This window comes from Bufo gargarizans, chromosome 5 (assembly GCF_014858855.1).
Source record: "Bufo gargarizans isolate SCDJY-AF-19 chromosome 5, ASM1485885v1, whole genome shotgun sequence".
Taxonomy (NCBI): Eukaryota; Metazoa; Chordata; class Amphibia; order Anura; family Bufonidae; genus Bufo; species Bufo gargarizans.
In genome coordinates, this window is record NC_058084.1 from 2,141,619 (window position 1) to 2,243,133 (window position 101,515).

At 46.9% G+C, this 101,515-nt stretch overlaps 1 protein-coding gene across 1 annotated transcript; it reads right to left on the reverse strand.

Annotated features, from left to right (window-relative positions):
* Positions 1-25,255: 25,255 nt before the first annotated feature.
* On the reverse strand, positions 25,256-94,537 carry LOC122938884 (zinc finger protein 260-like). The gene is made up of 7 exons (XM_044294740.1): positions 94,380-94,537; positions 94,105-94,296; positions 93,838-93,999; positions 93,631-93,754; positions 93,423-93,514; positions 60,180-60,237; positions 25,256-27,398 (listed from the first exon to the last, which is right to left on the reverse strand). The coding sequence occupies exons 1-7, from the start codon at positions 94,401-94,403 to the stop codon at positions 25,630-25,632; spliced, it is 2,421 nt and encodes an 806-aa protein (XP_044150675.1). The 5' UTR covers positions 94,404-94,537; the 3' UTR covers positions 25,256-25,629.
* Between the last annotated feature and the right edge of the window lie 6,978 nt (positions 94,538-101,515).

Sequence of the window (101,515 nt, forward strand, 5' to 3'; positions counted from 1 at the left end):
TTTCTTTAAAGCCCAGACTAAAGCCAAACATTATTTTTCCACGGCAGCATATCCAACTTCACGCGGTAACAACTTGCGGCTGAGATACGCCACCGGGTGCTCCTTCTCGTCGTCGCCAACTTGACTTAGTAAGGCTCCCAGTCTGAACATGGAGGCGTCTGTATGTACGACAAAGCGTTCGTTAGGATCGGGTGCCACCATTATGGGAGCTTGTGTTAGGGTGGTTTTCAACTGTTGAAATGCTGTTTCGCACTCCGGGGACCACAGGACCTGTCTAGGGAGATTATTTTTGGTCAGGTCCGTCAGTGGTTTGGCTATGTCACTATAGTAGGGGACAAACTTTCTGTAGTACCCGGCTGTCCCTAAAATGCAAGTACCTGGGCCTGTTTAGGATGGCCTCGATTTTTGAAGGCTCCGGCCTCTGCTTCCCACATCCCACTCTATGTCCCAGATATTGTACCTCAGACATCCCGATATTACACTTGTCTGTCTAGCACTATGCCCAGGTGTCTGAGTTGCTCCTCCCATGTCTGGCTATAGATTGCGATGTCATCTAGATATGCGCATGCAAAATCCTGCAGACCACCGAGGAGTTGATCTATCATTCGTTGGAAGGTAGACGGAGCATTTTTCATCTGGAATGGCATTACCCGGAACTGGTAAAGGACAAACAGGGTGATGAAGGCCGACTTTGGAATGGCGCCCGCCTCCAGGGGAATCTGCCAGTAGCCCTAACACAACAGTCGTCAGATAATGTCCCTGAGCTATTTTGTCCAACAATTTGTCTACTCTGGGCATAGGGTAGGCATCTGTCACAGTACAGTCATTCAGTCGCCTATAGTCCACACAAAATCGGGTCGTGCCGTTTTGGGACTAATACTACAGGGGAAGCCCAGGGGCTTGCTGATGGTTCGTTCACCCCTAACTCAAGCATCTCCCTAATCTCTGCTCTCATCCCTTCTTGCACCGCCCAGGGAATCCTATAGGCTGATTGTCTCAGGGGCTTCTGCCCGAGGGTCTCCACCTTGTGCACTGCCAAGTGAGTGTATCCAGGGAGTGTTGAGAACATCTCTTTCCGGTCCTGGAGTAATTCCCTGACCTGTTCTTGTTCCTGGGGTCCTAACCCATCTCCTAACTGAACAGCTTCCACCTCCCCAGAACAGTTACTGATTGCGGGAAGCTCCAGCATCGGCAGGTATTCAGAGTCCCCGGTGGCATGAGCGCATATGGCGGCTACTGCCTCAGCCCTCTCGTGCTAGGCCTTCATCATATTGATGTGGAATGCCCTCTCAATTCTTGTGTCTGCACAGCTGGCGACCACATAGGTGGTGTCGCACAGCTGTTTTACAACCCGATAGGGGCCCTGCCAGGAGGACTGTAATTTATTTTTCGCTAAGGGTTTTAGTACTAGGACCTTCTGTCCGACACAAAAAGTGTGATTCTGAGCATATCGATCATACCAAACCTTCTGCTGACTCTGGGCTGATGGCATAGTCTCATGGGCTACAGCGGTAAGTTCCCACAGTCGCTCCCTGAGTTCCAAGACGTAACTAAGGATAGGGAGGCCTTCCGGATCTTCTCCCCCTTTCCACTGGGCCCTCACTAAGTCTAAGGGTCCCCTAACCCTTCGCCCATACAACAGCTCAAATGGTGAAAACCCTGTGGACTCTTGAGGTACCTCCCTGTAGGCGAACAGTAGGTGGGGAAGATATTTATCCTAATCCTTTCTACTCTCCACGAAGACCCGAAGTAGCTGCTTTAGGGTCCCGTTAAATCTCTCGCACAGCCCGTTCGTTTGGGGGGTGGTAGGGTGTGCTCTGGAGGGTTTTAATACCACAGAGGCGCCAGAGCTGCTGGGTCAGCTCGGCGGTGAACTGATTTCCTTCCTTCCTTTCCTCAGACAATATCTCCTAAGGAAATCTTACCCTAGTGAACACCCGCACTAAGGCATCAGCTACCATGTCAGCCTGGATATTGGATAGTGGAATGGCTTCCGGGTAGCGGGTGGCGTAATCCACCACTGTAAGAATATACTTCTTCCCAGTGGCACTGGGGCGGGCCAGTGGGCCAATAATGTCTACTGCTATCCAGCTAAAGGGTTCCCTAATTATCGGCATGGGGTGCAGAGAGGCTTTTGGATGATCCCCCGCCTTTCCTACCCTCTGGCAGTTCTCATGGGTCCGGCAGTATTCTCGTACCTCTGCATGTAACCTAGGCCAGAAGAAAGCACGAGACAACCGACTCCGGGTCTTAGTTATCCCTAAATGTCTGGCCAAGGGGATATCGTGAGCCAGCCTCAATAGCTCCTGTTTGTACTTCAGGGGTACGACTAGCTGTTTGTGGGGGCCCTCGTGCTTCCCGTTGCCCACCCCTTCAGTGTAACGATAAAGAAGCTCTCCCTCCCACTCTATTCTGTCTTCCCCTAACCCTCCTGGTTCCCTGCCCGCCCTGTCCCGATAGCACGCTAAAGTAGGGTCTCTCCGGGTTTCTTGCCTAACGTCGGAAGGATAATCCCAGGACATGGGGTTGTCAAGTCGAGGTAACGTGGGAGGATTTGGTCTTTCCTGGGTCCTCATAGGAGTGGAGTTGCCTTGTAGGTAGCTTTGTTGTCGGGTGGTCAAGGCAATGGCGATCTTTAGTGCAAATGAAGAAGTCAAATGCCCCAAGTCGTTCCCCAAAAGTACTTCCGCGGGTAACTCACGGAGTATCCCTACTCGCACTTGTCGCTTCCCTGAGCCTCAATCTAGGTGAACTCTGGCGGTGTATAAACGCAGCACCTTGCCCCCTGCTACCCTGACTGCCACAGTCTGGCCGGTTCGGGCCGACTAAGGAACCATGTGAGGCTGAATAAGGGTAATTGTAGCTCTGGAATCACAAAGTCCCTGGGCCGGCTGCCCATAAACCCATACCGCCTGACGATGGTGCTGCTGATTATCTTCAGCTGCGGCCTGGACGGGATCAGCCTCGAACAGTTCACTAAACTCTTCCTGAACATCTAGAGGGTTGGCCTCATTCTGGAGGCAATAAGTCACCGACCTGGATGACTGGGCAGTCTCTTGGTACCTCGGGGATCGGTTAGGGCAATAACACTGCAGATGACCCGTCTGATTACATGTATAGCACTTGGGCCCGGTAGAAGGTTTTGATCAGGCTAAGGGTCTACAGGCAGCCCACTGAGATACTGGCGTTAGGCTCGAGGTCGGTACACTGGGCCGCGGTAGTGGATAGCACTGGCCTCCAATGGATCTCCGAGAGTCCAGATATTCATCGGCCAAAGTCGCCGCTTGCTGTACCGTCTGTGGCCGCTTATCTCACACCCAATCCCGTACTATCGGAGGGGTGTGGTCAAAGAACTGCTCTAAGAGAACTAGCTGGGTGATGTCCTCTATGGTATGAGCATGGCTTCCCTGGAACCAGCCCTTGAGGTTCCGCTGCAGACGATGTGCCCACTCCACGTAGGTTAGGTTGCCTTGTTTCCGGGATTCTCTAAACTTAATCCGGCTGGCTTCAGGCGTAATGGCAAATCGGGCTAGCAGGGCTTCTTTTACCCGGTCATAATCCATGGCGTCCTCATCCTCCATGGCCCGATACGCATCTGCAGCTTTGCCAGTTAGGTTACTTGCCAGTAAGGCGACCCGATCTTGGAGGAACTCTTTTATTTCCTCCTCTCCTTCCTTAAATAATTTGAATGCGCGAAAGGGTAACTTATGGACAGGTGCTTTATCTCTAGGTGTTGTCTCTGATCGCCGTATTCCCGCCATTCTCCACTCATGTTGTAGCTTCAATTTTCTCTCTTGCCGCTTATCCTGAAGCTGGATGTCTCTGATGGCATTATGTATGGCGGTCTCGGATGGGCTGGCACCATATAATGCCAACCGCTCTTTAACTCGTTGCTGAAACAAGTCTTCTACGGACCGAGGTCCAGCATCACCATCCCTCTGATCCATCTCAGCTAACTCACTGATCAAGGTGGCCTTGTTCTTTGTCCCAGCAGTCCCTCCTCGGCTCTCAAGTAAATCTTTCAGCGTGTCTCTCCTGCAGGCTGCGTAGCTGGTCATTCCTAGTTGTGATTTGGAGTATCCCAGTAACTGGAGAGCCAATCCCACCGCTGCCCAGTGGCGTAGCGTGGGTTGCCAGCACCAGGGGCGTGTCATGTATTGCACTCCCCCCTCCCAACCTGTGGACACGCCCCTTTTACAGATAATGTAGCAGTCCTATATAACACCACAGATAACATGGTGGTAACTCTCTAAGTACAGATGATTTAGTAGATGGGTATAAGGCCCCTAGAATTCAGAACACGCACGGTATGACCTGAAGTCTGGGGCCAGGATGCTGCAGGGTGGGGAAAATTCTCAATCCAACCCCCAACCCTACCGTGAAACAAATATGTGTTTGGACACTACATACATCACTACAAAATATACAGGAGAATACAGCAGCACATACCTCATCCATCCAGTGACATCCCCTGTGATGTAGACTTTCCTCAGCGTCTTCATTCAGAGATAAGACCGCCATGACACCCAGAGTTTTGTTATTATGGGACACTATATATCCTAATAATACAGAGGGGGCCATTATATATTATAATAATACAGGGGGGTCATTATATATAATAATTATACAGAGGGGCCATTATATATATAATAATAATAATAATAATAATACAGAGGGGGCTTTATATATCCTAATATTACAGAGGGGTCACTATGTATAATATACAGAGGGGCCATTATATATTATAGGTATGCAGAGGGGCCATAATAAATAATAATTATACAAAGGGGCCATTATATATTATACATAGGGGCCATTATATATTATAATTATACAGAGAGGCTATTAATAATGGGCCCGCCGTATAATTCTAATATATAATGGCCCCCCTGTATATTATTATATATAATGGCCCCCCTGTATATTATTATATATAATGGCCCCCCTGTATAATTATTATATATTATGGCCCCACTGTATAACTATAAATTATAGTTATACAGTGGGGCGATAATATATTATAATTATACAGGGGGGCCATTATATATTAGAATTATACAGAGACATAGGGCCCATTTAATAGCCTCTCTGCATAATTATAATTTATAATGGCCCCTATGTATAATATATGATGGCCCCCTTGTATAATTATTATATATTATGGCCCCACTGTATAACTATAATAATTAATGGCCCCCTGTATAATATATCATGGCCCCTCTGTATGATATAAAACGGTGCCCATTCTTTCTAAATATACCGGTCTCCTTTGTATCTCTTCTGCCCACCTCCATAGTGCCCCAGGGTGGCCCCCCAGTACTTACATAAAAAAAATATTAATACTCACCTCTCTTCATCACCTCTTGTAGTCTTTGCTTGGGCATCCCGACGTAGGCGGTCAGGAACACATCACCCTGCCCTCCTGTGCCGGGTCATCACGTCATCTCGCGAGACCCGGCGCAGGAGGTCTCGGTGATATAATCGTGATCTCTTGGACTCCTGCGCCGCTCTACTGCGTCTTAAAGCTTCAGGCCAGGCGGAATGGAGGGGATAGGAGCCATAGGCTTCCATCACCATCATTTTACTGCCTTCTGCCTGGCGCCCCCTACCTGCTCGCTCTTTTCTGCTCTCACGGCGCTCCCTGATGTGACCACAATATCTGCTGGTTCCGCCGTTGATGATCCGGCCTCAGACGACCGCTCGTGTGGTTCTAATTCTCCCAGAACTAACACCAGTCAGGCCGTATGCGAGTTCAAACTGACAAATCTTTATTGAATGCATCACATATATTTATATTGACAGCTGGAACACCCCTTTCAATTGGTAAATAGTAAAACCCCCTCTGATTGGCTATGCAAATGAGGTAAGCAGGGATTGGTTCAAGAGCTTGGCTGGGAGGCAGATGGGTGTGGCCTTTGTCACAGAGAGATTCAAACCATGACAGTAATGAATCACAGTAGTCAAGACGAGAATAAATCAAAGCAACAAGAAAAGTTTTGGCCGTTTCCACTGTGAGAAAAGGGCGGATTCTGGAGGTGTTTTTGAGGTGCAGGTGACAAGAGCATGCAATTGACCGAATATGGGAAGCCCAGGAGTTCTGATAGTGCCACAGCCTGAAATTGAAATATCAGGTTTAGGCGGGTTAGTAGATGGAGGAAAGACCAGAAGTTTCAGTTAGGCTACATGCACACGACCATATGTGTTTTGCGATCCGTTTTTTTCTGGATGCTTTGTAATAATGCCTATCCTTGTCCGCAAACTAGAAAAAAAAATAGGACAAGCACAATTTTTTTTGCGGAGCAACAGAACGGACATATTGATGCGGCCAGCACACAATGAAATGAATGGGTCTGCATCCTATCCGCAAAAAAAAACAAAACTCACGGACACGGAAACAAACAACGTTCGTGTGCATGTAGCCTTAGAGAGAGGACACGATGAGAGCGTGTCCTTGAGGCCAATGGAGTGGAGTATAATATATTAGTAATAATAATCTTTATTTATATAGCGCCAACATATTCCGCAGCGCTTTACAATTCACGGGTTCATGTACAAACAGTAAAGCAATGGAGAAGTCAATAATTAGAAGAAGAGGAATGAGGGCCCTCCCACCAATGAGAGGATAAAGCAGAAGTTTGTGGTCTACAGTGTTGAATGCTGCGGAGATGTCAAAAGAATCAGAGAACAGTTGCCTTTGCTTTTCACTGTCTGAAGAGTGTTAGACTCTTTGGTAAGGGGCAGTTTCTGTAGATTGTAGAGGGCAAAAGCCAGAGTATGAGGTCGAAAAGAGAGTTAGCAGAGAGGTACTTTATTAGAGGACAGTAGACAAGACGTTCCAGGAGCTTAGAGATAAAGGGGAGGTTAGAGACAGGTCAGTAGTTAGCAGCACAGGTTGGGTCAAGAGATGTTGAGATACAAGAAGAGTGAGACAGAGGTTAAAGGGGACTTTCATGGTTCTTTTTTAGTTTAGATAAATTCCTTTCCTTGCAGGGTACCCCCCACTGATGCTGCCACCCTGCCTGTTTTTTTCAAAGGGTGGTGACGCCAGGGTTTCTCAATGGGCTTCTCCTTCTCCCTGGCTGTGCCGCGATCCAATCACAGCGGAGAGCGTCACAGCCAGGGACAAGGTGAGCTTTTTATTCTCAGGTGACTAATGGCAGCCAGGGAGAGGGACGGGAGGAGATGTGAGAGAATAGGATCACTACTGCAGGAAGTCAATCAAGATGAAGATGGAAGCATGAAGAAAGTGGGATGGAGACGATCGATCCTGGTTGAGAACTGGGAGATTATTTCCTGCTGGGTGTTCTCAATCTCATCTTTAGAGTAAGTGTCCGGATCGTCAGCGGAGGCTGAGAAGTGAGTGAAAAGTATCAGAGTGGTGCGGAGTTATTTGAAAGTGAGGAGAAGAGAGAGGTGAAGTAGGCTTGTTTGGTAAAGTTTAGGGTTATAGCTTTTAAACATAAATGTATAATACAGAACATCTGCTGATGTACATGATTTTTTTCATAAGCGTTCGGCGCATCTAGAGAGCTACTGACGAAAAATGTGTTTTAGGCATGGGCCAAGGTTGCCATGGTCTGTGTCGGGAAGTTCGGAGGGTAAGGGGAGTTTACTCATCCAGAGTGGTTTTGAGGGTACGGAAGTAATGATTGGCAGTCAGAGCATTAGGGAAGGAGTGAATAGATTGGGGCCAGAGACAACTGTAGAGTGTTGATAAGTTCCTGAAAGTTAATGACGTGTAGGTTTCTGTATGTGGGAAAGGTAGAAATATCAAGAGAGGATTGAGAGATCTTTATAGTAAAAGGAAAGAAGAATGTAGTCAGACAGTGGACAGAATGAGGTGATAAAGTAAGAAACTGAGCAGTGGCCAGATCAAATGTACTGCCATCTTTATATGTGGCAGAGGAAGTAAGCTGTGAGAGGCCGAGATAGGAGGTTATAAGAAGAAAGTGAAAGGATAATAGGGGGATGTTAAAATCACCCATAATAAGGGTTGGTAATTCGCACAATAGGAAATAAGGAAGCCAAGCAGCAAAGTGATCAAGGAACTGGTGGGGGAGACTGGGGACGATAGACAACAGCAACTTGCAGGAAGAATGGGCAGAAGAGTCTGGTGGTGTTGACCTCAAAAGAGGAAAATGTTAGAGAGGGTACAGGGGGAATGACCTGAAAAGTGCACTGTGGAGAAAGTAGTATGCCTCCACCGTGCCTGTCATTAGGTCTGAGCGAATGGGAAAAGTATAGTCAACCATAGGATAGAGCAGCATGGTAAGAAGTGTCAGAATGTTGAAGCCAACATTTCTGTGAGAGACAGCAAGTTAAGAGACTTTGAAAGAAAGACATCATGGATAGTAGAAAGTTTGTCGCACACTGACCAAGAGTTCCATAGAGCACAGTTAAAAGAGACAGGTGAAGATGTACAGCGAATATTAATCAGGTTTTCAGGGTTTCTAAATGACTTCAGAAGATGGTGGACCAGGATTTGGTGAGATATCGCCTGCAGCAAACAGCAGGAGAATAGAAAGAGACAACAGATGGCTGAGTGATTTGTGTGTTTTTTTTTTTGCTGCACCATGGAAAAAGAGGAGTCAAGGTGATGTAAGAAAATAAAAAGGATATGTGTACTGTACATAAGTAAGGGAAGGAGAGAAGGACTGACGTGAGTAGAAGGAACAAAGGGTGGAAGTTGTGAATGAGTCTGCAGGTTAACTGCAGCAACAATAAGGACAGAAGCAGTAAACAAGGTGAGACAATCCTGAAGCATACCTTGAACAGCTTTGTGTGGCTCACATGGCATCCCTTTCTGCTGCCCTGTCTACATGCAATAAGTAACTGCAGAGCACCTAAACAGGGGTAACTTAGCTCATTAACCTAATAATTAAACATAACACAAAAGAGGATATACTGCCGGCCTGGTTGGACAAAAAACAAAATCACTAAAGGATCACAGGTTTTGCTAAATTTTCAGAGATAACATCAGATCATTTGGGAAAACAGACAGGAATATGTACCATAAAATCAAACTTGCAGGAGAGACAGTGGACATCAGCAGAGATGGGTATTATTTAGCAGGAATGTGTACCATAAAATAAAACTTTCAAGAGAAATTAAAACAGCCTCACAAGTCTCTGGTCGGCTCTACAGAAATGGTGGAATGTTTGGGGGAACTCTTGAGGACCTTCTTGGAACAATACAGATCTACTACCAATGGGTTTCAACCCACCAACAATTCACATGATTTCTTCTATAGTTTTCCCTGGCCTCCTGACCAGAGGGAAATCAAGCGCACATCCAACTGCTTTTATGCACCTCTACCATGGTCCATTTCACAGAAGTGATAGCCAAACACCTCAGCAAACCCGCCTCTTTATGACCTTCCTTTAACACAAGGCCTCTTGGAAACAGGGCATCGCTTGGACTCCCATAGCTTCAGTTGGCTGACCCTTCTGGTGGCAAGGTCTTCCTGGCACTTTATCGGCAACAACCATTTAACATTTTCCTCTGCAAGTCCCGTAGCAACAGACTTGTATGGAACCAGCACAGCAGTCTCTTTTAATCAGCAGAGAAGAGTCTCAACATGTCTTCAGAGAACACAGTTTCCCAATTCAGTCTCTTTTTCATAGCAGAGATCAGTCTCTTTAATTGGGCTTCTGGCCATTTTGTGCCTCCACCAATTGTGACAGCTTGGGGTTCAATTAACTCACAGGGTTTGCCATCTTCTGAGCTAATATGCTTGGCACATGAACATTCTCCACCTCATATAGGATTGGGGTGTAAGCTGACCTCTTCATAAACTACACAGTTTTCACACCTCACTGGTCATCATAGTGGGCCCCACAGGTTCGGCAATGCTCAGCCCTCTCTTATGGAGCTGTCCAAGTGGATCCTAAATGAGCCTGATTGGGTTGATACCCCAAGTGGAGTTGTGAGCCCGCCAATTGTCTCCCCTGGCAAACCTTTTCAAGGTTTTATTCTTAAAGGGGATGGCCACTTTCCAATGGTTTTCTGTTCCTCACAGTATGACAGTCACTGCTCCAAAATCAGTAACTTCAATCCATATTCTGCTCCTGTATTCAGTGCCTGTGGTTATTCTGCACCTGTGGATGAATGAGGGCTTTCACAGTGTGCGCGCTTGCTTCACCTACCAGCTGTGCATAAAGGACCGAGGAAGCAGAGAAGAATTATTCAAACTGCGCAGAAGCGGAATGCTTCTTGTGAAGTCTGCGCAGAAGAAGAAAGGATGGGAGTGCACAATGCCAGCTGGACGGGGAGGCAACACAACCATTTGTAAGCAGAAAAACAGAATACGGATGGAAGTTACTGAACACATCAGGAGCAGAGACTCCGTAACAGAAAAACATTGCGAGGTGGCCATCCCCTTTAACTAGTCTTAGCTATAGGGATCTTTGAGTGTGGGCCATCTCTTATATTTGCACCTGAATTCTGGGAATATTGTGGGGCAGATGCAGAACTGCGAGAGGGATGCCATTGCGAGTCTGGCATTGGATGGCTTGACAGAACTCGGGGGTTGTGGACCTTCCTGATGACACACGGAACTTGCCCAAAATTCCCCTCATAAGACACAGGACACTGTGGAGGGTGACACGCTCGTCCCCTTCCTGCCACTCCTCAGTTGCCTTACTTTTCACTTAAGCTACGTATACACGTCTCATGACTTACGGAGACTCATGATTTTTATTTGATTTGGGATTTTTCAATGAATAGGTCAGAGTACTCTGCTCAGTTTATAGACTCAAACAGGTTTTGTGGTGAGGGAAGGAGTATTTGTTTCATATTCCTTGATTATATTTGGTATTATTGCTTTTTCTGCTAAATCTATATCCACTTGATTGTGCATTACATAGATTAGTAGCCTATTCATTGTACCTAGAGGGGAACATGCAGCCCTTCATCTCCACTGACAAGTAGACAATTAGTAGGAAGGAAAGCGCCCCGACTTTAGAGTCTTTAGAGGCTCAAGCAGCTGAGGATCAAACAAAGTAAAGGAGTGGAATAGGAGAGCACAAAAATGAGTTTTTTTTTGGAGGAAAACTCTTCTGACTCCAAACTTCAGCCTAGACCGACATGCATCAGCCTGTGAACAGGATGGTGTATAATGCTTTCTTGATATCCAGGTATCACAGGTCTCCCCAGATAATTCCCCATGGAGTGGCTGGTGGCAGTTTAGACAGTTTCTATGGCTAGACTTTCTCTCCCTACTCTCATTGTGACTGGAAGTTTAGGTAACAGAAAAACAGCCATTACTACAAGATCGAACCACTGCAAAGGTACCAAATGAGAAGCCAAGACACCCAAGCCCTACTAGAGACATATGCCCTAAATACATAAGACCTTGACTCTCAGAGCTTCAGCATTCTGTTGCCCAGCATAGTGCACATATGGCTCGATATTAGCACCTGAAGAAGACCCCAAGATCTGACCCCACATGTGAGTAGGAAGCAGGGGTCATCCAAGAAGAGCACATGTGGAGGGAAGAGGAAATTCATCAGAACTGGGAGAACTGGACCCTGAATACCTTCACATATCCACAGAATACCAGGGAAAGAATCTAGAATGCCAGAGAGCAGCACAGGAGGTGTAACCATGACAACTGCACCGACAGCCACTGTGGTTCTCTGGGTCAGGGGGTTTCAGGGTCCGCATATTAGTAATAGAAATGCGAATTGTCTCTTCTGTCCAATCAAACACGAGAGGAACTCAACCGCTCCTCTGCTGCCAGAAGGTCAATCAGAAAAAATAAAGTGATTAAGGGTCTTGGAAAGCAGAGACAGAGGCAAAATGTCGGTAAGAAAAGTAAGAGAGCTCTAAATCGGGACGAGCTGTAGAATAAGTTCTCATTTACACCGCACACTGATGACCAGAGAAACACAATCCAGAAAACAATGGCTGAGCTGCTCATTCAATAGGGTACACGTGAGCCAAGATAATAGCGCTAGAAATACGCACGAAATCCACTCTTACACACAGCAACCTATGGCTTACAGACTGTGGGGTGACCTCTGACCGCCCTTGTTAAGTCCTCATGGGATCACTAAAGATTCAATTTGTAAAAACCTAAATTGAGCAGCGTATTGTGAAACACATTAGTGTAAACCCATGATGGCGCCCGGTGTCTGCAGGGCTAGAATTGTAAGGGTCTCCGTCACACAGAATGTCCGTGCCTCGTCATATGATCACTGATCAGGGGTCATGACAGGGAGAAAAGCCCTTTAACACATTTTATATAATCCAAGTAAAACCCCTCCAAGATCGACAGATTATAGCTTAATCCACCACATCACAGGCCGTGCGCATGAGGTCTCAGGCTGTACTCACAAATTATTCACTGCACTACTACTACTCCCACTTGTGCCATCACCACCACTCCCCTCCTCTTTGGGTGCATTTTCATGGCTGCTTCTGATTTTGAAACAGCTTCTGCTATAAATGCTGGGCTGCCCTCTGACTCCTTGCCTGAGCTCAGGTTCCTTGCTTATTAGTTTAACCTCTTCCTAACAGGCACCATACAGGTACCGCATGCTGATCAGGTGGGTGCAGGAGCTGTGCCCGCCCAATCAGCGGCAGGGGCCCGGCTGCTACCGATTGTGCTGTTTCTTTCACATTGAATTCCTGCACTGTATTATTACCTCTTCTCACTATGTTGTTTCTATGTATTGTTCTCTGCTGCCATCTGCTGGCCGGAATTCCTATGCTGCACGCCTTGTTTCTGGTCTATAAAGTTTTTCTCTGCTGGGCGTGGTTTTAGCAGCCTTGGTCCTTGTCACTTCCTGTAGCCATTTTCAGTGCTGCACTCCTTTGTGACTGGAGACTCTCACACCTTGGCTTGTGAAGGCAGCAGTTTTTGACCAGCAGTTGCCTCAGGAAAGACCTCCACATGACAGCATCTACACTGCTACTGCATTCCTGTATTGTATAACCGTATGTTGCTGCTCCGGATCAAATAAACCCACGTTTGATTGCATCTTCATGTCTACGTCTGGATCCATCTAACCTGAGCATCTGCCGGTCCGGTCTGCTCCACTGCTTGGATACGAAGGTAGGACAGTCACAAGGTCATCATCAGTTACACCTTCATTCGCCTTCATGTGGGGACAGAACACCGATAGCCGTGCCCCTGCTGTGTACGCTGGTATCAGTATCAATACACCGATGCCGGCGCTTTAACCCTCTCTATGCTGCGGTTAGTGCTGAGCTAGGAATGTACCGAGACCTTTTTTTTTTATCACCTTACATTGCAAAATGAGAATGTACGGAGCAATTTTTTATCACCTTGCCTTACAAAAAGCATAATAGTGTGCAGTCAAAAAATACTATGTACCCCAAAAAGGTACCGATGAAAACATCAACTCATCCCGCAAAAAAAAGGAAACTACACACTAGATGATCGACAGAAAAAGAAAATATACATATGGCTCTTAGAAAATGTTGACACAAAAACTGGATTTTGTTTTCAAAAATGCTTTGAGCAAAAGTAGTAAAATGTAAAAAATAAATAAAAACGATATAAAATTGGTATCTCTGTAATCATCCTGACCAGCAGAATAAAGATAATGTGCCATTTTTCCACAAATCCCAAAAAGCAAAGGCAGAGTGGCCGCCTTATCTTTATCCTGCTTCCCAAATAGCTAAATAAAGCAATCAAAAAGTTGTAAGTACCCGATGATAGAACCAATGGTAAAGCTCCGTTGAGAGAAAAATGTAATGTATGGTTGTCAGAAAATGGCTGCACTGGTATCCAGAGGCTGATCAATGGCAACATGGCGCCCATAAACCATGCCACCAAAATCTGCCCTCCAAAAACCATATGGCGCTCCTTCTCTTCCGATTCCTGCCGTGTGCCCAAACAGCAATTTACAACCAGATATGGGGCATTGCCGTATTCAGAAGAAAATGCTTAACAAAATGTGTGGTGATTTTCCTCCTGTTATCCCTTGTGAACATGAAAAAAAAGGGGGAAGGGGGGGGGGCTTATGCAACATTTTATTGGAAGAAATGAAAATGTTCATTTTCACAGCCAAGTGTTTATAAATTCTATGAAATGTCAAAGTAGTCAGTACACCCCTCAATAAAATTCCTTGAGTTTCCAAAACGGTGTAACTTTTTGGGGGATTCTACTGTGGGAGTACATCAGTGTGCCTTCAAATGTAACACCCAAAAGCCATTGCAGCAACATCTGCCTCCAAAAACCATACGGCGCTCCTTCCCCTCTGCGCCCTGCCGTGTGCCCGTACAGCAGTTTACAACCACACATGGGGGGTTTCTGTAAACTGCAGAATCAGGGTAATAAATATTGAGGTTTGTTTGCCTGTTAACCCTTTCTGCCTTACAGGGGAAAAAAAATTATTAAAATGTAAAATCTAAAAAAAGATACATTTTGCCTCCATTTTCCTTTAAATCTTGTGAAACATATAAAGGGTTAACCACATTTGTTAAACTCAGTTTTAAATAACTAGAGGGGTGTCGTTTTGGAAATTTCCTTAAAGGGAACCTGTCACCAGGATTTAGTGTATAGATCTGAGGACATGGGTTGCTAGATGGCCGCTAGCACATCCGCAATACCCAGTCCCCATAGCTCTGTGTGCTTTTATTGTGTCAAAAAAATGATTTGATACATATGCAAATTAACCTGAGACAAGTCCTGTCCCTGAGACGAGTCCTGTCCCCGAGACGAGCCCTGTCCCCGAGACGAGCCCTGTCCCCGAGACGAGCCCTGTCCCCGAGACGAGCCCTGTCCCCGAGACGAGTCCTGTCCCCGAGAGGAGTCCTGTCCCCGAGACGAGTTCTGTCCCCGAGACGAGTCCTGTCCCCGAGACGAGTCCTGTCCCCGAGACGAGTCCTGTCCCCGAGACGAGTCCTGTCCCCGAGACGAGTCCTGTCCCCGAGACGAGTCCTGTCCCCGAGACGAGTCCTGTCCCCGAGATGAGTCAGGGACAGGACTGATCTCAGGTTAATTTGCATATGTATCAAATCATTTTTTTTTTACACAATAAAAGCACACTGAGCTATGGGGACTGGGTATTGCGGATGTGCTAGTGGACCTCTGGCAACCCATGACCTCAGCTCTATACACAAAATCCCGGTGACAGGTTCCCTTAAAAAATTTGCTTCTAAAATGGCATTCACAAGATTACACAAACATAAAGTGGACATACGGTAAATGTTAATTAACCCCTTCCCAACCGCAATCTGTATATATACGTTCTGGCAGCTCTTTAATCTAAGCGCTGCAAAGCACTTGGATTAAAGCTCCTGCCCCTGCCACGGACAGCATACAGTGCAGTAATGCCGGCAAGGGACCAATCAGAGTGGCCCCTTGCCGGCAATCGATCCGATTGGTTAGTCAGACTAACCAATCGGATCGCGGCAGTGAAAAAATGCCGGTTTCAGGCTCTGATCTGGGCTCTGCAGTGCAGCTTGAAATCACAGTGTCCTCGTGCCCCCCCCCCGATCTGTGCAGCCTCAATCTGCGCCCCACCTTGTGTCCACAGTGCCCCTCCTTGAGTCCGCCTCCTCCCCGCCCCATACATTCATTCCTCCTGCTGCCCACCTCCCTCAATGCTGCCCCCCCCCCCTCCAGCGCTGCCCCCCGCTCGGTCCCCCTGCTGTGTTTGATGGCGGCGGCTCCATTCCTTCTTAACATCCTAAAAAAATAAAATGACATTTCCAAAATGATGCCGACATAAAGTAGACATATGGGGAATGTTAAGTAATAAATATTTTATTAGGTATCACTTTCTGTTTTAGAAGCAGAGAAATTAAGATTTGGAAAATTGAGAATTTTTTTTTTTTTTTTGTAAATTTAGGATTTTTTCATAAATAAAGGTGAAATATATTGACTCAAATATATGACTGTCATGAAGTACAATGTGTCACGAGAAAACAATCTCAGAACGGCGTGGATAAGTGAAAGCGTTCCAAAGCGATTACCACATAAAGTTACACGCGTCAGATTTGCAAAAATAGGATCTGTCAAGGAGGTGAAAAATGGCTGTGTCCTGAAGGGGTTAAAAGGTGAATGTGAGCTGCTCTTATTGTGACTCTGATACCTGCCCTGACCTTCGCCTGTCTACAATACTGGCCGTTTGCTGCCTGACCCTGGATAGTCACATAAATGTACGAACTCTTACTGCCTTGACCTCTGCCTGTTTACTGGCCCCTTGGTGCTTGATACCTGTGTCTGACTCCCGAGGGTCAGCTACCAATAACACCGGTACTATTTCAAGAGGTAGAAGCCCGATGGGTCTCCTGCAATAAACGTCCACTCAGTTAGCTGGCACAGTGGCTCCACACCCCCTGCACGGTATACTCTCTGCAGCCACACTAGGGATTGGAGGACAATGAAGCCAGTCCTGGAAGGACCTGCCACCAGCCTGTCCAATCTTCAGGAGGGGTTTGAAGAATGCCGAATTTAGTGTTTATCTGTTACCAGTTTTATGTCCTACTTGAGGGCATATCTGTAAAGAATAAATCACGGCAACTGGACGTCCTGTAGATTTCCTGAAAACGTTTCACTCGTTCTTCCAACGAGCTTTCTCAATTCTGAGTGACTGTACAAGAATTCTCTGGGAATAAATATGTAACTGAATCAACATCTGGTAAGTATACCCAGCATGGGGTCAAAGGTCATTCTACCCAGCATGGGGTCAGAGGTCATTCTACCCAGCATGGGGTCAGGGGTCATTCTACCCAGCATGGGGTCAGAGGTCATTCTACCCAGCATGGGGTCAGGGGTCATTCTACCCAGCATGGGGTCAGGGGTCATTCTACCCAGCATGGGGTCAGGGGTCATTCTACCCAGCATGGGGTCAGAGGTCATTCTACCCAGCATGGGGTCAGAGGTCATTCTACCCAGCATGGGGTCAGAGGTCATTCTACCCAGCATGGGGTCAGAGGTCATTCTACCCAGCATGGGGTCAGAGGTCATTCTACCCAGCATGGGGTCAGAGGTCATTCTACCCAGCATGGGGTCAGAGGTCATTCTACCCAGCATGGGGTCAGAGGTCATTCTACCCAGCATGGGGTCAGGGGTCATTCTACCCAGCATGGGGTCAGAGGTCATTATACCCAGCATGGGGTCAGGGGTCATTCTACCCAGCATGGGGTCAGAGGTCATTCTACCCAGCATGGGGTCAGAGGTCATTCTACCCAGCATGGGGTCAGGGGTCATTCTACCCAGCATGGGGTCAGGGGTCATTCTACCCAGCATGGGGTCAGAGGTCATTCTACCCAGCATGGGGTCAGAGGTCATTCTACCCAGCATGGGGTCAGAGGTCATTCTACCCAGCATGGGGTCAGAGGTCATTCTACCCAGCATGGGGTCAGAGGTCATTCTACCCAGCATGGGGTCAGAGGTCATTCTACCCAGCATGGGGTCAGAGGTCATTCTACCCAGCATGGGGTCAGAGGTGTTGATTCCATTATCCTATTTGGAGTCAGTAGGTCATAAAGACTTCCCCGACAAAAGGTGTCAAGACAGCATTGTATGTGGCAGACAATAGAGGTCTAACCCCCCGCCTCTATTCAAGCTTGGCTTCTCCATTTGTACGTAGATGGCCTCCTTCACACCTCGTTTGTACCAATCGGCCTCCTTATCCAAAACACGTACTTGACTGTCTTCAAAGGTGTGACCTGTTCCTTCTAGATGTAAGTACACGGCTGAATCTTGACCAGAGGTTTTGGCTCTTCTATGCTGGCCCATACGCTGATGTAGTTGTTGTTTTGTTTCGCCGATATACAGTTCTGAGCATTCCTCATTGCACTGGACTGCGCACACAATGTTGTCCATCTTGTGGTTAGGCGTTGGGTCTTTGGGGTGAACCAGTTGTTGCCTCAGTGTGTTGCTGGGTGTAAAGCAGACAGGGATGTGATGTTTGTTAAAAATCCTTTTTCTGAGTTTCTCAGACACCGCAGCTACCTATGGGATAACCATATTCCTGCGTCTGTCATGCTTCTCGCCCTTACTGGTAGTCCTGGTGGTCTTTCTTCTCCTTCCTTCTGTTTTGACAAAGGCCCAAACTGGATACCCACAAGTTTTAAGTGCCCCTCTGAGGTGTTTGAATTCCTTCGCCTTGGCCTCTGTGCAGGTGGGGATTTTCTCTGCCCAGTGGTGTAGAGTCTGGATGACTCCCAGTTTGTGGTCTAGAGGATGGTGGGAATCAAATAGCAGGTACTGGTCTGTGTGTGTTGGTTTTTGATAGACCCCTATTCCCAGCTTCCTTCCCTCTTCCACTGTTATAAGACAGTCCAGAAACGCCAGTTTGTTGTTCTGCATATCTTCCCGCGTGAAATTGATGTTATGATCCACTGAGTTGATGTGGTCGGTGAAAGCCTGTAACTCTTGTTTCTGAATTTTAACCCAAGTGTCATCCACATATCTGAACCAATGACTCGGTGTAATTCCCTTGAAAGTGGTCAGGGCTTTCCTTTCTACTTCCTCCATATACAGGTTCGCTACAATAGGCGAGACTGGCGACCCCATAGCACAGCCATGTTTTTGCTTGTAGAACTTGTCCTTATACTTGAAGTAGGTGGTACTCAGACAAAGGTCCAGTAAGGCACACACTTGGTCTGGGCTCAGTTCTGTTCTGCAGCCTAAGGTGTTGTCTAGTAGCAACTGTTTCCTGACTGTTTCAATTGCCTCTGTAGTGGGTATGCAGGTGAAGAGGGATGTAACATCATAGGAGACCATTGTTTCTTCTGTGCCCAATACCAAGTTCTGGATTTTGGTGGTGAAATCCTGAGAGTTCTGTATGTGATGCTGTGTGTTTCCAACCAAGGGCGCTAGGATTCTGGCTAAGTATTTGGCCACATTGTAGGTCACAGAGTTGATGCTGCTGACAATTGGCCTGAGAGGGGTCCCGTCCTTATGTATCTTAGGAAGTCCATAAATACATGGAGGGGCTTCCCCAGGGTAGAGGCGATGATACATGGCCCGATCAATGATTTTGTCCTTTTCTAGTTGTTGTAGTAGTTCTCTAACCTTCTTCTTGTAGCCACATACAATGCTGTCTTGACACCTTTTTCTGGGAGATCATTGTCACCTACTGACTCCAATTAGGATAATGGAATCAACACCTCTGACTCCATGCTGGGTATAATGACCTTTGACCCCATGCTGGGTATAATGACCTTTGACCCCATGCTGGGTAGAATGACCTCTGACCCCATGCTGGGTAGAATGACCTCTGACCCCATGCTGGGTATAATGACCTCTGACCCCATGCTGGGTATAATGACCTCTGACCCCATGCTGGGTATAATGACCTCTGACCCCATGCTGGGTATAATGACCTCTGACCCCATGCTGGGTATAATGACCTCTGACCCCATGCTGGGTATAATGACCTCTGACCCCATGCTGGGTATAATGACCCCTGACCCCATGCTGGGTATAATGACCTTTGACCCCATGCTGGGTAGAATGACCTCTGACCCCATGCTGGGTATAATGACCTCTGACCCCATGCTGGGTATAATGACCTCTGACCCCATGCTGGGTATAATGACCTCTGACCCCATGCTGGGTATACTTACCAGATGTTGATTCAGTTACATATTTATTCCCAGAATTCCTGTACAGTCACTCAGAATTGAGAAAGCTCGTTGGAAGAACGAGTGAAACGTTTTCAGGAAATCTGCAGGACGTCCAGTTGCCTTGATTTATTCTTTACAGATTTACCATGACCTGGATACAGGAGAACCTTCACAGACTACTTGAGGGCAGCGTAAACTGGAGACAGATCCCGAGTAAAATGCTGCCTCCTCGCTTACTTGAAACCACCTGGCCATTTTGCTACAACTTGTATTAAACAGCTCCAGCACAAGCCGAGCACTGGGAGAACCTGCCTGGAAGTCCTAATATCCAGGATTGTGCAGCGAGCCCTGCATCGGTCACTAGTTGACATCTTTTTTTTCCTACTGCAGTCAGTGGCAGAGTGAGCCGGGAGATCATGAACATCAGACACACGTTTGTCTCAGGGGATCTGTCAGAAATGACATAAAACTGCTGAGAGATGCCCTTTAGGAGCAAGCCAGCAGGTGCAGAACACACCCTGTCTGTCTAAAGGGTTTGTCCATAAAATAAATATAAAAAAAAAACACAACTAAAAAACAACACACAAGCATTGCACCAGCAAAGGTATTAAAACAACAAAAAAGAGACCAGGACTCTTCTATTCCCGTTGCAACAGATATGAAGGCATTCCCTATGCACTCCATGTCGGCAACTGCCTCAGAGGTGAAGGGAGCATAAATAGCACGAGACCACTGGGTCTCTGTGCACGTGTCACTGCTGCGGTGAAGGCCAGCAACTGTCATGGGAGAGCATATGAAATGTCCTCACTTCTGCTCTGGCAAGGACCAAAAATGTATCACATTACATTAACCAGGTGCTCTCTTCTTATTTTACGTTAGTGCATGGAGACATACATCTGTAACGAGCACCCAGTACAGGCTATGCGGCCTCTGTTCCTAGACTTATCTAGACAGTCTTCTGCTCTGCTTGCCAAGATGCACAACATCCCCATTGTTCTGCCAGTACCCCATCAGAAAAAGGCCCCACAGAAGACCTTCCTCCCATGGACCTACCTGGCTACTTGCCCTTGAATATATGTATATAAATAATCTGGCATCATAACACGACCCGAATCCAACTGTATGTGGAATGAAGCTAGACAACCTAAAGGTCTTCCAGAACCCAATGCCACCTGATGGGATGGCTAGCTTTCGTAGTCTACTGTGACAGATGGCGGCCTTTTCAGCCACCATACTATTTCACCAGATATCAGCAAACATCCATATTTAATGAACCTGACCACAAGCTGTACATGACAGAGAGCAGACACCCAATGAATGACATGACGATGGCTCCATATATCACAGAAGGATTATCTCATCACTGATGGAGACAACACGATGACCACTGCCGGGTGCACAGCATCAGGAATCTCCAGCTATTTTAGTTAGGCTCTGATGTGAAACTGTCGTGGCCGAGACAAGCAGAGGATCGGCCGGACACAAACCGCAGCATGCAGCTGTTTCTGTTCTGCCAGAATGCGTACGCACTGCGCATGCGCCCTCCATTCATTTCAATGGGGCCGCTGAAAATAATCGAGCGCTGGCTCGACTATTTCCATTTGCCCCATAGAAATTAATAGGAGCAGGGGCCGCATGTGCGCGGTGCGCTCCCATTCACTTGTATGGGAGCAGCGCTTGGTGGTGGACGGACCCCAGAAAACCTGAGGTCCTCCAGCCACAGCTCTCCCTACTATTTCCTCCTTGTAGGTGTGGGTCCCAGAGGGACCCGCACCTATCAGACAATGGGGGCATATCCTAGCAATATGCCCCCATTGTATGTGATAGGAATACCCCTTTAAGATGCTTCTTGCCTCACACACAGCCATCAATAAAGGGGTATTCCCACCTTGTGAAGAGATGGCGTATCCTAGTATATGTCCTCCCTTTATGTGGAGGACTGACGGTGAAAATGAAGGAGCCACAGAACGGTTTTTCTCCGCACAGCTGTAATGCCTCAGGTCTGGATACTCTGTGTCACTGATTTGGCTTTGGGTTGCTCTTATAGCCACTATCTAAGTGCCCTCCACGTCTTAAACCTTTCACCCCTATAGAGGAATCTGGTCTCTGAGAAACCACCAAACTTCTACCTCTTGGACTAGTCTCCCCTCAGTGACAGCTGACCCAGGCTCGGTCCAGGTAGTATATAGAATTGTTCTACCAAATCTTATACAGAAAATATGGAGTACTAAACCATTCCAGGCTGAGCACACCAGGCGTACCTAAAACTACAAGACTGTAAACCGCTGATTGCGCCATTGATTTCTCTGAACTACAGCAGTTCTGCCAAGAAAAAATGAAATTCTGGCGGCAGCAACACACTGAGCAAAAATATAAACGCAACACTTCCGGTTTTGCTCTCATTTTTCATGAGCTGAACTCAAAGATCTGAAACATTTTCTACAGACACAGAAGACCCATTACTCTAAGATATTGTCCACAGATCTGTCTGGATCTGTGTCAGTGAGCGCTTCTCCTTTGCCGAGATAATCCATCCCACCTCACAGGTGTGGCAGATCAAGGTGCTGATCAGACAGCAGGAATAGTGCACAGGTGTGCCTGAGACTGCCCACAATAAAAGGCCACTCTGAAATGTGCACAGTTTTGCCTTACTGGGGGAAGGAGGAAGTCAGAAAACCAGTCAGTATCTGGTGTGGCCACCATTTGCCTCACGCAGTGGAGCACATCTCCGTGGCATAGTTGATCAGGTTATTGATTGTGGCCTGTGGAATGTTGTCCACTCCTCTTCAATAGCCGTGCGAAGTTGCAGAATATTGGCAGGAACTGGAACACAAGTATACAATGTACAGTACAGACCAAAAGTTTGGACACACCTTCTCATTCAAAGAGTTTTCTTTATTTTCATGACTATGACAATTGTAGATTCACACTGAAGGCATCAAAACTATGAATTATCACATGTGGAATTATATACATAACAAACAAGTGTGAAACAACTGAAAATATGTCATATTCTAGGTTCTTCACAGTAGCCACCTTTTGCTTTGATTACTGCTTTGCACACTCTTGGCATTCTCTTGATGAGCTTCCAGAGGTAGTCACCTGAAATGGTCTTCCAACAGTCTTGAAGGAGTTCCCAGAGATGCTTAGCACTTGTTGGCCCTTTTGCCTTCACTCTGCGGTCCAGCTCACCCCAAACCATCTTGATTGGGTTCAGGTCCGGTGACTGTGGAGGCCAGGTCATCTGGCGCAGCACCCCATCACTCTTCTTCATGGTCACATAGCCCTTACACAGCCTGGAGGTGTTTGGGGTCATTGTCCTGTTAAAAAATAAATGATGGTCCAACTAAACGCAAACCGGATGGAATAGCATGCCGCTGCAAGATGCTGTGGTAGCCATGCTGGTTCAGTATGCCTTCAATTTTGAATAAATCCCCAACAGTGTCACCAGCAAAGCACCCCCACACCATCACACCTCCTCCTCCATGCTTCACGGTGGGAACCAGGCATGTAGAGTCCATCCGGTCACCTTTTCTGCGTCGCACAAAGACACGGTGGTTGGAACCAAAGATCTCACATTTGGACTCATCAGACCAAAGCACAGATTTCCACTGGTCTAATGTCCATTCCTTGTGTTCTGTAGCCCAAACAAGTCTCTTCTGCTTGTTGCCTGTCCTTAGCAGTGGTTTCCTAGCAGATCTTCTACCATGAAGGCCTGATTCACACAGTCTCCTCCTAACAGTTGTTCTAGAGATGTGTCTGCTGCTAGAACTCTGTGTGGCATTGGCCTGGTCTCTAATCTGAGCTGCTGTTACCCTGCGATTTCTGGGGCTGGTGACTCGGATGAACTTCTCCTCCGCAGCAGAGGGGACTCTTGGTCTTCCTTTCCTGGGGCGGTCCGCATGTCAGCCAGTTTCTTTGTAGCGCTTGATGGTTTTTGTGACTGCACTTGGGGACACTTTCAAAGTTTTCCCAATTTTTCGGACGGACTGACCTTCATTTCCTAAAGTAATGATGGCCGCTCGTTTTTCTTTACTGAGCTGCTTTTTTCTTGCCATAATACAAATTCTAACAGTCTATTCAGTAGGACTATCAGCTGTGTATCCACCTGACTTCTCCACAACGCAACTGATGGTCCCAACCCCATTTATAAGGCAAGAAATCCCACTTATTACACCTGACAGGGCACACCTGTGAAGTGAAGACCATTTCAGATGACTACCTCTTGTAGCTCATCAAGAGAATGCCAAGAGTGTGCAAAGCAGTAATCAAAGCAAAAGGCGGCTACTGAAGAACCTAGAATATGACATATTTTCAGTTGTTTCACACTTTTTTGTTATGTATATAATTCCACATGTGATAATTCATAGTTTTGATGCCTTCAGTGTGAATCTACAATTGTCATAGTCATGAAAATAAAGAAAACTCTTTGAATGAGAAGGTGTCTCCAAACTCTTGGTCTGTACTGTATGTGGCGCACAGGAATGAAACAATCAACGGTGGAGGTGCTCACAGTTAAGAGGAATCACCCTTCCTCTGAGGTTGGTTAACACAATGCTGGGCACTCTCACTATATACGAGACTACATAGTTTATTAACAATATTTCTGCAGCATATACGAACAATTACATTTACTACATATAAAATATATATATGATACACGCTGTCGTATACGCAGATCCAGAGCGTCTCAAACATGCTCAATGGGTGACATGTCCGGTGAGTATGCTGCCAGGCAAGAACTGGGATGTTTTCAGCTTCCAGGAATTGTGTACAGATCCTTGCAATATGGGGCCGTGCATTATGATGCTGCAACATGAGGTGATGGTCGTGGATGAACGGCACAACAATGGGCCCCAGGATCTCGTCACGGTGTCTCTGGGCATTCAAAATGCCATCAATAAAATGCACCTGTGTCCATTGTCCATAACATACGCCTGCCCATACCATAACCCCACCGCCACCATGGGCCACTCCATCCACAACATTGACGTCAGCAATCCGCACGCCCACACGACGCCACACACACTCTGTCTACCATCTGCCCTGAACAGTGAAAACCGGGACTCATCCGTGACCAGAACGCCTCTCCAACGTGCCAGACGCCATCGAATGTGAGCATTTGCCCACTCAAGTCGGTTACGATGACAAACTCCAGTCAGGTCCAGACCCCGATGAGGACGACGAGCAGAGGAGCTTCCCTGAGACGGTTTCTGACAGTTTGCACAGAAATTATTTGGTTATGCAAACCGATTGTTGCTGCAGCTGTCCAGGTAGAAGGTCTCAGACGATCATGGAGGTGAACATGCTGGATGTGGAGGTCCTGGGCTGGTGTGGTTACACATGGTCTGCAGTTGTGAGGCCGGTTAGATGTACTGCCAAAATCTCCGAAACGCCTTTGGAGATGGCTTATAGTAGAAAAATGAACATTCATTGCACGGGCAACAGGTCTGGTAGACATTCCCGCAGTCAGCATGCCAACTGCACACTCCCTCAAACGTTGTGACTTATGTGGCATTGTGCTGTGTGATCAAGCTGCACATTTCAGAGTGGCCTTTTATTGTGGGCAGTCTAAGGCACACCTGTGCAATATTTATGCTGTTTAATCAGCACCTTGATATGCCACACCTGTAAGGTGGGATGGATTATCTCAGCAAAGAAGTGTTCACTAACACAGATTTAGACAGATCTGTGGACAATATCTGAGAGTAACGGGTCTTCTGTGTCTGTAGAACATGTTTCAGATCTTTGAGTTCAGCTCATGCAGAATGGGAGCAAAACCGAAAGTGTTGTGTTTATATTTTTGCTCAGTGTAGTTAATGGTATCTACTGTATGATCCTTCAATAAATATATTTTACTCGTAACAGTTTACTGGGGAAATTATTCTCATTAATAAGACTGTGATATTCTCAATCCAAGAGTTTTGTGGACAGTTATGGATGTTGGTTCAGGGCATGTACATACAACATCGATCACTAGGATCCCACCAGAAATCTTGCCGTGTTAAGCAGTAATGGTTATCCGGAGGCAGCAGGTCCAACAGGGAGCTCACATCAGCCATATTTCCTACGGCGTTACAATGTCTTCTCCCCTTTGGTGTGAATTCTCTGATGTATAACAAGACTTGATTCATATATAAAACATTTCCCACATTCTAGACATGAATATGGCTTCTCCAAGTGAACATTTAGATGTTCCACAAGACTCGACTTCTGATGAAAACATTTCCCACATTCAAGACACAAAAACTGCTTCACTTTAGAGTGACTTTTGAGATGGCCAACAAGATCTGATTTAATGGTAAAAAATGTCCCACATTTTGAGCATGAAAACGGCTTCTCCGTAGCATGAGTTTTCTGATGAGTAACGAGGATTGATCTCTGGTTAAAACATTTCCCACATTCTTTACACAAAAATGGCCTCTCCCCTGTGTGAATTCTTAGATGTATAACAAGATTCGCTTTTCTGCTAAAACATTTCCCACATTCTGAGCATGGATAGGACATCTCCCCTATGTGAACAGTCTGATGTTTAACAAGAGTTGATTTCTGTTTAAAACACTTTCCACATTCGGAGCATGAATACGGCTTCTCTCCTGTGTGAATCCTATCATGTATAACGAGACTTGATTTATGCATATAACATTTCCCACATTTTGAACATGAATATGGCTTCTCCGTAGCATGAGTTTTCTGATGAGTAACGAGGCTTGTTCTCTGGTTAAAACATTTCCCACAATCTATACACAAAAATGGCCTCTCCCCTGTGTGAATTCTCTCGTGTATAACAAGACTCGCTTTCCTTCTAAAACATTTCCCACATTCTGAGCATGAATATGACTTCTCCCCTGTGTGAACATTCTGATGATTAAGAAGAGTGGATTTCTGTTTAAAACACCTTCCACATTCGGAACATGAATAAGGCTTCTCCTCGGTGTGAATATTCTGATGTTTAACAAGGATAGATCTCTGGTTAAAACACTTCCCACATTCTGAACAAGAATAAGGCCTCTCCCCAGTGTGAATTTTCTGATGTCTAACAAGACTTGATTTCTGGCCAAAGCATTTCCCACAATGTGTACACGAATAAGGCTTCTCCCCTTTGTGAGTGCTGCGATGTTTGATAAGAGCTAATATCTCCTTAAAACACTTTCCACATTGAGAGCATGAATAGGACTTCTCCTCTGAATGAATATTTAGATGTCCCACAAGACTTGATTTTTGTTGAAAACATTGCCCACATGTTGGACATGAAAAGGACTTCTCCCTGTGAGTTGTCAGATGGTCAACAAGATTTGACTTATGTGTAAAACATTTTCCACATTCTGAGCACAAATACGGCTTCTCCCCTGTGTGAATCTTCTGATGTTTAACAAGGATTGATCTCTGACTGAAACATTGTCCACATTCTGAACATGAATACGGCTTCTCTCCTGTGTGACACCTCTGATGCTTTGTTAGACTCGATTTAAGCCTAAAACAACTTCCACAGACTAAACATGAATATTGCTTCACTCCTGTGTGAATCCTCTGATGTCTCTCAAGATAACTTTTAAGCTTAAAACCCTGCCCACATTCCAGGCAGGAGAATGGCTTCTCTCCTGTGTGAATTCTTTGATGTCCAACAAGAGTGAGTTTCCTAGTAAAGGATTTCCCACAGTCTGAACATGAATATCGCCTTTTAGCTGTGTGAATTTTTCTGCGCATTGAAAGATTAAATTTATTTTTTAAATCTTTCCCATATTCGGAACATGTAAAAAGTGTACCCCGTTTATGTGCAGTTCTGTTTTTCACGATCTGTGAATGATTAACGTCAACTTCATAACAAGGTGAATAGTCCTCACCTAAAAAAAAAGAAAAAAAATATTATAGTCTATCATTTCTACGAGGAAAATGGACAAATGCAAAGGTTAAACTTGAAGAATTAATCAGTCACCAGGAAATCAGGCAGCTTTCCCTGTGGAATACCGAGACAGGCGTCAGTCACTGCTAGTTGTACACCGAGGAGGTGTTATCAGGGATTGAACGAGCAGTTACACTGTGCCGCGAATACGAGCGAGACCATGAGCAGGGAATATTAAGCAGATCCTACTTAGCTGATTATGGGGTGCTGGAAAGACCTGTCTTAAGGAGTTGTCATCAATAGTGCACAACCCCTTTAAGTTTAAAAAAAATATATAAAAATAAATACATACAGAAATCTGCTCAGCTCCTCCTGCTCTATAACACACTGCCTGTAGATTACATGGTGACAGGTTCTCTGTATATATAATCTGCTCAGCTCCTCCTGCTCTATAACACACTGCCTGTAGATTACATAGTGACAGGTTCTCTGTATATATAATCTGCTCAGCTCCTCCTGCTCTATAACACACTGCCTGCAGATTACATGGTGACAGGTTCTCTGTATATATAATCTGCTCAGCTCCTCCTGCTCTATAACACGCTGCCTGCAGATTACACGGTGACAGGTTCTCTGTATATATAACCTGCTCAGCTCCTCCTGCTCTATAACACACTGCCTGCAGATTACACGGTGACAGGTTCTCTGTATATATAATCTGCTCAGCTCCTCCTGCTCTATAACACACTGCCTGCAGATTACACGGTGACAAGTTCTCTGTATATATAATCTGCTCAGCTCCTCCTGCTCTATAACACACTGCCTGCAGATTACATGGTGACAGGTTCTCTGTATATATAATCTGCTCAGCTCCTCCTGCTCTATAACACACTGCCTGCAGATTACATGGTGACAGGTTCTCTTTATATATAATCTGCTCAGCTCCTCCTGCTCTATAACACGCTGCCTGCAGATTACACGGTGACAGGTTCTCTGTATATATAATCTGCTCAGCTCCTCCTGCTCTATAACACACTGCCTGCAGATTACACGGTCACAGGTTCTCTATATATATAATCTGCTCAGCTCCTCCTGCTCTATAACACACTGCCTGCAGATTACATGGTGACAGGTTCTCTGTATATATAATCTGCTCAGCTCCTCCTGCTCTATAACACGCTGCCTGCAGATTACACGGTGACAGGTTCTCTGTATATATAATCTTCTCAGCTCCTCCTGCTCTATAACACACTGCCTGCAGATTACACGGTGACAGGTTCTCTGTATATATAATCTGCTCAGCTCCTCCTGCTCTATAACACGCTGCCTGCAGATTACATGGTGACAGGTTCTCTGTATATATAATCTGCTCAGCTCCTCCTGCTCTATAACACGCTGCCTGCAGATTACACGGTGACAGGTTCTCTGTATATATAATCTGCTCAGCTCCTCCTGCTCTATAACACACTGCCTGCAGATTACACGGTGACAGGTTCTCTGTATATATAATCTGCTCAGCTCCTCCTGCTCTATAACACACTGCCTGCAGATTACACGGTGACAGGTTCTCTGTATATATAATCTGCTCAGCTCCTCCTGCTCTATAACACGCTGCCTGCAGATTACACGGTGACGCGTTCTCTGTATATATAATCTGCTCAGCTCCTCCTGCTCTATAACACGCTGCCTGCAGATTACACGGTGACAGGTTCTCTGTATATATAATCTGCTCAGCTCCTCCTGCTCTATAACACACTGCCTGCAGATTACACGGTGACAGGTTCTCTGTATATATAATCTGCTCAGCTCCTCCTGCTCTATAACACGCTGCCTGCAGATTACATGGTGACAGGTTCTCTGTATATATAATCTGCTCAGCTCCTCCTGCTCTATAACACACTGCCTGCAGATTACATGGTGACAGGTTCTCTGTATATATAATCTGCTCAGCTCCTCCTGCTCTATAACACACTGCCTGCAGATTACATGGTGACAGGTTCTCTGTATATATAATCTGCTCAGCTCCTCCTGCTCTATAACACGCTGCCTGCAGATTACACGGTGACAGGTTCTCTGTATATATAATCTGCTCAGCTCCTCCTGCTCTATAACACGCTGCCTGCAGATTACACGGTGACAGGTTCTCTGTATATATAATCTGCTCAGCTCCTCCTGCTCTATAACACGCTGCCTGCAGATTACACGGTGACAGGTTCTCTGTATATATAATCTGCTCAGCTCCTCCTGCTCTATAACACACTGCCTGCAGATTACACGGTGACAGGTTCTCTTTATATATAATCTGCTCAGCTCCTCCTGCTCTATAACACACTGCCTGCAGATTACATGGTGACAGGTTCTCTGTATATATAATCTGCTCAGCTCCTCCTGCTCTATAACACGCTGCCTGCAGATTACATGGTGACAGGTTCTCTGTATATATAATCTGCTCAGCTCCTCCTGCTCTATAACACACTGCCTGCAGATTACATGGTGACAGGTTCTCTGTATATATAATCTGCTCAGCTCCTCCTGCTCTATAACACACTGCCTGCAGATTACACTGTGACAGGTTCTCTGTATATATAATCTGCTCAGCTCCTCCTGCTCTATAACACGCTGCCTGCAGATTACATGGTGACAGGTTCTCTGTATATATAATCTGCTCAGCTCCTCCTGCTCTATAACACGCTGCCTGCAGATTACACGGTGACAGGTTCTCTGTATATATAATCTGCTCAGCTCCTCCTGCTCTATAACACTCTGCCTGCAGATTACATGGTGACAGGTTCTCTGTATATATAATCTGCTCAGCTCCTCCTGCTCTATAACACGCTGCCCGCAGATTACACGGTGACAGGTTCTCTGTATATATAATCTGCTCAGCTCCTCCTGCTCTATAACACACTGCCTGCAGATTACATGGTGACAGGTTCTCTGTATATATAATCTGCTCAGCTCCTCCTGCTCTATAACACGCTGCCTGCAGATTACATGGTGACAGGTTCTCTGTATATATAACCTGCTCAGCTCCTCCTGCTCTATAACACGCTGCCTGCAGATTACATGGTGACAGGTTCTCTGTATATATAATCTGCTCAGCTCCTCCTGCTCTATAACACGCTGCCTGCAGATTACATGGTGACAGGTTCTCTGTATATATAATCTGCTCAGCTCCTCCTGCTCTATAACACGCTGCCTGCAGATTACACGGTGACAGGTTCTCTGTATATATAACCTGCTCATCTCCTCCTGCTCTATAACACACTGCCTGCAGATTACATGGTGACAGGTACTCTTTATATATAATCTGCTCAGCTCCTCCTGCTCTATAACACACTGCCTGCAGATTACACGGTGACAGGTTCTCTGTATATATAATCTGCTCAGCTCCTCCTGCTCTATAACACGCTGCCTGCAGATTACACAGTGACAGGTTCTCTGTATATATAATCTGCTCAGCTCCTCCTGCTCTATAACACACTGCCTGCAGATTACACGGTGACAGGTTCTCTGTATATATAATCTGCTCAGCTCCTCCTGCTCTATAACACGCTGCCTGCAGATTACACGGTGACAGGTTCTCTGTATATATAATCTGCTCAGCTCCTCCTGATCTATAACACACTGCCTACAGATTACATGGTGACAGGTTCTCTGTATATATAATCTGCTCAGCTCCTCCTGCTCTATAACACGCTGTCTGCAGATTACACGGTGACAGGTTCTCTGTATATATAATCTGCTCAGCTCCTCCTGCTCTATAACACGCTGCCTGCAGATTACACGGTGACGCGTTCTCTTTATATATAATCACATATGGGATAATTATATATATTACACTCTATGTCAGTGCTATAGGGAGGCGCAGCCAGTGGGGAAACGCTGGAGACAGACCTGAGGCCTACACTTGGCCCTGGCCAGCCTGCACTGACATTGGCACCCCGTGATCTCACTTGCGGGGTGCCGATGGGAGACAGAGGGAGTCCGATCCTTTTGTAACCACTTAGATGGCATGGGTGCTATCGCTAGGGACATATAAGGGGTGGAACGTTCCGGATCAGTGCTCCTCCTGGTCCAGGCCATTCGAGCAACAGCAAGGCTGTCATGGGAGATCTGTGCTGGACTTAGACTGGACCGCCGTGAACAGGGTTTAAAGGGGTATTCATCATGTATAAAAAGTGATAGAAAATGGAGAACCACAAATGATTAAGAAGTGCCCGCTATTCACTTTTTCTGCATACCATTGGCTGAAGTCAGAAGACCTCCTTAAACTCTTCCCAAGGTTGTAAAGTCCATTGATTCCCTCACCAAACTGCTTGACTGTTATCCAAGTGTTCCAGACGATTCTTTCCGTCGGAGTTCCTCTCAGAAGGTTCTCTCTCATGCTGGGCTTTCTTTCCCTGATGTCCAGCATCCTCCCGGAGTGGCACAGCCTCTCTTTCCCAGTGGCAGCTCCGAATACTTCTGCAGATCTTTCCACACCAAGTGATCTGGGACGATAGATCTACAGATCCCAATCCTGGTCTATTCCCGATTTCCTACCAAACGCCTTCATTTGTTCCATTATGTCCCCTGCTTTTTATTATAAAGCAAGTAGAGCAGGTCCTCTGCATACACGGCTCGTGTGTCCTGGCCACCTACACCGAATCCTACCATAACTGTGAGGGGCTCTAGTGTGAGGGAGAGTCCTGGCGAAGGCCATCTACTGAATCTGGGCCCCGCTCCCATCTCCTCCAACAGACAGAAGCCTCACTGGTGTCCATGCCCTCGTCATATATTGTGAAAGCGCATTGATCCTGGTCGTAGACTGTCCCATTCATCCCCCTCTCCGACACTGTACAGTCGGCTTTCCTCGGCGGTATCGGTCCGTATGAGCCCAGCTTTGTTTAGTCCTTACCCTGCTTTGGTATTAATACAATGTTCACCTCAAACATGGATCCTGGAAGCTTATTATTTTCTACAGGCCTATTCCACCAGTGACCCATGAAGGACTCTGTAGTGCCTATAGAGTTTCACAGGAAGGCCGTTGGGGTCAGCTGCTTTACCCTGCAGCACATGTTCCAGCTGTAACTATTCCCGCTGTTCCAGTCTGATCTTAGGAATCCCGCAGCAGATACTTCCCAATTCTACATTCCGGCCCTCATCTCTCTGCTGGTAAACTGTCCTAGCGGATTATTTAGCCTTTATACCTGTATTGGCCGCCAGCTCCCGGACTGTGACAGCCCCCACTAAGGATAGTCCGCCTGCATTGCTACCCTCCTGGTTGCTCTAAATGACTTCCCTCCAGTCCAGGCTTCTTATCCAGGTCTCTCCTTCTTTCATCTCATCTCTTAACCCAATTCCAGGCCCCTCAATGCAGCAGATCTAAGATTTCTCAAGAAGCCCTAATCCAATTCCAGATGTCAATCTTTGTATTGGAAAGTGTGAAATCCTCGATGTCTTCTGCAGTAGAAAATGAACACTCTAGAGATGAGCAATGGTTTCAAAAATTAGATATGGATGCTTCGCCGAATTTTCGATCGAAATTGGTTCTTAACGAAGCACGTAAAAAAAAAATCTGCTATTTCCTGTCTGCAGAGAGCCTTTATAGCGGTGTAGAACGCTGTGCCTGTATAGCGGTGTAGAACACTGTGCCTTTATAGCGGTGTAGAACGCTGTGCCTTTATAGCGGTGTAGAACGCTGTGCCTGTATAGCGGTGTAGAGCGCTGTGCCTGTATAGCGGTGTAGAACGCTGTGCCTGTATAGCGGTGTAGAACGCTGTGCCTGTATAGCGGTGTAGAACACTGTGCCTGTATAGCGGTGTAGAACACTGTGCCTGTATAGCGGTGTAGAGCACTGTGCCTGTATAGCGGTGTAGAGCACTGTGCCTGTATAGCGGTGTAGAGCACTGTGCCTGTATAGCTGTGTAGAACACTGTTGCCTGTATAGCGGTGTAGAGCACTGTTCCTGATAGGGGTGTAGAGCACTGTGCCTAGTAGGCGGTGTAGAAGCACTGGTGCCTGTATAGCGGTGTAGAACACTGTGCCTGTATAGCGGTGTAGAGCACTGTGCCTGTATAGCGGTGTAGAACACTGTGCCTGTATAGCGGTGTAGAACACTGTGCCTGTAATAGCGGTGTAGAACACTGTGCCTGTATAGCGGTGTAGAACACATGTGCCTGTATAGCGGTGTAGAACACTGTGCCTGTATAGCGGTGTAGAGCACTGTGCCTGTATAGCGGTGTAGAGCACTGTGCCTGTATAGCGGTGTAGAACACTGTGCCTGTATAGCGGTGTAGAACACTGTGCCTGTATAGCGGTGTGTAGAACACTGTGCCTGTATAGCGGTGTAGAACACTGTGCCTGTATAGCGGTGTAGAACACTGTGTATAGCGGTGTAGAACACTGTGCCTGTATAGCGGTGTAGAACACTGTGCCTGTATAGCGGTGTAGCACTGTGCCTGTATAGCGGTGTAGAACACTGTGCCTGTATAGCGGTGTAGAACACTGTGCCTGTATAGCGGTGTAGAACACTGTGCCTGTATAGCGGTGTAGAACACTGTGCCTGTATAGCGGTGTAGAACACTGTGCCTGTATAGCGGTGTAGAACACTGTGCCTGTATAGCGGTGTAGAACACTGTGCCTGTATAGCGGTGTAGAACACTGTGCCTGTATAGCGGTGTAGACACTGTGCCTGTATAGCGGTGTAGAACACTGTGCCTGTATAGCGGTGTAGAACACTGTGCCTGTATAGCGGTGTAGAACACTGTGCCTGTATAGGTGTAGAACACTGTGCCTGTATAGCGGTGTAGAACACTGTGCCTGTATAGCGGTGTAGACACTGTGCCTGTATAGCGGTGTAGAACACTGTGCCTGTATAGCGGTGTAGAACACTGTGCCTGTATAGCGGTGTAGAACACTGTGCCTGTATAGCGGTGTAGAACACTGTGCCTGTATAGCGGTGTAGAACACTGTGCCTGTATAGCGGTGTAGAACACTGTGCCTGTATAGCGGTGTAGAACACTGTGCCTGTATAGCGGTGTAGAACACTGTGCCTGTATAGCGGTGTAGACACTGTGCCTGTATAGCGGTGTAGAACACTGTGCCTGTATAGCGGTGTAGCACTGTGCCTGTATAGCGGTGTAGAACACTGTGCCTGTATAGCGTGTAGAACACTGTGCCTGTATAGGGTGTAGAACACTGTGCCTGTATAGCGGTGTAGAACACTGTGCCTGTATAGCGGTGTAGAACACTGTGCCTGTATAGCGGTGTAGAGGGTGTAGACACTGTTGCCTGTATAGCGGTGTAGAACACTGTGCCTGTATAGCGGTGTAGAGCACTGTGCCTGTATAGCGGTGTAGAACACTGTGCCTGTATAGCGGTGTAGAGCACTGTGCCTGTATAGCGGTGTACGAACGCTGTGCCGTATATGGGTGTAGAACACTGTGCCTGTATAGCGGTGTAGAACACTGTGCCTGTATAGCGGTGTAGAACACTGGCCTGTATAGCGGTGTAGAGCACTGTGCCTGTATAGCGTGTAGAACACTGTGCCTGTATAGCGGTGTAGAACACTGTGCCTGTATAGCGGTGTAGAGCACTGTGCCTGTATAGCGGTGTAGAACACTGTGCCTGTTATAGCGGTGTAGAACACTGTGCCTGTATAGCGGTGTAGAACACTTGCCGTATAGCGGTGTAGAACACTGTGCCTGTATAGGCGGTGTAGACACTGTGGCCTGTATAGCGGTGTAGAGCACTGTGCCTGTATAGCGGTGTAGAACACTGTGCCTGTATAGCGGTGTAGAACACTGTGCCTGTATAGCGGTGTAGAGCACTGTGCCTGTATAGCGGTGTAGAACACTGTGCCTGTATAGCGGTGTAGAACACTGTGCCTGTATAGCGGTGTAGAACACTGTGCCTGTATAGCGAGTGTAGAACACGTGCCTGTATAGCGGTGTAGAGCACTGTGCCTGTATAGCGGTGTAGAACACTGTGCCTGTATAGCGGTGTAGAACACTGTGCCTGTATAAGGGTGTAGAACACTGTGCCTGTATAGCGGTGTAGAACACTGTGCCTGTATAGCTGTGTAGAACACTGTGCCGTATACGGTGTAGAACACTGTGCCTGTATTAGCGGTGTAGACACTGTTGCCTGTATAGCGGTGTAGAACACTGTGCCTGTATAGCGGTGTAGAACACTGGCCTGTATAGCGGTGAGAACACTGTTGCCTGTATAGCGGTGTAGAACACTGTGCCTGTATAGCGGTGTAGAACACTGTGGCCTGTATAGCGGTTGTAGAACCTGTGCCTGTATAGCGGTGTAGAACACTGTGCCTGTATAGCGGGTGTAGAACACTGTGCCTGTATAGCGGTGTAGACACTGTCTGCCTGTATAGCGGTGTAGAACACTGTGCCTGTATAGCGGTGTAGAACACTGTGCCTGTATAGCGGTGTAGAACACTGTGCCTGTATAGCGGTGTAGAACACTGTGCCTGTATAGCGGTGTAGAACACTGTGCCTGTATAACACTGTGCCTTATAGCGGTGTAGAACACTGTGCCTGTATAGGGTGTAGAACACTGTGCCTGTATAGCGGTGTAGAACACTGTGCCTGTATAGCGGTGTAGAACACTGTGCCTGTATAGCGGTGTAGCACTGTGCCTGTATAGCGGTGTAGACACTGTGCCTGTATAGCGGTGTAGACACTGTGCCTGTATAGCGGTGTAGACACTGTGCCTGTATAGCGGTGTAGAACACTGTGCCTGTATAGCGGTGTAGAACACTGTGCCTGTATAGCGGTGTAGCACTGTGCCTGTATAGGTGTAGAACACTGTGCCTGTATAGTGGTGTAGAACACTGTGCCTGTATAGCGGTGTAGACACTGTGCCTGTATAGTGGTGTAGAGCACTGGCCTGTATAGCGGTGTAGAACACTGTGCCTGTATAGCGGTGTAGAACACTGTGCCTGTATAGCGGTGTAGAACACTGTGCCTGTATAGCGGTGTAGAACACTGTGCCTGTATAGAGGTGTAGAGCACTGTGCCTGTATAGCGGTGTAGAACACTGTGCCTGTATAGCGGTGTAGAGCGCTGCGCCTGTATAGCGGTGTAGAGCACTGTGCCTGTATAGCGGTGTAGAACACTGTGCCTGTATAGCGGTGTAGAACACTGTGCCTGTATAGCGGTGTAGAGCACTGTGCCTGTATAGCGGTGTAGAACACTGTGCCTGTATAGCGGTGTAGAGCACTGTGCCTGTATAGCGGTGTAGAACACTGTGCCTGTATAGCGGTGTAGAACACTGTGCCTGTATAGCGGTGTAGAGCACTGTGCCTGTATAGCGGTGTAGAACACTGTGCCTGTATAGCGGTGTAGAGCACTGTGCCTGTATAGCGGTGTAGAACACTGTGCCTGTATAGCGGTGTAGAACACTGTGCCTGTATAGCGGTGTAGAACACTGTGCCTGTATAGCGGTGTAGAACACTGTGCCTTGCAGTAACACACATAGGGAGTCTGCTGTGGTAGTGATAATACTCTGAGTCCGTATGACATGCAGATGACAGGCGACGCTCTTACAATCACTGCGCACTGCACTTATTGGGGCAGTCACGGGGCCAAAACTGACCTAATAACTCCAGTGTGACCTCAGCCTTACAGGTCGATGTTAGCGCCAAGAAGAAGCGCACTCCTGTTACACCGCCGTCAGCTGATTCCACATAGAAGTCTACAGAACCTGTTCTATTAACCCCTTATACAAGTAGAGCCCCCGACAGAGTGGAGAGGGGGTCAGCAGTAAGTGTGTGTTGGGGTCACTGATTATTTTGCCCCTCTAAGGGGAGGGGGGGATGGGAATAAAATGGGACGTATCCAGGTAGGCTGCTCAGTGGTTACGTGTGTAAGGAACACGTTTTGAACAGTCATAAAACAATCGTAGCAAAAAACACTGGTGAGCGCCAGTCCTAGACACAGATCCGGGGGTCCTGGGGAATTTGAACAATTGAACCATAGTCTAAGTGGACAGATGGCAGTGTAACAAAATGTGATATACCAAATTATTATAAATCAAAGATATTGTAATGCGAATTAAAATATAGACTATAATAATTTGGTATATCACATTTTGTTACACTGCCATCTGTCCACTTAGACTATTGTGACAGATCCATCTGTATAGACCTATATTGCTGGTTCGTCTGTTTGCCCTCATTTCGCTGGATTTCCTGTCCATATGCCCCTGTTCGTGTGTTTCCCCACATACCCATTGGAACTACTGGACGGACGGCCACCCAGGAGAAGAGTGTGCTGCTAGGTAACCCAAATGGCCTCATGGTTCACAAAGGACTTGAACCAACTTGACCTCCTGGTCTAATTCGTGCCATTGTGGGACGCTAAATGTCTGTGTATTGAAAAGGGTTGTGCCATTGTGTGTGTAAATGGTGATGTCTGTTCTGTTGTCCCCACATGTGTATTGGTGATTTCCCTCTGTCTTGGGAGATAATTGGATTATTCCTCGGGTGTCTCCAGGGCAGAGAGGAGGAAACCATAATGCATTGTGGGGATGTATTGTCTCTGTAGTGCTGCATGTCTGTCCTGTGTCCCAGTCTCCATTCTGGGCCCCTAGGGGCGTGTCCACCAGATGGGGACCTGCATAAAAATGGGCGGGTAGCCCTCAATAAAACATTCCCTGTTTGACTTTCAAGACGGAGCTTGGTCTCGTTTATGGAGGGATTTATTATTGGGACAGCGCTTTCGTATATTGCTAGCTGTGGAAGGAGTTCGACTGAATTGCTGATCGGGAGTTGCCACGTTCATATGCTCCATTCGGGGGTTTGATGATCGGCTGGATTAAACACTGCATTCCTGGAGAAAGGGGCTTATTCACTAACCAGCGGCGTCATCTACCTGGCGGTGAGTGTCGTAACAATTGGTGGCAGCAGTGGGATGAATCCCACCGCCCAGAAGGCCAGCTACAAATCCCAGGGTGGAGATGCAGTATGAGGAATTAAGGCGTGCTACCCTTAAAGATATATTGGAACGCAGAGGACGATCAGCGAGTAATCTCAAGAAGAGAGAGATTATTTCTATATTATTGGAGATGGATGCAGCACAGGGAACGGAGAGCGCTAATGTGCCTGGCATACTGGATTTAACACCCGAGGAGGTGCAATTTAACCGGGCAGTCCAGATAAGGCTGGCACACCTTGGCCCCAACCCTGCAGCAGATATTGTGGTCCAGGTGCAAGCAGCAGTAGCAGCACAACAGGGAAGAGGAGCTGCAGCAGCAGAGGTACCCCATAATAACAATGGAAGGAGAAAGGTACCTTTCGCTGCATTTAGACATTTTGTGGAAGCGGAGGGAGAGATTGACGGGTTCCTGGCCGATTTTGAAAGGCAGTGTGCCTTACACCAGGTACCCGCAGAGGAATGGGTGCAAACAGTTGGGGCACAAGAGACCGGAGTGCCCATTGAACAATACCAACCCAGCGCAGTCGTGGAGAAAACCAGCCGGCGGAAATCAGCAGCCACCCCAGCCTTCCGCTCACTGTCTTGGGCAGGAGGAATTTTGGGGTATACTACATGAGGCGGATCCAGCACAAGCAGCCCAGCAGGATAACCGGCAGCAGCACAGGCAGACCGTTAGACTAAACGGCAAAGTGGTCACTGGTCTGAGAGACACCGGGGCCACTATGACCCTGCTCCAAAAGAACCTTGTTTCGGAACACCAACACACTGGAAATACTGTGGCAGTGAGGGTAGCAGGAGGCGCCGTGTTCCGTCTACCTGTTGCCCGGGTTCATTTGGATTGGGGAGTGGGCTCTGGACATGTGAATGTGGGGGTTATGAAAGACTTGCCTGCTGATGTCTTGCTCGGGAATGACCTGGCCCCTTTGGTTTCTGCTTATGCTCCAATGGGACCTGCTGATGTCCACCCAGTGACTACCGGGGCCCAGACCCGTGTTGCTGGAACCAGCCCACCTGCCGCCGAGACCCAGGTAAGACCCGATTCCCCGACTGATACCCTAGGACAGACCTTTGCTAGCTGGGATTCCCCAGAGGAGTTTGGGAGGGAAACTCAGGCAGATCCGACTCTCCAGAAGTATAGAGACAGAGCAGATACTGGAGAGGAAGGAGTAGATGGGCAGCGGTATGAATGGGTGGGGGACAGGTTATATAGGATCCCTAAACCGTCCCAGAAAAGTGTTGCCCATCCGCCGAATCGACAGCTGGTGGTGCCCGCAAAATACCGGCAGGAGATTCTGCGGATAGGGCATGACGTTCCATTAGCCGGACATCTAGGGTCCCGCCGCACAGCCTATAGGATCATGCAGAACTTCTTTTGGCCACATTTTAATCAGGCTGTGCGGATACATTGTAGTACGTGTGACACTTGTCAACGGGTAGGAAAGCGGGGGGACCACCCAAGAGCTAGGCTTATGTCTATGCCTATCATTGGGGAGCCCTTTGCCCGCATAGCCGTTGACATTGTGGGTCCACTGGCCAGGGCTAGTCCATCCGGTAAGAAGTATATTCTCACCGTGGTGGACTATGCCACTCGCTATCCAGAGGCAGTAGCGCTGTCTAATATAGAGGCAGAGACAGTTGCTGATGCCCTGGTTAGGATTTTTACTAGGGTCGGGTTCCCTAAGGAGATTCTCTCTGACCAGGGAACCCAATTTACTGCTGTGCTCACCCAGCAACTGTGGAGGGTGTGCGGCATTAAACCGATACTTAGTTCCCCGTACCATCCACAGACTAACGGCCTCTGCGAGCGATTTAATGGCACCCTCAAACAGATGTTGAGGACCTTTTCTGACACTTGCAGAGACTGGGAGCGATTCCTGCCTCATCTGTTGTTTTCTTACAGAGAGGTGCCCCAGGAATCTACTGGGTTCTCCCCCTTTGAGTTGCTCTATGGGAGGAGGGTCCGCGGACCCCTAGATCTCATTAGAGGCCACTGGGAGGGGGAGACAGAGCAGGAAGGGACCCCCATAGTGCCGTATGTCCTGGAACTCCGGGACCGCATGGAGAAACTGTCCCTGATGGTAAGAGAGAATCTCCAGGTGGCCCAGGGGAGACAGAAGAGATGGTACGATCGGGGTGCCCGGCAGCGAGTCTTCCAGGTTGGGCAGAAAGTGCTAGTGCTCAAACCTGTGAAGGCGAACAAGATGCAAGCATCTTGGCAGGGCCCGTAAAAGGTGGTAGCTCAGGTGTGTGATACTACCTACCTTATAGCCAGCTGTTCAGATGAAAGGATCCAGCGATCCTTTCATGTGAACATGCTAAAGGAGTATCAGGAGAGACCGGAGGATGTCGCTGCAGTATGTGCCCCTGCTGCAGACGATACAGAGAGTTTACCCTTACCGGATTTGTTAGAGAGGGACTCCCAGACTGACCTTACTAGTCTTGTACAGCTAGGGGATAGATTAAGCCCCACAGAGAAGGGACAGGCAAGACAGCTTCTGTGGGAGAAGCAGGCGACGTTCTCCCAAGAGCCTGGCTACACTACCCTAGCTGTACATAAGGTAGAGACCCCTGGACAGAACCCTCTACGACAGCCCCCGTACCGTATCCCTGAAGCAGTCCGAGAAGGAATGCGGAAGGAGATACAGGAGATGACCCAGCTTGGGGTCATCGAACACTCCGATAGCCCTTGGGCTTCGCCTGTAGTCCTGGTGCCTAAGAAGGATGGGACCACCCGGTTCTGTGTAGACTACAGGCGGCTCAACGAGCGGACCACCACTGACGCCTACCCGATGCCCCGGGTAGACAAATTATTAGATCGTATTGCCAGGGGACGCTATCTGACCACCATAGACCTGTGTAAAGGTTATTGGCAGATCCCCCTGGCCGAGGATGCTATCCCCAAGTCGGCCTTCGTCACCCCATTTGGCTTGTACCAATTTAAGGTCATGCCATTTGGGATGAAGAATGCCCCGGCTACCTTTCAGCGTATGGTGGATAGACTTCTCGATGGATTCCAGGAATTTTCTTGTGCATACCTGGATGACATTGCGATCTACAGTGGGTCCTGGGAGGAACACCTAGTACATGTAGGGGTAGTTTTGGACAAAATTCGGGCTGCTGGCCTGACATTGAAGCCAGAGAAGTGCCATCTAGGCATGGCTGAAGTGCAATACCTGGGTCACAGAGTGGGGTGTGGGAGCCAGAGACCGGAGCCGGCTAAGATAGAGGCAGTAGCTAACTGGCCCACACCTATCACTAAGACCCAGGTGTTAGCCTTCCTAGGGACAGCAGGGTATTACAGACGCTTTGTCCCAGACTACAGCACTATTGCTAAGCCCCTGACTGACCTGACCAAGAAAAATCTCCCTAAGCAGGTCCTGTGGTCTCCGGCTTGTGAAGCTGCGTTTCAAGCACTCAAACAAGCTCTTGTAAATGCCCCTGTCCTGGCTGCCCCAGTCCCTAACAAACGTTTTCTCGTCCATACAGATGCTTCCATGTATGGACTGGGGGCTGTGCTGAGCCAGGTCGGGGAAGATGGAGGAGAGCACCCTGTCGCATATCTCAGTAGAAAGCTGTTACCCCGAGAAGTGAGTTATGCGGCAGTGGAGAAGGAATGCTTGGCCCTGGTCTGGGCATTGAAAAAGTTAAGCCCTTATTTGTATGGACAGGAATTTTCCCTTGTGACGGACCACAATCCCCTTGTCTGGCTTAACCGGGTCTCAGGAGACAATGGGAGACTGCTGCGGTGGAGTTTAGCTTTACAACCGTATAACTTCACCATCAGCTACCGACCCGGTAAGCAGAATGGGAATGCAGATGGATTGTCCCGGCAAACCGACGTTCTTGCTACCTCCTAGTCCGGTCATCCCCAAGTTGACCCGCCAAAGGGTCAAGCCGGGTCTGCCGGAGTGTCCCACAAGGGGGGAGCCGTGTGACAGATCCATCTGTATAGACCTATATTGCTGGTTCGTCTGTTTGCCCTCATTGCGCTGGATTTCCTGTCCGTATGCCCCTGTTCGTGTGTTTCCCCACATACCCATTGGAACTACTGAACGGACGGCCACCCAGGAGAGGCGTGTGCTGCTAGGTAACCTAAATGGCCTCATTGTTCACAAAGGACTTGAACCAACTTGAACTCCTGGTCTAATTCGTGCCATTGTGGGACGCTAAATGTCTGTGTATTGAAAAGGGTTGTGTCATTGTGTGTTTAAATGGTGATGTCTGTTCTGTTGTCCCCACATGTGTATTGGTGATTTCCCTCTGTCTTGGGAGATAATTGGATTATTCCTCGGGTGTCGCCAGGGCAGAGAGGAGGAAACCATGATGCATTGTGGGGATGTATTGTCTCTGTAGTGCTGCATGTCTGTCCTGTGTCACAGTCTCCATTCTGGGCCCCTGGGGGCGTGTCCACCAGATGGGGACCTGCATAAAAATGGGCGGGTAGCCCTCAATAAAACATTCCCTGTTTGACTTTCAAGACGGAGCTTGGTCTCGTTTATGGAGGGATTTATTATGGGGACAGTGCTTTCGTATATTGCTAGCTGTGGAAGGACTTCGACTGAATTGCTGATCGGGAGTTGCCACGTTCATATGCTCCATTCGGGGGTTTGATGATCGGCTGGATTAAAAACTGCATTCCTGGAGAAAGGGGCTTATTCACTTACCAGCGGCGTCATCTACCTGGCGGTGAGTGTCGTAACAACTATGGTTCAATTGTTCAAATTCCCCAGTACCCCCGGATCTGTGTCTAGGATTGGCGCTCACCAGTGTTTTTTGCTACGATTGTTTTATGAGCACAACAGCATGAAGAGTCATCATAGTGGCCCAGTCACAGAGTGGGGAGGTGGCAACAGCATGAAGAGTCATCATAGTGGCTCAGTCACAGAGTGGTGAGGTGGCAACAGCATGAGGAGTCATCATAGTGGCCCAGTCACAGAGTGGTGAGGTGGCAACAGCATGAGGAGTCATCATAGTGGCCCAGTCACAGAGTGGTGAGGTGGCAACAGCATGCAGAGTCATCATAGTGGCCCAGTCACAGAGTGGTGAGGTGGCAACAGCATGCAGAGTCGACATAGTGGCTCAGTCACAGAGTGGTGAGGTGGCAACAGCATGAGGAGTCATCATAGTGGCTCAGTCACAGAGTGGTGAGGTGGCAACAGCATGAGGAGTCATCATAGTGGCCCAGTCACAGAGTGGTGAGGGTGGCAACAGCATGCAGAGTCGTCATAGTGGCCCAGTCACAGAGTGGGGATTTGGGAGTCAACATGCAAGTAACATAACTTACCAAACACACACACACACACACAAACGTTCCCAACTTATCAAAAGTGCTGAGAGTAAGGTTAAATAACAAGAAGGCACAAACGTGTAATGATGGCCCAAAAATGTGCAACTTTTTTCCACTAAAATTCTCAGATTTCCTGCAGTGAGGTGGAGACATTAGGCTTTTTCTCACCATAATGTAAGTAATCAGTCTGCTTAGAGCCTAACTGCAGGCAGGCCCAGTAATGAACCTATCCCTCTGGTCTTTAGATGAGTGAACGTATTACTGAGTTTGTGCAGCACAAATTCAGGCACTATAACTAAGGACCATGGAGCAGCATGAAGATACAGAGTATAAGGGACAGAGAACACACAGGAGAGGTGAGAACTGATTATCTATCATCACTAGAAAACCCTGCTTATCACTGTATAGTATAAGGACAAGGAGAATACAGGAGAGGTGAGAACTGATTATCTATCACTAGAACACCCTGCTTATCACTGTATATAGTATAAGGACAGGAGAGAACACGGGAGAGGTGAGGACTGATTATCTATCACTAGAACATCCTGCTTCACACTGTATATAGTATAAGGACAGGGAAAATACAGGAGAGCTGAGAATTGATTATCTTTCGTTACTAGAAAACCCTGATTATCACTCTATAGTACAAGGACAGGTAGAATACAGGAGAGGCAAGCACTGATTATCATCACTAGAAAAGCTTGCTTATCACTGTATATAGTATAAGGGTAGGGGAGAGAACACAGGAGAGGTGAGAACTGATTATCTATCATCACTAGAACACACTGCTTATCACTGTATATAGTATAAGGACAGGAGAGAGAACACAGGTGAGGTGAGAACTGATCATCTATCGTTACTAGAACACTCTGCTTATCACTGTATGTAGTATAAGGACAAGAGAGAACACAGGAGAGGTGAGAACTGATTATCATCACTAGAACATCCTGCTTATCACTGTATATAGTATAAGGACAGGAGAGAGAACACAGGTGAGGTGAGAACTGATCATCTATCGTTACTAGAACACACTGCTTATCACTGTATAGTATAAGGACAAGAGAGAACACAGGAGAGGCGAGAACTGATTATCATCACTAGAACATCCTGCTTATCACTGTATATAGTATAAGGACAGGAGAGAGAACACAGGTGAGGTGAGAACTGATCATCTATCGTTACTAGAACACACTGCTTATCACTGTATAGTATAAGGACAAGAGAGAACACAGGTGAGGTGAGAACTGATCATCTATCGTTACTAGAACACCCAGCTTATCACTGTATATAGTATAAGGACAGGAGAGAACACAGGAGAGGTGAGAACTGATTATCATCACTAGAACATCCTGCTTATCACTGTATATAGTATAAGGACAGGAGAGAACACAGGAGAGGTGAGAACTGATTATCTATCACTAGAACACCCTGCTTATCACTGTGTATAGTATAAGGACAGGAGAGAACACAGGAGAGGTGAGAACTGATTATTACCACTAGAACACCCTGCTTATCACTGTGTATAGTATAAGGACAGGAGAGGTGAGAACTGATTATCTATCATCACTAGAACATCCCATTTATCACTGTGTATAGTATAAGGACAGGAGAGGTGAGAACTGATTATCATCACTAGAACATCCTGCTTATCACTGTGTATAGTATAAGGATAGGAGAGAACACAGGTGAGGTGAGAACTGATTATCATCACTAGAACATCCTGCTTATCACTGTATATAGTATAAGGACAGGAGAGAACACAGGAGAGGTGAGAACTGATTATCTATCACTAGAACATCCTGCTTATCACTGTATATAGTATAAGGACAGGAGAGAAGACAGGAGAGGTGAGAACTGATTATTATCACTAGAACATCCTGCTTATCACTGTATATAGTATAAGGACAGGAGAGAACACAGGAGAGGTGAGAACTGATCATCTATCGTTACTAGAACACTCTGCTTATCACTGTATGTAGTATAAGGACAGGAGAGAGAACACAGGTGAGGTGAGAACTGATTATCATCACTAGAACATCCTGCTTATCACTGTATATAGTATAAGGACAGGAGAGAACACGGGAGAGGTGAGAACTGATTATCCATCATCACTAGAACACCCTGCTTATCACTGTATGTAGTATAAGGACAGGAGAGAACACAGGAGAGGTGAGAACGGATTATCTATCGTTTCTAGAACACCCTGCTTATCACTGTATGTAGTATAAGGACAGGAGAGAACACAGGAGAGGTGACAACTGATTATCACTTTAGATAAACCCATAGCTCGAATTTTGATGTCCATAGAGAACGTAGATAGGTCTATAGGAGTCCGGTAATTTCGGGTCCTTCCCAGGTTTGGGCAAGACCCCTATGAGTGTTTCTTGCATGGAAGCGGGCAGACAGCCTTCCTCCAAAGAATAATTAAAAACCTTTAACAATTCCGGGAGTAACTTATCAGAAAATGTATTGTATATTTCATCAGGAAGACCATCCATCCCTGGAGCCTTATCATTTGTCATGGATCTGAGTCTCCTCTAATTCCTTCAATCGTAAGGGGGCGTCTAAAAGTATTCAGGCTCCAGCTGATAGCCGTGATATCCGATTCCAAGCGAATAGAAACCTCCCGAAAGCTCCAGACTATCGTGTCCTGTCTGAGCTGCTCCCTGGAATCTAACGACCCTGTAATATAAGTGGTTCCCTGCTGAGCCTTAGATATCATGGAAACCATATGACTGACTGGTTCACCTTCCTCAAAAAACCTCTGCTTGTAAAAAGAAAGGCGTTTTCTCTCCACCGCCTGAAGATGACATTGTAACACCTCCTGCGCAGTACGCAGTCTAACACTGTATTCTGGGGATGGAGCTTGAGTAAACGCCTCCCCTGCTATTCTCAGTCCTTCATGCATTTGGACATCCATGTCTCTAGACCGAGATTTAATTAAAACCCCTCTCCAATAAGCCTTCATGGCCTCCCATTCCGCATGCACTGAAGCTGTACCTATATTAATAGCAAAGTATTCCTGTATTGCACCTTTGACCTCTTCCATATCCCCTAAGAGAGTTAACCAAAAGGCATTAAGGCGCCAAACTCTAGGCCCAGGCCTGGTGTCTCCTGACAGGTCCAACTCAATAATCAGGGACGAATGATCGGATAATCGCACTAAGGGGCACAGAAGTCAATTTGCCAACCCCAATTCTATCCAAGCAAGGCATGTGTATGTAGAGGAAGAATAACGCCGCTCCCCTGGATGCCCTTCTCTCCATATATCCATCAGTCTCACCTCCCTTTTTCAATCCCATTCCCAGACCCTACCGTCACCCTACATCCAATTCTTAATTCCCTATATTGTTAAAGTCCCCAACAATCAGGGACTCTGGGATATTCCGCCATGAACTCTAACATCATCCGCAGAGGTACTGAGGTATATGGCGGAGGGCTATAGATCACCACCAACACCATTTGCACTCCATTAATCGCACAGTAAACACAGACGAAACTTCCCTCTGAATCCACAAAGCGGACATTTTTATGTACTCGTATACCGACTCCTCTGGAATGTGTAGAGAAGGCCAAATGGGCAGAATCGCCAACCCAAGGCTTCTGAAGCGTCTGCACCCTAGACGTAGTCAAATGTGCGATAGATAGCAGGTCGATAACGCTGCAAATACTGAAAATACTATGCGTTTAGTGGTCTCCGCCAATCCACGCACATTTCAGCAAAGTACCCCAACCAAAGACATCATCATACCCCCACAGCTTACATAAGTATCTGTGGGGCGAACATGTTAACCCACTCCCAGAGTGCCTCTCCTTTATTGGCAGACTAATATAGGAATGAGCCCCCCCCCCTCAACCCCACAAAAAGGAACTAAAGCATAATCATAATCAGCAACATTACTGCAGTAACAGGGCTAACAAAAATGGCCAAGCCCAACATATCCTGCAACATACTCCAGTCTACTTCAGTGGCATGCAAAAGACCAGCGCCAGAGTATAGATACTGTCCATTACTCGCGCTCCTGTAGTGTGACGTCCCCAGGCAACATGCCCAAGGTGTCTATCCTTAATCTACAAAAACAGCCAGGGGAGTTGACCACCGTAAACATCCAAGAGACGGGAAACGTTTTCAGTTGTCCAGATCTGGGTTCCTAATTCTTATCCAGCCACTGCAGCACAACATGATCCTAGGGTCACCACCCTCAGCTTGGCCAGAAACATCATAGGGTTCTGCACCTGTAATCCACGGAGTCGCCTTTTAATGTCCAAAAAGCGGGCTCTTTTTATTTGCACTTTGGTCGAGTAATCTGGGACAATAGAGATCTTGACTCCTTTGATCGTAAGCGCTGGTTGATCCCAAGATTTCTTTAGTACAGTCCTGATCAAAAGTTTAGGACCACTTGAAAAATGGAAAAAAAATATATGCAGCATGGCTGGATCTTAACAAGGTTCCAAGTGGAGCTTCACCATGCAACAAGAAGGAATGGGAGTGAGACAAAACATTTTTTGAGCATTCAATTTAATAAAAACAACGAATAAATTGAAACAGGCTGTTTTTCAGCTGATCCACATGCCTTTAAAAGGCCAAATCTGTGCAAAGATGTGGATTCATTGTCATTTTCATTGTTGTGATGGCAAAGGCAAAAAAACTCTCCCTTTTTGAACGTGGTCGGGTTGTTGAACTGCATAAGCAGGGTCTCTCACAGCGCGCCATCGCTGCTGAGGTGGGATGAGTAAGACATTTGGAATTTCTTAAATGATCCTGAGGGTTATGGAACAAAAAATTAAAGTGGAAGACCCCCAAAAATTTCATCAGCCGGAGGATCAAATTGGCTGTCCGTCAAGACACTGAACGATCCTCGACCCAAATTAAGGCCCTTACTGGTGTTGACTGCAGACCCATAACCATCAGACGGCATCTGAGACTGAAGGGCTTCAAAAACAAAAAACGTCTTCAAAAGACCTCGTCTCCTTGAACGCCACAGAACTGCTCGTTTGGACTTTAAAAGAGAGCACCAAACATGGGACATTCAAAGGTGGAAGAAAGTTATATTCTCAGATGAGAAATTTTTTACCTTGATGGTCCTGATGGTTTCCAACGTTACTGGCATGACCAGCAGATCCCACCGGAGATGTTTTCTATGCACCACAGTGGAGGGGGCGCCATAATGGTCTGGGGTGCTTTTTCCTTCAGTGGAACAATGGAGCTTCAGGAAGTGCAGGGGCGTCAAACGGCCGCTGGCTATGTCCAGATGTTACAGAGAGCATTCCTCATGACTGAGGGCCCTCGTCTGTGTGGTAACGACTGGGTTTTTCAACAGGACAACGCTACAGTACACAATGCCCGCAGGACAAGGGGCTTCTTCCAGGAGAATAACATCACTCTTTTGGCCCATCCTGCATGTTCCCCTGATCTAAATCCAGTTGAGAACCTTTGGGGATGGATGGCAAGGGAAGTTTACAACAATGGACAACAGTTCCAGACAGTAGATGGCCTTTGTGCGGCCGTCTTCATGTTCCCACTCACCTCATGGAAACGCTTGCATCAAGCATGCCGAAACAATAACGGCGGAGCTACTCATTACTGAGTTCATGCTTGGAAGTTGGATTTCTGTTTTGGGGGGGGCGGGTAAATTTTTTTCTGGAGGTGTGGTCCTAAACTTTTGATCAGCTGAAAAACAGCCTGTTTCAGTTTATTCGTTGTTTTCATTAAATTGAATCCTCAAAAAATGTCTCCCTCCCATTTCTTCTTGTTGCATGTTGAAGCTCCACTTGGAACCTTGTTAAGATCCAGCCATGCTACATATGTTTTTGTGCCATTTTTCAAGTGGTCCTAAACTTTTGATCAGGACTGTATAATGTCTCTATCCTTGTAGTGTAGAATTTTGGTAAGATATGGGCCAGGGGGTGCGACAGTCTGGTGAGGACTTGGTGAGCCCATTCAACTGCATACAGGGAGGAGAGCCCTTTATCTTGAAACTTTACAGCGAGCCACTTTTCAATGAATTCAGTGGCGATCATTCAGTCCGCTTTTTCTGGAACACCGACAAGCCTGATCGCACTTGTTGAAATAAGTTGTCCGTTTTAGCACACAATGCAGCAATATTTCTTGCGGTAACTTTAGCTGCCATCTCAAGAGTCTTAGCCCTACCTTCCAACTCTGACACCTGGCATTCCACCTCTGCAGAGCATTTATGCAGATCATGATGTGTATTATAGAAAGGTCCTCTATAAGGCTCCCAATTTGAATACTCAGACTCTTGAGTGTGGAGTTACAGCTTGCTATTGCTGTCATTACATCTTTTAGAGTAGGCTCTGCAGTAGTGTCCTCCTGACCCTTTTTTCTTATGACGTTGGTAACTATGCTGTCTGGGGGATAGCTGCAGCACATGGTCTGGCTGCTCCTAATCTGAGGACATATTATTGCCATTTGAGGCGGACTGGGCATCCTCTGAACACCGCCCCCCCCCCACCCGCCCCGCCCACAGGAGAGGTGAGAACTGATCATCTATCATCACTAGAACATCCTGCTTATCACTGTGTATAGTATAAGGATAGGAGAGGTAAGAACTGATTATCTATCATCACTAGAACACCCTGCTTATCACTGTGTATAGTATAAGGACAGGGGAGAACACAGGAGAGGTGAGGACTGATTATCTATCATCACTAGAACACCCTGCTTATCACTGTGTATAGTATAAGGACAGGGAAGAACACAGGAGAGGTGAGAACTGATCATCTATCATCACTAGAACATCCTGCTTATCACTGTGTATAGTCTGTGTATAGTATAAGGACAGGAGAGAACACAGGAGAGGTGAGGACTGATTATCTATCATCACTAGAACACTTTGCTTATCACTGTGTACAGTATAAGGACAGGAGAGAACACAGGAGAGGTGAGAACTGATTATCTATTATCAGTGGAACACTCTGCTTATCACTGTATATAGTATGATAGGAGAGAACACAGGAGAGGTGAGAACAGATTATCTATCATCACTAGAACATCTTGCTTATCACTGTATATAGTATAAGGACGGGAGAGAACACAGGAGAGCTGAGAATTGATTATCTATCATCACTAGAACATCCTGCTTATCACTGTATATAGTATAAGGACAGGAGAGAACACAGGAGAGGTGAGAACTGATTATCTATTATCAGTGGAACACTCTGCTTATCACTGTGTATAGTATAAGGAAAGGATAGAACACAGGAGAGGTGAGGACTGATTATCTATCATCACTAGAACACCCTGCTTATCACTGTATAGTACAAGGATAGGAGAGAACACAGGAGAGCTGAGAACTGATTATCTATCATCACTAGAACATCCTGCTTATCACTGTATATAGTATTTGTATATAGTATAAAGACAGGAGAGAACACAGGAGAGGTGAGAACTGATTATTATCAGTGGAACACTCTGCTTATCACTGTATAGTATAAGGACAGGATAGAACACAGGAGAGGTGAGAACTGATTATCTATCATCACTAGAACACCCTGCTTATCACTGTGTATAGTATAAGGACAGGAGAGGTGAGAACTGATTATCTATCATCACTAGAACACCCTGCTTATCACTGTGTATAGTATAATGACAGGTGAGAACTAATTATCTATTATCAATGGAACACTCTGCTTATAACTGTGTATAGTATAAGGACAGGAGACAAAACAGGAGAAGTTACAGGAAGTGATTTACAGTTCTGCAAAAAATAATAATTCAAGAGCTGTTTTGGTTATTCCACGTAATCTTTATGTTTTTTGGTGCGCTGAATCTGAAAATGACCTCCATTTTGTCATAGGACATCATGTTTCCTGACAATTTAGGTAACTATGTTAAATAAGGCAATACCTCAAAATAAATAGAAATAGACTTATAAAATTAGTTTTATTAAAAAAAATCATGAAAATCCTTTTTTGAACTGAAATAAGCTCACCTACACAAACTAAACTCGATTCTTCTCCCCTGTAAGGCTCCTCTTGGTGCATTTACGCTTGTGAGTAGCATCTGAATGTCTCTCTGAAGCATCCATCAGTAGTCTGCCATCATTGTAATGTTCCATTTTCCCTGGCATCTCCTTTCCATCTCTTTAATGTCTTGGTGGAATCGTTCACCTTGTTTCTCACTCACAGCTCCCAAATCTCTAGGAAAGTAGTTAAGGTGGGACTGGAGGAAATGCACTTTCAAACTCATCAGGCAACCTAAAGCTTGAAATGCTTTCACCATTCGTCCGACGATCTTTTTGTATTAAGGATCTTTGTTATTGCCTAAAAATGTCTGCACAACTTTTTAAAATGTAATCCACCCTCTTTTTTTTGAGGATCCGTCATGGTATTGACAAACTCTCTCTGGCTTCCTCAGGGGCGACAACTGAGGAAGCCAGAGAGCGAAACCCGGGTCGGGCAGGACTTCAAGTTGTTTTCACTAATTGTGATATGCCTATGATCTACCATTGTTTGTGAGTAGAATAAAACCTTTTTTTATTAACATCTAAGAGGGTACTTCACTATATGCTGGTCATTTAATCCTACAGAGGAGGCGGTCTGAGGAGGATCGAATCCTTGAGAGAGGAGGACGAAGGCTAATACCCTATTTCTGTCACTTGTACAGCGTCTGACTGAACCATTAGCAGTGCGGTTTCAAACCTTTAACTACTTGACTTTCAGTGTGAATACCCACCACACTACACCGGAACCAGCAGCGCAGATAAGTGTCCGTGTTTTGGGACACAGGACTGACATTTTCATTTTTATGGAATACCCATCTTGTTGCCCGAGCATTATGCACAAGACCTTCAAGTCCCCACACACTTGCCAACTATGGTCTTCATATTTAAGTTTACTAAGAACCAATTCCAAGTTCTCGTAGGTTTTCTTCAAGTGTACGGAATGACCTACAGGTATGGAAGCGTATCATCTTCAAAGTCAGAACTTGAGTCATCATTTGATTCAGGTATGACTTCACCTTCATCGGAGATAGGTATCTCTTCCAAGGTAGCAGGGGGCTTGGGTACTGGTATATCTGTGCCATGGGGGATGGGACGAATTGCTGAGTGAAGATTGGGGTATGAAATGGAATGCTTCCATTTGGAATTAAACCCTTTCACATCGCATGAACAAAAGTAACAGTCGTCGCTATGGTTCTTTTGCTCTCGCCAAACATTGGGAAACCCATAACGGAATGATTTTTTTTATTACCCTTGAACCAGTTTCGGAGGTTCTCAACACACCGTTTGGACACTTTATGAAGCGCCCAAACTTTATCTTGACCTCCAATTTTTGGCTGTAATATTCTGCTGTTGCTTCATCTCTGTATATTCACCACAGATGAAACAGAAACTGTCTGGCGAATTAATACACTATCGCGGAGCTATAACATAACAGTTGAAGAATGACGAGCTAACACGAACTGCGGTGGAAAAGTGTGAACAGCCTAGAACCAAGAACCTGATGATGATTCGTGCCAAGTGTCGACTACAGAAGAGAGCAGCTCTGTGTCTGTACACGAGACGTCACAGTGCTGCCCCCGGCACTGACCGGAGCTGCTGCTATCTGCCCTGTGTCTCCCTCCTACTGGATTCTTCAGGAAAGATTAACCCCTTCTACCATTAGAAGCTCAGACTCAGGGCTGAGGCTTACACATACAGCATGCTGCCGAGTATCCCAGTAGTCAGACATGTCACTCAGACCAGCACCTGTATTCACCATCTTTGCAGGGGGGAAGGGGGGGGCAGAGATTGTTTACCTGCAAATAACAACAAAGGGCCAAGAAGAGAACTAGGGAAATTAGGAAATATTTTTTTCCCCTAAAACTTGCTTAGCTCATGTATATATTGCTGACCATAAGATTTAACAATAAAAACAATAACATTTGTAAGGCGCTTTTTTCCCATAGGACTCGGAGCGCATAGGGTTGCAGGCTGGACTGTGTTACAGAGGAAATAGTCAGGGGTTCATAAATGCCAGACTAAACAGGTGGCTTTTCAGTTTGGACTTAGTAGTTCCAAAATGCAGGGGAGCCATGACAGGAAGGCTCTGTCTCCAAAGGTTTTGAGGTGGACTCTGGGGGTGATCAAGTTATTAGATCCTTTTGATCTAAGATGGTGGTGGGGGGGGGGGGGGGTGCAGTTGTAACAAGTCCTTCGGGTATCCAGGGCCTTGATTGTGCAAGGATTTGAATGTTAATAAGCCAATCTTAAACAGAATTCTCCATTTTATCGATAGCCAGTGTAGTGAGCGAAGGGTTGGTGTTATGTGGCAATGGCACGGTTGGCTTGTTAACGGCCTCGCAGCGGTATTCTGTACTGATTGCAGGCCATGCAGGTCTTTGTTTGGAAGGCCTGTATAGAGAACATTGCAGTAGCCCAACCGTGAGGTGAAGACATGAATGAGGTTTGGGAGATCTGCTGGAGGTATGAGGTGTTTAATTTTTGCAATGTTCTTAGGTGAAAGACGGACAGTTTCACAACAGCTGAGATTTGATTCCTGAAGCTTAATTCCGCATCAATCAAGACGCCCAAGCTGCGCACAAAGTCTGATTTGTTCAGGTCTCAGCGCCCTATCCTTAGTGATCAACTGTGTCAAAAGCTGCTGAGAGGTCGAGCAAAATCAGGATGGAATATTGACCTCTATCTCTTACCATGAGCAGATGATTGCAGTCCTGGGTGAGGGCTGTTTCACAGCTGTGATGTTTTCTGAAGCCAGATTGAAGAGGGTCAAGGATGCTGTTCCTTAAGAGCCTGGCCTGTAGCTGTTTAGAGCAGGCATCCTCAAACTGCGGCCCTCCAGCTGTTGCAAAACTACAACTCCCAGCATGCCCGGACAGCCTACAGGTATCAGCCTACAGCAGGGCATTGTAGGAGTTGTAGTTTTACAACAGCTGGAGGGCCGCAGTTTGAGGATGCCTGGTTTAGAGCATCTGGATCTAAGGATGGTTTCTTGAGTAGCGATCTGACGATTGCTTCTTTCAGACAGGTGGGAAACCTGCCTTCTTGTAAGGAACAGTTGATTATTTTGTGGAATGCTGGTCTAAATAGCTCTGGGCATTTCAACATGAACTTAGTTGGGCCAGGGTCTAGTTCGCAGGTAGTTTGGCAAAGGTTTATTAGGATATCTAGGAGACCTCAACCAAGCTTCGGCGGTTCGTGGGGTCTGCAGTGCGTACGGTGTCAAGTGGAGTGCTTGGAGTCCTCGGAAAGCACTAGGAGCATCTATCGACAGAGGTACCCGGTCGGGGTGCTAGGAGATCCGTTACAATCTTCTTCAGTAATTTCCTTGAAATCAGACTATGGTGGTAGGCTATTTTTGCATCTGTTATATGGCTGTGCTTTGGTTTCCGGTGCTGGGAATTGAATGGCAGACCATATGGAGGAGACTTTGTCTGAGAAGAAGTGGGCAAATTTCTCACTCAGGTCTTGTGAAGGTCTGATGCTGGATTTCTGGCACAATGGGTTGCAGAGGTTGTTGACTGTGTGGAAAAGCTAGGCAGGTCTGTTGGCTGCATTTGCAACCTCCTGAGACAGGAATAAGGACTTTTTCTTGTTGATCAGTGTTTGATATTTTTTCAGGTGCAGAATTAGGGAATGTTTGTCTTCGGAGGACTGATGTTTGCGCCATTTTCGTTCCAGTCTGCGCCCCTCATTCTTCAGTTCCTTTACAGCGTTGTCAAACCAGCGAGCGTGATGTAATGGTGCGGAACGTTTAATGCGTAAGGGAGCTATGGAGTCAAAAGCAGCCGAGACAGTGGTTATATTTGAGGACTATGGATTCAAGGCCTAAGTTGTGATCTGTCAGTTCATTAAGATTGAGGTTGTTCTGAAGGTGTTGGGGTGACAGACCTTTCAAGGAACGGTATTTCTTTTACTTGGTGTTTTTTGGCTGTTGCTGTAAGGGAGAAGTGGATTGTATGGTGGTCTGACCAAACTACTGGGTCAATTTCCACATTGGATATTAAAAGTTCTGAATGGAATATGAGGTCCAAAGTGTGGCCTTTTTTGTGGACGGGGAGGTTAATGGCTTGAGAGAAGCCCAGTTCATTCATAGAAAGAAGTAGCTCTCTTCCGGAGAGGAATGTGCATCCACCCAGGCATTAAAGTCTCCTAGAATTATCCACCTAGAGCGTTTCAGTGTTCTGCAAGATACAAGTTCTGCTAATTCCTTAAGAAAGGCTGAGCCATCACCAGGCCGCCGGTAGACAAGCAGTATGTTTATGTTTTTCTCAGCTGAAAGTTGGGCTGCCAGACATTCAAAAGAGTCGGAGGGGGTTACTGCGAGGGGTTTAATGTTCAAACTGGATTTGAAGCACAGAGCTACTCCTCCTCCCTTGCGGTCTTGTCTCTCGCAGTGTAACACTGAGTAGTTGGCTGGCACAGAAGCTTCCAGAGTGGCTCCCAAGTTCTGATCCAGCCACGTCTCTAGATCTGAGGCTTCTATTAGGTTGGGAATAACAGCTGCTTTAATGTAGTTTGCCTTAACTTTGAAGCCTGTGTTCCTAGCCGGCTGGGGCCTGCATTATGGAGTGTTCGAGAGGTCTGGGTCCTTTACTGATATAGCTGTAATTGGTGCTGTTTTGGTGATATATGAAGATTGCTTTGCCTTTGTAACGCCATTATGAGTGCCTGCTCGTTTTCCTGTCTTTCCTCGTCTTGTTTTCTTTAGAATCCCAAGGGATTTTAATGGGATAATTGAAGCAGAAACGACCAGGAGCTGAAGGTTGAAGAAAGTTGAAGAATTTCAAGGTCTGAGGTCCGCTCCTAGCAGGCTAAGGATGATCAGTCCACGTCCAACTTAAATCCAGCTTAAACCTCAGCCATCCAAAGTCATTCACAATTCCTGATAGGCTGTAGTTGTTGCTAGAGAGATGATGAATCGGATTCCTCTGTATTTGAATGATCAAAATTCTGAGACAAGATGTGGAGCCGCTTAGGAGAACTTGGGCGCGCTCAGTACATCAGATTTACAGTGCTAGATTCTATTTTACATAACTCGGACAACCCCTTGAAGTTTTTTTGGGGCATTTTATATCTTGAATTTACTTACTGTATGTGAATTAATTAATAGTAATTTGGACTTTAAATTTGGTTAAAAACTCATAATATTAAAAAAAAATTTAAAAAAAAGTTATAAATTTGAAGACAATTTAGCATTTTGTGGCAAATCATGACGTCTAGGAGCTTTTTCAATATTTTGTTTTTCAGCACACCTAAATACATGGAAATTAGATGAAAATAATCAAACAGCTTTTTAGTCGCTGACCTTTGATATCGATCATCACTAGAACACCCTGCTTATCACTGTTTATAGTATAAGGACAGGGGAGAACTCAGGAGAGGTGAGAGCTGATTATCTATCATCACTAGAACACCCTGCTCATCACTGTGTATAGTATAAGGACAGGAGAGAACACAGGAGAGGTGAGAGCTGATTATCTATCATCACTAGAACACCCTGCTTATCACTGTGTATAGTATAAGGACAGGATAGAACTCAGGAGAGGTGAGAGCTGATTATCTATCATCACTAGAACACCCTGCCCATCACTGTGTATAGCATAAGGACAGGGGAGGTGAGAGCTGATTATCTATCATCACTAGAACACCCTGCTCATCACTGTTTATAGTATAAGGACAGGAGAGGTGAGAGATGATTATCTATCATCACTAGAACACCCTGCTCATCACTGTTTATAGTATAAGGACAGGGGAGAACTCAGGAGAGGTGAGAACTGATTATCTATCATCACTAGAACACCCTGCTCATCACTGTTTATAGTATAAGGACAGGAGAGAGAACACAGGAGAAGTGAGAGCTGATTATCTATCATCACTAGAACACCCTTCGTATCACTGTTTATAGTATAAGGATAGGAGAAAACACAGGAGAGGCGAAAATTGATTATATATTATCACTAGAAAATCCTGCTTATCACTATATATAGTATACTGACAGGAGAAAACACAGCAGGTGAGAACTGATTATAAATCACTAGAACACCCTGCTTATCACTGTGTATAGTATAAGGACAGGAGAGAACACAGGAGAGGTGAGAACTGGTTATCTATCATCACTAGAACACCCTGCTCATCACTGTTTATAGTATAAGGACAGGAGAGAGAACACAGGAGAGGTGAGGACTGATTATCATCACTAGAACACCCTGCTCATCACTGTTTATAGTATAAGGGTAGGGGAGAACACAGGAGAGGTAAGAACTGATTATTATCACTAGAACACACTGCTTATCACTGTTATAGTATAAGGACAGGAGAGAAAACACAGGAGAGGTGATAACTGATTATCATCACTAGAACACCCTGCTTATCACTGCTTACAGTATAAATGACAGGAGAGGTGAGAACTGATTATCTATTACCACTAGAACACACAGCGTATCATTGTTTATAGTATAAGGACAGGAGGAGAACAGAGGAGACATGAGGACTGATTATTATCATCACTAGAACACCCTGCTTATCACTGTTTATGGTATAACGACAGAAGAAAACACAGGGGAGGGGAGAACTGATTATCTATTACGATCACTAGAACACCCTGCTCATCACTGTTTACATTGTAAGGACAAAGAGAACCCAGGAGAGGTGAGAACTGATTATTTATGACCATTAGAACACCCTGCTGATCACTGTAAATTGTATAAGGACAGAGAAGAACACAGGAGAGGTGAGGACTGATTATTATCAATAGAACACCCTGCTGATCACTGTAAATTGTATAAGGACAAAGAAGAACACAGTAGAGGTGAAAACTGATTAACTATTATCAATATAACACTCTGCTTATCACAATTTATAGTATAAGGACAGGAGAGAACACAGGAGAGGTGAGAACTGATTATCTATCATCACTAGAACATCCTGCTTATCACAATTTATAGTATAAGGACAGGGAAGAACACAGTAGAGGTGAGAACTGATTATCTATCATCACTAGAACATCCTGCTTATCACAATGTATAGTATAAGGACAGAGAAGAACACAGTAGAGGTGAGAACTGATTATCTATTACGATCACTAGAACATCCTGCTTATCACAATGTATAGTATAAGGACAGGAGAGAACACAGGAGAGGTGAGAACTGATTATCTATCATCACTAGAACATCCTGCTTATCACAATGTATAGTATAAGGACAGGATAGAACACAGGAGAGGTGAGAACTGATTATCTATTACTAGAACACCCTGCTTATCACTGTGTATAGTATAAGGATAGGAGAGGTGAGAACTGATTATCTATTACTAGAACACCCTGCTTATCACTGTGTATAGTATAAGGACAGGAGAGAACACAGGAGAGGTGAGAACTGATTATCTCTCATGACTAGAGCAACCTGCTTATTGATGTTCATGATAAATAGGGGCCATTTTTTAAATAACATAAAATATATTTATGATAAACATTTCTAAACTCTTCTAGAAAAATTAATAACTTAAAGAGGACCTTTCATGTTTTTTTTTAGTTTAGATAAATACCTTTCTTTGCGGGGTACCCCCGCTGAAGCTGCCACCCTGCCTGTTTTTTTTAAAAATATTGCTCCGTATAGGGAGGAGGAGATACCAGGGTTTCTCAATGGGCGTTTCCTTATCCCTGGCTGTGCCGCGATCCAATCACAGCGGAGAGCGTCACAGCCGGGGAGAAGGAGACGCCAGGGTTTTTCAATGGGCATCTCCTCCTCCTTGTACCGATACTCAGTATTAACATACTGAGCAGGAAAATAACAAGGGAGCACAGAGGAACGTAGGGGTGATATTTGAAAAAAACTGGCAGGGTGGCAGCATCAGCGAGGGGTACCCCACAAGGAAAGGTATTTAAACTTATATAAAAATATATAAAAACACATGAAAGTTCCTCTTTAAGATCTACCTTACTGGATTCAGGAAACAATCAGCAGGTATGTATGCCATACACATCTCCATTAGAGCAGGAAGAACAGCTTAGGGTACTTTCACACTAGCGTTATTCTTGCACCTCTTTCCACGCCCTTCTACACTTGATTGACAGGGCCAGGCCAGCAATGTCCCGTTCTGTATTCGGTGCAGTGAGGGAAGGAAGTTTGCCGACAGCCAGCTTCGTCAGTGCGCCAGCGCTGAATACGTCACAGTGTGGAAGCCGGCTGCTGACGAACGTCCTTACCACACTGCGCCTGCACCGAATACTTAACGGGACGGCACGAGATTTACCCGGCCAGGTTAATACCCATTTTTCTGATGACAGAAACCCTTTAATGCTGGATCCGGTACCAAATGTTCTGAAAATTGCTGTATCGCCGTATCCGGTTTTCCGGTCTGCGCATGCGCCGGGCTTTTGATCTTTAAAAAAAATTTAATACCAGATCAGTTATTCTATATGATATAGGATGAGAAGGATCCGGTATTTCACTAGACCCGTCTAACTGATCCGGGGGAAAAAAGCTTTCCGTTTGTACACGGAACTGCCTGCTGGAATCAAAACCGCTAGTGTGAAAGTACCCTAAAAAACAATCTAATAGCAGAATACAACACCGGATTTAGGAGAGGCTCTTACCATTTGCTGACACGATTTTGGGTTTTCCGAGTCTACTCATCGTTCCACCGGACTTTGTCTACAAGGATCACACATTAAGGACATGAGAACACAGAAAAGGGAGCCATAGTCCATCCAATATCCAGAGACAGAAGAATCTACCCATCAATCTAAGTATTTTACACATTGACATGATGTATAGTCCAAATAGCGAGGCACCGCGTTAGCCAGAGAAATCTATGTGACGTAACCAAAGACAAGTCTCTGCGCTGATGAAGGAGCCTCTGAAAGCTGCAGATTACAAATGAATGATGTGAGAAAAGGCACAAGACTGAAAAGATGTTCCAGACATTTCTACATGAGGTGAAGCATCAAGATAAGAAAGCAAACTGTGCTTATTGTTACAGAAGGACCGAGGGCAGCATTACACCAGGCGGGCAGATCATACTGTGCAGTCACCATCTGCTGCCGGCCAATAATGATTCTGCCCGGAGACAACCAATGGCATTAGTGATCACTGCTCCCATACTGCGGAGGAGATCGCTGCCTGTAAATGTGTCTCCTCCACTGACGAGCAGGAGATTGTCAGGAAGGAATGCTTCTGTATGGGGACGAGCGATGGCATTAGTGATCACTGATCCCTATACTGTGGAGGAGATCGCTGCCTGTAAATGTGTCTCCTCCACTGACGAGCAGGAGATTGTCAGGAAGGAACGCTTCTGTATGGGGACGAGCGATGGTATTAGTGATCACTGCTCCCATACTGCGGAGGAGATCGCTGCATGTAAATGTGTCTCCTCCACTGACGAGCAGGAGATTGTCAGGAAGGAACGCTTCTGTATGGGGACGAGTGATGGCATTACTGATCACTGATCCCCATACTGTGGAGGAGATCGCTGCATGTAAATGTGTCTCCTCCACTGACGAGCAGGAGATTGTCAGGAAGGAACGCTTCTGTATGGGGACGAGCGATGGCATTAGTGATCACTGCTCCCATACTGCGGAGGAGATCGCTGCCTGTAAATGTGTCTCCTCCACTGACGAGCAGGAGATTGTCAGGAAGGAACGCTTCTGTATGGGGACGAGTGATGGCATTACTGATCACTGATCCCCATACTGTGGAGGAGATCGCTGCATGTAAATGTGTCTCCTCCACTGACGAGCAGGAGATTGTCAGGAAGGAACGCTTCTGTATGGGGACGAGCGATGGCATTAGTGATCACTGCTCCCTGTACTGCGGAGGAGATCGCTGCCTGCAAATGTGTCTCCTCCACTGACGAGCAGGAGATTGTCAGGAAGGAACGCTTCTGTATGGGGACGAGCGATGGCATTAGTGATCACTGCTCCCATACTGTGGAGGAGATCGCTGCCTGCAAATGTGTCTCCTCCACTGACGAGCAGGAGATTGTCAGGAAGGAACGCTTCTGTATGGGGACGAGCGATGGCATTAGTGATCACTGCTCCCATACTGTGGAGGAGATCGCTGCCTGCAAATGTGTCTCCTCCACTGACGAGCAGGCGATTGTCAGGAAGGAACGTTTCTGTATGGGGACGAGCGATGGCATTAGTGATCACTGCTCCCATACTGCGGAGGAGATCGCTGCATGTAACTGTGTCTCCTCCACTGACGAGCAGGAGATCTTCAGGAAGGAACGCTTCTGTATGGGGACGAGCGATGGCATTAGTGATCACTGCTCCCATACTGTGGAGGAGATCGCTGCCTGCAAATGTGTCTCCTCCACTGACGAGCAGGAGATTGTCAGGAAGGAACGCTTCTGTATGGGGACGAGCGATGGCATTAGTGATCACTGCTCCCATACTGTGGAGGAGATCGCTGCCTGTAAATGTGTCTCCTCCACTGACGAGCAGGAGATTGTCAGGAAGGAACGCTTCTGTATGGGGACGAGCGATGGTATTAGTGATCACTGCTCCCATACTGCGGAGGAGATCGCTGCCTGTAAATGTGTCTCCTCCACCGACGAGCAGGAGATTGTCAGGAAGGAACGTTTCTGTATGGGGACGAGCGATGGTATTAGTGATCACTGCTCCCATACTGCGGAGGAGATCGCTGCCTGTAAATGTGTCTCCTCCACCGACGAGCAGGAGATTGTCAGGAAGGAACGCTTCTGTATGGGGACGAGCGATGGTATTAGTGATCACTGCTCCCATACTGCGGAGGAGATCGCTGCCTGCAAATGTGTCTCCTCCACTGACGAGCAGGAGATTGTCAGGAAGGAACGCTTCTGTATGGGGACGAGCGATGGTATTAGTGATCACTGCTCCCATACTGCGGAGGAGATCGCTGCCTGTAAATGTGTCTCCTCCACCGACGAGCAGGAGATTGTCAGGAAGGAACGCTTCTGTATGGGGACGAGCGATGGTATTAGTGATCACTGCTCCCATACTGTGGAGGAGATCGCTGCCTGCAAATGTGTCTCCTCCACTGACAAGCAGGAGATTGTCAGGAAGGAACGCTTCTGTATGGGGACGAGCGATGGTATTAGTGATCACTGCTCCCATACTGCGGAGGAGATCGCTGCCTGTAAATGTGTCTCCTCCACCGACGAGCAGGAGATTGTCAGGAAGGAACGTTTCTGTATGGGGACGAGCGATGGCATTAGTGATCACTGCTCCCCATACTGTGGAGGAGATCGCTGCCTGCAAATGTGTCTCCTCCACCGACGAGCAGATGATTGTCAGGAAGGAACGTTGTGATCTGAGGCCCGGGGAGGGGTTGGGCTGATCTGAGGTTGGGAGGTCTGATGGGGGTGTGATCTAAGGCTGGGGAGGGTCTGATCTGAGGCTGATGGAGGTGGGGGGCAGATCTGAGGTTGGGAGGTCTGATGGGGTGTGCTCTAAGGCTGGGAAGGGTCTGATCTGAGGCCCGGGGCGGGGTTGGGCTGATCTGAGGTTGGGAGGTCTGATGGGGGGTGTGATCTAAGGCTGGGGAGGGTCTGATCTGAGGCTGATGGAGGTGAGGGCAGATCTGAGGTTGGGAGGTCTGATGGAGGTGTGATCTAAGGCTGGGGAGAGTCTGATCTAAGGCTGATGGAGGTGGGGGGCAGATCTGAGGTTAAGAGGTCTGATGGGGGTGTGATCTAAGGCTGGGGAGAGTCTGATCTAAGGCTGATGGAGGTGGGGGGCAGATCTGAGGTTGGGAGGTCTGATGGAGGTGTGATCTAAGGCTGGGAAGGGTCTGATCTGAGGCCCGGGGCGGGGTTGGGCTGATCTGAGGTTGGGAGGTCTGATGGGGGTGTGATCTAAGGCTGGGGAGGGTCTGATCTAAGGCTGATGGAGGTGGGGGGCAGATCTGAGGTTAAGAGGTCTGATGGGGGTGTGATCTAAGGCTGGGGAGAGTCTGATCTAAGGCTGATGGAGGTGGGGGGCAGATCTGAGGTTAAGAGGTCTGATGGGGGTGTGATCTAAGGCTGGGGAGGGTCTGATCTGAGGCTGATGGAGGTGGGGTGCAGATCTGAGGTTGGGAGGTCTGATGGAGGTGTGATCTAAGGCTGTGGAGGGTCTGATCTGAGGTTGGGAGGTCTGATGGGGGTGTGATCTAAGGCTGGGGAGGGTCTGATCTGAGGTTGGGAGGTCTGATGGGGGTGTGATCTAAGGCTGGGGAGGGTCTGATCTGAGGCTGATGGAGGTGGGGGGCAGATCTGAGGTTGGGAGGTCTGAAGGGGTGTGATCTAAGGCTGGGGAGGGTCTGATCTGAGGCTGATGGAGGTGGGGGGGCAGATCTGAGGTTGGGAAGTCTGATGGGGGTGTGATCTAAGGCTGTGGAGGGTCTGATCTGAGGCCCGGGACGCGGTTGGGCTGATCTGAGGTTGGGAGGTCTGATGGGGGTGTGATCTAAGGCTGGGGAGGGTCTGATCTGAGGCTGATGGAGGTGGGGGCAGATCTGAGGTTGGGAGGTCTGATGGGGGTGTGATCTAAGGCTGGGGAGGGTCTGATCTGAGGCTGATGGAGGTGGGGGCAGATCTGAGGTTGGGAGGTCTGATGGGGGTATGATCTAAGGAGGGTCTGATCTGAGGCTGATGGAGATGGGGGCAGATCTGAGGTTGGGAGGTCTGATGGGGGTATGATCTAAGGAGGGTCTGATCTGAGGCTGATGGAGGTGGGGGCAGATCTGAGGTTGGGAGGTCTGATGGAGGTGTGATCTAAGGCTGGGGAGGGTCTGATGAGGGTCTGATCTGAGGCTGATGGAGGTGGGGGGCAGATCTGAGGTTGGGAGGTCTGATCTAAGGCTGGGGAGGGTCTGATCTGAGGCTGATGGAGGTGGGGGCAGATCTGAGGTTGGGAGGTCTGATGGGGTATGATCTAAGGAGGGTCTGATCTGAGGCTGATGGAGATGGGGGGAGATCTGAGGTTGGGAGGTCTGATGGAGGTGTGATCTAAGGCTGGGGAGGGTCTGATGAAGGTCTGATCTGAGGCTGATGGAGATGGGGGGGAGATCTGAGGTTGGGAGGTCTGATGGAGGTGTGATCTAAGGCTGGGGAGGGTCTGATGAGGGTCTGATCTGAGGCTGATGGAGATGGGGGGCAGATCTGAGGTTGGGAAGTCTGATGGGGGTGTGATCTAAGGTTGGGGAGGGTCTGATGAAGGTCTGATCTGAGGCTGATGGAGATGGGGGGCAGATCTGAGGCTGAGAAAGGGTTAGGGTTGTGAAGGAAGAGGCAGGGAGAGTGAAAGCTGGTCGAACCCCTCTCTGGACTAGGGTTGTCACAATACCAAAATTTGGATTCGATTTCGATACCATAAAAAAGTATTGCAGTACTCGATACCACGCGAAAAAAATAAAAACACCCAAAAAGCCGCGTGCATTCCTCATTTTATATAAAGTCCAGCTCAAAATCCGATCCTATTTTTTTGGGGGGGGAGACAAGGTGACAAAAAAATGATGAGTCGCGCATGTTACGGTGTTCAATGCATAGGAGCTATTCTTTTATATTTACTTTTTTTAGACTTTTTGCATGTGGCGATATGTAATATGTTTATTTATTTCTTGTTTATCTATTTTATATGAGAAATTGGGAAAGGGGGTGATTTATACTTAATATTGTGGTGTTTTTTGTTTTTACTTTTTTATTTAATAAATTATCGTCAGCCCCTTGGGGTCTTTCCAGCCCTTGTCCTATTCCCCCTGATAGATCTCGGACCTCACACTCTCCCTGCTGCCCTGGGCTTTGTGCACACAGCAGCAGGGAGCGGACCATGGACGGCTTCAGTAGCGTCCTGGCTGAAATGGTAACCGATCGGAGCCCCGCGATTACACTGCCACCGAGGGGGAGGGGACCTTGTGGCCACTGTCACCAATGATTTAATACTGGGGGGCGTCACTGCGCCACCAATGAAGATAACCAACGTTTAACACAGGAGGCGGGTGCGGCGGCAGAATCACATGGCCGGCACCCGGCCTCTATGACAGGGAGCTGGGATCAGAGGCAGTTAACCCTTCAGGTGCTGCACCCGCCTCCTGTATTTAAATTAATGGGCGCGTTATCTTCATTGGTGGTGCAGTGGCCACAGCCCCTCCCCCTCATTGGTGGCCATAGCCCCTCCCCTCCTCCCTGCAGTAGCGCAGCCTAGTATTGGTAAAAGGCAAATCCCGGTATCGAATCCATATCGGTACAAAAGTATCGATTGGGTATCGATAATTCAATACCCGGTGCAACCCTAATCTGGGATGAGCGTGGCTGCCATTAATGCCAAATAAAGAACTAAATATATAACATTCTCAACTAGACGGCTATGTGTGGCCAAAACGGCGCCTGTACTAGATGCAATATGCTCAGCAGGACCAACCTTACAACTAATGAGGCATGTGCTCAGCAGAACCAACCTTACAACTAATGAGGCATGTGCTCAGCAGAACCAACCTTACAACTAATGAGGCATGTGCTCAGCAGAACCAACCTTACAACTAATGAGGCATGTGCTCAGCAGGACCAACCTTACAACTAATGAGGCATGTGGTCAGCAGGACCAACCTTACAACTAATGAGGCATGTGCTCAGCAGAACCAACCTTACAACTAATGAGGCATGTGCTCAGCAGGACCAACCTTACAACTAATGAGGCATGTGCTCAGCAGGACCAACCTTACAACTAATGAGGCATGTGCTCAGCAGAACCAACCTTACAACTAATGAGGCATGTGCTCAGCAGAGCCATCATTACAACTAATGAGGCATGTGCTCAGCAGAACCAACCTTACAACTAATGAGGCATGTGCTCAGCAGGACCAACCTTACAACTAATGAGGTATGTGCTCAGCAGAACCAACCTTACAACTAATGAGGCATGTGCTCAGCAGAACCATCATTACAACTAATGAGGCATGTGCTCAGCAGAACCAACCTTACAACTAATGAGGCATGTGCTCAGCAGGACCAACCTTACAACTAATGAGGCATGTGCTCAGCAGGACCAACCTTACAATTAATGAGGCATGTGCTCAGCAGGACCAACCTTACAACTAATGAGGCATGTGCTCAGCAGAACCAACCTTACAACTAATGAGGCATGTGCTCAGCAGGACCATCATTACAACTAATGAGGCATGTGCTCAGCAGAACCAACCTTACAACTAATGAGGCATGTGCTCAGCAGGACCATCATTACAACTAATGAGGCATGTGCTCAGCAGAACCAACCTTACAACTAATGAGGTATGTGCTCAGCAGGACCAACCTTACAACTAATGAGGCATGTGCTCAGCAGAACCAACCTTACAACTAATGAGGCATGTGCTCAGCAGAACCAACCTTACAACTAATGAGGTATGTGCTCAGCAGGACCAACCTTACAACTAATGAGGCATGTGCTCAGCAGAACCAACCTTACAACTAATGAGGCATGTGCTCAGCAGAACCAACCTTACAACTAATGAGGCATGTGCTCAGCAGAACCAACCTTACAACTAATGAGGCATGTGCTCAGCAGGACCAACCTTACAACTAATGAGGCATGTGCTCAGCAGGACCAACCTTACAACTAATGAGGCATGTGCTCAGCAGGACCAACCTTACAACTAATGAGGCATGTGCTCAGCAGAACCAACCTTACAACTAATGAGGCATGTGCTCAGCAGAACCAACCTTACAACTAATGAGGCATGTGCTCAGCAGAACCAACCTTACAACTAATGAGGCATGTGCTCAGCAGAACCAACCTTACAACTAATGAGGCATGTGCTCAGCAGGACCAACCTTACAACTAATGAGGCATGTGCTCAGCAGAACCAACCTTACAACTAATGAGGCATGTGCTCAGCAGGGCCAACCTTACAACTAATGAGGCATGTGCTCAGCAGGACCAACCTTACAACTAATGAGGCATGTGCTCAGCAGAGCCATCATTACAACTAATGAGGCATGTGCTCAGCAGAACCAACCTTACAACTAATGAGGCATGTGCTCAGCAGGACCAACCTTACAACTAATGAGGCATGTGCTCAGCAGGACCAACCTTACAACTAATGAGGCATGTGCTCAGCAGAAGCAACCTTACAACTAATGAGGCATGTGCTCAGCAGAACCAACCTTACAACTAATGAGGCATGTGCTCAGCAGGACCAACCTTACAACTAATGAGGCATGTGCTCAGCAGGACCAACCTTACAACTAATGAGGCATGTGCTCAGCAGGACCAACCTTACAACTAATGAGGCATGTGCTCAGCAGAGCCATCATTACAACTAATGAGGCATGTGCTCAGCAGAACCAACCTTACAACTAATGAGGCATGTGCCCAGCAGGACCAACCTTACAACTAATGAGGCATGTGCTCAGCAGAACCAACCTTACAACTAATGAGGCATGTGCTCAGCAGAACCAACCTTACAACTAATGAGGCATGTGCTCAGCAGAACCAACCTTACAACTAATGAGGCATGTGCTCAGCAGAACCAACCTTACAACTAATGAGGCATGTGCTCAGCAGGACCAACCTTACAACTAATGAGGCATGTGCTCAGCAGAACCAACCTTACAACTAATGAGGCATGTGCTCAGCAGAACCAACCTTACAACTAATGAGGCATGTGCCCAGCAGGACCAACCTTACAACTAATGAGGCAAGTGCTCAGCAGGACCAACCTTACAACTAATGAGGCATGTGCCCAGCAGGACCAACCTTACAACTAATGAGGCATGTGCCCAGCAGGACCAACCTTACAACTAATGAGGCATGTGCTCAGCAGAACCAACCTTACAACTATGAATGATATAGAAAGGAAGGCGCTCAGACATCTGGTGTTTGATCAAAGTAGGAAAATATTAATTTATTCAGATAAAATGACCGAACTATTGAAACACTGAAAAAAATGAGAACGCGGTGTCCCCGTCTTTATCGCCATCCGTGATCTATGAGGATTCGGGCCGGGAGAACCTAATAAAGCTCAGTACTGACGGGAAGAGCTGCCGACAGAACGCACGAAAAGAGATACAAAATATGTGATTAAAAAACAAAATGTCAGAAACATGAACCAGAAAGTCCTGCTGAGAATAAACGGATTTCACAGAGGAAAAATCGGCTGCGAACATCGGGTGTTTACTGAATACAGAAGATCCCGCTGAAGGCATCCAATCTATGCTGAATACAGAAGATCCCGCTGAAGGCATCCAATCTATGCTGAATACAGAAGATCCCGCTGAAGGCATCCAATCTATGCTGAATACAGAAGATCCCGCTGAAGGCATCCAATCTATGCCGAATACAGAAGTTCCCGCTGAAGGCATCCAATCTATGCTGAATACAGAAGATCCCTCTGAAGGCATCCAATCTATGCCGAATACAGAAGATCCCGCTGAAGGCATCCAATCTATGCCGAATACAGAAGATCCCGCTGAAGGCATCCAATCTATGCTGAATACAGAAGTTCCCGCTGAAGGCATCCAATCTATGCTGAATACAGAAGATCCCGCTGAAGGCATCCAATCTATGCTGAATACAGAAGATCCCGCTGAAGGCATCCAATCTATGCTGAATACAGAAGATCCCGCTGAAGGCATCCAATCTATGCCGAATACAGAAGTTCCCGCTGAAGGCATCCAATCTATGCTGAATACAGAAGATCCCGCTGAAGGCATCCAATCTATGCCGAATACAGAAGTTCCCGCTGAAGGCATCCAATCTATGCTGAATACAGAAGATCCCGCTGAAGGCATCCAATCTATGCCGAATACAGAAGTTCCCGCTGAAGGCATCCAATCTATGCTGAATACAGAAGATCCCGCTGAAGGCATCCAATCTATGCTGAATACAGAAGATCCCGCTGAAGGCATCCAATCTATGCTGAATACAGAAGATCCCGCTGAAGGCATCCAATCTATGCTGAATACAGAAGATCCCGCTGAAGGCATCCAATCTATACTGAATACAGAAGACCCCGCTGAAGGCATCCAATCTATGCTGAATACAGAAGATCCCTCTGAAGGCATCCAATCTATGCCGAATACAGAAGATCCCGCTGAAGGCATCCAATCTATGCCGAATACAGAAGACCCCGCTGAAGGCATCCAATCTATGCTGAATACAGAAGATCCCTCTGAAGGCATCCAATCTATGCCGAATACAGAAGATCCCGCTGAAGGCATCCAATCTATGCTGAATACAGAAGTTCCCGCTGAAGGCATCCAATCTATGCTGAATACAGAAGATCCCGCTGAAGGCATCCAATCTATGCTGAATACAGAAGTTCCCGCTGAAGGCATCCAATCTATGCTGAATACAGAAGATCCCGCTGAAGGCATCCAATCTATGCTGAATACAGAAGTTCCCGCTGAAGGCATCCAATCTATGCTGAATACAGAAGATCCCGCTGAAGGCATCCAATCTATGCCGAATACAGAAGTTCCCTCTGAAGGCATCCAATCTATGCCGAATACAGAAGTTCCCTCTGAAGGCATCCAATCTATGCCGAATACAGAAGTTCCCGCTGAAGGCATCCAATCTATGCCGAATACAGAAGATCCCGCTGAAGGCATCCAATCTATGCCGAATACAGAAGATCCCTCTGAAGGCATCCAATCTATGCCGAATACAGAAGATCCCGCTGAAGGCTTCCAATCTATGCTGGATACAGAAGATCCCGCTGAAGGCATCCAATCTATGCTGAATACAGAAGATCCCGCTGAAGGCATCCAATCTATGCTGAATACAGAAGATCCCGCTGAAGGCATCCAATCTATACTGAATACAGAAGTTCCCGCTGAAGGCATCCAATCTATGCCGAATACAGAAGATCCCTCTGAAGGCATCCAATCTATGCTGAATACAGAAGTTCCCGCTGAAGGCATCCAATCTATGCTGAATACAGAAGACCCCGCTGAAGGCATCCAATCTATGCTGAATACAGAAGATCCCGCTGAAGGCATCCAATCTATGCTGAATACAGAAGTTCCCGCTGAAGGCATCCAATCTATACTGAATACAGAAGATCCCGCTGAAGGCATCCAATCTATGCTGAATACAGAAGATCCCGCTGAAGGCATCCAATCTATGCCGAATACAGAAGATCCCGCTGAAGGCATCCAATCTATGCCGAATACAGAAGTTCCCTCTGAAGGCATCCAATCTATGCTGAATACAGAAGTTCCCTCTGAAGGCATCCAATCTATGCCGAATACAGAAGTTCCCTCTGAAGGCATCCAATCTATGCTGAATACAGAAGATCCCGCTGAAGGCATCCAATCTATGCCGAATACAGAAGATCCCGCTGAAGGCTTCCAATCTATGCTGAATACAGAAGTTCCCTCTGAAGGCATCCAATCTATGCTGAATACAGAAGGTGCCGCTGAAGGCATCCAATCTATGCCGAATACAGAAGATCCCGCTGAAGGCATCCAATCTATGCTGAATACAGAAGTTCCCTCTGAAGGCATCCAATCTATGCCGAATACAGAAGATCCCGCTGAAGGCATCCAATCTATGCTGAATACAGAAGATCCCGCTGAAGGCATCCAATCTATGCTGAATACAGAAGTTCCCTCTGAAGGCATCCAATCTATGCTGAATACAGAAGTTCCCTCTGAAGACATCCAATCTATACTGAATACAGAAGATCCCGCTGAAGGCATCCAATCTATGCTGAATATATCAGGTTCCCGCTGAAGGCATCCAATCTATGCCGAATACAGAAGATCCCGCTGAAGGCATCCAATCTATGCTGAATACAGAAGATCCCGCTGAAGACATCCAATCTATGCTGAATACAGAAGATCCCGCTGAAGGCATCCAATCTATGCTGAATATATCAGGTTCCCGCTGAAGGCTTCCAATCTATGCCGAATACAGAAGATCCCGCTGAAGGCATCCAATCTATGCCGAATACAGAAGTTCCCGCTGAAGGCATCCAATCTATGCTGAATACAGAAGTTCCCGCTGAAGGCATCCAATCTATGCTGAATACAGAAGGTCCCGCTGAAGGCATCCAATCTATGCTGAATACAGAAGATCCCGCTGAAGGCATCCAATCTATGCCGAATACAGAAGATCCCGCTGAAGGCATCCAATCTATGCTGAATACAGAAGATCCCTCTGAAGGCATCCAATCTATGCTGAATACAGAAGGTCCCGCTGAAGGCATCCAATCTATGCTGAATACAGAAGGTCCCGCTGAAGGCATCCAATCTATGCTGAATACAGAAGATCCCGCTGAAGGCATCCAATCTATGCTGAATACAGAAGGTCCCGCTGAAGGCATCCAATCTATGCCGAATACAGAAGATCCCGCTGAAGGCATCCAATCTATGCCGAATACAGAAGATCCCGCTGAAGGCATCCAATCTATGCTGAATACAGAAGATCCCTCTGAAGGCATCCAATCTATGCTGAATACAGAAGGTCCCGCTGAAGGCATCCAATCTATGCTGAATACAGAAGGTCCCGCTGAAGGCATCCAATCTATGCTGAATACAGAAGATCCCGCTGAAGGCATCCAATCTATGCCGAATACAGAAGTTCCCGCTGAAGGCATCCAATCTATGCCGAATACAGAAGATCCCGCTGAAGGCATCCAATCTATGCTGAATACAGAAGGTCCCGCTGAAGGCATCCAATCTATGCTGAATACAGAAGATCCCGCTGAAGACATCCAATCTATACTGAATACAGAAGATCCCGCTGAAGGCATCCAATCTATGCTGAATACAGAAGTTCCCGCTGAAGGCATCCAATCTATGCTGAATACAGAAGATCCCGCTGAAGGCATCCAATCTATGCTGAATACAGAAGATCCCTCTGAAGGCATCCAATCTATGCTGAATACAGAAGGTCCCGCTGAAGGCATCCAATCTATGCTGAATACAGAAGGTCCCGCTGAAGGCATCCAATCTATGCTGAATACAGAAGATCCCGCTGAAGGCATCCAATCTATGCCGAATACAGAAGTTCCCGCTGAAGGCATCCAATCTATGCAGAATACAGAAGATCCCGCTGAAGGCATCCAATCTATGCTGAATACAGAAGGTCCCGCTGAAGGCATCCAATCTATGCTGAATACAGAAGATCCCGCTGAAGACATCCAATCTATACTGAATACAGAAGATCCCGCTGAAGGCATCCAATCTATGCTGAATACAGAAGTTCCCGCTGAAGGCATCCAATCTATGCTGAATACAGAAGATCCCGCTGAAGGCATCCAATCTATGCTGAATACAGAAGATCCCGCTGAAGGCATCCAATCTATGCTGAATACAGAAGATCCCGCTGAAGGCATCCAATCTATGCTGAATACAGAAGGTCACACTGAAGGCATCCAATCTATGCCGAATACAGAAGATCCCGCTGAAAGCATCCAATCTATGCTGAATACAGAAGATCCCGCTGAAGGCATCCAATCTATGCCGAATACAGAAGTTCCCTCTGAAGGCATCCAATCTATGCCGAATACAGAAGATCCCGCTGAAGGCATCCAATCTATGCTGAATACAGAAGATCCCGCTGAAGGCATCCAATCTATGCTGAATACAGAAGATCCCGCTGAAGGCATATAACTCCCCTTTGAACACATAAATGTGTAGAGTATCGGAGGGGATCTTTATCCACCTGTGTTCTGATGTCTTTCAGGCACTATCAGCCTGCGGTACTGACTATGTGGATAGCGGTAAAGAGTATTTAAATTCAGCCCATATAGAGTTAACACGCTATATTATAATCAATGCATGGGTAACGGTAAGGTAATAATTAGATTTGGCCCATATGAAGTAAATGGGGTACAGACCTTATGGGCATAAAAGGTTAAGGAACAAGAAGACACCAATGTGGATAAATAGAACTGTAAAAAAAGCAAAAAAAAAATGACAAAAAGAAAGCATATAAATCACTAAAACCGGAGGAGAGCGAGGAAGCACTGAAACAGGAGGGGAGCGAGGAAGCACTGAAAAACTATAGGGAAAAAAATAGAACATGTAAAAATAAATAAAAGCGGCCAAACTAGAGACCGAGAGATTAATTGCCAAAGAGAGTAAAACTAACCCTAAAATGTTCTTCAATTATATAAATGGTGAAAAGTATAAATCTGAAGGTGTCGGCCTCTACAGAGTGATGAGGGGGGAGTCGCAGAGAGCGACGAGGAGAAAGCAAAGCTGTTAAATATTTTTTTCTCCAATGTATTCACTGAGGAAAATAAACTGTCAGATGAAATGCAGAATATAAGTAAATTCCCCATTAAAAGTGTCCTGTCTGACCCCGGAAGAAGTACAGCAGCGACTTAAAGAGATTAAAATAGACAAATCCCCTAAGGGAGTTAAGTAATGTCATAGCCAGACCCTTATTTCTGATATTTGCGGACTCCATACGTACAGGGAGTGTTCGACAGGATTGGCGCATGGCAAATGTAGTGCCAATATTCAAAAAGGGTCCAAAAACAGACCCCGGAAACTATAGGCCGGTAAGTCTAACATCTGCTATCTTGGAGGATCTCAATGAAAATAAGCAGATACCGCCATATCAGCACGGCTTCATGAGGGATCGGTCATGTCAGACTAATGTAATCAGTTTCTATAAGGAGGTAAGTTCTAGACTTGACAGCGGCGAATCAATGGATGTCGTATATTACAGGCTATAGCCACTAGAGAGGGGTCGTTGATCCAGGGAGTTACTCTGATGCCTGATTGGAGTCGGGAAGTAATTTTTTTTCCCCTTAAGTGGGGAAAATTGGCTTCTACCTCACAGTTTTTTTTTTGCCTTCCTCTCCATCAGCTTGCAGGATGACAGGCCGAACTGGATGGACAGAGGGCTTTTTTCGGCCTTATATACTATGGATTTACTGGCGCCTCTTGCTGGCAGGAGCCTGACATCCCAGATATCCCTTTTAGAATTCCTTACAGTTGCAGCGGGCAGCACAGGCATGGGGGGCTACTTTCAGGGTAAATGGTTTGCTACAGGCAAGGGTCACCATCCCTGTAATCGGACATGTCTGGAGCTCTATCCCACAGCTGCAGCGGTCGAGGAGATGAGAAATAGACGCATAGTATTCTAGACAGACAATATTAGCGTGGTAGAATAGGTCTACCTCCCCTCTCTCCCAGTCCTCGCCCGACTGCGCCATTTCATCCGTCATTGCCTAGATATAAATCTCTGGTTTAAGGCAGAACATGTTCCCGGGGTACCACTTCCAGATGACCACGTTTCGCAGTACGGCTCTGTAGACTGCAGTGCTTCTGGAACATGGTTTCAGAGAATTGCTGAACCTGGTGAACCAATCCATGGCTCCTACCACCTACCGATCCTATTACCGCACTTGGCTCTGATGGCTCAATGTCGCAAACAAGTAACAGGGAATACGGGATCATCATAGCAGAGTCATCGCCACTCTAGGTCTATTGGGGGCCCTGCGGTCTCATGGAGCCTCTAGTGCGGCAGCCGCTCTAACCGCTCTAGCCTATCCGTGTCAGTTACTGGAATGGGAGGCAGCAGATTCTCATTTCATGGTTAAGAAAATTGTTCAGGGCTGGAAAAAATCCTCCAGCACAAAAACGGACAAACGCCGACCAATTTCCACTGCCATTCTGAATCAACTACTCCTCGCTCTCCCAGGTGTGCACCGATTCTTCTGAAACACTCCTCTTCCGTTCTGCATTTACCCTTTGGTATTTCGGGGCTTTTCACATTAGCGAATTAAGATCACAACAGAACGCTTCACAAGGTGGTTTACAGAAAGATGATGTCCTCCGACTTTCTGATTCCATTCTTGTTTGGATGCCGAAATCCAAAACGGACCAGCAGGAAAATGGCCGTATTGTCCCGTTATACGCTATTGGAGGCGGCTGCTGCCCTGTTCACAACCTCCGTCAATATCGAAGTATCAGACCCCCAACAAAAGGCTCACTACTTATTCACCGGGCCGCCTCGGCTTATTCCCTATATCCTGGCAGCCGGTTGTACCCGGGCAGGGCTGTCAAATGCCTGTTCACTACACATTCTTTTGGGATAGGAGCTGCCACCACGGCTTTTCTATACCGTCTGTCTGAAGTAGAGAGAGAATTAGGTGGTTGGAAATCTAACCGATACAAATCCTATCTTCATTCCAAATTTATAAACACCACTGATTCTGGTGTGGATCGTGGGACATTCTTTCGTGTACTGGGCCAGCAAACGGCCACAACTTAGGATTCCCTGTGTCTCAAGTAGAGGTGAGATGGAGGGGCATCAGGGGACTGCGTTGGTCCCAGATTTACCCAGAAGTCACCCACATACGGAATCTCTGTCCTTCCTCGTTCATTCTCATTGTACATGCCGGGGGGGAACGACCTGGGCTCTCTGAAGAATGTCCAATTTATACACACCATAAAAGCAGATGTAGCCAGATGTTGTGCCCTAGTTAATGGCGTTTCGCTGGTTTGGTCGGAAATAGTTTCCAGATCAACCTGGCCTGCGGCTAAAAACCATTTGCCAAGGAGAGGTGGCGGAAAAAACGGAATATGGCAGTCTCAGCGTTTTTCCATTAGACATCGGGAGATTGAGATTGGTGGTAATTCCTTAAAAAGACAGGATGGGTCCATCTGAACCCTATGGGCCTAGGTATATTGAATATGGACTTTCAGAATGGTATTGACTGGGTTCTGGCCTCGTGGTGCCGACCTCGTTGGCGAGGTTGTGAGGCCAGAACTTATGGAATTTGGGGAACAAGACCATACAGACATCGGTCTACAATAAATCGCCAAGGGGTCCAGCATATCTGAGATGGGACGGCTTCCATTGCCTGTCCTTCCACAATAGGCGCAGGTTTATGATGCTTCACCTAATGTACAAATGTCTGGAACATCTTTTAAGTCTTGTGCCTTTTCTCACATTATCCCTTTGGAATCTGCCTGATGAAGGAGCCTCTGTGGTCTAAAAGCTGCAAACGGAATTATTTTTTTTTTTAAAACACTGAGAAAACCGCGCTGCGCTGAATCAGCAGGAGCAGATTGGAGCGGTCCAGAGTAGATAGTCTCCAGACGTAGTCAATCACTGGTTTACAGGTGTGGCCTCCAAACAAACCAGAGAAGGAGCGCCGCCAATCATTTCAGATTCCCAGCATTTATAGAGTGTGAGCTCTTGCGGCAGGGTCCGCTCCCCCTCTGACCCGCCTTTCTTGTTTCCTGTATTTTTATGTTTGTGTAACCCCGGCCGGATGGACGTGGAATCTAACACATAATAATAATTTATAGTATAAACGGAACGTGTCCCATCATGTGCCCGACCCGGGTTCCACCTCTGCTTCATCAGGGGCGTCTCCTTGATACCGCTCCGGGGATCATCCCGCATATTCATCATCTACAGAAACCGTTTTCTCTTTCTATTAGACATAACTAAAATCTTTTATCCAATAACAAAATACAAATCTTGAAATAGTAAAAAACATTCATTTAATACTGAAAAAAGCCAAAATTCTGATTCCGGCGAATCGAAAGCTAAACCAATCAGCTGCTACTAGTATCCCGCCTCTATCAGGAGTCCGTAGTCACATGTTATATACTCACCAATCAGCTGCTACTAGTATCCCGCCTCTCTCAGGAGTCCGTAGTCACATGTTATATAGGCACCAATCAGCTGCTACTAGTATCCCGCCTCTATCAGGAGTCCGTAGTCACATGTTATATAGGCACCAATCAGCTGCTACTAGTATCCCGCCTCTATCAGGAGTCCATAGTCACATGTTATATAGGCACCAATCAGCTGCTACTAGTATCCCGCCTCTCTCAGGAGTCCGTAGTCACATGTTATATAGGCACCAATCAGCTGCTACTAGTATCCCGCCTCTCTCAGGAGTCCGTAGTCACATGTTATATAGGCACCAATCAGCTGCTACTAGTATCCCGCCTCTCTCAGGAGTCCGTAGTCACATGTTATATAGGCACCAATCAGCTGCTACTAGTCTCCCGCCTCTCTCAGGAGTCTGTAGTCACATGTTATATAGACACCAATCAGCTGCTACTAGTATCCCACCTCTCTCAGGAGTCCGTAGTCACATGTTATATAGGCACCAATCAGCTGCTACTAGTATCTGCCTCTCTCAGGAGTCCGTAGTCACATGTTATATAGGCACCAAGCAGCTGCTACTAGTATCCGCCTCACTCAGGAGTCCGTAGTCACATGTTATATAGACACCAATCAGCTGCTACTAGTATCCCACCTCTCTCAGGAGTCCGTAGTCACATGTTATATAGGCACCAATCAGCTGCTACTAGTATCTGCCTCTCTCAGGAGTCCGTAGTCACATGTTATATAGGCACCAATCAGCTGCTACTAGTATCCCGCCTCTCTCAGGATTCCGTAGTCACATGTTATATAGGCACCAATCAGCTGCTACTAGTATCCCGCCTCTCTCAGGAGTCCGTAGTCACATGTTATATAGGCACCAATCAGCTGCTACTAGTATCCCGCCTCTGTCAGGAGTCCGTAGTCACATGTATATAGGCACCAATCAGCTGCTACTAGTATCCCGCCTCTCTCAGGATTCCGTAGTCACATGTTATATAGGCACCAATCAGCTGCTACTAGTATCCGCCTCTCTCAGGAGTCCGTAGTCACATGTTATATAGGCACCAATCAGCTGCTACTAGTATCCCACCTCTCTCAGGAGTCCGTAGTCACATGTTATATAGGCACCAATCAGCTGCTACTAGTATCCCGCCTCTCTCAGGAGTCCGTAGTCACATGTTATATAGGCACCAATCAGCTGCTACTAGTATCCCGCCTCTCTCAGGAGTCCGTAGTCACATGTTATATAGGCACCAATCAGCTGCTACTAGTATCCCGCCTCTGTCAGGAGTCCGTAGTCACATGTTATATAGGCACCAATCAGCTGCTACTAGTATCCCGCCTCTCTCAGGATTCCGTAGTCACATGTTATATAGGCACCAATCAGCTGCTACTAGTATCCGCCTCTCTCAGGAGTCCGTAGTCACATGTTATATAGGCACCAATCAGCTGCTACTAGTATCCCACCTCTCTCAGGAGTCCGTAGTCACATGTTATATAGGCACCAATCAGCTGCTACTAGTATCCCGCCTCTCTCAGGAGTCCGTAGTCACATGTTATATAGGCACCAATCAGCTGCTACTAGTATCCCGCCTCTCTCAGGAGTCCGTAGTCACATGTTATATAGGCACCAATCAGCTGCTACTAGTATCCCGTCTCTATCAGGAGTCCGTAGTCACATGTTATATAGACACCAATCAGCTGCTACTAGTATCCCGCCTCTGTCAGGAGTCCGTAGTCACATGTTATATAGGCACCAATCAGCTGCTACTAGTATCCCGCCTCTCTCAGGAGTCCGTAGTCACATGTTATATAGGCACCAATCAGCTGCTACTAGTATCCCGCCTCTCTCAGGAGTCCATAGTCACATGTTATATAGGCACCAATCAGCTGCTACTAGTATCCCGCCTCTATCAGGAGTCCATAGTCACATGTTATATAGGCACCAATCAGCTGCTACTAGTATCCCGCCTCTCTCAGGAGTCCGTAGTCACATGTTATATAGGCACCAATCAGCTGCTACTAGTATCCGCCTCTCTCAGGAGTCCATAGTCACGTGTTATATAGGCACCAATCAGCTGCTACTAGTATCCCGCCTCTCTCAGGAGTCCGTAGTCACATGTTATATAGGCACCAATCAGCTGCTACTAGTATCCGCCTCTCTCAGGAGTCCGTAGTCACATGTTATATAAGCACCAATCAGCTGCTACTAGTATCCCGCCTCTCTCAGGATTCCGTAGTCACATGTTATATACTCACCAATCAGCTGCTACTAGTATCCCGCCTCTCTCAGGAGTCCGTAGTCACATGTTATATAGACACCAATCAGCTGCTACTAGTATCCCGCCTCTCTCAGGAGTCCGTAGTCACATGTTATATAGGCACCAATCAGCTGCTACTAGTATCCCGCCTCTATCAGGATTCCGTAGTCACATGTTATATAGGCACCAATCAGCTGCTACTAGTATCCCGCCTCTATCAGGAGTCCATAGTCACATGTTATATAGGCACCAATCAGCTGCTACTAGTATCCCGCCTCTCTCAGGAGTCCGTAGTCACATGTTATATAGGCACCAATCAGCTGCTACTAGTATCCGCCTCTCTCAGGAGTCCGTAGTCACATGTTCTATAGGCACCAATCAGCTGCTACTAGTATCCCGCCTCTCTCAGGAGTCCATAGTCACATGTTATATAGGCACCAATCAGCTGCTACTAGTATCCGCCTCACTCAGGATTCCGTAGTCACATGTTCTATAGGCACCAATCAGCTGCTACTAGTATCCCGCCTCTCTCAGGAGTCCGTAGTCACATGTTATATAGGCACCAATCAGCTGCTACTAGTATCCCGCCTCTATCAGGAGTCCGTAGTCACATGTTATATAGGCACCAATCAGCTGCTACTAGTATCCCGCCTCTCTCAGGAGTCCGTAGTCACATGTTATATAGGCACCAATCAGCTGCTACTAGTATCCCGCCTCTCTCAGGAGTCCGTAGTCACATGTTATATAGGCACCAATCAGCTGCTACTAGTATCCCGCCTCTCTCAGGAGTCCGTAGTCACATGTTATATAGGCACCAATCAGCTGCTACTAGTATCCCGCCTCTCTCAGGAGTCCGTAGTCACATGTTATATAGGCACCAATCAGCTGCTACTAGTATCCCGCCTCTACTCAGGAGTCCGTAGTCACATGTTATATAGGCACCAATCAGCTGCTACTAGTATCCCGCCTCTCTCAGGAGTCCGTAGTCACATGTTATATAGGCACCAATCAGCTGCTACTAGTATCCCGCCTCTCTCAGGAGTCCGTAGTCACATGTTATATAGGCACCAATCAGCTGCTACTAGTATCCCGCCTCTCTCAGGAGTCCATAGTCACATGTATATAGGCACCAATCAGCTGCTACTAGTATCCCGCCTCTCTCAGGAGTCCGTAGTCACATGTTATATAGGCACCAATCAGCTGCTACTAGTATCCCGCCTCTCTCAGGAGTCCGTAGTCACATGTTATATAGGCACCAATCAGCTGCTACTAGTATCCCGCCTCTCTCAGGAGTCCGTAGTCACATGTTATATAGGCACCAATCAGCTGCTACTAGTATCCCGCCTCTCTCAGGAGTCCGTAGTCACATGTTATATAGGCACCAATCAGCTGCTACTAGTATCCGCCTCTACTCAGGAGTCCGTAGTCACATGTTATATAGGCACCAATCAGCTGCTACTAGTATCCGCCTCTCTCAGGAGTCCGTAGTCACATGTTATATAGGCACCAATCAGCTGCTACTAGTATCCCGCCTCTCTCAGGAGTCCGTAGTCACATGTTATATAGGCACCAATCAGCTGCTACTAGTATCCCGCCTCTCTCAGGAGTCCGTAGTCACATGTTATATAGGCACCAATCAGCTGCTACTAGTATCCCGCCTCTCTCAGGAGTCCAGTAGTCACATGTTATATAGGCACCAATCAGCTGCTACTAGTATCCCGCCTCTACTCAGGAGTCCGTAGTCACATGTTATATAGGCACCAATCAGCTGCTACTAGTATCCCGCCTCTCTCAGGAGTCCATAGTCACATGTTATATAGGCACCAATCAGCTGCTACTAGTATCCCGCCTCTCTCAGGAGTCCGTAGTCACATGTTATATAGGCACCAATCAGCTGCTACTAGTATCCCGCCTCTCTCAGGAGTCCATAGTCACATGTTATATAGGCACCAATCAGCTGCTACTAGTATCCCGCCTCTCTCAGGAGTCCGTAGTCACATGTTATATAGGCACCAATCAGCTGCTACTAGTATCCGCCTCTACTCAGGAGTCCGTAGTCACATGTTATATAGGCACCAATCAGCTGCTACTAGTATCCCGCCTCTCTCAGGAGTCCGTAGTCACATGTTATATAGGCACCAATCAGCTGCTACTAGTATCCCGCCTCTCTCAGGAGTCCGTAGTCACATGTTATATAGGCACCAATCAGCTGCTACTAGTATCCGCCTCTATCAGGAGTCCGTAGTCACATGTTATATAGGCACCAATCAGCTGCTACTAGTATCCCGCCTCTCTCAGGAGTCCGTAGTCACATGTTATATAGGCACCAATCAGCTGCTACTAGTATCCCGCCTCTCTCAGGAGTCCGTAGTCACATGTTATATAGGCACCAATCAGCTGCTACTAGTATCCCGCCTCTCTCAGGAGTCCGTAGTCACATGTTATATAGGCACCAATCAGCTGCTACTAGTATCCCGCCTCTCTCAGGAGTCCGTAGTCACATGTTATATAGGCACCAATCAGCTGCTACTAGTATCCCGCCTCTCTCAGGAGTCCGTAGTCACATGTTATATAGGCACCAATCAGCTGCTACTAGTATCCCGCCTCTCTCAGGAGTCCGTAGTCACATGTTATATAGGCACCAATCAGCTGCTACTAGTATCCCGCCTCTCTCAGGAGTCCGTAGTCACATGTTATATAGGCACCAATCAGCTGCTACTAGTATCCCGCCTCTCTCAGGAGTCCGTAGTCACATGTTATATAGGCACCAATCAGCTGCTACTAGTATCCCGCCTCTCTCAGGATTCCGTAGTCACATGTTATATAGGCACCAATCAGCTGCTACTAGTATCCCGCCTCTATCAGGATCCGTAGTCACATGTTATATACTCACCAATCAGCTGCTACTAGTATCCCGCCTCTCTCAGGAGTCCGTAGTCACATGTTATATAGGCACCAATCAGCTGCTACTAGTATCCCGCCTCACTCAGGATTCCGTAGTCACATGTTCTATAGGCACCAATCAGCTGCTACTAGTATCCCGCCTCTCTCAGGATTCCGTAGTCACATGTTATATAGGCACCAATCAGCTGTTACTAGTATCCGCCTCTATCAGGAGTCCGTAGTCACATGTTATATAGGCACCAATCAGCTGCTACTAGTATCCCGCCTCTATCAGGAGTCCGTAGTCACATGTTCTATAGGCACTATACAGTTGCTACTAGTATCCCGCCTCTCTCAGGATTCCGTAGTCACATGTTATATAGGCACCAATCAGCTGCTACTAGTATCCCGCCTCTATCAGGAGTCCGTAGTCACATGTTCTATAGGCACCAATCAGCTGCTACTAGTATCCCGCCTCTCTCAGGAGTCCGTAGTCACATGTTCTATAGGCACCAATCAGCTGCTACTAGTATCCCGCCTCTCTCAGGAGTCCGTAGTCACATGTTCTATAGGCACCAATCAGCTGCTACTAGTATCCCGCCTCTCTCAGGAGTCCGTAGTCACATGTTCTATAGGCACCAATCAGCTGCTACTAGTATCCCGCCTCTCTCAGGAGTCCGTAGTCACATGTTATATAGGCACCAATCAGCTGCTACTAGTATCCCGCCTCTCTCAGGAGTCCGTAGTCACATGTTATATAGGCACCAATCAGCTGCTACTAGTATCCCGCCTCTCTCAGGATTCCGTAGTCACATGTTATATAGGCACCAATCAGCTGCTACTAGTATCCCGCGTCTCTCAGGAGTCCGTAGTCACATGTTATATAGGCACCAATCAGCTGCTACTAGTATCCCGCCTCTCTCAGGAGTCCGTAGTCACATGTTATATAGGCACCAATCAGCTGCTACTAGTATCCGCCTCTATCAGGAGTCCGTAGTCACATGTTATATACGCACCAATCAGCTGCTACTAGTATCCCGCCTCTCTCAGGAGTCCGTAGTCACATGTTATATAGGCACCAATCAGCTGCTACTAGTATCCGCCTCTATCAGGAGTCCGTAGTCACATGTTATATACGCACCAATCAGCTGCTACTAGTATCCGCCTCTCTCAGGAGTCCGTAGTCACATGTTATATAGGTACCAATCAGCTGCTACTAGTATCCCGCCTCTCTCAGGAGTCCGTAGTCACATGTTATATAGGCACCAATCAGCTGCTACTAGTATCCGCCTCTCTCAGGAGTCCGTAGTCACATGTTATATAGGCACCAATCAGCTGCTACTAGTATCCCGCCTCACTCAGGAGACCGTAGTCACATGTTATATAGGCACCAATCAGCTGCTACTAGTATCCCGCCTCTCTCAGGAGTCCGTAGTCACATGTTATATAGGCACCAATCAGCTGCTACTAGTATCCCGCCTCTCTCAGGATTCCGTAGTCACATGTTATATAGGCCCCAATCAGCTGCTACTAGTATCCCGCCTCTCTCAGGAGTCCGTAGTCACATGTTATATAGGCACCAATCAGCTGCTACTAGTATCCCGCCTCTCTCAGGATTCCGTAGTCACATGTTATATAGGCACCAATCAGCTGCTACTAGTATCCCGCCTCTCTCAGGATTCCGTAGTCACATGTTATATAGGCACCAATCAGCTGCTACTAGTATCCCGCCTCTCTCAGGAGTCCGTAGTCACATGTTATATAGGCACCAATCAGCTGCTACTAGTATCCCGCCTCTCTCAGGAGTCCGTAGTCACATGTTATATAGGCACCAATCAGCTGCTACTAGTATCCCGCCTCTCTCAGGAGTCCGTAGTCACATGTTATATAGGCACCAATCAGCTGCTACTAGTATCCCGCCTCTCTCAGGAGTCCGTAGTCACATGTTATATAGGCACCAATCAGCTGCTACTAGTATCCCGCCTCTCTCAGGAGTCCATAGTCACATGTTATATAAGCACCAATCAGCTGCTACTAGTATCCCGCCTCTCTCAGGAATCCATAGTCACATGTTATATAGGCACCAATCAGCTGTTACTAGTATCCCGCCTCTCTCAGGATTCCGTAGTCACATGTTATATAGGCACCAATCAGCTGCTACTAGTATCCCGCCTCTCTCAGGAGTCCGTAGTCACATGTTATATAGGCACCAATCAGCTGTTACTAGTATCCGCCTCTCTCAGGATTCCGTAGTCACATGTTATATAGGCACCAATCAGCTGCTACTAGTATCCCGCCTCTCTCAGGATTCCGTAGTCACATGGTATATAGGCACCAATCAGCTGCTACTAGTATCCCGCCTCTCTCAGGAGACAGTAGTCACATGTTATATAGGCACCAATCAGCTGTTACTAGTATCCCGCCTCTCTCAGGAGTCCGTAGTCACATGTTATATAGGCACCAATCAGCTGCTACTAGTATCCCGCCTCTCTCAGGAGTCCGTAGTCACATGTTATATAGGCACCAATCAGCTGCTACTAGTATCCCACCTCTCTCAGGAGTCCGTAGTCACATGTTATATAGGCACCAATCAGCTGCTACTAGTATCCCGCCTCTCTCAGGAGTCCGTAGTCACATGTTATATAGGCACCAATCAGCTGCTACTAGTATCCGCCTCTCTCAGGAGTCCGTAGTCACATGTTATATAGGCACCAATCAGCTGCTACTAGTATCCGCCTCACTCAGGAGTCCGTAGTCACATGTTATATAGGCACCAATCAGCTGCTACTAGTATCCCGCCTCTCTCAGGATTCCGTAGTCACATGTTATATAGGCACCAATCAGCTGCTACTAGTATCCCGCCTCTCTCAGGAGTCCATAGTCACATGTTATATAGGCACCAATCAGCTGCTACTAGTATCCGCCTCACTCAGGAGTCCGTAGTCACATGTTATATAGGCACCAATCAGCTGTTACTAGTATCCGCCTCTCTCAGGAGTCCGTAGTCACATGTTATATAAGCACCAATCAGCTGCTACTAGTATCCCGCCTCTCTCAGGAGTCCGTAGTCACATGTTATATAGGCACCAATCAGCTGCTACTAGTATCCCGCCTCTCTCAGGAGTCCGTAGTCACATGTTATATAGACACCAATCAGCTGTTACTAGTATCCCGCCTCTATCAGGAGTCCATAGTCACATGTTATATACTCACCAATCAGCTGCTACTAGTATCCCGCCTCTCTCAGGAGTCCGTAGTCACATGTTATATAGGCACCAATCAGCTGCTACTAGTATCCCGCCTCTCTCAGGATCCGTAGTCACATGTTATATAGGCACCAATCAGCTGCTACTAGTATCCCGCCTCTCTCAGGATCCGTAGTCACATGTTATATAGGAACCAATCAGCTGCTACTAGTATCCCGCCTCTATCAGGAGTCCATAGTCACATGTTATATAGGCACCAATCAGCTGCTACTAGTATCCCGTCTCTATCAGGAGTCCATAGTCACATGTTATATAGGCACCAATCAGCTGCTACTAGTATCCCGCCTCTCTCAGGATCCGTAGTCACATGTTATATAGGAACCAATCAGCTGCTACTAGTATCCCGCCTCTATCAGGAGTCCATAGTCACATGTTATATAGGCACCAATCAGCTGCTACTAGTATCCCGTCTCTATCAGGAGTCCATAGTCACATGTTATATAAGCACCAATCAGCTGCTACTAGTATCCCGCCTCTCTCAGGAGTCCGTAGTCACATGTTATATAAGCACCAATCAGCTGCTACTAGTATCCCGCCTCTATCAGGAGTCCGTAGTCACATGTTATATAGGCACCAATCAGCTGCTACTAGTATCCCGCCTCTCTCAGGAGTCCGTAGTCACATGTTATATAGGCACCAATCAGCTGCTACTAGTATCCCGCCTCTCTCAGGAGTCCGTAGTCACATGTTATATAGGCACCAATCAGCTGCTACTAGTATCCCGCCTCTCTCAGGAGTCCATAGTCACATGTTATATAAGCACCAATCAGCTGCTACTAGTATCCCGCCTCTCTCAGGATTCCGTAGTCACATGTTATATAAGCACCAATCAGCTGCTACTAGTATCCCGCCTCTCTCAGGATTCCGTAGTCACATGTTATATAGGCACCAATCAGCTGCTACTAGTATCCCGCCTCTCTCAGGATTCCGTAGTCACATGTTATATAAGCACCAATCAGCTGCTACTAGTATCCCGCCTCTCTCAGGATTCCGTAGTCACATGTTATATAGGCACCAATCAGCTGCTACTAGTATCCCGCCTCTCTCAGGAGTCCGTAGTCACATGTTACATAAAAGATTTTAGTTATGTCTAATAGAAAGAGAAAACGCTTTCTGTCGATAATGAATATGCGGGATAATCCCCGGAGCGGTATCAAGGAGACGCCCCTGATGAAGCAGAGGTGGAACCCGGGTCGGGCACATGATGGGACACGTTCCGTTTATACTATAAATTATTATTATGTGTTAGATTCCACGTCCATCCGGCCGGGGTTACACAAACATAAAAATACAGGAAACAAGAAAGGCGGGTCAGAGGGGGAGCGGACCCTGCCGCAAGAGCTCACACTCTATAAATGCTGGGAATCTGAAATTATTGGCGGTGCTTTGAGGGCCACACCTGTAACCAGTGATTGACTACTCTGGACCGCTCCAATCTGCTCCTGCTGAATCAGCGCAGCGCGGTTTTCTCTCTTTGTGTGAACGGGACCCAATTCACCTGAAACCTGCAGCGCTCACAGCAGGATAAATAGTTTCTAACCAGGTTTTTGTTCGTTAGAAATTTTTTGGGCTACCTAATAAAGGCAGCACTGCTAGAATACTCATGTCTTATTAAACACAAAAGTACTTCGGGCTAGGGTTGTATATTCTAGATGAGGCTGCACTAATGACCTGTACAATTCATGTCCTCCTTAGATGACTCTGGAGCCCAGGACTGGACTGTAGATTCTAGATGAGGCTGCACTAATGATCTGTACAATTCATGTCCTCCTTAGATGACTCTGGAGCCCAGGACTGGACTGTATATTCTAGATGAGGCTGCACTAATGATCTGTACAATTCATGTCCTCCTTAGATGACTCTGATGTCCAGGACTGGACTGTATATTCTAGATGAGGCTGCACTAATGATCTGTACAATTCATGTCCTCCTTAGATGTCTCTGGAGCTCAGGACTGGACTGTATATTCTAGATGTGGCTGCACTAATGATCTGTACAATTCATGTCCTCCTTAGATGACTCTGGAGCTCAGGACTGGACTGTATATTCTAGATGAGGCTGCACTAATGATCTGTACAATTCATGTCCTCCTTAGATGACTCTGGAGCCCAGGGCTGGACTGTGTATTCTAGATGAGGCTACACTAATGATCTGTACAATTCATGTCCTCCTTAGATGACTCTGGAGCTCAGGACTGGACTGTATATTCTAGATGAGGCTGCACTAATGATCTGTACAATTCATGTCCTCCTTAGATGACTCTGGAGCCCAGGACTGGACTGTATATTCTAGATGAGGCTGCACTAATGATCTGTACAATTCATGTCCTCCTTAGATGTCTCTGGAGCCCAGGACTGGACTGTATATTCTAGATGAGGCTGCACTAATGACCTGCACAATTCATGTCCTCCTTAGATGACTCTGGAGCCCAGGACTGGACTGTATATTGTAGATGAGGCTGCACTAATGATCTGTACAATTCATGTCCTCCTTAGATGTCTCTGGAGCCCAGGACTGGACTGTATATTCTAGATGAGGCTGCACTAATGATCTGTACAATTCATGTCCTCCTTAGATGACTCTGGAGCTCAGGACTGGACTGTATATTCTAGATGAGGCTGCACTAATGATCTGTACAATTCATGTCCTCCTTAGATGACTCTGGAGCCCAGGGCTGGACTGTGTATTCTAGATGAGGCTACACTAATGATCTGTACAATTCATGTCCTCCTTAGATGACTCTGGAGCCCAGGACTGGACTGTATATTCTAGATGAGGCTGCACTAATGACCTGTACAATTCATGTCCTCCTTAGATGACTCTGGAGCTCAGGACTGGACTGTATATTCTAGATGAGGCTGCACTAATGATCTGTACAATTCATGTCCTCCTTAGATGTCTCTGTAGGCCAGGACTGGACTGTATATTCTAGATGAGGCTGCACTAATGATCTGTACAATTCATGTCCTCCTTAGATGACTCTGGAGCCCAGGACTGGACTGTATATTCTAGATGAGGCTGCACTAATGATCTGTACAATTCACGTCCTCCTTAGATGACTCTGGAGCTCAGGACTGGACTGTATATTCTAGATGAGGCTGCACTAATGATCTGTACAATTCATGTCCTCCTTAGATGACTGGAGCTCAGGACTGGACTGTGTATTCTAGATGAGGCTGCACTAATGCTCTGTACATTTCATGTCCTCCTTAGATGACTCTGGAGCTCAGGACTGGACTGTATATTCTAGATGTGGCTGCACTAATGATCTGTATAATTCATGTCCTCCTTAGATGACTCTGGAGCTCAGGACTGGACTGTATATTCTAGATGAGGCTGCACTAATGATCTGTACAATTCATGTCCTCCTTAGATGACTCTGGAGCTCAGGACTGGACTGTATATTCTAGATGTGGCTGCACTAATGATCTGTATAATTCATGTCCTCCTTAGATGACTCTGGAGCTCAGGACTGGACTGTATATTCTAGATGAGGCTGCACTAATGATCTGTACAATTCATGTCCTCCATAGATGTCTCTGGAGCTCAGGACTGGACTGTATATTCTAGATGAGGCTGCACTAATGATCTGTACAATTCATGTCCTCCTTAGATGTCTCTGGAGCTCAGGACTGGACTGTATATTCTAGATGAGGCTGCACTAATGATCTGTACAATTCATGTCCTCCTTAGATGACTCTGGAGCCTAGGACTGGACTGTATATTCTAGATGAGGCTGCACTAATGATCTGTACAATTCATGTCCTCAGATGACTCTGGAGCTCAGGACTGGACTGTATATTCTAGATGAGGCTGCACTAATGATCTGTACAATTCATGTCCTCCTTAGATGACTCTGGAGCTCAGGACTGGACTGGACATTCTAGATGAGGCTGCACTAATGATCTGTACAATTCATGTCCTCCTTAGATGACTCTGGAGCTTAGGACTGGACTGTATATTCTAGATGAGGCTGCACTAATGACCTGTACAATTCATGTCCTCCTTAGATAACTCTGGAGCTCAGGACTGGACTGTGTATTCTAGATGAGGCTGCACTAATGATCTGTAGAATTCATGTCCTCCTTAGATGACTCTGGAGCTTAGGACTGGACTGTATATTCTAGATGAGGCTGCACTAATGATCTGTACAATTCATGTCCTCCTTAGATGACTCTGGAGCCCAGGACTGGACTGTATATTCTAGATGAGGCTGCACTAATGATCTGTACAATTCATGTCCTCCTTAGATGACTCTAGAGCCTAGGACTGGACTGTATATTCTAGATGAGGCTGGAATAATGATCTGTACAATTCATGTCCTCCTTAGATAACTCTGGAGCTCAGGACTGGACTGTATATTCTAGATGAGGCTGCACTAATGATCTGTACAATTCATGTCCTCCTTAGATGTCTCTGGAGCTTAGGACTGGACTGTGTATTCTAGATGAGGCTGCACTAATGATCTGTACAATTCATGTCCTCCTTAGATGACTCTGGAGCTCAGGACTGGACTGTATATTCTATATGAGGCTGCACTAATGATCTGTACAATTCATGTCCTCCTTAGATGTCTCTGGGGCCCAGGACTGGACTGTATATTCTAGATGAGGCTGCACTAATGATCTGTACAATTCATGTCCTCCTTAGATGACTCTGGAGCCCAGGAGTGGACTGTATATTCTAGATGAGGCTGCACTAATGATCTGTATAATTCATGTCCTCCTTAGATGACTCTGGAGCCCAAGACTGGACTGTATATTCTAGATGAGGCTGCACTAATGACCTGTACAATTCATGTCCTCCTTAGATGACTCTGGAGCCCAGGACTGGACTGTATATTCTAGATGAGGCTGCACTAATGACCTGTACAATTCATGTCCTCCTTAGATGACTCTGGAGCTCAGGACTGGACTGTATATTCTAGATGAGGCTGCACTAATGATCTGTACAATTCATGTCCTCCTTAGATGACTCTGGAGCTCAGGACTGGACTGTATATTCTAGATGAGGCTGCACTAATGACCTGTACAATTCATGTCCTCCTTAGATGTCTCTGGAGCCCAGGACTGGACTGTAGATTCTAGATGAGGCTGCACTAATGATCTGTACAATTCATGTCCTCCTTAGATGTCTCTGGAGCTCAGGACTGGACTGTAGATTCTAGATGAGGCTGCACTAATGACCTGTACAATTCATGTCCTCCTTAGATGATTCTGGAGCTCAGGACTGGACTGTAGATTCTAGATGAGGCTGCACTAATGCTCTGTACAATTCATGTCCTCCTTAGATGACTCTGAAACTCAGGACTGGACTGTATATTCTAGATGAGGCTGCACTAATGATCTGTACAATTCATGTCCTCCTTAGATGTCTCTGGAGCTCAGGACTGGACTGTATATTCTAGATGAGGCTGCACTAATGATTTGTACAATTCATGTCCTCCTTAAATGACTATGGAGCTCAGGACTGGACTGTATATTCTAGATGAGGCTGCACTAATGATCTGTACAATTCATGTCCTCCTTAGATGACTCTGGAGCTCAGGACTGGACTGTGTATTCTAGATGAGGCTGCACTAATGACCTGTACAATTCATGTCCTCCTTAGATGACTCTGGAGCTCAGGACTGGACTGTATATTCTAGATGAGGCTGCACTAATGACCTGTACAATTCATGTCCTCCTTAGATGACTCTGGAGCCCCGGACTGGACTGTATATTCTAGATGAGGCTGCACTAATGAGCTGTACAATTCATGTCCTCCTTAGATGACTCTGGAGCCCAGGACTGGACTGTATATTCTAGATGAGGCTGCACTAATGATCTGTACAATTCATGTCCTCCTTAGATGACTCTGGAGCCCAGGACTGCACTGTATATTCTAGATGAGGCTGCACTAATGATCTGTACAATTCATGTCCTCCTTAGATGACTCTGGAGCCCAGGACTGGACTGTATATTCTAGATGAGGCTGCACTAATGATCTGTATAATTCATGTCCTCCTTAGATGACTCTGGAGCTCAGGACTGGACTGTATATTCTAGATGAGGCTGCACTAATGATCTGTACAATTCATGTCCTCCTTAGATGACTCTGGAGCTCAGGACTGGACTGTATATTCTAGATGAGGCTGCACTAATGACCTGTACAATTCATGTCCTCCTTAGATGACTCTGGAGCCTAGGACTGGACTGTATATTCTAGATGAGGCTGCACTAATGATCTGTACAATTCATGTCCTCCTTAGATGACTCTGGTGTCCAGGACTGGACTGTATATTCTAGATGAGGCTGCACTAATGACCTGTACAATTCATGTCCTCCTTAGATGACTCTGGAGCTCAGGACTGGACTGTATATTCTAGATGAGGCTGCACTAATGATCTGTACAATTCATGTCCTCCTTAGATGACTCTGGAGCCCAGGACTGGACTGTATATTCTAGATGAGGCTGCACTAATGATCTGTACAATTCATGTCCTCCTTAGATGACTCTGGAGCTCAGGACTGGACTGTATATTCTAGATGAGGCTGCACTAATGATCTGTACAATTCATGTCCTCCTTAGATGACTCTGGAGCTCAGGACTGGACTGTAGATTCTAGATGAGGCTGCACTAATGACCTGTACAATTCGTGTCCTCCTTAGATGACTCTGGAGCTCAGGACTGGACTGTATATTCTAGATGAGGCTGCACTAATGATCTGTACAATTCGTGTCCTCCTTAGATGACTATGATGTCCAGGACTGAACTGGACATTCTAGATGAGGCTGCACTAATGATCTGTACAATTCATGTCCTCCTTAGATGACTCTGGAGCCCAGGACTGGACTGTATATTCTAGATGAGGCTGCACTAATGATCTGTACAATTCATGTCCTCCTTAGATGACTCTGGAGCCCAGGACTGGACTGTATATTCTAGATGAGGCTGCACTAATGACCTGTACAATTCATGTCCTCCTTAGATAACTCTGGAGCTCAGGACTGGACTGTATATTCTAGATGAGGCTGCACTAATGATCTGTACAATTCATGTCCTCCTTAGATGACTATGATGTCCAGGACTGAACTGGACATTCTAGATGAGGCTGCACTAATGATCTGTAGAATTCATGTCCTCCTTAGATGACTATGATGTCCAGGACTGAACTGGACATTCTAGATGGGGCTGCACTAATGATCTGTACAATTCATGTCCTCCTTAGATTACTCTGGAGCTCAGGACTGGACTGTATATTCTAGATGAGGCTGCACTAATGATCTGTACAATTCATGTCCTCCTTAGATGACTCTGGAGCTCAGGACTGGACTGTATATTCTAGATGAGGCTGCACTAATGACCTATATAATTCATGTCCTCCTTAGATGACTCTGGAGCTCAGGACTGGACTGTATATTCTAGATGAGGCTGCACTAATGATCTGTACAATTCATGTCCTCCTTAGATTACTCTGGAGCTCAGGACTGGACTGTATATTCTAGATGAGGCTGCACTAATGATCTGTAGAATTCATGTCCTCCTTAGATGACTCTGGAGCCCAAGACAGGACTGTATATTCTAGATTCTAGATAAACTCTGAGTCACAAGACTATATTCTGTCAGCCTTACAAGCAGCTGATTGACATTGTGCTATTATTTGGTCTATGGTTTATACTGCAGAGCCTTACATTCAGCTACACTGAACTTCAATTGTCAAGTGGACATCCAAACAGGTGGAAGTTCTACACAATCTTTTATGAAACCAGAAACTATTTCTAGATAATACCACAGCCACCAACACAAGGAAGAAAGCAGAATCTCCACGGCTGGAGACATTTGGTAGAAAGCTTCCTGATATCAGTCAACAGAGGATTTACAGAAATCTCTGCATCGTCTACCTGATCATCCAGACTTTGCTTTTCCTCCAGACAATCCTGGGAATATAGAGGATGGGGACATCTCTCTGGTGGATTTCTCTGACTGGATCCATCTATAGGGAACACACACACTGACTGACTACATGATATATATGTAATGATCAGAAGATGGGTGAGTCTATGTGACCCTCAAACCTGGGACCCTATAATGAGTCGGAGCTCCTCTTACCCAGTGACAGAAAAGGCTGGTGGTCCTCCATCATGGCCTTGCTGTACAGATCCTTGTGTCCTTCTATATACTCCCACTCCTCCATGGAGAAATAGACCGCCACATCCTGACACCTTACAGGAACCTGACAACACAATGACACCATCATCACCCAGACCCCTCCAGTGCTGTTACTGGAGAATCTCCCAGTATTCCCAGCAGTGTCACCTCTCCTGTCAGCAGCTCCATCATCTTGTGGGTGAGTTCTAGGATCTTCTGCTCATGTATCAGAGGGTGAGGCTCTGTGATGGGGCCCTGGCTCCCACTCCATCCCCCAGACACATGGAGGGCCACACAATCTCCAGGCACTTTCTTCACTACAATGCAATGCTGTGGACGGACAGACACTGATCACCATATATTCTAACAATCCTTCATCTTTCCTTTAGCAGTTTTATTATTGGTGACCCGAGCGATATGGTGTGAATGTCTCACCTCTCCGGTTATCAGGCCGATTGTCTCCAGGGTAAGGTCCAATATTCTCGCAGCCATGTGGCTTCTGTCCTCATCCATCCCTGGTAAGTCATTCTCCATCATGGCCTCCTTGTACAGATCCTTGGATCCTTCTATATACTTCCACTCCTCCAAGGAGAAATAGACAGCCACATCCTGACACCTTACAGGAACCTGACAACACAATGACACCATCATCACCCAGACCCCTCCAGTGCTGTTACTGGAGAATGTCCCAGTATTCCCAGCAGTGTCACCTCTCCAGTCAACAGCTCCATCATCTTGTGGGTGAGTTCTAGGATCCTCTGCTCAAGATTCAAGGCGGGAGGCTCGGTGATGGAGAACCTGCTCCACCCTTCTGACTCCTGGATGATGGGAGTCACACAATCCCCCGATGTCTTCTTCACTACGGTGTAATCCTGTGGATGGAGAGACATGAGAAATATTATATATCTAAGAGGCTGGAGTCTGAAAACTATTTACTACTAAGATAGAAGATAAACAGCACATCATATGGAGCGCGACCACAGGGACCACCACCGATCCATCAGAAATCTTCCTATCATCTAGCCCACATGAACCGAAAAACCTGGATTACCAATAAGGAATTTACAGCTTCCATAAAACCTACATTCACAAATACGGTGGAGCCACGAACCTGCGGACTTCTAAACTGACCGACAGAGTAGGACCATTTATAACGACCTGCTGTGCACAGGAAAGAAAGTATTCCCACTATGTAGAAGCCGTATTGCATCACGTTACGACTACAGATCAACAAGAAGAAAAACTCACTGGAGCAATAAATGTTATAATAATATTACACTCCAAACATACAGACCCCTCCTTGTACCTTACACTGAATTCCACGTGAAAACCTCCACTGGCCAAAAAACACAAGTCTCACTGCTCTGACAGTACAGAGTCCATAGTCTCACTGCTCTTACAGTATAGAGTCCATAGTCTCACTGCTCTTACAGTAAAGAGTCCATAGTCTCACTGCTCTTACAGTATAGAGTCCATAGTCTCACTGCTCTTACAGTAAAGAGTCCATAGTCTCACTGCTCTTACAGTATAGAGTCCATAGTCCTCACTGCTCTTACAGTAAAGAGTCCATAGTCTCACTGCTCTTACAGTATAGAGTCCATAGTCTCACTGCTCTTACAGTATAGAGTCCATAGTCTCGCTGCTCTTACAGTATAGAGTCCATAGTCTCACTGCTCTTACAGTACAGAGTCCATAGTCTCACTGCTCTTACAGTATAGAGTCCACAGTCTCACTGCTCTTACAGTATAGAGTCCATAGTCTCACTGCTCTTACAGTATAGAGTCCATAGTCTCACTGCTCTTACAGTATAGAGTCCACAGTCTCACTGCTCTTACAGTATAGAGCCCACAGTCTCACTGCTCTTACAGTAAAGAGCCCATAGTCTCACTGCTCTTACAGTACAGAGTCCATAGTCTCACTGCTCTTACAGTATAGAGTCCACAGTCTCACTGCTCTTACAGTATAGAGTCCATAGTCTCACTGCTCTTACAGTATAGAGTCCATAGTCTCACTGCTCTTACAGTACAGAGTCCATAGTCTCACTGCTCTTACAGTATAGAGTCCATAGTCTCACTGCTCTTACAGTATAGAGTCCATAGTCTCACTGCTCTTACAGTATAGAGTCCATAGTCTCACTGCTCTTACAGTATAGAGTCCATAGTCTCACTGCTCTTACAGTATAGAGTCCATAGTCTCACTGCTCTTACAGTATAGAGTCCATAGTCTCACTGCTCTTACAGTACAGAGTCCATAGTCTCACTGCTCTTACAGTATAGAGTCCACAGTCTCACTGCTCTTACAGTACAGAGTCCATAGTCTCACTGCTCTTACAGTATAGAGTCCATAGTCTCACTGCTCTTACAGTATAGAGTCCATAGTCTCACCGCTCTTACAGTACAGAGTCCATAGTCTCACCGCTCTTACAGTATAGAGTCCATAGTCTCACCGCTCTTACAGTATAGAGTCCATAGTCTCACCGCTCTTACAGTATAGAGTCCATAGTCTCACTGCTCTCACAGTATAGAGTCCATAGTCTCACTGCTCTCACAGTATAGAGTCCATAGTCTCACTGCTCTTACAGTATAGAGTCCATAGTCTCACTGCTCTTACAGTAAAGAGTCCATAGTCTCACTGCTCTTACAGTATAGAGTCCATAGTCTCACTGCTCTTACAGTATAGAGTCCATAGTCTCACTGCTCTTACAGTATAGAGTCCATAGTCTCACTGCTCTTACAGTATAGAGTCCATAGTCTCACTGCTCTTACAGTATAGAGTCCACAGTCTCACCGCTCTTACAGTACAGACTCCATAGTCTCACTGCTCTTACAGTACAGAGTCCATAGTCTCACTGCTCTTACAGTATAGAGTCCATAGTCTCACTGCTCTTACAGTATAGAGTCCATAGTCTCACCGCTCTTACAGTATAGAGTCCATAGTCTCACCGCTCTTACAGTATAGAGTCCATAGTCTCACCGCTCTTACCGTAAAGAGTCCATAGTCTCACTGCTCTTACAGTACAGAGTCCATAGTCTCACTGCTCTTACAGTACAGAGTCCATAGTCTCACTGCTCTTACAGTATAGAGTCCATAGTCTCACTGCTCTTACAGTATAGAGTCCATAGTCTCACTGCTCTTACAGTATAGAGTCCATAGTCTCACTGCTCTTACAGTATAGAGTCCATAGTCTCACTGCTCTTACAGTATAGAGTCCATAGTCTCACTGCTCTTACAGTATAGAGTCCATAGTCTCACTGCTCTTACAGTATAGAGTCCATAGTCTCACTGCTCTTACAGTAAGAGTCCATAGTCTCACTGCTCTTACAGTAGAGTCCATAGTCTCACTGCTCTTACAGTAGAGTCCATAGTCTCACTGCTCTTACAGTAGAGTCCATAGTCTCACTGCTCTTACAGTAAGAGTCCATAGTCTCACTGCTCTTACAGTAAGAGTCCATAGTCTCACTGCTCTTACAGTATAGAGTCCATAGTCTCACTGCTCTTACAGTAAGAGTCCATAGTCTCACTGCTCTTACAGTAAGAGTCCATAGTCTCACTGCTTACAGTATAGAGTCCATAGTCTCACTGCTCTTACAGTAAGAGTCCATAGTCTCACTGCTCTTACAGTATAGAGTCCATAGTCTCACTGCTCTTACAGTAAGAGTCCATAGTCTCACTGCTCTTACAGTATAGAGTCCATAGTCTCACTCTTACAGTAAGAGTCCATAGTCTCACTGCTCTTACAGTAAAGAGTCCATAGTCTCACTGCTCTTACAGTATAGAGTCCATAGTCTCACTGCTCTTACAGTAAGAGTCCATAGTCTCATGCTCTTACAGTAGAGTCCATAGTCTCACTGCTCTTACAGTAAGAGTCCATAGTCTCACTGCTCTTACAGTTAGAGTCCATAGTCTCACTGCTCTTACAGTAAGAGTCCATAGTCTCACTGCTCTTACAGTATAGAGTCCATAGTCTCACTGCTCTTACAGTATAGAGTCCATAGTCTCACTGCTCTTACAGTATAGAGTCCATAGTCTCACTGCTCTTACAGTAAGAGTCCATAGTCTCACTGCTCTTACAGTAAGAGTCCATAGTCTCACTGCTCTTACAGTAAGAGTCCATAGTCTCACTGCTCTTACAGTATAGAGTCCATAGTCTCACTGCTCTTACAGTATAGAGTCCATAGTCTCACTGCTCTTACAGTAAGAGTCCATAGTCTCACTGCTCTTACAGTATAGAGTCCATAGTCTCACTGCTCTTACAGTATAGAGTCCATAGTCTCACTGCTCTTACAGAGAGTCCATAGTCTCACTGCTCTTACAGTAAGAGTCCATAGTCTCACTGCTCTTACAGTATAGAGTCCATAGTCTCACTGCTCTTACAGTAAGAGTCCATAGTCTCACTGCTCTTACAGTATAGAGTCCATAGTCTCACTGCTCTTACAGTATAGAGTCCATAGTCTCACTGCTCTTACAGTAGAGTCCATAGTCTCACTGCTCTTACAGTAGAGTCCATAGTCTCACTCTCTTACAGTAAGAGTCCATAGTCTCACTGCTCTTACAGTATAGAGTCCATAGTCTCACTGCTCTTACAGTAAGAGTCCATAGTCTCACTGCTCTTACAGTAGAGTCCATAGTCTCACTGCTCTTACAGTATAGAGTCCATAGTCTCACTGCTCTTACAGTACAGAGTCCATGGTCTCACTGCTCTTACAGTATAGAGTCCATAGTCTCACTGCTCTTACAGTATAGAGTCCATAGTCTCACTGTTCTTACAGTACAGAGTCCATAGTCTCACTGCTCTTACAGTAAAATAACCACTTCTATTTTGGAGTAGAAACCTTCTTTCCTCAGCATATGATCCCTTTTTCAATTATTTTCTTTCCGTCACAACAAAAATAGTTCAATGAAAAAAAAAAAACTGGTGGGGGATCTGTGGGTGACACTTATGGGGGGGGGATCTGTGGGGACACCTATGGGGGAATCTGTGGATGACACTTATGGGGGGGGGATCTGTGGATGACACTTATGGGGGGGGGATCTGTGGATGACACTTATGGGGGGGGGATCTGTGGATGACACTTATGGGGGGGGGATCTGTGGATGACACTTATGGGGGGGATCTGTGGATGACACTTATGGGGGGGGATCTGTGGATGACACTTATGGGGGGGGATCTGTGGATGACACTTATGGGGGGGGATCTGTGGATGACACTTATGGGGGGGGATCTGTGGATGACACTTATGGGGGGGGATCTGTGGATGACACTTATGGGGGGGGATCTGTGGATGACACTTATGGGGGGGGATCTGTGGATGACACTTATGGGGGGGGATCTGTGGATGACACTTATGGGGGGGGATCTGTGGATGACACTTATGGGGGGGGATCTGTGGATGACACTTATGGGGGGGGATCTGTGGATGACACTTATGGGGGGGGATCTGTGGATGACACTTATGGGGGGGGGGATCTGTGGATGACACTTATGGGGGGGGATCTGTGGATGACACTTATGGGGGGGGATCTGTGGATGACACTTATGGGGGGGGATCTGTGGATGACACTTATGGGGGGGGATCTGTTGATGACACTTATGGGGGGGGATCTGTGGATGACACTTATGGGGGGGGGATCTGTGGATGACACTTATGGGGGGGGATCTGTGGATGACACTTATGGGGGGGGATCTGTGGATGACACTTATGGGGGGGGGATCTGTGGATGACACTTATGGGGGGGGATCTGTGGATGACACTTATGGGGGGGGGATCTGTGGATGCACTTATGGGGGGGACTGTGGATGACACTTATGGGGGGGATCTGTGGATGACACTTATGGGGGGGGATCTGTGGATGACACTTATGGGGGGGGGATCTGTGGATGACACTTATGGGGGGGGATCTGTGGATGACACTTATGGGGGGGGATCTGTGGATGACACTTATGGGGGGGATCTGTGGATGACACTTATGGGGGGGGATCTGTGGATGACACTTATGGGGGGGGATCTGTGGATGACACTTATGGGGGGGGATCTGTGGATGACACTTATGGGGGGGGATCTGTGGATGACACTTATGGGGGGGGATCTGTGGATGACACTTATGGGGGTGGATCTGTGGATGACACTTATGGGGGGGGATCTGTGGATGACACTTATGGGGGGGGATCTGTGGATGACACTTATGGGGGGGGATCTGTGGTGGACACTTATGGGGGGTGGATCTGTGGGTGACACTTATGGGGGGGGATCTGTGGTGACACTTATGGGGGGGGATCTGTGGTGACACTTATGGGGGGGATCTGTGGGTGACACTTATGGGGGGGGATCTGTGGGTGCACTTATGGGGGGGGGATCTGTGGGTGACACTTATGGGGGGGGATCTGTGGGTGCACTTATGGGTGGGGGGATCTGTGGGTGGCACTTATGGGGGGGGATCTAGTGGGTGGCACTTATGGGGGGGATCTGTGGGTGGCACTTATGGGGGGATCTGTGGGTGGCACTTATGGGGGGATCTGTTGGTGGCACTTATGGGGGATCTGTGGGTGGCACTTATGGGGATCGTGGGTGGGCACTTATGGGGATCTGTGGGTTGGCACTTATGGGGGATCTGTGGGTGGCACTTATGGGGGATCTGTGGGTGGCACTTATGGGGGATCTGTGGGTGGCACTTATGGGGGGATCTGTGGGTGGCACTTATGGGGGATCTGTGGGTGGCACTTATGGGGGATCTGTGGGTGGCACTTATGGGGGATCTGTGGGTGGCACTTATGGGGGATCTGTGGGTGGCACTTATGGGGGATCTGTGGGTGGCACTTATGGGTGATCTGTGGGTGGCACTTATGGGGGGATCTGTGGGTGGCACTATGGGGGATCTGTGGGTGGCACTTATGGGGGATCTGTGGGTGGCACTTATGGGGGATCTGTGGGTGGCACTTATGGGGATCTGTGGGTGGCACTTATGGGGGATCTGTGGGTGGCACTTATGGGGGATCTGTGGGTGGCACTTATGGGGGATCTGTGGGTGGCACTTATGGGGATCTGTGGTGGCACTTATGGGGGATCTGTGGGGTGGCACTTATGGGGGATCTGTGGGTGGCACTTATGGGGGATCTGTGGGTGGCACTTATGGGGATCTGTGGGTGGCACTTATGGGGGATCTGTGGGTGGCACTTATGGGGGATCTGTGGGTGGCACTTATGGGGGATCTGTGGGTGGCACTTATGGGGGATCTGTGGGTGGCACTTATGGGACATCTTATGCTATGTGTCATCCACAGATCCCCTCCATAAGTGTCCCTGTAGTGAATGACCCTCGATATACGGGCTGGGGGCGGCATCTGCTTTTATAATGACAGCGGGGCCCGTGCAGTGACTATTCTACTACACGGGCCCCGCTCACTGTATAATCCTATGTCTAATAGTTAATTGTAATTGTATATAATCGCATAAGGAGCGCTGTGTATTACGGTACTTACAACTACAAGCGCTCGCCGAGAGGAGGGAGGAGGCAGGCCGGGGGGACGGGCGCTGGCAGCGTCAGTCATACGTCACGCGCCTGCGCCGCCCACTTTATGAATGAAGCAGGCAGCGTGGGCGCATGACGTATGACTCACGCTGCCAGCGCCCGTCCTCCCAGCCTCCTGCCTCCTCTCGGCGAGCGCTTGTAGTTGTAAGTACCGGTAATACACAGCGCTCCTTATGCGATTATATACATACGGTAACCATTACCTATTAGAGATACGATTATACAGTGAGCGGGGCCCGTGTAGTAGAATAGTCACTGCACGGGCCCCGCTGTCATTATAAAAGCAGATGCCGGCCCCCAGCCCCTCCTCCCTCACAGCT

What these genes read in the sequence shown, in the direction of transcription:
- LOC122938884 (XM_044294740.1), bottom strand. Translation starts at nt 94,403, where the DNA reads ATGATGGAGCTGTTGACTGGAGAG. An exon ending in TCGGCCTGATAACCGGAGAG is followed by an intron (nt 94,000 to 94,104) that starts GTGAGACATTCA and finishes GTCCGTCCACAG; the next exon opens with CATTGCATTGTAGTGAAGAA. An exon ending in CAAAATCGTGTCAGCAAATG is followed by an intron (nt 27,399 to 60,179) that starts GTAAGAGCCTCT and finishes CTTTTTTTTTAG; the next exon opens with GTGAGGACTATTCACCTTGT.